General features: G+C 35.5%; 10 protein-coding genes, 1 long non-coding RNA gene and 4 pseudogenes across 19 annotated transcripts; 10 read left to right on the top strand and 5 right to left on the bottom strand.

The window, feature by feature from the left end:
• Positions 1 to 2,234: 2,234 nt before the first annotated feature.
• On the bottom strand, positions 2,235 to 6,588 carry LOC145581842 (uncharacterized). Of its 2 annotated transcripts, none has more exons than XM_081638870.1 (5): positions 6,472 to 6,588; positions 5,420 to 5,652; positions 5,004 to 5,334; positions 3,168 to 3,569; positions 2,235 to 2,816 (listed from the first exon to the last, which is right to left on the bottom strand). In XM_081638870.1, the coding sequence occupies exons 2-5, from the start codon at positions 5,512 to 5,514 to the stop codon at positions 2,463 to 2,465; spliced, it is 1,182 nt and encodes a 393-aa protein (XP_081494996.1). In that variant the 5' UTR covers positions 5,515 to 5,652; positions 6,472 to 6,588; the 3' UTR covers positions 2,235 to 2,462. The 2 variants fall into 2 exon arrangements, with proteins under 2 accessions (XP_081494996.1, XP_081494997.1); XM_081638871.1 differs by having other exon boundaries at positions 5,420 to 5,485; positions 6,472 to 6,518.
• A 2,580-nt stretch (positions 6,589 to 9,168) lies between these two features.
• LOC145581841 (uncharacterized) lies at positions 9,169 to 11,030 on the top strand. 2 transcript variants are annotated; one of them, XR_014099696.1, is made up of 4 exons: positions 9,169 to 9,520; positions 9,652 to 10,124; positions 10,281 to 10,449; positions 10,578 to 11,030. It is a non-coding gene; the product is annotated as an uncharacterized LOC145581841 (long non-coding RNA). The 2 variants fall into 2 exon arrangements; XR_014099695.1 differs by having other exon boundaries at positions 10,281 to 11,030.
• Positions 11,031 to 11,056: 26 nt separating this feature from the next.
• Positions 11,057 to 11,733, top strand: LOC145580761 (uncharacterized). The gene is made up of 2 exons (XM_081637871.1): positions 11,057 to 11,071; positions 11,245 to 11,733. Exons 1-2 carry the CDS (start codon positions 11,057 to 11,059, stop codon positions 11,731 to 11,733), a joined length of 504 nt encoding a protein of 167 aa, XP_081493997.1.
• A 2,573-nt stretch (positions 11,734 to 14,306) lies between these two features.
• LOC145580760 (uncharacterized) lies at positions 14,307 to 15,208 on the top strand. The gene is made up of 3 exons (XM_081637870.1): positions 14,307 to 14,555; positions 14,694 to 14,763; positions 14,808 to 15,208. Exons 1-3 carry the CDS (start codon positions 14,307 to 14,309, stop codon positions 15,206 to 15,208), a joined length of 720 nt encoding a protein of 239 aa, XP_081493996.1.
• Positions 15,209 to 18,357: 3,149 nt separating this feature from the next.
• Positions 18,358 to 19,104, top strand: LOC145580758 (secreted RxLR effector protein 161 pseudogene; annotated as a pseudogene).
• Positions 19,105 to 19,504: 400 nt separating this feature from the next.
• Positions 19,505 to 21,511, top strand: LOC145581840 (F-box protein At3g07870-like; annotated as a pseudogene). The gene is made up of 2 exons (XR_014099694.1): positions 19,505 to 19,600; positions 19,867 to 21,511. The product of XR_014099694.1 is annotated as an F-box protein At3g07870-like (transcript).
• Positions 21,512 to 23,153: 1,642 nt separating this feature from the next.
• On the top strand, positions 23,154 to 28,545 carry LOC145581839 (protein FAR1-RELATED SEQUENCE 1-like). The gene is made up of 3 exons (XM_081638869.1): positions 23,154 to 23,364; positions 24,614 to 25,149; positions 28,068 to 28,545. Coding segments are annotated over exons 1-3 (732 nt in total). The 5' UTR covers positions 23,154 to 23,363; the 3' UTR covers positions 28,263 to 28,545.
• A 747-nt stretch (positions 28,546 to 29,292) lies between these two features.
• Positions 29,293 to 31,287, top strand: LOC145581838 (protein FAR1-RELATED SEQUENCE 5-like). Its single transcript, XM_081638868.1, has 3 exons — positions 29,293 to 29,421; positions 29,938 to 30,362; positions 31,051 to 31,287. Coding segments are annotated over exons 1-3 (618 nt in total). The 5' UTR covers positions 29,293 to 29,420; the 3' UTR covers positions 31,243 to 31,287.
• Positions 31,288 to 39,876: 8,589 nt separating this feature from the next.
• On the bottom strand, positions 39,877 to 48,574 carry LOC145581837 (uncharacterized). The gene is made up of 12 exons (XM_081638866.1): positions 48,499 to 48,574; positions 48,230 to 48,325; positions 47,129 to 47,257; positions 45,667 to 46,518; positions 45,223 to 45,355; positions 45,061 to 45,131; positions 43,482 to 44,646; positions 43,071 to 43,372; positions 41,863 to 41,969; positions 40,980 to 41,124; positions 40,298 to 40,450; positions 39,877 to 40,195 (listed from the first exon to the last, which is right to left on the bottom strand). Exons 1-12 carry the CDS (start codon positions 48,535 to 48,537, stop codon positions 40,061 to 40,063), a joined length of 3,327 nt encoding a protein of 1,108 aa, XP_081494992.1. The 5' UTR covers positions 48,538 to 48,574; the 3' UTR covers positions 39,877 to 40,060.
• Positions 48,575 to 49,844: 1,270 nt separating this feature from the next.
• On the bottom strand, positions 49,845 to 60,465 carry LOC145582899 (putative disease resistance RPP13-like protein 1). 4 transcript variants are annotated; one of them, XM_081639949.1, is made up of 4 exons: positions 57,155 to 57,350; positions 56,137 to 56,240; positions 50,978 to 53,958; positions 49,845 to 50,410 (listed from the first exon to the last, which is right to left on the bottom strand). In XM_081639949.1, exons 1-3 carry the CDS (start codon positions 57,224 to 57,226, stop codon positions 51,009 to 51,011), a joined length of 3,126 nt encoding a protein of 1,041 aa, XP_081496075.1. In that variant the 5' UTR covers positions 57,227 to 57,350; the 3' UTR covers positions 49,845 to 50,410; positions 50,978 to 51,008. The 4 variants fall into 4 exon arrangements, 2 of the variants coding, with proteins under 2 accessions (XP_081496075.1, XP_081496076.1); XR_014099994.1 differs by lacking the exon at positions 49,845 to 50,410 and adding an exon at positions 60,227 to 60,465 and having other exon boundaries at positions 53,941 to 53,958; positions 57,155 to 59,601; XR_014099993.1 differs by lacking the exons at positions 49,845 to 50,410; positions 50,978 to 53,958 and adding exons at positions 56,935 to 57,041; positions 60,227 to 60,465 and having other exon boundaries at positions 55,903 to 56,240; positions 57,155 to 59,601.
• An 8,114-nt stretch (positions 60,466 to 68,579) lies between these two features.
• LOC145580757 (uncharacterized) lies at positions 68,580 to 69,206 on the top strand. Its single transcript, XM_081637869.1, has one exon. It carries the CDS (start codon positions 68,580 to 68,582, stop codon positions 69,204 to 69,206), a length of 627 nt encoding a protein of 208 aa, XP_081493995.1.
• Positions 69,207 to 86,188: 16,982 nt separating this feature from the next.
• LOC145581836 (uncharacterized) lies at positions 86,189 to 94,172 on the bottom strand. Of its 3 annotated transcripts, none has more exons than XM_081638864.1 (5): positions 94,114 to 94,172; positions 93,820 to 93,915; positions 92,640 to 92,799; positions 87,623 to 90,293; positions 86,189 to 86,746 (listed from the first exon to the last, which is right to left on the bottom strand). In XM_081638864.1, the coding sequence occupies exon 4, from the start codon at positions 90,262 to 90,264 to the stop codon at positions 88,183 to 88,185; it is 2,082 nt and encodes a 693-aa protein (XP_081494990.1). In that variant the 5' UTR covers positions 90,265 to 90,293; positions 92,640 to 92,799; positions 93,820 to 93,915; positions 94,114 to 94,172; the 3' UTR covers positions 86,189 to 86,746; positions 87,623 to 88,182. The 3 variants fall into 3 exon arrangements, with proteins under 3 accessions (XP_081494990.1, XP_081494991.1, XP_081494989.1); XM_081638865.1 differs by lacking the exon at positions 94,114 to 94,172 and having other exon boundaries at positions 87,623 to 87,762; positions 87,868 to 90,293; positions 93,820 to 94,042; XM_081638863.1 differs by lacking the exon at positions 94,114 to 94,172 and having other exon boundaries at positions 93,820 to 94,042.
• Positions 94,173 to 106,468: 12,296 nt separating this feature from the next.
• LOC145581835 (calmodulin-like protein 3 pseudogene) lies at positions 106,469 to 107,442 on the top strand (annotated as a pseudogene).
• Positions 107,443 to 109,356: 1,914 nt separating this feature from the next.
• Positions 109,357 to 116,836, top strand: LOC145581834 (spliceosome-associated protein 130 A-like; annotated as a pseudogene).
• Positions 116,837 to 118,714: 1,878 nt separating this feature from the next.
• LOC145580756 (uncharacterized) lies at positions 118,715 to 119,841 on the bottom strand. Its single transcript, XM_081637868.1, has 2 exons — positions 119,737 to 119,841; positions 118,715 to 119,641 (listed from the first exon to the last, which is right to left on the bottom strand). The coding sequence occupies exons 1-2, from the start codon at positions 119,839 to 119,841 to the stop codon at positions 118,715 to 118,717; spliced, it is 1,032 nt and encodes a 343-aa protein (XP_081493994.1).
• Positions 119,842 to 123,135: the final 3,294 nt, after the last annotated feature.

Raw genomic sequence — 123,135 nt, 5'->3', positions numbered from 1 at the left:
CTTTTCACCCCTTTATAACAAGATTTTGGAGAAATTCACCCGGTGATTAAAAAAAAAGAAAAAAAAAAATGATTATCTAAGTTCCATAGTGTAAAATTTTTTTAATCTTTTTTTTTTTTTTTTTTGAACAATAATAGAATGTTGTATTCTATGTCGTATTTTCAAAGGCAATTGGTAGATTTCTCACCCAAGCAAGATCAAGCACGGAAGATGTCCTTTAATTTAATATATTCTCGTTGTAACAAAGGAGCTAGTAAGGCTCGTAGTTTGTAATACAGTTATATTTATTTAAACCGTTGTAAAAAAAAAATGCATATATATATATAGTAAGCCGTGAGCCTTAGTAAGTTTTGTTCCCTCTTTTTTTAACTAAAGTTCTTCTTTCTATTTTCAATTTACCAATATATTCAAAGCTTAATACTTAAACAAAGAAAAAGGATGTCAAACACTTCACAAAGGAAACAATGGGAATTAGGCAAGTAGTGATAATTAGATTCCTTAAAACAAGTTAATTAATGTGGCAAAGCATGTCCGTCTACCAAAAGCCTAACTTGCCGTATCTACAAACAGAATAAAGGCCAGGCTTTATGGACTTGAGATAAAGTGCTGTTACAGCTCATGCCATAATTACATTGGCATCAAATAAAGCATACAATATTACACCATTTACACGTATTATTAGTACTATTTACCCCCTTCATCGCAAACACTAGATTAAAAAAATCGTGAGCGTTGGAGTTTGATCAGGTTCCTCCTAAATCCTTAGTCCTTATCTCAAAATATGATCAAATCTCATATGAGGAGCTTTTTGAAAGAGTTTTATCTTGTTATTTTATAGACTAAAACAACTCATAATTAACAACTATTTACAAAAAAATTTTATACAAACAACTAATTACAATCAACAAGTCAAAGCTGTTAATGCAAACAACTAAAAGCTAATTGTCAAATAGAGCCTAAATCACAAAAAATAAACAAAGTAAAGCTTATAAATAATGCCAAAAATTAAAACATGGGCGTGTCAAAAAAAAAAAAATGCGAAATGTATTATTGACTTGTACAACGCTAGATCATGGATAAAAGAATAAAAACTGGCCTTGAATTTTAGGGTAACAGTCCTCTTAAAAAGTGAGGTTTGCAATTTTGTAAGGAGTAATAAAGTTAAAGAACCTCACACAAAGATGTTCAAATCAGATTTTCAAAAAATTATGAATCATTTACTCCCTGCATCTCAAATAAATAAATAAATAAATAAAATAAAAATAAATAAATAAATCATTTTAACGATTATTGTCTCACAAAAAATTTGTAGAGGAAAAACTTTTAAAGACATGTATAATTTAATATTCTTTTTTTCTAAAAACAAATCAATTTTTTTTTATTATTTGTTTTATAAGCGGCACCTTAACTTGTCTGCATTTTTGGATGTGATTATTGATTGTTTTGTTAGGAAAAATATCACTACACAAGGTCAGTCATACGTATGTAAGATGGCAAGAGTATTTCATAATTAGCATAAAGGTCCAAATCATTCTGGTGCAAAGGACCAATTACGAAAATTAACAAAGAAATCTGAACAATTATATCAAACCCTCTCAGGAGTTTGTTGAGCCTACTTCCTTCGATATCAACTGACAAATGACGATACACCTGAAGTTGTAATCTTTGTTTGATTAGTTCAAATTGAACTCGATTAGTCGACTACTTAAGAGCGGATCCGATCAAATCAGGTTAGACACAAGTTTCAAAATCTATAACTCTTGAAATTCTGGAAAAACAAAGTCCAACTCAGAAGTCATTTTTTCATACAAAGTAAACATGGCCTAAGAAGCACTTGGCTTCTAAAAATGCTTGAGTTTAGAAGTCTGGTACAAATCTTCTATACAGGTCAAATTCATATACAAGTTGAAAGGCTCGAATATTAACAAAAACTAACAGCAAAAGAAAAATTACACTGAAGTATGAAGTGATGAACTACCCAAACAAAACGGAGAAAATTGTAATTCTGCTTGTATGCAAAACCAGGTAAAAGAAAATGAGAGAAGTATTGAGCTTGCATCATTCAAAGCATGTTGTGATTATATATAGTACATTAATTTTATTAATAAATCAAATTAGTTGTTGTACACAAAATACAAAGTACTCTAGAAAATTTTCAGGAATTGTATTGGTCTAGATTACTAGAAGTAGATTAATCCAGATGCAATAGAGCCATTTCAAAGAGAGAACATGACTGACAAATGCAGAAATAATAGTGAACAGTTCCAAGAAACACTTTGCTCTAGGTGTATATATACAGAGTATTTACCTAAGCCAGAATCCATAAATATGAGATGATGACTGACCATGAGGAAGCATGATCAGGGTTGAATAACTTGCAGAATACCAGCTTGCAACATTGCGATTATAGCTGGATCCTAAATGCAATCATGCACTATGGCCTCTTACATTTTGGAAAAGATTTATCTCTTTGCAGAATCCAGATCATCATCAGACATGCAGTCATCTTCTTGCTCTGTCCCACTGGAAGACACATTTTTGGCACCATTTAATTCTTGGTCCGAGGAATCATATTCTATTTGAGGATTGCATAAAGAATCGAGGGATGACTCAAGAGTCTCGCTTTTAGTGAAATGAAGATTTACAGTATCATTTGCATCTTCTAATGAATTTTGACCAATTGTACTGTGGTTCTGCTTGTCTGAATTACCATACAGTGCTATATGCCTGTAATAGAGCTCTAATTCCTTTTCAGCAATAGCAATGTAGTGTCTCACAGTTTCCAGTGACTGCTCATATTTGGATTTCTCCAAGGCCTGGCAAAAGAAAAATTAAGAAATGTTGAACCCACCAATTTACTGTAATATGAAAGCCTACTTCTGAGGTTCCAAACAAATGCATAACAGTACCAGATCATCTTCCATATCTCATGAGTCATGATAAGGCATACATCTTTTTAATTTTAGTCTTCTCAAGATACCATGTAACAGAATGTAGCAAATTTTTTGAGTAATCAGATTGAGAAGATCTGCGGCTGAAATCTCTGATACCTATTCTAGTCAGATTTCCAAATAATGATATAACTAGAAGGCTGCGATCAGAAGATATATATTACTACAAAAATAGTTAAAAGAATGCTTAAAAATATGTTCGTTGTGGAAACACACCCTTTTCTTGGACAATGTATCAATGGGTGACATGACCTCTGGCTGCACATAGTTCTTTCCTCTGTAGAATATAGCTGTGTCATCTCCGATTATTTGTATTCCTATCCCACCACTCAATCTCTCTATTTCTTGCACATATTCATGAATTTGGCCTGGTTTACAAGGCTTAAAGAAAACTTTTATTGTTTCATGTTTCTTCCAATGCATATGCATGTTGAGAATGACACCACCGAAAACACCTCTTCTACCAACTGGAACATAATTAGACCTTTTCTGAGCCATCTTCTTAAAATAGAACTTCTCCTCGCCATTAAGCTTATGTGGTTGAACAACAGGACCCTGAACCTTCGGAACTTCATACTTTTTGAGGCGTTCAATCAGTAAAGCCTCTTTGATTTTTGCCTGCAAGGGATGAAAGAAACGAAATTATCTGTCAATGCCAAATAAAGTTAGACAATGAATAAGCTACTCCTGTCCAACCATGAACTTTTCAAAGATTCTAGGTGAAATAAAGTTGGGGGACCAGAGGTATGAAAGACAATATGTTGCGTTACAAGATTTGAGGTAAGGGAGGATTGGATGAGGGACAGGTAAAGGAAGAACAAAAAAAGGGCATCCAGTCAGAAAATGAACCTAGAGGTGCAAATAAAGTGCAAGACGATGAAGATATATTTCAGCCAGGTCAAAGAAACAAAGAACCACAAAATTCTTTATACCTCTTAAAATAAAGTTATACTCCGTACAACTATTAAAGGATGTCCCAAACTGAAGGTCACTCTCTTTCGGAGGGTTGTAGAGGTGCATGCATTCTCAAATATGTCCCATCGATAATTAGTTGGAGTTTTGCATGCTAAGGGAAAATATTCTCATTTGGGCACTCTTATTATCCACGCCAAATAGGAAGAGGAACTTAATGTTGGGGTGGAGGAAGTAGTAAAAAATCTATATTCTTTAATCTAGAAAAGCATGGGTAACCTTGCACGGTGAAAGAGGAAAAAAAGGCAAAGATAAATTGAAGGAAACAGTCATCTCTGTAAATCATTCAATGATTTAACACAAAAGGAGTCAGCCAAAAATTCACAATCACAAAATAATAAATCATAAATTTCCAAAGCATCTGTACCACTCTGAATGAAATGGCTCTGGCTCACTGGTAGATTTTTTAACTGAGATGGAATCTCCAGTTCTCTGGCTACTTCTTTAAATAGTTAATGTTTAAATTGAAATTTTAAATTGATGATATACAATATGGTATAGGGCATTAGTTTGCAGTTAAAATTACAAATCTATGCGGAGTATCAATTTATTATTCAACCAATCTTCCAGGTAGAAGTCCATGCCACTCAAATGACAAAGAAGCAAACAAGTAAAAGAAAGCCGATAAGCAGGGAAGTTCATTCACAGTTTTTTTTTTTTGAAAAAAAAAAAAAAAAAAAAAAAAAAAAAAAAAAAGCATGAAAAGAACATTAAATAGGGCACTTCATCATCATTTAGAGTAAATTATCAGAAGCCATTTAGCACACATACTAAATGCTCTACAGAAACCTTTGCCAACCAATTTGGTATCGATGATTGTGGACCATACTACTTAGAGTTTCATGGTTCTTCAGGGGGATTTTATAGAATTTTTTTACAATAACTTTTATTTTCTTGAAAAATCCTACATGGGTTTCTCTAAAAACTCAGAAGGTTATACCCACACAGAAGATACCAAAAGGACATATAACATGAAAAATCCTGTGCAAAACATGCACATACCAAACAAGATTCAACAAAAAAGAACAAAAAAGACATTTGCAGAGCTTAGTACGCAATACTCGATGATAACAAGGATACCTTTTCCAGCTTATCTTTGATCCTATCCTCAACGTTAGCAAACTTTTGCTTCTTTCTCTTAACAGTGAGACGCCGTGGATCCCTCCTATTAGCTGCTTTCCTTTCTTTTTTCTCTCTCAACCTCTGCATCTTGAGCCTCTTCTTTGTCTTCCACTTGTCTTTCTTCGGAGGATCTACTTCTTGTACTTCAAATTTAGGTTTTCCTTGAGATATAACCAAATTCACTGTGCCATAACTGAGATTTCGAGAAACTAATAAGTGATTTGATGGGTTTGGAAAACACAACGGTCCACAATCTCTCCACATTAAACGAGGGTTATGCACTGTCAACCTGGATAGAGAAGAAAGAGGTAAGGAAATAAGGAAAGTAGAGAGTGATGGGTTTTGGAGAATCAGGGATGAGAGGGAGAAAGTACCTAGGAGAAAGATATTCCAATTGAGAAGAATTCAATAGTGACACAGAGAACCTAGCAGCAGCCCGTCTGAGGCAGTGAAAGCAAGAACTTGCCATGTGAGATATGGAAAAATGGACATGTACTAATCAAGTAATCACCCTCAAAACCGTATCATCCATTTCCTGCATAGTCATGTTCCAAAGCATTCCCGTCCCTCCCAAACTTCTCACACAACCATACTACCAAAAATCAATCTGTATTCAATTACAGGATATTATGAGAAACTAGAATTTGGAGACATTTTACAATTAAGTATGATATCAGCAACTGCAGTATCAGCAACCAAAGTATGAATTTCATAATGAAAATAAAACCTTAATTTGGATCGAGAATGACAGATTGATCGATACACAAAGTGACAAAACTGAATACAACAATGAAACACCAGAAATTTCCATTTGGATAATAAGCGAAGTACAATAGTAAACAAATTTATCTTCTGTGATTATAAAATGTCCCAATTATCGCGAAGTACAATAGTAAACAAATTTATCTTCTGTGATTATAAAATGTCCCAATAATCTAATATACTTCAATTTCTTATCAAAAACATGAACATGCTCAGTCCCATCACAGCAGCCGCCCTGGCCAGGAAGAAAAGTCCCATTTTCATGGTTTCCATCCTAACATAAAATGGTTAAAGTTGAGTCCTTGCTAATAATCTCACTTCTTAACTGGGCTCATTAGTGGTGCAAACAAGCCAAGCCTGAATAGGAATAACAGGCTCGAGTCGAGCTCAACCGGAATTCGGCTCGGATTCAGGCTCAGGCTCAGGCTCAAAGCTCAATGGGCCTCACAAGTCAAAACCCAAATTCGGGTCAGGCTCCAATAACATCCAGGCCCGTCCCTGAGGCAGGGCAGGAGGGAAAAGAGCTCTGATTTCATAGTTAAATCCTAACATTAAAGTGTTGTGCAATACATTAGCAACCAAATTTTAGGGATATTTGATTCAATTATCGATCTCATAATTTTAGGGATATTTGATATCATGATAACAAATACAAACAACTTACCTCAGAATGGGGGATACAAGAACTAGATTCACACCAACTGCGCTTCAATGGAGAACGTTGAGTGCGCTTCAATGGATATCTGACTAATCTGAGAGAGACCAATTCTAGGGATCCCTATGACCCGTCACAGTTATTAAAGTAATAGATCCGTCTAATAAAAGTACACCCTCTGTTTCATAATATTAGTCCCATATATTATTTTGGGCGTTTCAAAAAGATCTACCCGTATTGAATATATATTTCATTTATAAATTGATTGTTTTTGGAATTAATTGTTTGTGGATTGATGACATGACTCTAAGTAAGGAAATTTTTATCTTAAATTATGTAATTATGACTTGTGTTTTCCTAATAAAAAAAACAAAAAAGTTAAATAAGGTAATCTAATTATGAATTATGTTGTACTTTAATGTTAAATTCCAAATATATTTATTTTCTTATTTTATGTGATTGATTCTATATGGGACTAACATTATAAAACGGATGGAGTAATAAAAAAATGGAGTAATAAACTCGTTAGACTCCTCAAGACGAAGCAAAGTTGTGTGGTCAAAATACAAACACTCGGCACCCATGAATGGAGGATTATTAGTGGTGACAATGGTCCGCGATTTCATCTTAGCAAGAGTAGCGCTTTCTTTAACGAGTCACTTCATAGGTACTTGTCAAGACAATGGTCCGTGATTCTGAAGATCATCGCGAATGTGAGATTTGGGTGATGAAAGTATACGGGGATAAAGGTTCTTGGGTGAAGCAGTTTGTCTTTCTATAGGAATTTTATTCACATTATATGCCAATATTGCAATTAGGCGATGGAAAAATATTGGTGTCTTATTTAAATGTTGGTACATTTTGACGGTCTTAGAGTATATAGAAGAGTACGAGTTCTGGAGATTTCTGATTTTGATGTACTGTTATGTAATGCCAAATTCTCCAAGCTATGAAGATACAATTAGCCAATTACCCCATTGGAAGTGAACCTTAAGAAAATGATGGACCCTAAATGCCAAGTATCACAATTTTTAAACTCCGTAGTTGGTTTTTTTTTTTCATGATAAGATGAAGAAACACAAAATTCAAGCGCTTTTTTTTTTTAAATTTTTTTTTTATTGATTATGATATATTGTCTCTGTTCTTTTTTTTGTTTTTTGTTCTATTCACTTTCCATTTTAAGGTGTTATTTTATATTCTAACATTTTGCATTACTTAAATTATGGCTTTACCATCTACCTGCCTCTTCAACCCCACAATAATTACACATTTTCATACACACTATTTTACTTTATCCACTTTTTTCTTACACAAACGCACTTTTTGCATTATGTCTTTTACTTTATCTTACACACACTCATATTCTTCAACAATTTATTAAATTGCGTATGTACAATAAGCGAGTAGAACTTACCAGGGCAATCCCAACTATTATGGAGGCCCTGTGCAATTAAGATATGATAGACCCTCCTATTAATTCATTATTTTACAATGAAAATATTAATCGTAGATAAAATGATTAAGTGTTTTTTAAAAAATAAAATTATTTGGTGTAGGAGATTCACAAGAGAATATATATATGCAATTTGATCCCACGTCTTACATATCGCACCTCCTCCCTTGATACTTGAACGGAAGAGATTTTATCACACAAAATTAAAAGATATATATAATTATTGGCATCCAAAATTTTAGTATTATTCAAATGTACAAATTTGTTTCCAAAATGAAATTTTAGTATTAGTTGAATGTACAAAATTAAGTTTTTTTTTTCCAATTATTATTTATCACACTAGTAGATATAGAATTTATTACGTCGTATACAAAAATTAAATATATACAACAATGAGCATATTAAAATTCATATTGTGTAATAACAACAAAAATATAAATGCAAGCAAAGGATTTTTAGATTAGTTAGCAGAAAGGTAAAGTGCTGCCTATGCCAAATATGTATGCTGTAAAACACTAAAGGAAAAGTGAATAAAAAAAAAGAGAGAAGGAAAAAGATCCAATCCTTGGAAACGAACTAAAACCTCCAACAACAAACAACAAGCACACAACCATTGAGCTAAACAACCTCATGTGAATGTTATGTACGCTAGAAACTTATATACCCATTTAAAGCAAACCTGGGCCCCTTCAGATTTTGGGCCCTGTGGAGCCGCTCAGGCTACACCAGGTAAGGGCCGGCCCTGAAACTTACAAGAACAGAGGTAGTATATGCAAAATACCATTAAGCCAGTTTATTTTGATAGCATAATGCCCTATTTCCCTTATTACCAAAATAAAAAATTACCCTTTTAATTCTCCTCTGTTAGAAGATAATGTAAATGCCAATTATTGATTTGATGTTACAATGCTCATATGAGTCCAAACCCTTGTGAACTCATATGGCTATATAAAGAGTGTCATGCAAGTGTAAATGACACAAGAAAATTTACCGGATCAACACTACCAATTTCCCCATCTTCACTTACTCCTTTATTTCTCTGAATAAAACTTTCTATCGGCACATATTTAACACGTTATCAGCACCAGTTTTTAGTCAGGTATATTTATACCTACTTCTAAAAATCTATAACAAGTAATATAATATATCCCTACCCTATAAAAGCGAGGGAGCACAAATTAGAATTGCTCAAAGGAGGTTGGAATCCTTATGAACAGTGGCTGGACGATTTCACCCCTGTATTTTGCCTTTGGTTTCCTTATCTACAGTGGTCTTCCTATTTTTCCCTCCAATTATTTTGCAGTGAAAAAGACAAAACTCACAGTTCACATCTCTTTCCTCTCTCATCTCACACAGACAAAATTCTCTGTTCTCTCTCCTCTTCTCAATCTCGTCCTTCTTCCTTATCTCACATTCTCATCGACGACACTCATGAAGAACACAATTGCTTAGAGAAGGAATTCTTCTCCCAATTCTGTCGGATTTCTCATCAACTCTTCCGATGATGTCGACCTCAATCTTCTTCCTAATGGCGGCGAGTGATCTTTAATTCTGGAAGTATCTCACCATGCTCATCTCTCTCTCTTTCATACGATCCCTCACCAGGTGGATATTTATATTGAGTAATTATTTCAATTTGTTTGTTTTCAATCCCTAATTTCGCTCTCTATTTTCTAGGGTTTGTCTCAGATCCTCTGATTTTGATTTTTTTTCCTTTTTATCTTCTTGTTTTTTAGGTTGATGAGCTTCGAAAACAGATCGAGGTTACACAAAATTCTGGTATTGAGTGCGGCGACGGCGCGTGAGAAGAAAAACTTTATTAGTTATAATTCACCCATATTTCTTATTTGGGGTTTTACAGATCTGGAGAAATTTGAGGAGATAGAGAAATTTTGGGTGAAAAAACAAATAATTCTTTTTCGGCCGAGAAATTTTGTTAGTAATCGTGATTATCAGAACATGAGATGATATATTTAACAAAATAGCGTAACCTCACAAACAACCTCTACTGATCATCTTCGACCTTGACTCAATCATCGCTGTCCTTGGCCCTTGGCCTTGTTCATACAAGTGATGGCAGGTGGTGTAGCAGTTATAACTCGGGGCGGAGGTGATAATTATAATGGCAAGGTGACATGGTTTGTTATAATATCTTGCATGATGGCTGCTATGGGAGGAGTACTTTTTGGTTATGACATTGGAATTTCAGGTTTTTCTTTTTTACAACTTTGATTTCCTTGTTTCATACTTGTCAATTTTCGTCTCAAATTATCAAGCATAATATATATAAGGTGGCTAATTAATCTTGGCTTTAGGTTAGTACTTAGAAATTTAATGTACTATAAAATGTGTATCGAATTTGAAGGTGGAGTAACATCAATGGAGCCATTTCTAAAGAAATTCTTCCCAAGTGTGTATTTGAATATGATGGAAGACACCAAAATTAGCAACTACTGCAAATTCAACAGTGAATTGTTGACTTCATTCACATCATCTCTTTATGTTGCTGGCCTTGTTGCATCCTTCTTTCTGGGGTATATTTGTATTAAGTAATTTGTGAGTTTAAGATGTTTTAGGGTGTGAAAAATTATTAGATTATTGAAATTTCTTAGGAATGTACTAATTTTCGGAAATTTATTGTGGGGTTTGATTTTGGGTGCAGGTGATTGATCCATATTGGACAGTGCACTACTTAATCAATGTAGCAAAGGAGATTCTCACCGTTATCAGACCACCGAAAATTTTAATATTTAGTGTCTTGGTTAGCAAGCTGTTCGATCTCATGAAGCAGTCTGAAACTATTAGCAAAGTGTGTGCTTTGATGTTTCTTTTTAATTTGATTGTCTTTGGCAATTTGGCCAGCATAGTCTGAATTATTTTTGGAAAGATATCACACAAATGTTGAGATGTGTGAGTTGTGTGCAGGTTTGTTCTTGTTACATTTTTTAATATCAATTTAGATTACAATTGATGATTATGAGATGTAATATATAGGATTATAAACTGATAATGTTAACTCATTTCTTTCTTAGGGTCTCAAATATTAATTTTCTGTATTGTAGGTGATGATGTCAAAGTAAGTAAATGGTCCATCAATTTATCTTGCTTCTACATATCAATTTATTTTGTGTTCTTTATTATATGTTTTATTTGGAAGTTATTGTTGTAGAACTTTGAGTTTTGTTTAATAAAAAATAAAATTAGTCTCATATTCAAAAACAAATGTATATCTAAAATTAGGCTAAATATAGAAGACTAGATTTGATAAGATTTCAATTTTTGGTTCAATTTTGGCGATGAGTTGTGTTTTGCTGGAATTTGTTATATAGGTAGAAGTGAAAAAAGCTATACCAAGACATGAACAACAATCAAATACTCAACAATCGCAACAACAATCGCCTCATCGGCAGCAACTGCCGGGGCAAGGGTACTCTCATACAGTTAAAGGATCTGTTAGGAATTACAGTAATGGTAGTTATGGTGCTAGCAACAGTGATCATACCCATAAAACAAAGAAAATATTTGTAGGGGGTTTGTCTGCTGATCTAACTGAGGAGGAATTTAAGAAGTACTTTGAGAAGTTTGGTAGGATTGCAGATGTAGTTGTGATGTATGATAACTCCAATAACAGGCCTAGAGGATTTTGGTTTATCACTTTTAATTATCTTGGTCAATTCCTTGTTACCACCACCAGTCCTATTGGTGGGTATGGTGTAGTTGGTTATGGGATGCCTATGGCTCCTAGAACCCCTTGGAATAATTATGGGGTGATGATGGGGGTTCGACCTTTGCACTATGGAACTGGCTATTATTGTTAGAGAGAGAAAGTTCACTTAAGACTTATAATTTATAATTTTGTTTTGTAAATTTATAAGTTTTATTACTATTATTAGAGGGAGAAAGTTCACTTAAGAAATTAAAATAAGAGTTATTAGCTTAGGAAAAGGTTCATTGGACCAATTAAGCTAATCACATTTTCTCAAGTTAAATTCTGAAGAAAGATCATTTGAGAGAGAGAGAAAGAGAGAGATCAATTACAAAATAACACATGAGAGAGTGAGAAAGAGAAATAGAAAGAAAGAGAGAGAACATTTAAGAAAGATTATTTGAGAGAAACCAGTTAAGAAAAATCCCTTGACAATAAGAGGAGGACCACTTTTAAAAAATCACTTGTGAAAATAAGTAAGATTAGCTTAGAAAAAAGCTTAATAAAATGCTAACAAGAAAGAGAAACCACTTAAGAAATATCACTTTAAGGAGAAAAATCACTCAAGATAAAGAAAGATCACCCAAGAAGAAACATCACTTAAAAAAAGAATGATAACTTGAGAAAATCAGGGCAATTAGTTTAGGAGAAACTCAGGACAATTAGTTTAGGGAGAAACTTAGGGTAATTAGTTTAGGAGAGGGAGAGAAAGAAACCATGAGTGAGAGAGACAACTTAAGGAAAGACCCATGACCTAAGAAAGTTAGGACAATTAGCTTATGAAAATGTAATTATCTTAGGAAAAAGGCTTAATAAAATGCGAGAGAAAAAGAGACCACACAAAAGATTAAGAAAATCAAGGGAATAATCTAAAGAGAGAAAAAGAGAAAGAAGCCACTTAACAAAAAGATCATTGAGATATACCACTTAAGAAAGATCACTTAACATGAAAAAAGAGAGACAACTTAACAAATTAAAGACCACTAAAAAAAGAAATTAGCTTAGGAAAAAGAGTTACTAAATGCTAAAACGACATCAAGAGAGATACCACTAAAGAATTTTCAATAAAGAAAAAAGATCACTCAAGAAGAAATATCACTTAAGAAAAGAAATATCACATAAGAAAATCAATAGACTACTTAAGGAATCACTTTAGTTAATAGGGAAATTAGCTTAGGAGAAGGGCATGATAATTGGGAAAATCAATAGAAAACTTCATTTTTTTTCCCTTACCAAAAACATTATTATCAATTTTTTAAAACAATAACCATGCTCAATACTACTTTAGACACATATGTAACTAGCACCCGAATATAAAATTTCTTTTTAAACTCATTACGTATTTGAAAAAAAAAAAAAAACCCCACATTGCCGCACTCAAGACAACAATTACACCCTAAAATTCCAATTAGTAACGCGCGCAAAGCGCGTGCAAAACACCCTAGTACTTCTAAATATTTTGAGGAGTATGCTCTATACTTGCCCATATTTGGGATCCTCTATACCAGAAACTCAAAGATTTATTGTATTATATACCTCAAAAACAACGGTGAAAAACAATTCTCTTACTTGTAAAATCATTATATCCTCCTTTGTTTTATTCATGTTGTTATATTGTTTTTTTGTTTGATTTATGCATGTTACATGCTCATCTTTTACGTAAAGTATAAATTTTTAGTTATTATAATTGCTTAGTAGTAATTCTGCATGCATATTATTAACTAAATTGACAAAAAGATGCATCCTTTTATACTAATTATTTTTCTTACTTTTACACACTTTTGTGTTTCTTTCCGTTTTCGAACCCATGATCTTTTTCAGATATTAGGGCTCTCGGACCACTATGGCTTGCATTCCTAGTGTGATAACCTTTTACAATTATAAATATATATATTTGGACCATAATTTTTGTCAGTATATTAGACTATTATATGATATTTTTACAGTTGTACACAATAGTAACGGATAAACCTACCTCTATAAAAGGCAGATTTTTCCCCCGATTTCACCACAAATCCCGTATCCCTTCCTACTTTTTATCCAAAAGTCACCTAAATTTTTTTTCACCCCCTTCTTCTCCAATATGTTCCCCGGCGACGGCAACCAAAACACCCAAAATACCTACACTTTCACTTTTGAGGAAGATTTAATGAAAATAAAACAATACTTCCTTCTAATTACGGCGCTTGTAGTTTTATTAGTAGCAATATTAATTTTTGTCATTATGTATAAGTAAAACTCACTTATTTTGTCGTTTTAATTAGTAGATTAGAAGCTTGTTTTTGTTTTATTATGTTAGCTTGTTGTTATTAATCATCATTGTATAATATTGCCGTTATCATTATAATTATTGTTACGACTGTTATTGTTGTCGTTTTGCTGTTTTTTTTTGCAACTAACATGATTAATTTTTGCTTAATCATATAATTACTCACAATAATAAACCAAGGGGGAGAAAAGAACTATATTATTTATGGTTTATTATTGTTAAATTTAATTATTACCTATTTTATTAACCTAACTATAATTATGGAAGGACTAAACATATGTGTTGTGCATAAAATTTATTATTATAAACTAATTATCACTTAATTTGTTGTAGCTAAAATGGGAGACCTTATGAAAAGACAGTTCAGCATCTTAGATTTATCTGGAAAGAAATTTCTGAAATAGAAAGTGGATGCAATGATAAATTTGAAAGCTCAAGGCTTGGAGCACACTGTTAAAGAAAATAAAAGTCCCTCAGGTCAAACAACTGATACTACCACTTTTGCAATGACAGTTGTAAAACCTGTTACTGAACAAGATAAGGCAGAAGCCTTAGTGTTGTTAAGGCATCATTTACATGAAGGCCTTAAAATTGAGTATATGATGGTTGAAGATCCCAAAGAATTATGGGATTGCCTTAATGAAAGATTTGGACACCATAAAAGGGTGCTCCTTCCTACGGCATTATTTGACTAGACAAATTTACGATTCCAAGATTTCAAATCTGTAATTGATTATAATTCAACTATACATGGGATAATATCTATATTGAGATACTGTGATCATCCAGTCACGGATGAACAGATGATTGAAAAAACACTCACTACCTTTCATGCAAGCAACATACTGTTGCAAGAACAGTATCGTGAAAGAGGTTTCAAAAGTTTAATGAATTAATGAGTGTATTGCTTGTAGCAGAACAAAATAGTGAACTTTTGTTGAAAAATCATAATCTTAGACCAACTGGGTCTTTGGCCACTCATCATGAGGCAAATGCAAAAAATTCTTATCCACCCGAGTCAAATGCTACACGAAGAGGTGGACGTGAAAATTACAATGGTCGTGGAAGAGGCCGTGGAAATTATTGCGGCCGTGGCTGTGGTCGTGGTAGAAACAATTTTCAAAGAAACAATAATTTTAAAAATTTTGAAAAACAGAAGGGACACTCATCTGGAAGCCACAAACAAACTCCTTTGAAAGGAAAAGACACATGTTACAGATGTGGCATGACAGAGCATTGGGGATGTAATTGTCGTACGGCCAAACATTTGGTAGACCTTTACCAGGCTTCTGTAAAAGGCAAAGAGAAAAATACATAAGCAAATTATGTTAACGAAGAAAATGCTCCTTGTCCCAGCCTTGACGTATCTGATTATTTCATAAATAATGCTGAAATTGGAAATGATTTCATCCTTGGAGAAAATAACAATGCTTAGGTTTCCCATCTACTAATGTTACATATATTATGTTTTAATGTATTTTCTTTATGTCTTGTATTTTAAATTTCTAGTCATGTACTTCTAATCCTTATCATCAATAAAACTTTGTATGATATTATTCTAAACTAATCTCAAATTTATTTTATGAAGATATGGATCTGCCTGAAGTTAGTTCCGAATATAAATGCCTTTTGGACAGTGGAACAACACATACTATCTTGAAGCATATAAAATATTTTTCACAACTAAAGTTGTTTCAAGCAAATGTAAACACTATTTCCGGGTCAACTAAATTAATTGAAGGATTTGGAAAGGCTTGTATAATGCTTCCAAATGGAACAAAATTAATAATCAATAATGCTTTATATTCGAGTAAATCTCGAAGAAATCTCATAAGTTTCAAAGATGTACGCCAAAATGGCTATCATCTAGAAACAACGACAACAGATCAAAAAGAGTATATATGCCTCTTGGCAGAAAAACATGGCAAGAAACATATATATGAGAAATTGCCAGCATATTCTTCGGGGTTATATCGTATAAACATACGACCCGTGAAAATCAATATGGTATCTAACCAGAAGTTAGATGACAAAAATTTGATTATTTTATGGCATGATCATTTGGGGCATCCAACAACTGGGATGATGCAAAGAATAATAGCACATTCAGTTGGACATTCAATAAGAAATGTCAAAATTCCTCAATCAGATGAATTAACATGCTTTTCATGTTCACTTGGCAAATTAATAATAAGGCCATCTATGAACAAAATTGCTACTGAATCTCCAAAATTCTTGGAAAGAATTCGGGAAGATATATGTGGGCCAATTAATCTGGCATGCGGACCATTTCGATATTTCATGGTTTTAATTGTTGCTTCTATACGATGGTTACATGTCAGTCTGCTTTCAAGTAGAAATGTTGTCTTTGCAAAATTACTTGCCCAAATTATTAAATTAAGAGCACAATTCCCAGATCATACAATAAAGAAAATAAGACTTGACAGTGTTGGGGAATTTACATCCCAAACATTTAATGATTATTGTATGTCAATTGGAATTGGTGTTGAACACCCAATAGCTCATGTTCATACACAAAATGGTCTAGCTGAATCACTAATTAAGAGATTACAATTGATTGCAAGACCATTATTAATGAAGTCAAAATTGCCATCATCTGCTTGGAGACATGCTACAATACATGCAGCAGCGCTAATTAGATTGAGACCTACGGCTTATCATAAATTCTCACCACTACAACTTGTTTGTGGTCGAGAACGAAGTATCTCACATCTAAAAATCTTTGGTTGTGCTGTATATGTTCCCATTGCTCCACCCCAACGAACAAAAATGGGTCCACAAAGAAGGTTGGGAATTTATGTCGGGTTTGAATCCCCCTCTATAATTAAATATCTTGAACCATTGACTGGTGACTTATTTACGGCTAGATTTGCTGACTGTCACTTTAATGAAACAGTATTCCTAGCCTTAGGGGGAGAGAAAGTGGACCCACGTAAGAAAGAAATTGAATTTATTTGGAATGCAACACAACTGTTGATGTTAGACCCACGAACAAATATGTGTGAACAAGAAGCTAAGAAAATTGTTCATTTACAAAGTGTTGCAAATCAATTGCCTGATGCATTTGTAGACACAAAGAAGGTGACAAAATCACATATACCAGTAGAAAATGCCCCTGCACGTATTGAAATCCCAACTGGTAATAAGGCCATAGAAAATGAATCTCAAGCACGCAGAGAGCGTGGGAGACCACTTGGTTCAAAAGATTCTAAGCCAAGGAAATTGAAAAGATTGGATGAAATAGAAAATGAGACTAATGATGTTCCCCCGTCAGAAGGTCAAGAAAGACCAAATATGGATGAAAGTAAAGAAAATGATGATAATCCAAAAGGGCACGAACAAGAAGACAACCCTACGGGGAATGAACAAGACGTTCAAAACATCGATAACAATGAAATTTCAATGAATTACTTCTCTACCAAAACTCAGTGGAATAGGAAAGATGTTATCGTGGATGAAATATTTGCAAATTCCATCGTAATTGACATTGTGTCTGATGAAAATGATGCTGAACCAAGAACAGCAGAAGAATGTTGACGTAGGAGTGATTGGCCAAAGTGGAAGGAGGCAGTGTTGGTTGAGTTAAAGTCACTTGAAAAACGAGAAGTTTTAGGAAAAATAATCCTTACACCAGCAGGTGTAAAACCCGTTGGATACAAATGGGTATTTGTGAGTAAACGTAATGAGAAAAATGAGATAGTTAGATACAAGGCAATAGTTGTAGCCCAAGGATTTTCTCAAATTCCAGGGATTGATTATGAAGAAACATATTCTTGAGTAGTTGATGCAACTACATTAAGATTTCTGGTAAGTTTGACAGTCACAAAAGAACTGCAAATGCAATTAATGGATGTAGTGACTGCGTATGTGTATGGGTCACTCGATACAGACATATACATGAAAGTCCCCGAAGGACTAAAACTATCAGAAAACCACAAGCCTAGACAATTGCTTTCCATAAAACTAAAAAGGTCACTTTATGGATTGAAACAATTTGGAAGGATGTGGTATAACCGTCTCAGTGAATACCTTATGAGAGAAGGATTCAAGAACAACCAAGTTAGTCCATGTGTTTTCATAAAGCGATCACAATTAGGATTTGCTATCATTGCAGTTTATGTTGATGATTTGAATATCATTGGAACCCCAAATGAACTCCAGAAAACTGCAAAATACTTGATGAAAGAATTTGAGATGAAAGACCTTGGGAAAACTAAATTTTGCCTTGGACTACAAATTGAGCACTTGAGTCATGGCATTTTTGTCCATCAATCAAACTATACAGAAAGAGTTTTGAAAAGATTCTTCATGGACAAAGCAACTCCAACCAACTTCCCAATGGTTGTTCGTTCTTTGAATATGAAAAATGATCCATTCAGACCCCGAGAAGAAAATGAAAATATTCTTGGTCTAGAAGTATCATACTTAAGTGCAATTGGAGCCTTAATGTACTTAGCTAACAACACTAGATCCGACATAGCTTTCTTTGTGAACTTGTTAGCCAAACACAGCAATGCACCAACATATAGGCATTGGAAGGGAGTTCGACACTTACTCCGGTACCTACGAGGGGCACAAGACCTTGGTTTATATTATCAACCGAAACAAGATGCTGCTCTCATTGGGTACGCAGATGCTGGATACTTATCGGATCCTCAAAATGCCAAGTCACAAAATGGATATGTGTTCACTTATGGCGGCACTGCAATATCATGGAAATCAACAAAGCAGACATTGACCGTGACATCCTCAAATCATGCAGAATTGATAGCCCTCTATGAAGCAGGACGAGAATGTGTATGGCTGAGGTCGATGATCAGTAATATCCAAAAGGAGTGTGGAATGAACGCAATAACAGAAGACCCAACCATCATATTTGAAGACAATACAGCATGCATTGCTCAAGTAACTGAAGGATATATTAATGGAGATAAAACAAAACATATTGCCCCAAAACTATTCTTCACACATGATCTGCAAAGGGACGAGGAAATAAATATCCAGCAAATTCAGTCTTGTGACACTCTTGCCGACCTGTTCACCAAATCACTTCCTTCGAAGAAATTTGAGCAGTTAGTTCACAAAATCGGAATGCGACATCTTCGCGAACTATGCTGAAATCAGGGGGAGTATTATATGTACTGCACTCTTTTTCCCTTTGATTAGGTTGTTATCCCACTGGGTTTTTCCTGACAAGGTTTTTAACGAGGCAATATACCAAAGCATATAATACAATATCGTTGTACTCTTTTTCCCTAGCTATGGTTTTTATCCCAAGGGTTTTACCTAGCGTGGTTTTTAATGAGGCAATAAATACCTTTTTTTTTTATGTATAAGAATGGCATAATGTGAATGCCAATTATTGATTTGATGTTACAATGCTCATATGAGTCCAAACCCTTGTGAACTCATATGGTTGTATAAAGTGTCATGCAAGTGTAAATGACACAAGAAAATTTACCGAAGCAACACTACCAATTTCCCCATCTTCGCTTACTCCTTCTTTATTTCACTGAATAAAACTTTTTATTGGTACATATTTAACATCCTCTTCAATTTGATTCGTTGATTTGATATTTTCCGCCCACCCTCCCAAAAAAAAACCCAATATCTAAGCTTCACTCAAATGATTAATTCACATACGGAATACTGAACTCTGAAAATGTTTGATCCACCTGCTAGTTACTGGGTAAGCTGCTAAAATATAATATGCTGCAATTCTATTTTTTTGTGGAAAGATTATTTCTTTCCAGAAATGGAAATTGTAGATGCACACCAAGTGTTTGATAAAAAGTCAAGAGTGACCTTTAGACATTTTTTAAATAATATTCAGAATCTTGCATAACTTTGAACCAATCTATGTATTGAACTCTTCTTTTTCTATTTGCTTTTCTAATCACCTGTTCTTCAAGACTTCAACAGCATCAAATATTCAAACTTGTGTTTTAATTGTAGAGCATTGGAAGCTTTGGAGGATCTCATTGCTTCATAAATTCAAAGGATTGCAGGTTTATTGAATAACCCATTTGTTGTTTTTGTATTATCAATATTTCCCATTTTTCCAAATCTTGTATATGTTGAGAAATTGGCTGTTGAATTATTGGATTCTTTTTATTTTGATCACAATGATAATAGAGCCTATAGAGGAATTGAATTCGAATCGAACCACTTTTGAGGATATCCCATCTTCAATTATGTGTGATATATTGTCAAGACTCCCAACTAAGGCTTGCCTGAATTGTAAGCTTGTTCGTAAAGATTGGTATAAGATCATTACTGGTTCTGAGTTTGCTTGTTTTCGTTCTTCTTGTTCGTATTTCTTTGTCTTGCTTTATGGTAAGCTGCATAACAACAGGAAAGATTTTTTGCTGCTTGACTTAGACAAATCCTCAAAGGTTGATGAGATGGGAAATCTTATTGTTAGTGATGATTCTTTGATTAGGTTCAAATCTATAGTAAACACACCCCATGATGACTTGTATGTTGTTAATGAATGCAATGGGATTATCTGTTTAAAGTCTTGGGGGCAATGGAGTCCTTACATTGTATGTAATCTCTTAACTAGCCAACAGGTGATTGTTGAGCAATTTCGTGAGCCATCTTGTTCAGTTGAGGTTTATGGGTTGGGCTGCTGCCCTGTTCGAACCAATTCAAAGTTGTTAGAATCCTTAAGACAGTGGAGAGTTATAGGTGTATAGCTGAGATACAGACACTCGGCACCAATAAATGGAGAACTGTTGGTGATGCTCCAACATTTCAGCTCAGGAAGAGTGGGGCTTTCCTTCATGGTTCGCTTCATAGGTACTCTTATAGGGACAATTGTTTATGGTCCTTCCATTTTGGAACTGAAAATTTTTCGCTTGTTCCTGTACCAGATGATATGAGGAGAGAGCTCTACACCGAAGTGAGTGTTTTCAATTCTTGCCTGTGTTTCAGTTCTATGTCTGAAAATTGTAGTCAATGTGAAATTTGGCTTATGAAGGAATATGGTGTGAAAGATTCTTGGGTGAAGCAATATGTGTTCCAGGTTGCGTATGCCTCTACTGCAATTGGATACTGGGGAAACACTGGTTTCTTATAGAAATGGCGTTCGTCTTGGAGTATGTGATGGTGAATCTGGAAAATGTAAAAGAGTGCAGGTTCTTGGACTATCTTCTTACAAAGTGGTGGCATATGGAAACAAATTTTGCAAGGTTTGAGGGTGCATGTAAGTTTTAACCTTCGGTAGATTGGAACTGAAACTCAATAAATGGTTAATGAGCTGTATTACATAGACCATGAACTAAGAAGTGATGCATGTACATTCATTCGTAACGTTCCTACTTGTTCATTTCTCTGATCAAATTAGTTCTGACCGATTTATCAGTTTATGCAGCACAAGGCCTCCCTTTCTAATATGCTGGCATGACAGTCCTGATCTTTTCTCAGTTGTTTAACAGGAAGAGCAATTTGATTACTTTGAGCTTTCTGAAAATGGCATCATCCTCGAATTTTTGCATCTTCAACAAGCAAACAAATCCAGAATGCAAAGATATCTGTCATAAAGCCCGGTACCAGCAGAATGAAGTTGCATTGAAATAAAAGCGCAAACAATCAGTATGGCCTGATAGTTTTGTGATCCAGTTTTTGCAATATTCTCCTAACGTCATTGATTTTCATTTTAAATTCTCCGTTTTAACAGGACATGGTTGAGCTGGAAGAACTATTAGATGATTTAGATCTATTTGCATTTGTCTAATCTTAATGTACTGATATCTTGTAACATAGTATATTCTTTACCTTCTGTCTCATTAAAAAAAAAAAAAAAAAAAAAAAAAAAAAAACTGCTGCTGTCAGCAAATGTTTGTAGGATGATGTATATTGAACAAATTTCATTTATACATTCTTTGATTTGTTATAAAATAGAGATACTTGGTTTTTTGCTTCAGACTGCTTGGAATAATTGCTTATTATGAAAGATTGGTACGTGCGAAAAAATGCATGAGTTCGAGTTCTCAAATAGGGGAAATTCCTGTTTCTTATATTGAGAAACGAAATTTGTTTCTCATGGGGGCATTTTGGTAAATAAATCAACAATTTTTTTTTTATTTTTTTTATTTTTTTATTATATTGGGCTTTACAATTGAATAAAGTTGTTGTTTTATTTACGAAAATGTCATGTGAGAAACAAAATTTGTTTCTCACTATAAGAAACGAAAGTCGGGTGATTTCAATGTAATAATCTGAACCTTAATTCAATATAAATGGACCAGACTGACCTGAGGATTGTATGCAAACTATGTATAAGACTAAATTTCAACTACATCAATGCTTTCTAGTTTCTAAGACTCTTTAGAGAGCCACAAGGGCGGGGTGAGAATCGATACCAGGATCTTCTGAAAGCGGAAGAAAAGTTCTAACCACTTGAGTTATCCTTCACTTGAGCTATCCCTCATTATCATTACTCTCTAATACGTTGTTAAACTATTATTTTAAAAATTACTCTCTAACCACTTGAGCAATTGAGCTATTACATTAATGAACGACATCAATAATCAAGATGTATAAAATCAAATACTGGAGTTTAAGTAGAATGAAAAATCTTATATCATCGACAAAGAGTTAGATTCCATGAGTTAGATTGCAATTGATGTTGGATGCATACATTAATATTAATTCATTACGTCTCTTCATGAACAATCTACCTAATTAGATCACTATAAGGTTATCACATTTTTGGCAATGATTTCCTAACAATAACTACTCCATTTGTTTTTTTTTTTTTTATAAAACCTTTACGATTATGCCTTCTTAGGGGTGTAAATGTACTAGTCGAGTAGTACCTTGTTCATGTACTAGTTCATTTAATATAGGCGAGTAAAAATCTGTTCAACCTCGGCTCATTTAGTACATTGTATATTCGCGAACGGTTCGTAAATGGTTTATTTATTAAACAAGTTGTTAAATGATAGTTTCTTGAACGAGCTTAAAAATAAACGAGCTTTTCTAATAAACAAGCTTTGTACTTTTGACATTTAAAAAATCTCAAAATTAACTTAATAATTATATCTTAATTATATATTTAAGAATCAAATTAATAATTGTAAATAAATCAATATTTGTTACAAGTAATGTGAAGCGACCATTTTTGGCAAATGTTACGACTTGCGAGTAATATGAAGCGGAATTAGTACATGTTTTCCTTTTTTTAAAAACCCCATCATCGCAATATCGCATAACTTGCACGGCTGCTGGAGACTGGCTGCTTCAATCCTCACGTGACCTATCACGTGCTATCCAGGACCAAACATACCCTGTTTTCTCTCTCTTCACCTCCTCCCGTTCTCTCTCTAGACCAACATTCATCCAACGTCTTCCCTTCAAAACCAACCAATTTTTGAATTGATTTCATTGAATTCGTTGACTCACGCAATTTTCAATCTTTTCTTCACCCTTTTTCATTCACAGAATTAAGTAAGTAATTCTTAATTTTAGCAAATTTCTGGGTTTTTTGTGTTATTGTAGGGTTAATTTCTTTATTACATTTTAATTTACTGCTCATACTACGATAATTTTTTTTTTTTTATTTTTGTGTAATTTTGGTTCATGTTATGTTTAATTATTGTTGGGTTTGTACATATTATTGTTTGATCAATTTCTTCTGTAATGAAAAATTCATGGGTTTTGCAACTGTATTGATTATGAGTATCATCAATATATAGGGATTTGTTATTTAGGTATCTGGGTTATTTTTATATTGCTGGAATTTTTTTATTTTTTCCATTAATTGTTGCATTTGATTTGTTGTTGAAGAAGATGTTTGTGACTTTGTGTATGATAATTTTATGGTGGAGCTAATAAGTTGTCTTCATTGTTGGGAGATGGTAATTAATTTTGTTTAAGTATGGTGAGGGCTTATGTCTTGAAAGCCCGTGTCTTGTCATTATGGTCGGTGTTATTTTGTACTCTCTCCGTTTCCAAATGTTGTATGTGTTTGCTTCTAGCATAATAGCCGATTAGCCGTTGTACATATTTAAAGATCAATATATTGCACTATATAAAATCATGAAAAGATAATATTTTGAAACCATGTTTGACATTTCCTGACAAATCTAACTAGATCCCACGTGTGTATATTTATTATGTAAAAATTGATGAATACTCATAGTCAAAGTTACACTCTTTTAATGGTAAGTATGAAGAACATTTATAAACGGACGAAGTACTATGAAGATATGCTAGTAAAATCGTGATCGAGTACTTTTCCCCTCTAGTGGAACTAAAAGTCGTTTGCATGGATTAGGGATATCTCGGAAAACTTTGTCATATATCTATAAAATTGTACTCCTTATTAATTTATTTCAGAGAATTTTACTTTGTAGGCTTCCTAATATGCTGTTACGGTGTTACCTTGATGGAGTGACAAGACTAGAAATGGCTCAACTATTATTAAGTGTCATTGAGTAAATTCATGCTATGTTATTAGAAATTAGCATTAGGACAATATAATAATTATATTCGGATGGTAGGTATATATCATAGTGAACCACCTACCTCCTATTGTAGATTTGTAGTTGGCTGGTTTCAACGAATTACTTGTAGATCTTTAGATGAAATTAAATTTAACTTGAATATTTATAATTTATGCCATAACTGTCGCTTCTACATCATACATGGTCTATATTTTGTTATTTATTAATTTAGAGAGTTGATTGTGATGCAGTGGATTTTGGGGTTGATGGAGATGTTGATGGTGAAGTGGTGGGAAGTTCTGCAGATACAGAGGGAAGGGTTGGGGATGAAAATGATATGGGAGGAAGTTCTGTTGAAGGGGGACAGAGCCAAGATGATAAAATGAATGAGGAGTTATCTGAAAAGGAAGTTATCCCCGTCGGAGAACCAATAAATGAGCCTTTTGTGGGGCAAGAGTTTGAATCAGAGGCGGCTGCTCATGCATTTTACAACACATATGCTACACATGTGGGATTTGTTATACGAGTTAGCAAGTTATCTCGGTCAAGACGTGATGGTACTGCTATTGGCAGAGCCTTGGTTTGTAATAAAGAGGGTTATAGGATGCCCGACAAACGTGAAAAGGTTGTGAGGCAAAGAGCTGAAACTAGGGTTGGATGTAGGGCAATGATTTTGGTAAGGAAAATGAATTCCGGTAAATGGGTGATCACAAAGTGTGTAAAAGAACACACTCATCCTCTAACGCCGGGAAAGGGGCGAAAAGATCTTATCTTTGAGCAATACCCGGTAAGTTCTTGGCTTCTCGCCTCATCTATTTAATTTTATTAACATTGCCATTACTTTTTGATTAGCTTATTTTGGTATCATATGATGTAAGAACACCCTAATTAATTCATGTAAGATTCATTATTAATATGGTGTCTCAATAAAAAAATAAAGAAATAGAGATACATTATTATGGGGCTATCTAGATTTCCTATCTACTGCATGTCATCCATCATCTGTAAGTAGCAATAGTATTATTATCTGTAAGAAACATTTTGGCAATTGACACTGATTAATATGCTGTCGAAGTAGTTATTCTGTCCTGTGCTGAAGTATTCATCTGTTTCAAGGAAGTATGCTTTCAAAGTTTCAAGTATTCATCTGGTTCAAGGGTTTGCAAAGTTAGAAACAAAGACTTAACTATTTTTTGTATTTTTACTTTTTCTATGGAAATAGAGGGGGGTTTTGTGTGTGTGTGTGTGTGGGGGGGGGGGGGGGAGATGTTTGTTGCTTGATTACCTTCACTTTGTGCTGGATTTTATCAAGATGCAATTTTGGTTATTGTTAGCTTTGTCTAGAGTGAGCTAATGTTTGGATGAGAATTGAGCTTGTTCTAACTGTGGCGTTGATAATCTAGCTGGAAGGAGTAGCTGTTCTGTCCCTTATTTATTTTTCAGAATTGCCTTAAGCAGTCTTGTTTTGAGATTTTTTTTTTACAAGATTGTTTTAAGAATCTTGAAAGTTAAATGTTATCTGGGATTTGAGGGAGATCAGTATATATGGTGTATATGAGATGATGTGGAGTTGTGGACGAAATATTTGGAATGACATGAAATCAGGGGACAGAACTTCTGATTCTGATTTGGTGGAAGCGTGGAACTAAGAGCAGCATGATAAGTTATAGCATATCCTTTGATAATGGAGTTTGAGATGCCATTGTCGAAGTTGATTGTTTGAAGGTTGCTGCAGCACTGAAGCAGGCTATGATTGGTCATTATTTGGGAAGTTAGCCATGAATTTGTGGGACTTTGCTAGGAGTTTCAATTTCTTTAACTAGCTTATGTAAAGAAAATTGTGAACAAAGTTAGTATTTCACTGTCTTGGAGAATGAGTGGGAAGTTTAGTGGTAAACTGGTAACTGGTGAGGATATATGGTGGAAGAGGGTCCTAATGAGTAATGAGCTTCTTGTATTCTTGAAGATATCTAATGTAAATGGTTTTCCTTTTCTTCTGTCACATAAACGATAAAATTCATTACTTTTTGTCTGGTGTGGAGATGCATTAGCTAGCATAATTGAGGCCTGTCTTGTTGCTGTAAATGGTAGGTTCTTAATTGTATCTGATTTTGGAAGGCCTTTCTGGGAAAATGATTTTGGAGATATAGAATTGGTTGTGTGGAATAATAATTTATTATTTTTGCAACAAAGAACTGTATTGGTGCCATGTTATTTTCTGCAGCAATTTCGAGTCTTATATGCGGAAACCAATTGAGATTGCTACAAGATTTTTCAGATGCCTAGATCAATGTTAGACTCTGACAGTTGTGTAACTACCAGTGTCCTTGGGTTTATGCCATGTAATTGCCAATAAATCTGTGATAGACGCTGGGCTTCTTTGTTCGGAAGTGTAATTTTGGTATTAAGATACGCTAGAAAGATCTGATGAGGTTTGAACCACAGATTTAATATGCTTGGAACGGTTATGATAGTGTTTTATCTGAAGGCCAGAGCAAGTGTTTTTCATATGGCCATTTTGCTTATTGCTTTATGCTTGTGTGCTGTGTTACTTGGAATTGTTTAAATCACTGAACATGTGGTGGTTATATGGCATCAATTGGATAAGGGTTTATTAATACCTCGACAATCCGATGTAAAGGAGAGAAAAAGGATGGTAAGAGATGGAAGGTGAAGAAAAGTAGGTTTAGCATGAATTAGGATTTGCTTCTTGATCTTTATTATGTAGACAAAGAATCTCATATGTCTTGGTGTGAAAATCGGGAAAGCATATGATTTCTGGATGGTTCTTGATTTCTTTTTAAGTGGCAGCAACATTAGTTGGATGAGTTAGAATAAATAAAGACAAGTATGTCAAACTGCTACTACAGTACAGTGTTGCATTCATTTTAGTTATCTGAACAAAAGTAATGCCCCTGAGAAAAGGGGGAAGGGGGAAAGGGAGGGATATTAGAGTTGTGTTTATGGGAGGTGCATTGCTATAATCATATGCAATTTTGGGGTTGAGGAGCAATGTATCTTTCATTTCCAAATTCAATTTATGCCATTGTGCTATTTGGCCTTTTTTTTTTGTCTCCTGCACATGTAGTTGTGCAAGTTATATAGCTATGACAGGTTTTATCTTTTACCTATGCTAAATAGCACAAGAATTTGATGGCCCGATTGTTTTCATATCTGCCATGGCCCATAGGTTTCTAGATTTCTACTTGCTACCAGGAAGCATAGGCTGCCAAATAAAAAAAATGGGTTGTTGCTTTTAAAATACTTCTTTTCTATCTGACAGTTGGCTGTGGTGTTTGATAATCTTAACGTATTTGGGTTCAGTATATATGATCTCTCAGAGGCCTCGTGAAAAGATCAATATTATTGGATGAAATGGTCATGTACTGAATCTTCGTATATGATTTGTCTTTGATAAACCAATCCTCTTTCTTTTTGCCTGCCTTTGTGAGGTGTGAACTGAGTAGAAGTACTGAAGTAATAAAAAGGACCCACTAATTAAACTCTGATTCATGTTTGGTGTTTTGATGGCTTCTTATGTTTTTAGTTATTGTTTCATTTCAAGTGTCATGTTTTTGGCTTATGATAAAAATCTTAAGAACAGTTGGGTCTGGGTATGAACTACGAATACTTGTCTCAGTTTCAAAAGAAAGAAAAAACAGAAACTGTTGTGCTTTGTCTAACCATTGTGGTGCTATTTTGCAGAATGAGCATGACAAAATTCGGGAATTATCCCAACAGTTAGCTGTTGAGAAAAAGCGAGCTGCCACATACAAAAGGCATCTCGAAATGGTGTTTGAGCACATTGAGGAACATAACCAGAGTCTTTCAAAGAAGATTCAAGATATTGTAGGCAGTGTTAGAGAGTTTGAGTCGAGAGAGAAAGAGAACTGTATATAGTATTTGTTGCTCTCGTACTTTTACATTGTAGGTGATATCCAAAGATTAAACACATTGGAAATTTGTGTGCAGAAATTCTGTGAAATGAGGCTGAAATTGTGTAGTTCTTTTTTCCTTTTTCGAGACCACGTTTTTTAGAACAGCTGTGTTGATTCTTAAGCTAACAATCATTTTTACAGCATGGATAGCTCGGAACACTTCTGCATCATTATAACTGGTGATTATTGTAAGACTGAGCTCCTCATGCTCCCCTTTTCGATAAAGAAATATGCATCTTTGTAAATTGTGTATACTGTGTACTTATCGGCCCTTGAATTGCCTGTGAAACTCGAGATCAAACAGAAAAGCAACATTCCTCAAGTTATTTCTAAGCAAATTTTCTCTCTATTCACCAAATCCTTTGGTTATTTACTGAGCTAGCTAATTGCAGTGCAACACAATAGCTGAAATAGTGTGGATCAAACACCTTGTAAACCTTAATTGCCTAATTGGTCTATTACTCTTTATTTCTTAGGGCTCCTTTCGAATTTCCATTATTTGATTGCTATCTGTTCTTTGAAAAATTAATCAAACATTTTGATAAAACATGATGATCTAAATATAAGGGATCAAGAAAATGAAGCTTTTTTTGACAAATTTCTACAATGATTTTAAAAAATTTCGTAATAGATTTTAGGTTGTGATAAAAAAAAAAAACCTTTCACTAAAGCTTAAGAAAAACTTTTGTATAATTGTATTGGAAAATTTGCAAATTGCAGCCATTTAAAGTTAGTATTTTACAAATTGCAGTCATTTAAAAAAAATTGTAAATTACAGCACAAAAGCTCTTATAAATTATAAATTGCAGGCCGATTCAACTTTTTCATTGGTTTACGTGTTGAAAAATATTCGATTAAAGTTTTATGAGTCATTTTAGTCCTTAAAACTAAATTGAGTTTGAAATTAGTAAAAAAAAAAAAATAAAAAATAACGTAACTGCCACCTTTTACTAAAAAAAAAATTCTTACACCACCTTTTACTCCGTGAATTTGTTCACTCTTCGGTCTTTAGTGAATTTGTTCTTCCACCTTACTTCTCTATTCTCTTCCTCCATATCTCTTTTCTGCATTGATACTTCCTGAGAAGCCGAAAGACTTGAAATTTTCATTCGTGTACTAAAGTAAGTTACCAATCTCTTACAATTATGCTTCTTATTACTCCATTAACATCTTTAAGCTTTTTTAATTTTATCATCTTCACTGCACATTTATAATTTTAACCATGTTTGATCATCTTCTAATACTTTAATTTACATGGGTTTTTTTAGAATAATTACCCAAATCTTATTAACTTTGGATAATCTAAATTCTGGGTATCATAATAATTTGCAATTTATGGAATTCGTATATGTAAAAGTAGTTAAATGTGGGTATTATCACCAAAAAAAAAAAAAAAAAAAAAGGTGTGAAAAATGTATACTTTGAATATATTTGTTGGTTTTCTTTGATTTAGTACTTTACTCATTTGTTAATCCCACAAATTCACTGCCATTTTTTCAATTATAATCCAATTATTGGTTATTTTTGTGATAATTTTATCAATCATGTGCAATCCTATAAATGTCCTTTACTAATTTTGGGGTTTAGTTGCATGGTTGAGTGCAATTCAAATTCTTATTTTTATGATTGCTTCATAGTGGAATCCGATGAAGAAGCTGGTGAGTTTGAGGATTCAGCTAGGGAATCATTGGATATTGGTGAAGGAGATGGCGTCGTTGAGCCATATGAAGGTATGGAGTTTGATTCTGAAGAGGCAGCTAAGGTTTTCTATGATGAGTATTCTAGGAAAGTAGGATTTGTCATGCGAGTGATGTCATGTCGTCGTTCAGAGGTTGATGGGAGGATATTGGCTCGTCGTTTTGGATGTAATAAAGAGGGATATTGTTTAAGCATTCGTGGGAAACTTGGTCAGGTCAGGAAACCAAGGGCTAGCACCCGAGGGGGCTGTAAGGCAATGATTCTTGTGAAATTAGATAAGTCGGAAAAATGGGTTGTCACGAGATTTGTTAGAGATCACAATCATACATTGGTGGTTTCTGCAAGGGAAGCTCGGAAAAAAATGGTGAGTTTTTGCAGACAGGCTAACATCTTGTTTACTTTAAGTATGGTGGTGAAAAATGTTTGCACTGAGTGTCTAGACTAATGTGCTGTGATGGATGGTTCTGTTGTTTCTTATTCTTTCTTTGTGAGCTGCATTTGAAATCATGAATGCTTGTGTCACGTTGCTCTTGTAGATTTGATTTTATTCATTTGGCATAAATGCAGTATTTTAGAAGATGATATATCTTACACTAGCTCATGCTTTTGTGAATTCTGTTTGTGTAGTCTAAATTCTTGTGTGTTGATTTTGCTGAATTTCTGATCAGTGAGTGTATTTATCACTTAAATTGCAAGAGGTAGGTTGAGTCCATGTGATTTGACAATGATTTGGGTTTCCCCATTTTCATTTTAGCCATTTGAGGATGTACTGCTAAACAAAGTTTTAATGAATTAACCGCTGAATTATTAATGCAAGCATCTTGTGTGATTCTCTTAGGAGAATCTATGCTGTCCTTGATTACAACATAGAAGTATAGAACAGCCATTGTGCACATTGTATCCTAATTATGCTCTTCATTCATGAGTACGATTTCATTGGTTGGCTAAATGCTATCATGAGTTATGCGGTTATGCCTGATGCTGTTCTTGAAAAACTTAGATTTTGCTAGTAAAAATAGGGTATCTTATGCTTTTTCTATGGTTGCTTGTAGGATGATAAAGATAAGAAGATTCAGGAGTTGACTGCAGAGTTAAGGAATGAAAAACGTTTATGCACCTTGTATCAAGAACAATTGTTTGCTTTTATGAAAGATGTTGAAGATTACAATGCCCAGATAAGTAAGAAAGTTCAAGCTGTTCTTATCAATCTTAAAGAAATTGAGAATCAAGAACCAAAGCCTTAGCAACTGTGAGCAGTATTAATCTTGAAGATGGTAAGCTATACATGCATCAATCCACTTCTCTTGTCTTAATAGTTTTTATTCTTCCTTTTTGACTACACGGAATAATCAAATTTGGTTCATGTTAGCCGACCCCACTTTTGGGATTAAGGCTTTGATTGATTGATTGATTGATTTGACATTGCATCAAGGTATTGAATACTTGTATACTTCTCTATAGTTCTGTTACTCATACTAGTCATTTTACCTCATTTGCCAAAGTTGGATCCTCAACACTTGGTTATTGGTATACTCAACATTTTGTTTTCATTTTGGAAATTGATATGGTTTTATTATTATTTTTTTCAAAAAATGAAATAGCCAAATACCAAGTTGATTCAAGTGTCTGACAAGTTAAACCAGTACGGTTCAACTCTTTATGAAATTGCCAAATGGAATATGAAATAGTCTTTCAGATTGACATAATCCAAAAGATCCATAACTGTTGCATATCTGTGTATTCTAACATTGTGACCATCTATGTTGACTGACACCAAATACTTTTGAGTTTAACTATAGAGTACTTAGTCTTGTGCTCCTAATGGTGAGTGGTCTACAAGCTAGTTGATTGATCAGGGCTTATGTGCTATTATTAGGATAAATTGATTGAATAACCTCCGTTTGCTATCTTGTTAATGTATATATAGAGATTAGAAAGTCTGGGATGGTTCAAGACCTTCAGGTGGATAACAATCAGCTGATAATCCGGCATCCCCCACCTTGGTGATTAAGTGCCAAGATGTTATTGGTGGTAGAGTGATGCTGCAAATTTGTGAGGTGAAGATATGAAAGTTGAAGATAAGTTATATGAATGTATTTATTCATATATAAATCTTGCAGGATAGGTATTCTTTAATGATGTTGCAGTATATAATATCAGATTCACTCTGTTATGGACTACTTACGGCTACTATAATTTGAACCATAAATTAAGAGAAGGAAGTTTGATTCTTGATTACTAATGGATAAAGGAGTTACAAACAATAGCTTGAGGCTATCAATCTCACCAAGTAGCTTGAGGCTACTACTCTCACCAATTGGTTAACACTCAATTTCTGGATAGTTTGCTCCTATTACAATTACTACTCTTATACTAAGATGGTCACAATGACCTTGAAGCTTAACATGTGAACTTAGCTAATTTAGAACAACATGAATTAACATTACAATACCAAGATTGTTTTCCTTTCCTTCTCTTCTTCTTAATTACTTTTGTTACTAGTTCTTTGTTGCTAGTGTTAGTGTTGACTCAAACCTCTTCAAGTCCCTTGCTGCTGCTGACCTTGTGCTTCGGTAGCCGCGACTTGACTTTCCTTGACTATGGAACATACATTGACTTGTGCTTGTGACTTGTTGCTCTTGGACCTTCGCTTGTAGACTTGCATAGGACGGTTAATGGGCTGGCCCGTATGATCCATCACATTACCCCCCGGCTGAAGATTCACCTTGTCCTCAAGGTGAAACGCCGGAAACCGATCAGCGACCGTTTGCCCATCCTCCCAAGTCGCCTCAAACCGCGGAAGCCCCTTCCACTTGATGAGGACCTCCACTGTCACGCCTCCCTTAGTTCGCCGATGTCGAATCTCTAAAACCTCTTCTGGCTCCACAACTAATTCCAATTCAGCTGTCAACTGATCAGGCACCGAAGGTTGAACTGGGATATCGCCCACCGCCGATTTCAATTGGGAGATGTGAAAAACAGGGTGTATTTTGCATCCTGGTGGTAGTTTCAGCTTATACGCAACCTTGCCCACCCTTTGTATTATCGGAAACGGCCCATAAAACCGAGGAGATAGCTTCTCATTTGGGCGTCGAGCCAATGAACGCTGCCGATAAGGTTGGAGCTTGAGGTACACCTCTTGACCCACCGCGAACTCACCGTCGCGCCGCTTCTTATCAGCTTGTGACTTCATGATTTGTTGGGCCTTCAGCAAATTCACGCGCATCTCATCCAATATCAAATCCATCTCCCTCAATTTTTCCTCTAAGTCGTCCACCGGAGTACGGTTATTGCCAATTCGCCAGAGCTTCGGAGGTTCCCGTCCATAAACCATCTTGAACGGCGAAACCTTGGTGGCGGTGTGTGGCGCCGTATTGTACGAGTATTCGGCCCACGGCAGCCACTGAGCCCAACTTTTAGGTTGATTGGCAACGAAACACCTCAAGAAGGTTTCCACCACCTTGTTCACGATCTCGGTCTGACCATCGGTTTGGGGATGGTAGGCCGTGCTTCGGAGTAGCTTCGAGCCTTGGAGACGGAATAACTCTTGCCAAAAAATGCTCATAAACACCCTATCCCTGTCAGATACAATCGTCGCCGGAAAACCGTGGAGCCGCACCACCTCTTTCACAAAACATTCGGCCACCTTCAAAGCATTAAAAGGGTGTTTGAGACCGATGAAATGACCATACTTCGAAAATCGGTCCACCACAACCAAAATCGCATCAATCCCCTTCGAATTTGGAAGTCCTTCAATGAAATCCATGGATATGTCTTCCCATACCGCCGTTGGTACCGGAAGTGGTTGTAATAACCCCATCGGATGTTGTTGAACTACCTTGCTTTGCTGACAAATTGCGCACCTCCTCACAAATTCACCGACTTGTTTTCTCATTCCGGGCCAGAACCAGTCCCCGGCCAGCCGCAAATATGTTTTGACTTCTCCTCCATGGCCGGCGGTTGGTGTACTATGATACTCATGAAGAAGCAGGGGAATAAATGATGAAGACTTGGGCAAAACAATACGACCCTTATAGAGAAGCCTTTTTCCTTCTAAACTAAACCCAGCAGGACCTTCATTGTTGGACTCAAGGCCCACCATAATTTATTTGACCCACAAATCAGCAGCTAACTCTTCTTCTAACTTAGCCCAATCCACAGATTGTGTATGGATCATGGTTGCCATTTGGGTCTCGACCCGAGTCATCCTCGAGAGGGCATCTGCAACCCGATTCGATGCCCCGGGTTTGTATTGAACTTCAAAATCGAACCCCACAATTTTTCTCATCCATTTTTGATATTCCCCACCCACTTCCCTTTGTTGGGTGATGTATCTAAGACTTTGTTGATCGGATCGTACGATGAAATGTCGACCCATGAGGTAGTGCTTCCATTTCTCGATAGCCATACACACGACCATCAATTCCTTCTCATATATTGACTTGCCTTGCCCCCTAACTCCGAGAAGCTTGCTAAAATAAGCTATAGGACGCCCATCTTGCATAAGAACGGCCCCTAAACCGAACCCGGAAGCATCGGTTTCAAGTGTGAACACCTTATCGAAATCCGGCATCACCAATACCGGGGCCGTAGTCACAGCAGTCTTGAGCCGTTGAAAGGCTCGACTTGCATCATCATTCCACCCAAACGCATCTTTTTTAAGTTGAGTGGTGAGTGGACTTGCAATTTGGGCATAATTGGATATAAATTTTCTATAATATCCAGTCAGCCCAAGAAAGCCTCTTAGCTCCTTAAGATTCTTTGGGCTGGCCCATTCCATAATAGCCCTTACTTTCTCATGATCCATTGCTACTCCTTGTTGAGAAATAGTATGACCCAAATATGCCACTGTTTTTTTTCCAAGTTCACATTTCTTAAGATTGGCATACAATGAGTGCCTTGCCAACACCTCCAATACCATCCGTAAGTGCTCCTTGTGCTCCTCCTCATTGGTACTATAGACGAGAATATCGTCAAAAAAATACCAACACGAACTTCCGCAAGAAAGGACGAAATATATCGTTCATGAGTGATTGGAAAGTAGCCGGGGCGTTAGTCAACCCGAATGGCATTACCAAAAACTCGTAATGCCCCTCATGAGTTCGGAAGGCCGTTTTGTGAGTATCTTCGGCCTTCACTCTAATTTGATGATAGCCGGACTTTAAGTCCAACTTAGAGAACACCGTTGCTCCATGCAACTCATCAAGGAGCTCGTCGATAACCGGGATCGGATATTTATCCGGCACCGTTTCCTTGTTAAGAGCCCGGTAATCGACGCAAAATCGCCAAGACCCATCCTTCTTTTTCACTAATAAGACCGGGCTTGAAAAAGGGCTTGATGATGGTTTGATTATTCCGGCCTCTAACATTTCTCGTATCAACCTCTCGATTTCATCTTTTTGAACATGGGCATATCGGTAAGGACGGACACTCACGGGGTTACTCCCGCCTTTCAACACTATAGAGTGTTCATGTCCTCTCAAAGGTGGCAAACCTTGAGGCATATTGAACACTTCTTGGTATTCTGCCAACAAATCACAAAGGAATGGGGGTACAAGGCCCACTTCCTTAGGCCCAACTTCATGCTCTACTTGGTTAATTTCCACCAAGAGCCTATTTCTTTACTTGCTTATAGTACGTATCATAGCTTTGAGGGAAACTTGAGTCTTCTCAAGTGTAGGGTCGCCGATGAGGACTACGGGAACACCGGCCACCGTGAACTTCATCTCGTGAGTTTTCCAATTGGTGGCCACCACCCCTAATTTTTCTAGCCATTGAATTCCAAGGATTATGTCGGCATTGCCCAAACCAAGTGGAAGAAAATCTTCCACCACCATGACACCACCGGTTAATTGAAGTCTCACGCCTTGACATACACCCTTCCCTTTCACAGTGTCTCCGTTACCCAAAGCTACCCCAAATTCTTCACCATAGGTCAACGGAATACCCAACTCCTCTACTACCTTGATAGAAATGAAGTTGTGAGTCGCTCCCGGATCCACCATGACTATGACTTCTCGCCCCTTCACCTTGCCTTTCAACTTCATCGTTTTTGGGTTGGAAATTCCAACCACCGAACATAGAGACACTCCCACGGTGTTTTCTTCTTCGGACTCCTCCGTCCAATCGGTTCCGGGCCCTTGACTCTCATCCTCCTCGTCGTAGTCGGCCGCTAGTAATACACTCAACTCCTTCCTTTTACACCGATGCCCCACTCCCCACCTTTCATCACATCGAAAACATAAGCCCCTAGCTCTCCGTTCTTGAATTTCAGCGTCAGTCAAACGTCTGGTCAATGTTGACGACCGCGAACCGCTAGCGGAGCTGGTCGTGGTGCGAGCTACTGTTCCGGCCATGTTGATGGACCCTTGAGATTCTGATCCCTTAGTCCACGATTTTGCTGGGGTATTGTGATGGGGCAGCCCATATGTTTGGACTAAGCCCAGCCCACTACCTCTGAAGCTGCTGTTGTTGTTGAATTGTTGATGACTGGTTTGGGCCGGCCCAACCCGACTTGGCCCAATCCCTCCCTTCTGCCCAAAACACACTCTATTTTTTTCTTCAATTCTGGCTGCTAATTCCATGGCCTTCTCTAAGGTTGTTGGATTCAACATCCTCAGCTCCGACTTGAGGTTTTCCTTTAATCCATTAATGAATTGACCCAGCATAAGGTCCTCCGAAAGTCCGGTGAGTGGCGCCGCCAACTCGATGTACCGCCTCCGGTACTCCTCTACCGTCCCCACGTGTTCCAAGGCGAGCCACTGCTCGTAGAGGGTGCCGGAATGGGAGGGTCGAAACTCACTGAGCATCCGATTCTTGAGATCCGTCCACCCTATTAACGGCCGTCGCTTTTGCTCCCACTGATACCACTTGAGTGCCGGACCATCCATGGCTACCACCGCCGCTTCCATCTTTTCTCTAGCCTCCAAACGGTAAAAATCAAAAAACATCTCCGCCCTTAAAATCCAATTATCGGGGTCGGTCCCCTCGAACACCGGCATCTCCAGCTTCCGGTGCCGCCACTGATTTTCCCTTCCTCCAGCGCCTTGACCCAAGTTTTGTTCCCTCCACCGATTCTCTCTGGATTGCGAGCACTCTGCTTCTTCTTCGTTGAAATTTCAAGGGTGTGGTATAGCCGCCACTATCGCGCGTAATTCCTCCTGGAATTTCAGTTGGTTTGCCCTATCTTGTTCCTTTTCCTGGTTGTGTTGCGTGCGAAAAAGGTCAAGTTGACTGTCGAGTTTTCTAACGGCTTCTTCTATGGCTTTCTTCATGTTTTCCTCCTGAACATTCAGCCGTTCTTCGATCGTCGCTAGCTTATCCTCGACGGCGTCACACCTCTGGCTAGCTGATTGTACCATTTTCTCTCTTTTTTTTTTTTTAAAATGGATTGCGGTGGTCGGACTGGTGGTTCCGATCTCAGGCAGCCCGCAAGACCGCCTGCTCTGATACCAATTTGTTATGGACTACTTACGGCTACTATAATTTGAACCATAAATTAAGAGAAGGAAGTTTGATTCTTGATTACTAATGGATAAAGGAGTTACAAACAATAGCTTGAGGCTATCAATCTGACCAAGTAGCTTGAGGCTACTACTCTCACCAATTGGTTAACACTCAATTTCTGGATAGTTTGCTCCTATTACAATTACTACTCTTATACTAAGATGGTCACAATGACCTTGAAGCTTAACATGTGAACTTAGCTAATTTAGAACAACATGAATTAACATTACAATACCAAGATTGTTTTCCTTTCCTTCTCTTCTTCTTAATTACTTTTGTCACTAGTTCTTTGTTGCTAGTGTTAGTGTTGACTCAAACCTCTTCAAGTCCCTTGCTGCTGCTGACCTTATGCTTCGGTAGCCGCGACTTGACTTTCCTTGACTATGGAACATACATTGACTTGTGCTTGTGACTTGTTGCTCTTGGACCTTCGCTTGTAGACTTGCATAGGACGGTTAATGGGCTGGCCCGGATGATCCATCACACACTCTGTTGGTGCCTTCTGGCGTGTTTATCTGTAAATAATACTCCCTTAGAAAAATATTATTTACATCTTACATAGTTACATGGAGTACTAAATTGGGATATTGTAAAAAAGTTGCCGCCTTTCCAAAAATAATACTCATAGATTATGAATGGTTTCCCATGATATAGAGGGAGGTGGGTGGGATTCAACTTGTATACGTTGTATGAGTTGTATCCTATGTTGAACTTGCAATTTTTACGAATTATGATGATGAGACACATTTCCAGATTATGGATTATCTTTGATTCTTTTATTATGCTAATCATGAAACACCATGAGAAGCAGGAGTTGAGATTTGAAACTAGCATTACTCTTCTTTACTCTCACAGTTTTCCTAGATCAGGCTTTGCCATTGTCCAAACTTCCCCTTGTGTGTGTGTGTGTGGGGGGGGGGGGGTGGGTGAGTGCGTGCGTGTGTTGAATAGTGAGTTGCTCTAGTTAATGACCTAAGTTTTTGGTATGTGTTGCCGTTGGCTCATTGCCAAATTCATCTTATGCATCACTGCAACCGTTTCACGGGTGCCATTTGCTCAACTATGTAATTACTGTAGGGTTTTGATTGTTGGGTGGGTGGGTGAGTGAGTGCGTGTGTTGAATAGTGAGTTGCTCTAGTTAATGACCTAAGTTTTTGGTATGTGTTGCCGTTGGCTCATTGCCAAATTCATCTTATGCATCACTGCAACCGTTTCACGGTTGCCATTTGCTCAACTATGTAATTACTGTAGGGTTTTGATTGTTGTAGATGCTAACTAGCTTAGTTGCTAAAGATTTATTCTATAAGGTGGTATCAGAAGCCAATACTTTTTGGCTCTATTGCCTAACGCTCCAAGGTCTTGGGCAACATTTTGGTTAGAAAAGGAAACAGAGAGAAGAAAGAGACATAAATTTGCGTAAAATTTTCTACCAAGAGAAAATTAGCCAGAATTATTTATTTATTTTCTTTTATAGCAAAAATATTTCATTGATTAAAAGTCATACGACATCTACGATATAGATTCAACGTTAACAAATACATAAGATATTGAATCAAATAAAATTTTCCTTCGTAAAAACTACGATCTCCCTCGAAAAGAGGAGATAAACCTTGTCTTTCGAAGGAGGTCAAAAAACCCTTTCGAAGGAGATCAGAAACCCTTTCTTTCGAGGGAGAAAAGTTCCTCCCAAAAGGAGGAATCATTATTATAAAACCTAAAAAAAACTTAAAAGAAACTAGGATTGGAGCTTTCCACCACTTAAAACTGATGGAAGCCCCTTTAAAATTCAACAATGGAGGTTAGGGTTTTGGAGAAAGGTAGGAGGAGAGAGGAGAGGTTTTTTTTTTTTTTTTTTTTTTTTTTTTTTTTTTAATCTTAAAATTAGCCAGAATTTGGGCTTTCTAATTATTGCTATTCATCTATATTTACATTGTACTTTTGGCTTGGGGTTTGAAATATAGTGAAGATTATGAAAGTTTAATTTTATTAATTACATGAACATTAAATGAAGAAAACAATTAAGAAGAGAGGGAATCAAGGCAATGACAATTATACATCTGTTTTCCTTTATATGCATCACTTTAATTGATACCGTACATGTACAAGTACACAATTTTAACCATTAATATCTAAATTTATTTTAGTAAAATGTAATTCTTAGAAACCATTTGACTTAATGGAAGCATAGAAAAAATTGAAGCTTTTATTTCTGAGTGGAGGAAAATTTAGTAAATTACCATCCTCAAAAGCACTCAACTCTTCCAAATGTCAAACATAAAATTTAAATATCATACTTTGGCAAGCTTGTACTAAAATTTGGCACTCTGAACAAAGATTCATGAGTAGCTCTTTTCAGTTGGACATATATAAAATATAATACAGTATATTTACAAAAATTACATTTTGTGCAATCTAACTATCTCAGGGACTGTAAAGCTCGGGAACTTCTATTCATTGCTATTGAAAATAATTAAGATTGAGAATATTTAGCTATCTAAAAAGACTCTTCAAGATAAAAAGATTGAGTTTTTCATGATGGGATCATAGCTCATATGATCAGATCTCTTGACTCCATTCTGGTAAAACGGGTACATCTGAATTTCTGATTGCTCGTGAATTAGATGAATGGTGATTTTCCGTCAAAGGAAGTAGCTTTCCTTCAAATAAGCTGTTTGTGATCCATCTTGCTGGCTGCAACAAGCACACCACAAGCAAAATGACATGAGTTAGTAATAAATTAAAAGGCGGATAGAATATTAGACATTGTATCAGGCATGGTAAACTAATACCAACCATAAAAGAAAGTTTCTGCTCAGAGGCACATCTCTTCAGGAGACGGGTTGCACGATTTTCATCCTCAGCAACAACAGCACCAAGAGAAATCTTCTTTTTCAGTAAGCTCTGGACCAACCATTGTATGCTTTTGTACACATGACCTCGTCCATGCTGAAATGGCATAAGAAGCAGAAGTTGAGTCAGACTGAAGGTAACTTGACTGCGTACAAGAAAAACAAAAGACCATTTACTGAGGCATGTGTTTACTCTCCAATCTAGTATTCAATTCCTCTAATAAGAAAGAAATTAGAATGATTTCATGATACGAATTATTAGATAACAAGCTGCAAACAGATTTCACGCATGCTTTTGATTGGGAAGGATCTCTGGATCATATCAAAGTGGTATCACTGCTCAGGACAAGAACAGAGGAGGAAACAATGCTGAGGATCATACTGCAAGTTTGAGGTTTCAGATTTTTTTAGTAATTGTGATGCTCTGAGTCCTATTTATTTTACAGAATGATATCATGTAAATATGAACAAGAATTATGACTTAAAATCTATAAAATATGATTACAAATTAAAAGTTATTAACATTCAGAAAAGAAAAGACAACACGAGGGTCACTAGTTAGATATACAACACCATGCCAACCCAGTATATTTATTGCTATTGCATACTGCAAAGAGAACTTTTACCTTGATAACTCTAGCAAACTTGGTACAGAAACTAGGAGTTCCATGCAGCATAATTCCAACTTTGTCAAAGATGTAATCATTGTCATTTTGACTAATTGATTTCCCGATTTGGTTCTGCATCCTATTATTAGATAATATTATGTATCTGTCAATACAGCAAAACAAGCGTGAGTTACAAAATTATCGTTCAAAATAAGGAACATAAAAAGTACAGATAGTAATAGGGAAAAGGCCAATAAAAATAACAATGTAATGAAGTCAGTGGCTTATTATGTTTTTAAAACCACAAGTGTTTGCACCTTTAAGGTGAGGGTCAAGGAAGAGATTGAATAAAAGGAAAAAATACTAGCATATGACTGAATAATTATGGTCTCGAGGAAATATTACAGTATCATAATGATCACTACCTAGTCATGCTAGATTCGGAGAAAGCTACACCCTAATATTATGGATTAGGAGAAAGCCCCACCCACACACGCACGCGCGCGCGCACACACACACAGTGGTCAACGCTGATATGACCGAGTAGTAAGACATCTAGGTGATTATATACCAGGCAGAACTATTTCCCAAACTGTATCAAAATCAAGGCCAATCCTAACTAGCATTAAGTCCATCTTATTTTACTCGATTATGCTATCGGTATTAGTTTCCATTAATGTGTATTAAGAGTATGGAAGAGTATGCATCTAAAAACGCACTGTTTTGTGAAAAATGAGTGATATTGGCTGGGTTGGGGTCATTAACACATAGATATTATTACACCACCAAAAAAAACACACACTTAGATAGACAGATAATAAAAACATAATAGGTAAATGGAGAAAGAATGAGGAAGAAAGAGAACAATTATCACAGCTGGCATGCAAGGTTTACAACTTACTTGTCAGGAGGCAAGACAGAACCAACTCTAATTGAATTATATGCCCAGCCAACTTTAAGCAAGAAGGCATTCACAGCACAGCCATACAAAAACTTTGTTGTTTGCAACTGCAATAAACACAAATGAGAATTTAGAAAACGATGCATTACTAAAGACTTCTGACATGCATAGGTATTCATGACTACTGGCCTCAAATAATTGACAGCAATTGCAAGGAAGAAAAAGGAGGGGTCAAGCAAGGGCTGTCATCGAGGATGAACTTAATGCAACAGTATGTCTCAGGATAAGGCTTTTGCTGACACTGTTAATACCATATTAGATAGCAATAAAACTCTGACAGTAATCTCAGTTTCAAAAATTAACTGCAGAGCGTAGAATCAGCTAATTATAACCCAAAAAAGCAACATCAACAATTGCAATTAAAGTGATAAATACAGAAGCCTGTTGCAGTTGAATCACCATCAGGCTTTTTCATTTACAGAAGACTGGAAGAGGAGTGAAGCTACAGTCCTTAAGGCATCGTGCCAAGTTTTACAGAAGCCTGTTGCGGTTGAATCAACATAAGCTTGCAAGAAGGATTTTTTTTTTTTTCCATATTCTTAAATTAGACCTAGCAACTTGGTACGAATGCTAACTCAAACCAATTAACCCAATCTGACACCCCATTTAGAGCTGAAAATGATAATCTGGACTTGAGCCAAAAAACAAAATGAACTCAAAGTAATACGAAATTACCTTGACTCAATATTGACCCTTCCTAGAGCAATAGAGAGAAACAGATAACCCTTGTTCAACAAAGAATGTCCACTCACCCAAGATATAAAAAGTTCATTGGACTTGTTTGCAATGACTTGTCCTTAATGGCCACACGAGAAGTTTAACTTTGGATATATGTTTATTGCAGCTCCTATGTCCACTAAATACCTTTATGAGATGTCCAAAAAGCATCATGGTAACTAATCCCTCTCTCTCGCAATTTTTTTAGTTTTAATCTGTCCACTATCTTTAATATAAAATTCCTACCTCATCCAACTGAAACCCTTCACAGGAATGCCTAAACCTAACAGGAAGGTTTTTTTCTGGACGAAGGGAAAGTGAGTAACTTAGACTTTAGAGAAACCAAAAATACTTTCAAGACACTACAAAGTATGTTATTTTTTGATGAAAGAGAGTAATGAAAGAATTACAAAAAAATTTAAGAATCCAACCTTTTTTGTGCACAACACAACAGGAAGCCTTTCGGCATTCAATCTCAAGGATTTTCTCCTTGGATAAGGAGGTGGAGCAGGAATATCAGAAAGGACCATTCCACCGTGTTTCCTCAGTAATCCTTCTATTTCCTTTTCTTTCTTCTTAGAAAAGCCTGTTAGCAAAAAGTCTAAGCCTTGGAAAATTGCTCTCTTCCTACCCTTTATGCGACATTTTGTAAGACGCTCTTTTACTTCTTGAGATACAGTAACATGCTCATGGTCACTATTCTCAGGCCTATATCCCAATCTGCAGCTTGACCCTAATCAAAATGTTATTAAACAAATTTAAAAGATCCAAAACTCAAATATAACTATGCAATAAAGATCCAGAACTCAAATATAACTATGCAATGAACTGACAATACTCACGATTTTCACAAGTGCGCATTCTACTGAGATTTTTTCCCAATTGAACTTGAGGGACTTGAAGTTGGAAGTCAACATTTGAAAAACGAACTCGCTTTCTCGTAGGAACATCACCTTTGAGAAGATTTACAGATTGATCTTGAGGGATTTGTCTAAACTTGTGACAAATTTTATCTGGAGCTTGATCTTCCAATAGGTTGGTTGTTGCGAAATCGCTAACATTAAGTTTAGGAGCTTTAATCCTTTGTATCCTACGACATATTATAAAAGGTGATGTTGGAATATTATCAACATTAACCTGGAGCTCCACTTCATTCATTTCAGATTCATCTTGCACCAGTCTTGCACATACATTTTCAACATGATTTTCCTCTCCAGTAGAGCATTTAAATACAGATTTAACAGGTAATTGTTTTTTAGACCCTCCTAAGGTGTTGGTGCAGCTTATGTATTGTTCAACTGGTAGCAGCTTCATCTCTTGAACTTCCTCATTACTTTTGGCAGAAGCACAGTTAGATAGGGATCTCACAGGCAGTTGTTTTGTTGTATCCTTGTCATTTAAGGGGTTGGAGTCAGCAACCACCCTCAGATCATTTTCTCCAAAGCTCACAAACCCACAGTCAAATTTTCTCTTAAATGAAAATGCAGAATTCCCTGGCATTCCAGTACTATAGGTCTTGAGAGAGGTCAATTGTGGGCGAATCAGAGGATCAGGACCAACATCATCACAATCTAACATATTATGCTTCTCTCTTCCAACAGTTTCATCATTAGGATCAGAACTTGTCTGGGCTATTTCCATACCAGTTGGTAAGTTTTTGAAAGCATCAAGATCTCGATGATCATCTTTGTTATTTTTGTGCAGAAAGAAATCACTGGTTTGTGCAGAAATGCTACAAGGAACAGTCGAACAAAGAGGATCAATAAATGATGCAGAATCTTTTACGACTTCCTGACTGACAAATGCCCCTTCACTAACTGTCTTGCACGAATCTTCAAAAGGTCTTCCAGATTCTACAGGCTTTGAGCAATAATGTTGATGATGCACAATAGAGCTCTGATCAGGAAAAACATCCATGGATTCTGAAAGATAACTTGTCTCACCAACAAAGAATTTGGGTACCATATTTCTCCCCTTTGATTTCAGTTGACCAAAAGCATCTACTTCCTGTTGAAAAAAGGGAGCAAACAAGGAGGAAAATTATTCTTGTTCTTCTTCTCATATTTCCTTTCCTTTTCTTTACCTATATACACATCTCCCCCTCCCCCCCCCCCCCCCCCCCCACACCCTTTTTTTTTTCAGTTGTCCCTCACTCCCTCTTTTCTAAGAGTAGATGATGAATAAAGAAAATCCAACATACTCAAAGACAAAATCTTGACTCTTTTGAACTAACAAAAGCTTAAGATATCAGAATAATAATTTTTTTTTTTAAATGTTTACTTTCCCCAGATTAAGTTGAAAAGCATGATATGCCTTTTTTTTAAAATCATCTTTAAAAGCATCACAGTTCTAAAGGGTAAAAGAATTCAGTATTCCAGATTGAGATAAAAATAAATCTCTTTCAAATATATGGTGCATTACCGTTCCTGTCCAGCCACCAAACCAGCGACTCTGAAATCTGCATGATGATCCGTCCTTAACCTCATTAATGTCTGCTAACAAGAAAGAAACAGGTTTAGATAAAGCATTCACAATGTTGATAGTTTTGTGATGGAGATGATGGAGGCACTTTTGGAACTTTACCTGCATAATGTGAATGCCATATTGTAGATGTAGACTCTAGTGTTCTTCTACTTAAATGCTGGGACTGAGGTATAGATTTTAATTCTAGTTGATGAGGGAAGCCATCTTCATGAGCTATATCATTTTTTTCTTTCTGCAGATTTACACAGTATAATTAATCCAAATGTTAGACTTTCTTAAGACAAGACAGGGGAATAAAAGTAACAATTTTTTTTTTGTATGTGTATTAGTTTTTAGGGGGGGGGGGGGGGGGGGGGGAGGCATGTGTAGCATGTTTCCAATACATTAGATGTGTATTATTGGTTATAGTAAATTCAGCAGCAAAATCAAATTGCTCTATGAATTTTCAAAGACGAAAAGGATAACATACAAATCTTAAATTACATACATAGTGGTGAACAAAAACACTAGATGAATGGGGAGAAAAGTCCTGTTATCAATTACCTGTAATGTCTGCTGATCATCTAAATTCCCATTCTGTGATTGATTTGCAAAGATCTCAAGGGGTGGGTTTCTACAAAACTTTTCAAGCTTCTCATTGTCAGATATTTCAGCTGGCAGATCCTTCGATTTATTTGTATCTGGATTAATGTCCTGAAGTTCTAATGCAACACAGTTGTCAAAATATATTTCTTGGTCTTTCTGCCATTCACATTGAACCTCTTCATCCTCTCCAGGAACTTCTGACATGGGAGTTTCCTTGACTCGAGATGTAGACAGATCATTAAAAGAGGTATTGTCCAAACTACTGATAAATAAACCAACATCTTTAAAAGCATCTTCCATGTCAGAGTCACCTATATCTGAAAGGCTGTCAGCAGAGTTATCAGAATTCTCAAAACAATATGAGAAATCTTTTGATTCAACTAGCCGTGCTTGCTTCACTCGAAGAGCAACTTCAATTATCGCTGAAGTAGACAAAGCTTCTGAAAAAGATCCACTTTGTACTACATTATGTATGGCTAATGCTTCTGATGCCGCAACAGATAGTTCCACGGCATCACTAATGTCATCGTCTTCAGCAGAATTGGAGTTTAGAATCTCTAAAGATTTCTGTCCAGCAGCATTACTTAATGGAGTTTGGTTGGTAAAATTTCCAAAGTTTTTGTCGCTTGAAGGAGAAGGAACAATATTCATTTTAGGAATACCATGGCCTATATTGCACTCACGCATTTCACTTGTGTCAACTAGAGCTAGTGCAGAATTAAGCTTGTCATCATGTGAGGTATGTAAGGGTGGGTTGGAAATGATCGATGGAGTTCCATCTGTTGAAAGATGCAGGTTAAAATGCAAAACCTGCTAGAAAGAAAATAAGCAAAACAAAAACTAAGACCCAGTATATAAGGTGGGAAAATAGATACAAATGTACACAAAAACAGATCAGACAGTTGGTGTTAATCTCCTCTAAATCTGATGCATTGCTACAGAAAAGGCGCAAATTGGACAAGAAGGCTGATAAATTATTTTGATGTTTTAGTGGAATGCGGAAAAGGGTTTGGTAAGTTCAAGGCTTCAAGCTGTCATAAAGCCTGAAGAAAGCAGAAGACTAAAACTCATTCTGTCATGCATATATGGCCAACCAAATTGGTAAAGAGTAATAATTACACCACGTAAATCATTATTCTACAACTGGAAACAGAAAGTACTGTGGTACAAAAGAACATATAATAAGTGTTGACCTATAAGTCATAAACAAAACAATGAAAATAAGGTATTGCTATGAATAAAATATATGCAGGAACAGAGATCATACATCTTTTTATTTTTTGGAAGCAGATATATCTTCAAAAAAAAAAAAAAAAAAAAAAAAAGAAACACTTTAATACTCAGTAGTCAGTAATTCAGTACTATAGCATCCCAAGTTGCAAAATATAATACCAATTGTTTAAAAGCTTTTAAAAAGCACCTTTTCACAAGATGTAGCGAGGGTAACTGGCGAGCTTTCTTCTCCAGATAGATATAACTGACAAATGTATCTGCTATCTTTAATTGTTGAAAGGTTGGAATCTTTGACTTGGTTATTTTCTCCCACATTCTGCGTTTTGCAGCAGGAAACTTCAATAACAGGTACGCATTCTGGAAATGCTTATAGTAAACACAATAGTTCATTGTAATAATTGTTGACTAAAACTATATAGTGCAACATAAACATCATCTACAAGTACCAAGACTTAATGCAACCAACTGATCCAGACACCATGCATCTACAACCAACACACGACCAGATTGAACATGAAAACAGAATTTGCGTATATGACATCTAGCAAAACTGTACTACTACTCTAGCATTAAATGTTCTCGTTCAATTTTCACAAAAATAACATGAGATCTTGTAATTTAAGCCTGTGTTGCCGAAAACAAATGATCAGTAACTAAATATAGAACATTTAAAGCTTTTTTCTCTAAGGCATTGAGAGGCTTCAATTGGCAAAATATTCTACTCCATATTCGTGAATGTAGTATGAAGATCAACATAAGCCTGCCAAAAAAATACAGGCGATGAGAGACATGAGAATAGTATAATCCCACTATGTTGATTATCATTCTTAAATAATTAATGGTTCATCATATTGCGGCTTCCGATGTCTAGTTAAAGAACATAATGTCAAATTTGATGTTAAACAGAAATTTACCACCTTGTAGCTACATCCTACAATTCCTAGAAACACCCATGTACATTACAATTGAACTAACTAGATGACAAATCAAATACTACTTCATTCCCTTAAGACCATGATCTAACAACACCCGAACCGCAAATCAATAATCCAGTCACTGCCAACGTATAACTACACATTATTAAAAAAAACTATAACCAAAATAATCAAACAAATTCAAACCATTTTTCTTTATTCCAAACCAAACATGGATCAAAACTCAACAAACAGCAGTCTTTACCCCCATATAAACAAACATAATCAGCATTAATAAAAGTAATTTGCAATAAAAATAATTGTAGAAATTAAATTAAAATCCCAAAAAGGGGGTAAAATTAAATTATTGAAACCTGAAGAGAATGGCGGGAGAGTTCTTTATCATCCAAATTTTGAGGTGTTGACGCTGAATGATTAGGTTGAAGCCATGCCGGAAGAAAAGCTACATCCTGTAAAAAAAAAAAAAAAAAAAAAAAACGTAAATCAAATTAATTTTCAGAATTTAGGGTTTATACAAAATCATAAAATTGCAGCAAAAATCATTGGATAAATTAAAGAGAAATGGGGATAATAATGATGAAAAACAGGAAGAAATGGTAGAAAGAAGAGAGAGAAAGAGTACGTCGGAGAATTGAGGAGGACGGAAGGGGAAGGTTTCCATGGTAGTAGCAGTGGCGGGGAGACTCAGACTTTGGCGCCAAATTACTAAACTACAAATGAAGTATGAGTGTATTATAAACTTATGTACTCCCTCCGTCCCCAAAACTTCGATCCTTTTGGTCTAATTTTAGTATCAAAATGATTGACTCATTTGCATTAAAATACCCACCAATTTACAACAATATTTATGCAAAATTAGCTTCCCATATAAAATTTTATTTTTTCATGTATTTTTAATACTTTATCTCTCTACTTTTTTACAAACCCCATGTAAATTTATCTTTTTAATATGTTTTTATTTCTTTTTATTTAAATTTCTTAATCGTAAAATCAACCCATAAGGGTTGAAGTTTTGAGGACGGAGGGGTTATAAAATAGATAGAATATTCCTTTCGTTTTTTAATACCGGCCCTATGTGAAAATTTAGAAAGTCACTTTAAGTGACGTTAAACTTAGGATTTGGAATTTGTCATACGGAGTAATAAATTTACAAAAAAAAAATTGATTTAGATTAAAATTTGAAATACAGAGTACTAACTAATGATATAAAATAACTTCAATAATTTGAAAATGAATAAAATAGGAAGGGAAACAATTACGTATTGGTACAAGACTATACGCCTATGCCCTAGCTTATTACATAAAATTTGCAATTAAACATCTAATTCATAAGTTCTCTAACTTAAATTTTATATATTAGATTTTCATTTAACACAAATTCTTATACGTGACTGATTATATGGCGTGTCACCCATTATGGGGTTACTTGATCATTATTACAGGGGTTACTTGGTTAATGTCACAAGGGTTACTTTGTTCTTTTATAAGCGGCTACATGGTGTGGCTAGCCGCATAAAAGAGAGGCTATTCATTTAATATGGTTTTATATTTTGTTTGTTAAATCAAAAGAAAAAAAAATGACATATTTGAGTGGTAATTGCCTAATTGGTAAGACATGTTATTAAACTTAAGGCTATCCTAAATTCCTAATCTTGTCTAAACAACATTTACAACTTCTTTGGGTGAAACATTTACATTTTTTTAAAAAAAGAATTGTAAGTTATGGAAAGAAAAGCAATGAATGAGGAGGATGCCACCTATGTTACTCGGACTCAAGTTCCCATGTCCGACACAATTACGTGTCCAAGTGTCCAACTCGGCTATTTTTTTAAACTAAAATCAAGTGTCCAAGTAACATAACCATGTCCGAGTGTTGTGGGTCTGACAGAAATAATTAAGGTAAAATAAAGTGTCCAAATATCATACTCATGTCTAAGTGTCGAAGGTACGACACAAGTACTTGAGGTAAAAGGAATAGTCCCACTAACATAGGATGCCACAAGACAACAAAACTTCCTATAGAAAGCTTTATTTTATACTAGTATATAGCTGTATAAGTATAGAATAAGTGCACAAAAAAATAAAACAAAAAAATAAAAAAGAATATAAGTTAAGATATAGATATTCAATTAAGAATTTACAATAAACTTACAAAAGCACCCTCTGAAACAAAGTTCAGCAGATCAATTTCAGAATTTTACTGCAAAATCTATAGGCAATTACAACAAAAAATTATACAATACTCTACAGATATATTACACTAGTATTACTTCTCAAATTGACTATGCTTACAAGTCAATCATTTCCCAGATTTTATTCGCTCACTTTGTAAACAAGTCACAGAGTTCATTCCTTGCTACACTACCTCCATTACCTGTGACTCTGTGAGTCTGACAACGAAGTGTAAACATCGTTACTAATCATCATCAGCAAACAATCTATTGCTTGTAGAAGAATGCTCAATTACTTATCATTGTATTTGTAGGACTGCATTAGCATTTGGCAGTGTCTAATGATCTTTCCTGCATTTTCGCCTGCAAAGAATGGACCTGTTAGTAAACCAACCAAATAAAGAGGATACAGTTAGTAAAACAAAGCGATCAGCCTTCAAAGATATTTTCACCATCCGGAAATAATAGTCACATTGTCCCAACACTTCATAAATAAGCATATGACCAAATTTTAAGAAAATGACCCATGGCCTATATACCATTGCTAGCTTTCAATCCAACAAACCCAAAATATATCTCTTGTAACTGTGCTCCACATCCCTAAACAATGCACAGTTTGAATGAAGCAGGTTCAATGGAAAACACACATGATTCTCTCATACCATTTTTCAGAAAATTTCAAAACTGGCCGCTCTTCAGATCAGAGACATTTGACTTTCTAATTACTGAACTGTTCTAATGATTTTCAAGTGTAGTTTCTATTTGATTCAACTTTTTGGGTTTGGGACTTTGGTAGAGGATAGGAATGAAACAACTATAGTTCGCACAATATATTAAAAGTTCCATCAATACAAGAACCCTAAAAATAAATACAAACATCACTTAGCTTATGGTCAGATAAATTTCAGGAAAGAAGGATGAAAACCTTACCAGCAAGAGCAGACTGCCATGTGTAGGTACATTAACTTGAAGTTTGAGGAACCACAGTCTCGTAGTCAATCTCCACATACGGAATTGCACTTATGCTACTCCAATCAGGACCTTCTTCAGGTTGACATCGCTGTTTCACCATATCACAATCGGTAATGATCAGTGACTGAATTGACGCCGGAAGCTCAGGCAATGACATCAATTCCATGCAGCGGTTGAGCTCAAAAGTTTGCAATGAATTCATATGTTTTAGTGACTGCATTGAGAGGAGATTAGGACAATCCTCAATGGTAAGTTCACGGAGCTGGTGCATGCTATTGTCTGGCAATTTAAACCACCTTGCAAGGCACATCATGTCTTGAATCTTCAATGATTCTAATGAAGGGAAGGCTTCATTTCTACCTTCTCCACAAAAATGGTTGTCCACACACTTCACTCGATCCATGCCTTCGATATGAAGAGTCTTGAGGAATAGAAGTTGCCCAAGTGATGGCAAGAAATCATCTTGCTTGCAAAATTGTACATGAATACTTACAAGCAAGCAGGATGGGCTTGTAAGCCAAACAGGAAATCTGGAACCACCATAGTTGATTAATAACAGTTCCTTCAAATTTTTGTGCGGTTGCAGGCCAGAAAGGATATCCATCGCTACAGATCCATCTCTAGAACAACGGCTCCATTCTAATTCCAACCTCTTAATAAATGGCTTATCACATATCATGGCTTCCCTGGCCTCTGCCCCATCCCTAACATCTTCAAGTTTACCAAGGCATATTGTACCGCGCAGATTCTTCAAATTCTTCAACTCAGTTATGCGATATCCTTCCTTCTTACCAACCATATAGGCAGGAAGTGTTTTAAGGCAGCTTAAACTCCCGATGCTTGCGGGCATGCACCTCAATACCTTTATGTCCACATCAAGATGTACAAGGTTGGTCAAGTTTTTTATCTGTTTTGGCAACTCTAGAAGTCGAGAACAGCTTCTCAACTTGAGTACTTGTAACCCATGAAGGTCAGAAGCTGAGTTTGGCAACCTTAGGATATGTGTCTGAGATGCATCCAAGTACCTTAGATGCTTTAATCTACCCAATGACTCGGGTAGCTCATCGATATTAGTATGACTCAAGTCCAGAACTCTCAACCGCACCAATTTCTGGAAAAAGGAATAAGGGACTTGACTAATTTTTGTTCCGTGTTCACTTAGCAGAAGAAATGTCCTCAGACCATCACATTTTTCAATATCTTTGAGGAACGGTAGTTTGATGCAATCACAAAGCAGCGACAGATGACGAACTCTTTTGTATAAAGGGGAGGAACAAGACCACTCACCTTTTGGCAAACGGAAGCATGTGTCTGAAGCCACAAACTCAGCAAACCTGTGAATAAACTCGTGAATTTTGTAGCTTGGCATCTCCTGGTCACCAAGATGCGAAAGTTGAAACACAGATCTCCATAACAGCTCATCAAAATAATCACAGCCAATTTGTTCAAGGTTTGTCATCCCTTGAGGCAGAAGAAAACCTTCTGCCATCCACAGCTGAACCAAGTTGTCTTTCTCGAAATCGTAATCACGAGGGAATAATGAGCAGTAAGCAAGACACTTCTTCAAATGTGAAGCCAAATAAGGGTTGTTCAGTCTAAAAGCAGGAAATATTTCTTTTTTAAAAACACTTAGCTCACATATGTCTCTCTCTAATAAGGTCACCCAATAATCATCATCATGCTTAGACGATAAGAGATGTCCCAAAATATTGGCTGCCAGAGGCAAACCCTTGCACTTTTGGGCCATTGCTCCAGCAATATCCTCCAAACTTACACGCTGTCGTTCAGATAGATTATTAAAAGACAGCGCTCTATCCATTATTAGAGACTTACAATCTTCATCCTTCATCATTTGCAAATGATAAGGAGTAGCATTAGTAATTGATGTTACATTTGGGTTGCTAGTAGTGAGAAGAGCTTTGGAACCAGATGAGCACAGAAAATAATAACAGAAAGAGCGCCAATCACCACCCTTAACTTCCCGTAAATCATCCAACACAAACAAAATACTTTGCCCCAAATAAAGATCCTCAAATAAACTTCGGATTCTCTCAGGATGAAAGCTATACTCACCTTCCTGCCTCCGATTCAATATAAAGTCAGTGATCTTTGTCATGTCAAACTCTGCAGACACTGAAATCCAAACTATACGATGAAACTTTTCTTGGATTCTGGAATCATCTTGAATACTCTGCGCAAGTGTTGTTTTGCCAAGGCCACCCATGCCAACTATAGAAACTGTAATCAGTGTTTCTTCCAGCAGCATGGAGACTATCTTCTCCTTGTCGCTTTCCCTCCCGAATAACCTCACTGGAAACCGTATTTGCTCTCTTGTATAAGAAATCTCTTTGAAACATCCAAGTGAGCACTGCAGTGCTTGCTTGTTTGTTCTGTTGACCATGTCTAATCCACTTATTATATCCTCCAACCTTCCTTGAAGATCCTGGATCTGTTGAGCCATCTTCCGCCTTTCGAAAAATGAAAAGATCTTCTTAATCACTGAAGTTTTACTAGAACCAAGTACTATATCATCAACCAAGTCTTCAGCATCATAGCAAACTCTGGTGACTTCTCCAACCCAATGTTCCCAGGTATTGTTTGGAGTGAATTGAAAGCTGTCAAACAAAGTTTCAGCTTTCAAGAGTTTCCTCTTCAGCTTTTTAAGTTCATCTTCTGCATCAAACTGTACCACCTGACCTGCTTCCTCAAAGATTAAAATTTTGAATCTTTCTAGCAAATCTTGAAGCAAAGCCAAAGCAAAGTCTGATTGAAACACTTCCATTATGTCTTTACTCTTTAGTTTTGTAGATAAAAAGAGTAACAACAGCTGTATAAGCAAACGATAGATACTTATCTTTGTAATTTTGTTCAGGGACGAAAGCTCACCACACCATACACCATACACCCTTTTTTTCTCAGAATGATTACCTCGAAATGACCTGGAGACAAGAAACACAGAAGTCAAAAGTCAGCAGCTACATTAAGTTATTACTAAAATAACAATGTGGCTGTGTATTATAATATGTTGATTCATTGAAGGTGCAGAAAGCAAATTGGACAGTGATGAATAAAGAAATATACGGAGTATTAAAAAAACCATTACCTTTTCATAGTTTGTCTTGTAGTGATTAGGGGTAATGAATCTATCAAGTTCATGAACGATTTGAGCTTGATTCAAAATTTTTATGAACGAAGTACAACAAAGCTCAACTCGAGAGCCTGTGAACAAGCTTAAAATATGTAATTTTTTTTTTTCAAACTAGTTTATCTTCATATTATAAATCTAATTAACTTAAATTGATCGTAGAAATTATAAACAACATGAAGCTTAAGAAATTTAAAACAAAGTTAATTATATAAGAAGTTAATAAACCTGAACTCAAGTTGAGTTATACGGAAGTTGAGTTTTATAATTTAAACTCAAAAAAGTTTGAAATTCAGCTCGAGTAAGCATGCTAGAATCACGAATTGAGCATGAGCACCAAGCTCGGTCTCAGCTAGTTCAATAACACTCCTAACAGTGATGTTTAATTTAGTAACAGGCCTATGTTTATATAGTTCTATACGATACCAACACCCTAAATTTATACAATTAATTTTAGCACCATTTATCCACACAAGTAGAAGCATAACAAATGGTCACGCTAGAGAAATGAGTATGTAGCATCTTAGGTGAGAACCCAAGTTGATAAACATTGACTACTTTTTAAGTCTTTTTGATAATTCCAAAAGTTAGGTAGTCAGTAGTCTAAGATCCCAAATCTCAATCATCTTTAATCTACAATAATACTACTAGGTATATATATATATATATATATATATATATATATATATATATATATATATATATATATATATATATATATATATATATATATCCAATGAAGAAATAATGATAGTGAGCTACTTTCGATGAAGTATATTCCTGTTTTCTGCCCAAACACCATTCTTTCCTATCTTTTAAAACACAAGAAATTGGTTATCAGTGAAAAAACCCATGTGTAATGTAAAAAACGGCAGCTTTAGTAACATGTGCACATTCGAACAGAAAAATCATGTGAAAGACAGGACACTTGATACTTGGTAGCATATCTGTTAGAAGTAAGAGCTTCGTCAACATGGTCCTACTCAAAACAGCACCAAGTAAATATCCAAATAGCAGTATTTAGCAATTGAGCCCCATTTAGGAGCGTAGGGTTATGTGCATAGGGCCTTGCTTCAAGTATGCTAATTGAAAAATAACGAGACTGAGAACCTTTTATGTCATAAAGTTGGCTGTTACATTCAGAAGAGAATGCAGTAATAATGCTATTCATGCTGTTATCTTAATGACTTTGCTAATGACATATGCATCAAAAAACTGGCTACACATCTATTGCAGCATCAAAATAAATATAGAATTAATTTTGTCATTAAAAAGAAGGATGGAGAACACCGAACATATAGAGAAAGCCTACAGCCTTGGAAACAATTTATTTGCTTGGAAAAGTTTTTGGAAAAATTAAAGCTAAAAGCCTACAACCTTGGAAACAATTAATTTGCTTGGAAAATTTTTTGGAAAATTGAAGCTAAAAGCCTACAACCTTGGAAACAATTTATTTGCAAGGGAAACTTTTTGGAAAATTGAAGCTAAAAGCCTACAGCTAGCTGAAATTTAAGCTTAAATTTATCTGTCTGCAAATTCATCAGCAAATAAATTCTAAAGTTCACAGGCTCACAGAACATCTTAAGAAAGAACTACAAAAGTCAATGTTATTTCACCGCTGGAAACAGGTGCATGTCCAAATGTCCAATGTAGATTAGTAAGATGGACAACATATAAGAGAATTAACAAAATGCCCCCGAAAAAAAAAAAAAAAAAAAAAAAAAACAAAAAGGCAGAATAACAATTAGCAACAAGAAAAGGGGAGTTGGGTCCCAAGGGTAATACTCATCAGTTAATTTAGATACATTGTAAGTGATAATTAGAGATACATAAAATATTACAAATATATGTATCAAAAGGCCAAAGCCAAGGTAGTTTATGAAACTTGAGAGTTGAGAGTCCTCAGTTCCTCACAGTAATTGGCAGAACAACATTATGACTTTAAAATGTCAATTAAAAAGCAGAATGTTACCCAAAACCAAGAGGCTTGAGACCAGAGGTACAGAGCATCCCACCCTTTCTAGAGCTGAAATCAAATTGGTGCCGGATATTTAAAGGAAAGCTACTCTGCTGTCCCTGGAAAATTAAATATATCTTTCAATCACTGCACTGTAAAATTCATCTGAATTCGGTAAATTAATGAAAATTTTGTGTCACAAATTTGGAGGAAAAAACCTCAATTAATAACATGAAATTAGAGCATAGGAAAAAAGAAAAAAAAAAAAAAAAAAAAAAAGAAAGACGTAAACTATATACTCCTTTCATCCCATCTTTGTTGTGCACTTTCTATATTAAAATGATCTAAAATATTGCCATTTTGGTTAATGATATCCATCCAATCAACATTATTCAATCCTAATACATTAACATACTATTAGTAGCATTTCTCTCCTTTATTATAACACTCTTAATGGTTAATACTATGAAAAATCAACACGGAAATGTTGGCCCGGCTAATAGTGCTATAGCATTTTACTCATTGGGATGGGACAGCCTGCAACATGTCCTAGCATGGAACTTAGGTCACTAGTTGAAGCAAAACACATTTCCTAAGTTTTACAATCTACTATCTGATTATTTCAAAGACCCTGACGTGTTAAACATAATAGGGCACTTGTTTAAACTAGAATAGAGAATTTTAAGATGGTCAAATACCAATTATCCAAAAGAATGAACTATCTTTTCATTAAGGAATTGGACATCATACTTTCAAAGCCAGGGGCTGAAAAACAGCAGCTTTTCTACACACATAATTTTTATACAAATATACCTGGTGAATTGGACATCTAGGTAAATCTTCCATAATAAAGGTATGCATATCAAGGAGCAGCTTGTTGCATTAAATTCAGAAAAACCCTACAGGTCCAGTGATCTTGTCTGTTTGCATATTTTCGAATTAGAATAACAACCATAACATTAAAGAAAGAAGAAAACAATTTAAGTCCTTATCCTGGAAGAAAGATAAAGAAAAATAGTGTGGAAAGATTTACCGGAAGGTATCTCTTGATTATCAACCCACAAATTCTGAATATGCGCCACCTTGTGCCAATCTTGGCCTCCATTCTTCAAGAATTCCACAAATATCATGGGACAATCCTCAATAATGAGTGTCTCAACTGAAGCAGGTAATCTGTCATCAGTCCAAGATGCAAGCATATCACAGTGACTTATCTCCAAATTTTTGAGAAAACCTAGATTTGAAAGTGTGTGTAAACTGGAGAATTTGGGGCAATACTTAATTGTGAGTGTATGAAGACAAGGAAAAACAGATCTTTCCATTCCAGTCCATTTTTCTAGACTAAGCATGTTTTCAATTGCTAACTTCTCCAGCTTAGGGAAGGCAATGAACCCTTGGATGCCAAGGCCTCCATAAAAGTTATGATCAATCACCTTCAGGTTGTAAAAATCCATTATGTTTAGAAACTTGAGTGAAGGAAGTTGTCCAAGAGATGGCAGGACTAAGCAGTTTTCACACTTGAAGAGGGTGACACTGGCCAGCTTAGAAAAAGCTGGATCACAAATCCAACTGGGCAGATCAAAGCCATCAAAACAACTAATATGCAACTCTTCAAGGCTTGTATTTGGCTTAAGAGAAGAAAGGACTTCCCCATTGCCTGAAACATTTTCATCTTGTGTGTCACTCCACTGTAACTCCAGCTTTGTAAGCTGTGATTTGTGGCACAAACAAGCCTCCATGGCCTCATCCTTTGTCAGAACATTCTCAAGCCTAGAAATGCAAAAGCTTCCTGAGAGATTATTCATGTTCCGTAACTGACGTATGCTGTATTCCTCTTCCAGATCAACTAGGAAAGCTGACAATGTTTGAATGTTGATTAAAGTCCCTAACCCCGGGGGCATTGAGCGTAAATGTCGACGGACATCAAGATTAAGATGACGCAGATTAACCAGCTTTCTCATACTTTTTGGCAAGAAAGAGAGATTCAAGCAACCTCGGAGTTTCAAACTCTGCAAATTCTCAAGGCAAACAATTGCTTCAGGCAAACGTTTGATGAGAGTCTCTGAAAGGTCTAAATAATGTAAACATTTCAGATTCCCTATTGAACTTGGCAGCTCCAAGAGATGAGTCTGACTCAAATCCAAAACTTGTAGCAACTTCAATGACAAAAAGAAATCACGTGGGATTTGCTTGAAGCTCGATTCATGACCATGGAGAAACATAAGTGTTCTCAGCTGCTTGAATCTTTTAAGTTCTTGTAGGATAGTGTACCTTTTCTGATTGCAACATCTGATAGACACATGAGATACTTCAACAGAGACATCATTTAAGTTTGAATTTCCCTCTATCAGAACAATATGGCTGCTAATTGATGTCAATAACGACACTAAACTGTCATCTCTCTTGAGTCTGTACAGTGCTTTCCCAGTCACCAAATTGGTTCGGCAAAACAAGAAGTAGCCCGTGGTGAGGCAATCTTCAAAAAACAGACCAGCAATTCTTTCCATTGGTTCAGTCACAAAAACACCATGTGCTATCAGTAGCTGAACAACCATATCTTTCTCAAATTCATAGTCATGCGGAAACAAAGCACAATAATGCAAGGCCGTATTAAGTAACATCTCATCACAGGACTTTTTAAGAGAGGGGCCAAGACTGAGACTAACAGACGGAGAAGAGGGAGCAAGAGCATCATCATCAGCAACCATCTCATCAAATAAATCGTGAGGAGTAGACAGGGCATCATCAGGAACCATCCCATCAACTGAAGCGTTATGAGGGGAATAAAGACTTTGACTGGGAGACTGAGTAAAAAGAGTAAGGCCATCATCAACATTCATACCAGAAACTAAGGCAGGCTTAAGGGTGTAGTGCGGGTGGAGAGCATTAGTAAGGGATGGCTTAGTCACATTACCCCCACGATTCCAATGAATGAAGAACTTATTCTTGGCTTCCACTCCAACTCCACGGTAAAAGAAGACAGTATCACCCACAGAGAGTTGATTTTCCTCAACAAAGCGACCCCACCCATCAGCAAGGACGTGGTGCCGCTTAGTGTTCCGGTAGGAATACTGAAATGCCCACAACTTCCCAGTAAGATCTTCAAAGTTAACCTGAAGACTTTTGATAGAAGAAAGCAGCTTGGGAAAATATTTCTCGGCAAACACCTTTGGAATGACTAAGTAATTCAATTTGCCAACATCTCTGGGAACCAACACCTTATGGAACATTATCTCTCTCGTTGAAATCAGATTCTGAGCATGCTTCGTAGACAAAATCAACCGCTCAGTCATTCTTAATGCTGCCAAACCATCCTCCTTCCCAGACACTTTCAAATTCGACATTAATTCCTCCTCGGCTGCCAATGCCTCACATAGTAACATGGCAGCCTGACCAAATGGGTCAGTCATATTCAACTTCTGCGAACTTTTTGCCAAAACAGCTTTACAAGAGGGCTGATGGGATAATAATCCATCCATACTACCAATTCATCAAACACAAACAAGCACTAATTAGTATTAGGACATTAGATCCTCTCTCAATTACTATACTCTTTTACTCCGATCCTATACGACAACCCACTAATAATAAAATGGGTATAGATCATTAATAAGCGAAATAATAAACTAAGATAAACAAAATACATGAATCAGTCACCCCACTCAAGCCCAAATTAAAAAAATCACTAACATTTTATCTCTACTTTTCACTCTCCAATGTTACTCCAATAACCATGATTAAAACAATCACATACTTGTTCACTGCATTAGAGAAAATTCTATAATTTACCGATTGAATTACAACAAACAAGCACGAAATTCTTCAATTGAAATTCAATTATTATCATCAATTTACAAAGTCGGGGTATAAAAGGAATAACACGAGTTTAATACAAAACAAATTAACACAATAATTTTAAAATAAACTAACAAAATCTAATTACATAAAGATAAAAGTTTCAAAATTAAATTCACAAATTCAGCACAATAACAACACAACAAAATATAAAAACAACAAGCAAAGCAAAGCAAGTTTAACACGATAAAATATTAATCTAGAAACTTAAAATCTATAATTGGTAATTTATTAGGAGAAGATATCAAACCTTGAGAAGTTAATTCCACATTCACACAAGTTGTTCGAAATATCACCAGAAGATCCAGCCGCCGACGACATAGATTGATTGGCATAACCAATAGAAGTCAGAGTGGAACGAGAATCCGATGATAGTTCAGACATTTCATCAAAGGAATTGTGTTTAGCTTTGCACTCCAAGGACCAGTAACTGCCTAGATCATGATTGCTTATATTTCTCAAGTAACAACAATCTTTATATTGATATGATTCGAATTCAGATTGTGCAGCCTCCTGACTTTGTGAGTACGGAGTATATTTGAGTGGGTGTGAAAAGAAATTGATTCAGTTCAAAAGTTCTGCTCTATCATGCTCTGCTTAAAAATATTAATTAATATTGATTTATTATTATAATAATAATATTTAATTACAATAATAAATAATTAATATTTAATAATTATAATAATTAATTTTTAATAATAAAAGTAATAGTAATAGTAATAATGATAATAATAATTATTATTATTAATATTAATAAAAATAATAATTGATTTCTTATAATACAAATTAATATTTAAAGATAATAACTAGTATTTAAAGATAATAATAATTAATAATAATAATACTAATAATTAATATTTAATGATTATAATAATAATGTGATAATAATAGTAATAATAATCTAATATATATATATATATATATATATATATATATATATATATATATATATATATATATATATATATATATATATATATATATATATATAAGTAGGCATTTTTGGAGAGCATTCGACGCACCACATAAGCAAAGGTATATTTTTGACCAATTAAAAATTAGATTTCTATTTTATTTTAGAATTAAAAAATTCACTTGCCACCTAAACAAAAGTGACGAATGAGATTTAAGAATTTTACCATGTAGTTAAAAATAACGAATAGGGATTTATAAGGATTTAACTTATTTAAAAAAACTAAAAATTATCTTTTAAGAAAACAATTATCTTTAGAAATAGGATTTATATATCTAAGATAATCTTGATAGTGTTTATGATAAGAAATAAAAATTATTCCCTAATAATAATTAAATTAAAAATTTTGATGCCTTCCACTATAAATTGACACATCCTACAACACCAATAAAATTTCATATCAATACAAAACCAAATCAAGCGAATTTTATGTCATAATTTTGTATCAGTTTTAGATCATCAGTGGCTGCGTAATTCTTAGTTTTATTTTTAAAATCCATGTTTAAATGTATATTTGTGATTATTGCTTACATTGTGTTTATTTGGAATGCTTAATGATTATATGTTTATGTTTTGTTTACTGAATTTTGTTTTTATATGCAGATCTAATTTAATTAATCAACGAATTAAATTCGAGCAAAAATGATTGGAAAAACAAAGTATAATAGGTATTATATCTATATAAATCGTTTACATTTATTAAATTTTTTTATAAACCTTTTTAGTTTTTATTAATTAATTTTATGATTAAAACACTTCTTTTGTGATTTAGGTAGTATAATCAAGTCATCAAATTAACTTAATTGAACAAATTAACGTTCATGCCTCAATTAAAGCCAACTTTGTACAGTTTCGTCCAAAATTAATTGAAAGAAAAGTTTACTCCATTAGTTACTTTTCAATCGTTATAAATAAGAAGCAGCGACTGGGGACGATTAAAAAATTACAATGCATAGATTTGATTTTGTACAATTATAATTTTTAGATCAATTTTACAAAAAATTTATTGATTTATTTTATAAGACTATAAAGATTAATTTTATATAAATTTTATTTTTGCTAACATGTTTTATTTATCTAGTTTTATTAGATGAAGAAATAGAAGATAAATAATATACATGTTTTTATTATTTTTTAATATTTCTATTTTCAAAAAATCAACGAATAATGATTTAGGTTTTAAATATGTAAAAAATTTAAAATAAAAAATCTTTTCACATTAAAGATTTTATCCTTATTATATAACAGATAAATTATCATATTTACAATTTTTTTTTTTTTTGAAAGATATCACTGTAGGCACAGAAATTTTATAAGTGTCATACATTAAATTAACTAAATTAATTTGGGTTAAATCATGTTAATGATCCATTTTAATTATTTTTGGGCCACCCAAATAAATAATCTGAATTAATCAAATACAATTCGGGTTATAAAATAAATTAAACGGACCAGGTTAAAAGACTTCTAAGTCATAAAATGGGCCAGGCCTAAACCTACTAAGTCCACTCAAGGGGTTCTCATCTCCTATAAATACATATTCCTCCATCAGTTGAGAGGGATCCAGAGAAATCATTATTCCAAGAGCTTATAAAACTCATACGGAATTCTCTCTGAAGTAAGTCAACAAGCACATCAAACTCGTGCCGACTTTGTTCAGATACACTCAAACACACTTGAACGGGATTAAGCTTCATAAGCCCTCGTTCAGGTGTATTCAAACAAAGCCCTTGAATACAGGTTGTCATCATCAAACGTCACCCTGCGTTCAAACTCAAGTCGACGTCATCAAACGTCACCCTACAGGTGTCACACACGTGTCATCGTCAAGCTGCGGAACAGAATCAGAGGACTTAATTTATTTTATTATAAACTTTTATACAGAGATTGTACCCAAAATTCATATATTAATATAAATTCATTTGTTACTTTATTTCCCGTCTTTATTTATTTAGACTCGAAATTTGTGTAAACAAATTTTGGCACGCCCGGTGGGACTATCTTTGCCTCTCATCTCTGTTTCCGTACGTTAAAAAAAAATAAATAAAACTTGAAATGGCCTCAAAGACCCCTGTCGACAAAAGGATCTCTACTACAGCTCAACAAAGGGCTGCTGAGTTGGCTGAAATGCTTAATAGCCAAACTGATGAGGGCATCGTTACTAGAGGGATGAAGAAAGTTGTTGTTGACTCCGCCGCAAGAAGCTTGCGTGCCGCATTAATCCTAACCAAAGCACGAAAAAGTCACGCTCGTCTTGCTGCTTCTGTGAGGTCTCTCATGTCCTCCACTCACGAATCACATGAGAGTCTTGTGTTTGGTTCGTTCGAGCCTGTCATCCACACAAACTCATCTTTCGATCACTTTGATGAGGGACATGACAATGAGTTTAGTGTGAGCTCACCTGAGCCTACTTTTGTTGCAGTTATGGTGACGCATACTAAGACGGTCGAACAACAACTGGCTGAAATGAGCAGTATCCTTGAACAGCTAAAGAAAGATGGGGAGGAAAAAGATGCTCAAATCAGACAACAAAATGAACAAATTGCTGCTTTGACAAAGAAGCTTGAGAAACAGACAATTGAGACTGAAAGCGATGACAGCTCAAATGGTAGCATTAAATCGACGGAATTAAAGCCAAATGGGTCACAAAATTTAATCACTGCTGAACAAGTTCAAGATATGATAGCCAATGCTGTCAAGAGCCAGCTTGGAGAGGGAGGTTCATATAATAACCGGCGTTATGTGAAGCCTTACACTAGGAGGATAGATGAGCTGAAAATGCCGTTTGGATACCAACCTCCAAAATTTCAACTCTTCGATGGAAAGGGTAACCCAAAACAACATGTTGCACACTTCATAGAGACGTTTAGCAATGGTGTTACCAAGGGTGACTTGCTTGTAAAACAATTTGTTCGTTCTCTTAAGGGAACCGCTTTTGACTAGTACACCAACTTAGAGGCTGAGTTTTTGGGGCAGTTCTTCAGCACTGAGCGTGTCGTTAGCATGACTGAGCTAACTCAAACTGCGCAATGGGATGAAGAGCCAGTCATTGATTACATCAACCGCTGGCGCGCTCTAAGTTTGGAATGTAAAGATCGATTGACTGAAACCTCTGCCATAGAGATGTGCATTAATGGGATGAGTTGGGAACTACATTACATCCTAAAGGGTATCAAACCAGAATCTTTTCAAGAATTGGCGACGAGAGCTCATAACATGGAACTCTCGATCACTTACAACAAGAAGAAGAAGGGGCTTGCTTCGGAAGCCAAGAAAGAAAGGAGTATTATAAAAATGACAAGTCCTCCAAAAGTTCAACTAAGGAAACGTTGTCTGTGACTACCTCTTCTGCACCCATCAAGATTTCAGGGAAGAAGAAAGAAGAAAGTAAGGGTTCATCTTCGAGATTTGTCAAGAAAGATAAACCCACTTTGAAAGAGCTTCAAGCTAAGAAGTACCCTTTCCCAGACTCTGACTTGTCTGGCATGTTAGACAAATTGCTGGAAAACAAAATCATCGAGTTGCCTGAGTCAAAGCGCCCTGAGCAGGTGAACAAGACATCCGATCCCAATTATTGTCCGTATCATAGGTTGATCAGTCATCCTATTGAAAAGTGTATAACACTTAAGGAGAAAATTATGCAATTGGGGAAGGATGGGACAATCGAGCTAGATGTCGACGAGCCAGTGATATCAAATCATGCCTCAGTAGCTACTGAACCATCATTTCAGGCTCAAACTTTGCAATTTGGAAGTTTGGAGCCAGTGATCATACTTGTGGAGAGTCAACCCATTCAACATGAAGTCTAATTCCAAGTTGAACACCAAACACATGTTAACTCCCAAGATGAAGATGATGACGAAGGGTGGACATTGGTGACAAGGAGAAGGCCAAGGAAACAAGTGCATGCTCCTAAACCACAATCTTCATATCGCAGAAAAAAGCAACAAAAAAAGAGAAAACCCAAGCCTTCAAAAGGAAAAAAGAAATCAAAGGAGGTTAGCAAGCACAAGGTCCTCCCTATAGATTTGCTTGATCAAGAGCCGTTATCTCCCATAACTTTGGAGGTTGATCAAGAGCCGTTGTCTCCCATAACTTTGGAGGAATATTTCCCAGAAGACTACTTTACTGTGGTTACGACGAATACGGTTTTCTTTGTAGAGAGTGAAGAAGAACAAGTTGATGATGAAACATCAATAGAATCAACTTTACAACGATCTGAGGTGGTAGTAGACCCAAAAATATCTAGTGTCTTAGATGCTCTTCCTTCACGCATAGGATGGAGGCAAATTTTTCATTTGCCTAAAGAGATGTGTCAACAGTTATCTTTTGCACTTCAACACCCAGAGTTGTATGCCGATAAGGTAAAAAATGTTGGAGAACCTGCGGAGGATACCACAAAATATGTGTCGTGCAACGCGGCCTTAGCTTTCACAGATGATGAATTGTTGATGGGGTCAAAACCCCACAATAAACCCTTGTTTGTGTCGGGGTACGTCCGCGAACAAAAAGTGAGTCACATTTTAGTTGATGGTGGATCCGCTGTCAACATCATGCCAAAATCCACTATGACAGAGTTAGGAATCAAGATGGATGAACTATCTAGCAGTCGCATAGTGATCCAAGGATTTAACCTTGACAGTCAGCGTGCAATAGGCATAATACGCCTAGAACTCACAATGGGAGAGTTAACGTCATCAACTCTCTTTCATGTGATTGACACAAAGACCTCATACAAAATGTTGCTAGGACGCCCTTGGTTGCATGAGAATGGTGTGGTATCATCGACCCTCCATCAATGTCTCAAGTACTATCGTGGGGGAGAAAAGAAGATAAATGGGGATGTCAAACCATTTAGCAAAGCAGATTCTTACTTTGCTGACGCCAAGTTTTTTTTGAAGAAGAAGCGTCAAGTGAGATACTACCTTCTCAAGTCCTTTCAACAGGAAAAAGAGAAGTTAAGGAGAGCATTTCTTTGGTTTCAAATGACAAAAAGGCATCTCCTGTTGAGGAGAAGTCTCAACAAAAGGTAGAAGTGGACGAAAAGAGTGTCTCTCAGCTCGTCATAAAAGAAAAGCCAAAGTTGTCAACTCCTATTTTGCGATACATCCCAAAATCACGTCGCAAGGAGGGAGAATCACCTTTTGTGTGTCGAGAGGTTAACCTTGATGCTAAGGTAGCAAAGCCAATTGATGACACTACTCTCCAAAACTTGAAGAGTAAAACAACTGTACCATTGGGTAAAGGCGCGCAAAGCCAAATTTCTAAGTTATCAACAGAGTCATCTAAGGTAAAAGAGCTTAACAAAGCAAAGTTTGGCCAAAATGCATACTAGCTATTGGCAAAGGCATGATATGACTTTGAAAACCCAACACCCATGGGTAAGGTCATAGACATTAAACCCAACGGATTAAATGATACTCAAAAGAAACTGCTTGACTATGGCTCTAGTTATCAAGAATCCAAGGCAGGCCTAGGGTCTCAACACCCCAAACCAATCAAAATTGGTGTATGGCGTAAAGTAGACGCTTCTTCCTCACAGTACATTACTGCCGAGGAACTCAAGGAAGGTGAAGGTGTGAACGATGTTCCCACTCCCAGAACTTCTGTGTTTGATCGACTTCAACCATCTACTACGAGGAATCATATATCAGTGTTCGATAGGCTTGGAGAATGTGACCATAGGGTGAAAGAAACTTCAAGTTCGCAACCCTTAAGACGAAAAGTATCTGTCTTTAACCGCGTAGGCATGACAAACGCCTCTAGCAAAGAACAAAGACAGTCAGCTTTTAGTCGCATAAAGAAAAGGGAAGACAATGTCATGAAAAATGACGAGTCGAAAAGTGTTGTTCCCTCTCGCATGAAGAGAACGCAAGACATAGACATCACTGAGGAACAACCTTTAAAGGCAAGAGTTCGTACTGTGGTTTTCACTAACCAAAATGAGTCGTCAGACCATGCTATAGAGGAACATCAGGAGATTTTTTCCGCTAACCATGTGACGGCTGAAGAGGTGCCAAATCCCGATGAGGAAATAGAAACTGATGAAGCTCCCAAGAAACTTGATGATGGGGGACAAGCAACAGTAGATGAGTTAAAAGAGTTAAACCTTGGCACTCTTGAAGACCCACGACCTATATACATCAGTGCCCTTCTCACCCAAGAGGAAGAACAAGAGTATTTTAAATTACTCTCTGGGTATAAAGATGTCTTTGCATGGAGTTATAAATAAATGCCAGGTCTCAACCCGAAATTCGCCGTTCATCGATTGACGATAAAAAAAGGTGTGAGTCCAAAGAAACAATCACAAAGGCGATTCAGGCCAGAGTTGATCCCAGATTTTGAATCTGAGGTGAACAAACTCATTGATGCAGGGTTCATTCGTGAAGTGAAATACCCTACATGGATAGCAAACATTATCCCTGTGAGGAAGAAAAGTGGGCAACTGCGAATTTATGTGGACTTCCGCGACTTGAATGAAGCATGTCCCAAGGATGACTTCCCACTTCCAGTCACAGAAATCATGATCGATGCCACCACTGGACATGAAGCATTGTCATTCATGGATTGCACACCTAGATACAATCAAATTCACATGGCGCCTAAAGATCAAGAAGCCACGGCGCTTCGCACCCCAAAAGGGATATTTTGCTACAAAGTTATGCCGTTCGGTTTAAAAAATGACGGGGCTACGTATCAACGTGCAATGCAAAAGATCTTCGAAAATATGATGCACAAAATTGTGGAGTGCTATGTGGACGATTTAGTGGTTAAGTCTAAAAAGAGGGAGGATCACCTAGGTGACCTTCGCAAAATCTTTGAAAGACTACGCAAATGTCAATTGAAAATGAATCCTCTCAAATGTTCGTTCGATGTTACCTCAGGAAAATTTTTAGGTTTCATCGTAAAACATAGGGGAATTGAAATTGACCAAACTAAAATTAAGGCAATTCAAGAAATGCCTGTACCACGAAATCTCAAAGAAGTTCGCGGTCTCCAAGGGCGCCTTGCATATATTCGGAGGTTCATCTCCAATCTTGCAGGCAAATATCAACCATTTAGTCATCTCATGAAAAAGGATGCTCCATTCAAATGGGATGAGTCATGTCAAAAAGCGTTCGACAATATAAAGAAGTATTTGTCCTCTCCGCCAGTTTTGGGGGCACCAGTTAAAGGAAAACCTCTAATCCATTACATTGCTGCTCAAGAAAGATCATTGGGGGCAATGTGTGCTCAAGAAATTGAAGATTGCAAGGAGATAGCTCTTTATTACTTGAGTCGAACGTTGGTGGGTGCTGAGCTGAATTATTCACCAATTGAAAAAATTTGTCTTGCGTTAATTTTTGCCATTCAAAAGTTGAAGCATTACATGCAAGCTCATACAGTCCATGTCGTCTCAAAAGCCGACCCAATCAAGTACATCCTCTCAAGACCAGTGTTGTTAGGAAGACTAGCTAAATAGGCTGTACACATCAAACAGTACGATATAGTGTTCGTACCACAAAAGTCTGTCAAAGGATAAGCCATCGCTGACTTCTTTGCCGACCACCCAGTACCACCTGAATGGGAGATGTCCGTTGATTTGCCTGGAGAAAATGTGTTTAACATCGAGATACTACCACCATAGGAAATGTATTTTGACGGGGCTGCTCGTCAAGATGGCGCAGGAGCAGGGGTAGTCTTTGTATCGCCAGAAAAGCACGTTTTACCTTACTCGTTTGTGTTAACTCATCTATGCTCAAACAACATAGCTAAGTACCAAACTCTCATTATGGGTCTTCAAATGGCGATTGAAATAGGAATTCAAGATCTTGATGTTTATGGAGATTCGCAACTCATTATAAGTCAACTTTTAGGCGAATATGAAGTCAAGAAAGAGGATTTAATTCCTTATCACAAACATGCATCAAGATTTCTTGACAAGTTTGACATTGTCAAGCTAAGCCATGTTCCAAGGAGTGCCAACAAGATAACTGATGCGCTTGCCGGTCTTGCAGCCACTTTGGCACTAGGGGCAGAGGAAATCATGTCTGTGCCTGTTTGCAATCGTTGGGTAGTTGCACCTGAAGAATATGAAGTTGAAGATGATGAGGTCGAGGAGGTTGACATGATCACTGTCTGCTTAATTGACAAAGAAGATTGGCGTCAACCAATCATCGATTATTTGGACCACCAAAAGCTGCCTAATGATCCACGACATCGAACAGAAATCCGCCGTCTAGCCTCTCGTTTTATTCTCTTCAAATGGGACTCTTAATAGACGATCTTTTGACAAGCTATGGTCGAGATGTCTAGAAGATGAAGAGGCAGCCAAAACAATAGAGGAATTTCATTCAGGAATTTGTGGAGCTCATCAATCTGGTCCTAAGCTTCATGATCGTATCAAAAGGGCAGGGTATTACTGGCCCTTAATGGTTCAAGATTGCATGGAGTTCATTAAAAAGTGTGAAGCATATCAATTTCATGCAAACTTCATTCACCAACCTCCAGAACCACTACATCCAACTGTGACATCATGGCCATTCGAGGATGGGGTCTTGACGTGGTTGGTCCAATAACACCAAAGTCATCTGGTGGTCACGCTTACATCCTGGCTGCCACAGATTACTTTTCCAAGTGGGATAGAGCTATTCCCCTTCGTAAGGTGAAAAAAGAAAATTTTGTCAATTTCATTCGCACCCATATCATTTACAGGTATGGAATACCTCAAAGAATCGTCACTGATAATGGAAAGTCATTCGTCAACAACTTGATGGATAGCCTTTGCCAAAAGTTCAAGTTCACGCAACATAAGTCATCCATGTACAATGCTCCTGCAAATGGTCTAGCTGAAGCATTTAACAAAACACTTTATAGTTTGCTAAGCAAGGTCGTTGCAAAGTCTAAGCGTGACTGGCATGAAAAGATAGGGGAAGCACTTTGGGCATATAGGACGACATCTAAGAATGCAACACAATCTACTCCATACGCGTTGGTGTATGGTGTTGAGGTTGTCCTACCCTTAAAAGTTCAAATTCTATCACTAAGAATTGCCATTCAAGAGGGTTTAACTAGTGATGAAAATGACAAGCTTTGATTGGCTGAGCTTGAAGCACTTGATGAGAAAAGATTACAAGCTCAACAAAAATTGCAATGCTATCAAGCTCGCATGTCACGTGCATTCAATAAGAAGGTTAGACCTCGCTCTTTTCATGTGGGAGACATGGTCTTGGCAGTGAGAAGACCCATCATTACTTCGCGCAAAACTGGGAGTAAGTTCACATCAAAATGGGATGGTCCTTATGTGGTACGAGAAGTCTACACTAATGGAGCATACAAAATTGTTGATGCTGAGGGGTTGCGCGTAGGTCCAATTAATGGCAAGTTTTTAAAGCGCTACTATTCATGAAGTGAAAGCCTTGCCCACTCCTAAGTAAGAGAATAAACTGCTTACCAAAAAATTAAAAAAAAATAAATAATAAAATAAAATAAAATGCATTGTTTGAACTACGTTGGCTTGATCTTACGCGATAACTTGTTTATTTAGCAAGTACGTAGGTAGCTTGAAAAAAAAATCGAGTGTAGCCACATAAAAGAAAAAATCATCATCATTGTACTACTCCTGGCCCGCAAGAGTATAAATTGTGTCCGGCAAAACAAACAAAAAAAAAATACTCCTACGCCGCAAGAGTATAAACTATGAACGGTAAAAAAAAAAATACTCCTGGCTCACAAGAGTATAAACTGTGAACGTCAAGGCAAAACAAACAAAAAAAATCATTAGGGTGTGTTGGACATGGCACATGTATAATGAGTATGTCATGAAGTCAATCTCGTATTGGAATTTTGAGCAGGCCAGGCTTAAGATGTCAAGTTCATAACGACTGGCATACATGACTTGACATCTCCGATTGTAGGGAATATTTCAAGCATCCCACACTTGAGCCCCACTGTGATCATACACTTAAGCATGGTGGCATCCAAAGGGAAGCTAGAGCAAAAGAGTCGCCAACAAGTTTTAGGAACTTGTAAACCGTTCACAGGGTGAAGGTTACACCCCTTAACGATCCAGGAGATCGTCAACTCCAATAGTTCTGGAACCATGACTGGTGTTCGGGGATGAAGGTACAAATCCAATCTAAAAGAGAAAGAACCTGCCCTAAGAATAGGCCTCTACTTTATTCTACTCGTATTCATGTGCGCTTTCTGACTAACATACGACCAATAGGTTTACTCTAAACCTGTTTATCTATGTTGGTTGAACTTTAATGCACAAATAAATCTATTATTGGCGATCACTTGAATTATAATCATATTATCCCTAAACAAGATTATTAATTATCTTATTAAACATGATTACAAGTACAAATTCCCTTTAAATCCTGCAAGAGAGGGCGTGATCAAGCAATAACAATGAATAATATATCAAGCAACAATAATAACAAATTATAATAATTATAATCATAATCATAATTAAAATAATCATGTTAAAGCATAATATATCAAGCAACAATAATAACAAACCCTAGCATGTCATTAAACATTAAAGATCAAAGCTTTAACCCTAACATGATACTAACATGCTATTAGGAAAGAAAATAGGAAGCATCCTAGAAATCATAATTGATATAAGCAAATCACCCTAAATATCATACTAAGGAAAGTATCCTAACATGATACTAGGAACCAAAATAACAATCTTAACATGATTTATAAGATCAATTAAACAATTAAAGTACTTACTTGGATGCCTCGTATCTCTTTCTAATAACAAAATACACGCGTTAGTAACTTCAAGGAAAATAATAAAATCAAAACAATTAAATTAAATAATTGAGATAGAGATTTGGGACCAAAACCTCAGAAATATCAAACCTTTCACATCTAGGGCAAAGGCAACTTCGAACTTGGCTAGGTGTGTCTAGATCTTGTGAATGCGGAATTTTGTTTGTGAAAAAGGTTGGTTTAGAAAGAGAGAGAGAGTATCAAGAAATTCTTGTGAGAGTTGGTTGTAGAGGATGATTAAAAACAGAGATTTTAGGAGGCTATTTATAACGAAAATCAGCCGGAATATGATAAAAAAAAAATTAGAGTTTCAAGAAGAATAAAACACGACGCTGTCGCCACACAAGCATCTGTCGCTGCGCGACAGAGCCTGTCGCTAGGCGACAGCCTGTGGTGCGGCGCTGCAGGCAGTTTTTTCCACACGTTTTCATATTTTTGATAAAATTAAGCGTACGAGGGGTAAAACTGTAATTTTATTTAAAACACTTCTTTTATTCTAAATAAAACTCATAAAACTCAATTATCAATGCTAATCACATTAGGATTCAAAAGAACCTTCTAGAAGATTCTAGAAGACTATAATCAATCCTAATTACATTAGGAATGATAAATCATAATAGGCCCTCCTCAAGATCATTGGGCCACATATAAAGGTCAAACCGGGCCCAGTTTAGTAATTTGGCCATAACTTCCTCATTATTCATCGGAATTGGGCTTATAATATATCGTTGGAAAGCTCTTTTCGAGCCCAATCCAACTACACTATTATTGGACCCTTGCCATGGACCAAACTAAACTGGATTGGCTATTTTCATAAAATAGGTTTTCGAAAACAGAGAGAAAGAAGAGAAATAAAAACTAACCGCAACACTAGACTTTCCACACTTTCACTTCATTCGATTATAATTCGACGTGAAAAGTATTCATCATCGGGTTTGGTTTTGGGGAGACACATTTGGGTGTCTACAGAAGCCCCCACTTTGACTGAGTTTGGAGAAACGCAAGTTTCGAAAACAAAAGTCAAAGTAGCGATAGGGACGGAGAATGATTCAGAACGTTCTGCGATCCTAAATCACTCTTGTAATGCCGATACCTGCAAACTAGCGTTAGTTAAACAGATAAAAGAGTTAAGAAACGCGTATCTTGCACCATCGAGTACACGTCTCTGGAGGTAACCGATTTGTTGTGACGATCTTCCTCAAGCTAGGGGATACTGCCTGAAGACTGCTACGCTTGTAACTGCCTCCAATTTCCGCTGTGATAGTATTCTGCAAGCTAGAGAACACTATCGAAGATTGCTTCTCTTGAAACGATCTTCTACCGCCTTGTGACCATCTTCCGCAAGCTAGGAAACATGATCGAAGATAACTTCGCTTGAAATCACCTCCAGTTGTTTGTGACAACCCTCCGCAAGTTAGGGAACGTCGTCGACCAATGCTGCTACATCTCGAGCCTTTTCCTTGACTTTGTCACGCCAAAAAAAAAGTACTAGTGACTTTCAAGTCAAATAAAAGGGTCGAGACCTTGTCACGCCAAACACTTCAAATCGTGTATGTGACACAGTCTCGAGGGGGCAATTTGTAGGCACAAAAATTTTATAAGTGTCATACATTAAATTAACTAAATTAATTTGGGTTAAATCATGTTAATGATCCATTTTAATTATTTTTGGGCCCACCCAAATAAATAATCTGAATTAATCAAATACAATTCGGGTTATAAAATAAATTAAACGGACCAGGTTAAAAGACTTCTAAGTCATAAAATGGGCCAGGCCCAAACCTACTAAGTCCACTCAAGGGGTTCTCATCTCCTATAAATACACATTCCTCCATCAGTTGAGAGGGATTCAGAGAAATCATTATTCCAAGAGCTCATAAAACACATACGAAATTCTCTCTAAAGTTAGTCAACAAGCACATCAAACTCGTGTCGACTTTGTTCAGATACACTCAAACACACTTGAACGGGATTAAGCTTCATAAACCCTCGTTTAGGTGTATTCAAACAAAGCCCTTGAATACATGTTGTCATCATCAAACGTCACCCTGCGTTCAAACTCAAGTCGACGTCATCAAACGTCACCCTACAGGTGTCACACACGTGTCATCGTCAAGCTGCGGAACAGAATCAGAGGACTTAATTTATTTTATTATAAACTTTTATACAGAGATTGTACCCAAAATTCATATATTAATATAAATTCATTTGTTACTTTATTTCCCGTATTTATTTATTTAAACTCGAAATTTGTGTAAACAATCATATTTACAATTTATTTATATTTTTAAATTCAATTGTCATATAACTAACAACCACAAATAAAATACATAACAACAATAAATAAAGTCGCATTATAAATTACATTTAAAAAAAATAATACTTTTGTAATAGGCAATAACACTTTAATTAAATTATTATGTTTTTTTTTTGTCTGAAATTATTAAATAGAAAAAAAAAATCAAATACGAAAATACCTTTTCTTGAGATTAATATATGGAAAACCGTGCATCGTACGATACCTGACAATGAAAAAAAGATAATGTCAGTGTCTTCAATTTTGTTAGGTGGGTGCAACCAAAGGTATTTTTGATCAAACTTTCCAAATTTGTAATGAACTTGGTTGAAATATTTGTCGAGAATATCAGACACATCTTCAAAAAAAATGATTTCCATCCACCATTGCACACGAGAATACTAGCGACATCTTCATTTTCTTCTCTAACTCCCTATGAAGGTCGCTAGCTATCATTCCAATGAACTTTTCATCCTTGTCCTTGTACAACAATCCCGCATTTTTTTTCACTATTTTTAAATATTTGATACAATTATTAAATTCAAATTAATAAATTTAAAACACAAAGAAAAAAATAATTATAAAACTAACTACAAAATAGAATGAATTAAAAAATTACAAATTGATTTGATAGCTCTCCGAAGCTCATTAAGGGGCTTATTCTAAAGTATCTCTAATAGGCTCCAACTAATCACATAAAAACAAGATACAATAATATATAAGTTAATTCAGTTAAGCAAATTATCAAATACTCAAAAATTAGATCATTGCAAAAATAAAGAAAATATTCTACAAAGTATAATGTAATTTGTTAATTACGTAATTATCTCATGTAATTTGTTAATTACATAATTTTTTCATGTAATTTGTTTTACCTAAATGGTTTTGTGTAATTGATATATTTAAAAAATTATTACTTACTCACTTGTTTCAAATGATATTCTTACTATTCATTTTGTTATTTAATTTCGTATTGTGAGATTATCTGATTAAGTTTCATATCAGATCAATCCTACAAATAAAAAACTTGCATATATTTTCTCAAATATCGATTGTTTTTAGCCTTAACTACCCACATCAATCATCTCTATTCAATACAGAGTATTTGCTTATTTAAGAAACCATTAGATCAAATCAGAACTTTTAATTTTTGTTTACTTATTACTAAACTAAATATCTTTAATTATGTAATTATATAAGTTATGTAAATAGATTTTTCACCATATACCACTGAGTTTTAACTTAATTCAGCAGATACCACCAAAAACTTTCTAATTCACCATATACCTTTGAGTTCCTATGCAATACCACAAAATACCTTTTTTGGTAACTGCCGTTAGCCTGTTGTTAGCCTGCCGTCTGGAGTATTTTACTAATTTACTATATACCCATGTTTATAAAGTTATTTCACCATATACCATTAAATTAAAAGATATTTCACTATATACCCAGAAATTACAATGGTTATTTTAAAAAAAAAAAAAAATTAGTCGTTGACTGTTATAACGGATAGTTTATGTATATAAACATAATACTTGAGGAATTGAGATAGCACTTCACCCTTCTAAAAGCATTTGCAAAGATGTCAACACACTCGAAATCATCATCGTCATCTTACGAATATGCATACATAAGAATGCCAAACAAAGCTTGTACATGTGGGAAGAAATTTGCAATAAGGAGCTATGATTCGGCAAAATATCCATACAAATTGTAGTATAAGTGTGATATATGAGAGAAATTTCGATGGTGCAAGGGTAATGCCGAGCAAAATGTTGTTTCGGGTTATGAATTTCAAAGCAGGGGAAACATAGACACACAATGTCATGGAGATGAGATCATGTTGAAGGAGCTCAAGAGAAGAGTAGTGAAGCAGCAAAAAATAATAGATGCAACAAGGGGTCGTTTGGCATTGTTGTGGTTTTCTCTTTTTTGGTTTTTTGGTTTATTAAAAGTATATGATGTATGTCACATAATGAAAGAAAAATAATTTAAACTTATTAAAATCATAATAATTTTGAAAACTGACAAAAGGAAAGAGGAAACGCCTTTTTCTTGTTTCCTGTTTTCAGTTTTTAATTTTCAAAAAAACAGGAAACTGAAAACCAAAAATGGTGCCAAACAAGCCCTAAAATAGCCGTTGCAAATTCAGTGGCATATGATGAAATATCTTTTAATTTAATGGTATCTGGTGAAATAACTTTATAAACATGGGTATATAGTGAATTAGTAAAATACCCCAAACAGCAGACTAACGGCAGTTATCAAAAAATGTATTTTGTGGTATTGCATAGGAACTCAGTAGTACATAGTGAATTAGAAAGTTTTTGGTGGTATATGGTGAATTAAGTTAAAACTCAGTGGTATATGGTGAAAATTCCGTTATATAAATCAATATTATTATTAAAACTCAAAGGCAAGAAGTTTCATTCTGCCATGTGTCAATTTTTTCTCTTATTTAGCCATGTCATCAAATATGCCACGTAATCAAACCAATTAACTCTATTAAAATAGCAATGTCTCTACAAAAAAGATACCACTAAGGAATAACTAAAACATTTTCACTCTATTATTTCCATTTAATTGTTATGTGTAATTTACTCTTTGTAATAAATTGACATTTAGAAACTGACCCAAAAAAAAATGAAACTTTAATAACTCTTAAAATTTTCGTTCTTATTTGCCTTAAAAACTTGATTCAGCCCACAATCTTCATTCAACTCAAAATATTAACAACTCACAACCTATATAATATGTGGGGAATCTTTTTCATTTGTATATATGATTAGTTTTACAAACTAAAATCTCATTAATATCATTAATACAAACAATTAAAAGGATACCACTAACTGATCTATATAAAAGCTTTTCACTCTATTATTTTCATTTAATTGTTATGCGTCATTTACTTATTGTAATAATTTTCATTCTTCAATTGGAGCAAAAAGTAGAGCCTAATAAATTTGGTAACCGATGGGTTTATTCCAATTTTCTTTGGTGGTTTTATTAAATGATTGAACTAAATGTCAATGCTCATTTGAAGAAAAAAAAAAAAAAAACCCCCGGGGCATCGCCCGGGTCACTAACTAGTATATATAAATAAAGTAGGCATTTTAGTATAATTATATGGGAAAGATTTTTATCGTGTAATTATAAATTTAAAACATGATAATTTAGAAAAAATAACTTATATGATAATTTATATATAAAAAAATTATTATTATATGATTATATCATAAATAATAGTATTAAATTTAAATGATAAAATACCATTAAAGATAAATTTTTATAGAATTTATGATAAGAACTAAAAATTGTTCATTAATCATAATTAAATTAAAACTTGTCATGCCTACCATTATAAATTGACGATACATCATACGAAACCAACAAAATTTCGTATCAATACAAAACCACAAGAGAATTCTGTATAAGTAATTTTGTGTCGTTTTAGGTAATCAATGGCTAGGTAATTCTTATATTAATTTTATTAGTCCTATTAAATTTATGTTTGTAATCGCCATTACTTAAATTTTATTTTTTTTGGGGATACTTAACGATTATATGCTTATGTTTTATTTACTGAATTTTGTTTTTATATGCAGATTTAAGTAAGGAAAATCAAATTACGAATTTCTTGCCTGTTTGACATACTAAACTTCCACAAACTAGTTAGCTTAATAAGTTTGGATATGATGCTATTTAACGAGGAGTTATTTTTATACATTGTTTCCATTTATTAATTTTTTTTTATAAGCCTCTTTATTTTTTAATTAATTAATTTTATGAATATATTAAATTAACTTTATTTCTTATTTTAAATTACAAGGTGATTATGTTTATGCCTCAATTAAAGTCAACTTTTTTCAACACTTTCGTTCAAAATTGATTGAAGAATGAGATTTATGAACTTAAATTATAGTGGTTGAGAATTCAAATCATTAATTAATCTTATGAATATATTAAATCATAATTTTATGAAATATTATTAAAACATGTTGTCCTACAGAAAATTTAAAAATATATTGAATACAAATTAAATTGAAAAAATACAGATAATAATAATTATTATGATTTAAAAGAAAATCACAATTAAAAAAAATATAATCCTTTAATTTTATGTTATCTATGATAATTGTTATCATTAATATTTAAAGTACATAAAGTCACAATTAGAAAAACATAATCCTTATGGATAATGATTTTTTAAGAAAATGAGATTAGATTAAAAAAGAATGATAAAATTTATCTTAAAAAGATATGATTTTTATTATAATTTTAAATTAAAGGTAGCTATTTATAAGATATAGAAAAAACAAAATTTAAAAAATCAACATAAATATAGAAAAATATTTGATAAAAATTTGTGTATCGTACGGGCTTAGATCTAGTAATAAAATAATAGTAATAGTAATAATGCGACTTGCCACCTTACCTTTTGCTTGGGTGTCTATTCAGCGGGTGATGTTCGACATTATGCTTTCCTTGCATCGCGTTTGCAGTCTTCTGGTCTTCAGGCTACGCTTCTTCGCAATTCTGGTAATTATTGGTCCAAGACCGCCCTTTGATGGTGCTCTTAATCTTTTTAATAGGACTGTAGAGACTGACCTTATGAGTGACCCTAGTGAGATCGCTGCCCCCATACTCATGAAGAAATTGGTAGATATATATTTCACAAAGGTCACTGCTTCTGCAGAATTGTAACACCCCCGATTTACTAATTAATAATAAACAAGAGTTAAAGGAAAAATAAACAATATTTAAATAAATTTGCGGAAGCATACACCTAAATCGGAGGTATTGCCGCCACACTTGACAACCTGTCAAGTGCTAAGCCTTACAAAATCCCAATAATTACAACCCAATGAATCTAAGTGAGCTATTCATACAACTTTACAAACTCGTTATAAAAACACTAATCGATCACTTGAGCTCCTTTAGCTACGATCACTTGATCAACCTGCTTAAACAATCTTGACTACTCACCATTAATGACAAATTCCAAAATAGATCGTCGCAGGGCCACCATAAGAAAAAGACATGGCCCCAAACAAAAGTAGCACAACAAAACAACACATACACGTCAGTAAAAAGCTGAGTAATCACCACATATCAGAATATATAGAGTATAATAGAATAATTGACAATACTAGCTCAATTTATAACAATTAATATAATGTAGTTCAAAACTACATTACACATTGATACCTCAAGGGTAAGATAACTTTGTACTCTAAAAAGTAACCATTGTCAAACCCTACCTCAAAAAAAATACTATTCTTTACTCAAATCTCTATCCCATAAGTGTGTCATGCTCTTTGTTCTATACCTAACCTTGGACATGAGTAATTCAAATAACAAACCAACAAGTATAAAAACTTGAATACTCTCAATAACCAGAAAGACACCTTGAACGAGACCACAAACGGGCCAAATCCCACTGTAGGGGACCATTGAAAAATAAATAAATAAAGATTGTACCTTATTCTTAACTCATGATTATCATCCTCTTACCAACATGCCAAGGAGCAAGGTATATAACGCCGAGCCTCAAACCAAGAACAAAATAATCATTCTCAACCTTTTGATCACATATTCGATCAAATAATCATTCATAAACTAATAAATAATATCTCAACAATGGCACAGATTCCCAAATAACATAACAAATCAATTCATAAAACGTCTCAACCCTCATAGGGAAATAATTCTAATACCCAAATATAATCAGTTCTCAACCCAATATTATATCAGTAACTCTAAAACCTCAACAATAATACTCCCTAGAGAAACAACATTAAAAACCCTTGCATAATAAAACAATCAATCACATACAACAATAGTAACAAGACAATATAATTAAATCTGATCAAATCATGTAACTATATACATGAATCATAAATATGAATATCATATCATACAATAATTATATCAAATAATTACACAAACAACTCCAAAGTATCAGATCGTGTGATTACATATAATAATAAAAATACAAACGTCTCCGAATTGATATAGTGTGATCACCTTTCGGAAACAATTCCACAGTCTACTACCTCGACAAAAGAAATGAATCGCAAAGTCCTAGCCCTAGTAATTGGTAGCAGCATGATGGTGGTAATGAAATTATATATGGGTGTATATTTGATACTCGCATGATTAGATTACAATGATGGGTTGACTTGGATTGTATAAAATCCAATTGTTGATTTGCATTGCAAAGGAATTGGTGCAAAAGTACAATAAACTCACCGAAAGAAATTTGGGGAAATTGGTTTAGCTACAAAAGATCAATTGGAGTGGAGGCAAAGCTAAAATTAATTAGGGAATAAGAAGTATTTATACTTTCGTAAACAACGAGAGTTCTATAAGATTAGGTTTTATACTTTCCAAAGTATAAAAATCAAACTATGGAAAGTTAATAATAATTAAAAATTACTTATTTTATTATATAAATCTATTATATAAATCATAAAATATTAATCATAAAATATTCGGGTATTATAAGAATCCACTTTCTCCTTATCTCCACGTCAGGTTGCCTTATAGAAGTCCCTGTAGGGGGATCACATTTCGGTCAGTTGCGAGCCGTCCTGATATTAGGTTTGGGTCAGACTATGAATGGAAAGACTTACTGTTGTGTTCTTTGCTACCAGTTAGTAGTTCCTTTGTTCTCCGTTTCGACACCGTATTCTGCTTGCTGGAGGGTTTTTGATAGAGATATTTATGGGGATCATGCAGTGTCTTGTGCTGGGATGGTGGATATTAAACATAGGCACAACATTGTTCGTGACACCCTTGTTGATATTTGTTTTTGATCTGGGAATTTTGCAAGAAAAGGGGTTAACGTTGGATTGATTGGAAGGAATGACGGAGCTCTTCAACCAGCAGATGTATTGCTTTATTCCCGGGATAGAGGCCTTGATGTATGCGTTGACTTTACGGGGTCTTCTCCTTTAACACAATCAGGGTTGTCTGACATCGTTCCTAGTCTTGTTGTGTCGGCTGCGGCTCAGCGGAAGTGGGACAAGTATGGGGCACGTTGTAGGGCTATTGACTATGGTTTTCTTCCTTTCTCTTTTTCTTCATTGGGGGAATTAGAGAAGGATGATGTTGCGTTGTTGAAGCGGGTTCAGGATTTCGCTAGGACTCGGGATTTTGGTGCTCGTGCAGCTGCTCACATCTTCAACAGGATCGGGTCCGCTATACCTAGACGGGTAGGGGCCAAGATTGTATCTCGGCTCTCCCACTAATTTCTTGTAAATCAATTGACTTTGTAGGTTTTTGTTATTTTTCAATAGTAATAATAATAATAATAATAACAATAATAATGAAATATGCTCTGTTGAAATATGCTTTGCTCAGCTCAGCTCTGCCCAAAAGTTCAAAAGAACAGGGCCTAACTTGTTCTGAGTTGTACGGTCTTTTTTTTTTTTTTTTTTTTTTTTTTTTTTTTTTTGAGATTTACTACTTTTAAAGTTTTCAGCTTTTCACTTCTCTCTTGTGTATTGTCTACATTAGAGGGCTACTTTAGGTATTCTATTTGGAATGGGTCCAATTCAATGTTGACTTGTCAATTGACACCTCTCACAGGTCAAGTCAATCTATATCCGTAGGTTAGTGCTTGAAAGTAGAGGGGGAGGTAAGGGAATAATCCCTCTACTCCCAAACAAATGTAGTTGGTGGAGCACGAAATTGTGACCTCAAAGTCACAAGGTGATTAGCTTGGTCTAAAATACAATGTACACAGGTGGAGGTATAAATGTTGAAAGAAAATATGAGGATATTTAGAGTTAAGGTAACAAATAGGGTCCAACTTTTTTTTTAATTTGTTTTTAGTGCTTAGTTAACCTTAGTTTAACTCACCGTTAACCTAAGATAAAATAAGTTAGACCCCTTATATAATAAATTTAGACCCTTAATGCATTTAATTATATAAATAGCTAGTAAATTCTAAAACTCCAAATTAACTAATTAATAATAAAAACTAATACAATGTCGAATACATAAATCACTTTTCCAAATTAATCTGATTCTCTAAATTACTATGAATAATTTGGATGTTTTTTTAAAAAAATAAATTTTTTTTATTTGACAAAAGCACTTGTTTTATGGGACAAAAACATTTTTATTAAACTAAAATCATACAAAATGATCTGATTTTATTTTAAACGATAAAATATTTTAGTAATACTTCGTAATTTTTAGTAATTTATGAAAATAAATGTCTTTCATAAAAAAAAATTAATATCATAATTATGTACAAAATAATTTTTAATTTTTTGTTGTATTTGAATCCTCTAAAATAAGGGTGCAAAAAAAATCTTCAATACAATAACGGGATTTGTCAATTTAGGATAAGTTTTTTTTTTTTTTTTTTTTTTTTTTTTTTTTTTTTTTTAGACTATTGCAATCTAAGTTTATAAAATAAGCTTCATATATTTATTAAATTTGTTTCAAATTTTACTTATATTAAAAGAATTTACTATTAATATAATTCTTAGTATTATTATCAATTTTACACTTTTAAATAGTGAACAATTGTCTAAAAAAATTGTGAAATATAACAAAATTTGTTTATTTTCTTCTGTATTACAGATTTATCGAAATGAAGCATGAATTATTATTAAAGAACTAAATTAGCTAAGTATCAATTCATCAATCATCAATCAATCAATCAATAACTATATACTAAAAGACACACCGATAATGACACATGTCATCGCCTAGTGTGTCCTTAAATAATTTTTTTTATTTTCTTTTATTTCCTTATAGAAAATCTTCTTTTAAGTAAAATTTAATGAGGTAAAAAAAGTTGACTAAAATGTAAATAACCTTAATAAAAAAAATTATCTAGATCTTTAATAATAGAAAGAATAAACTATAAAATACAATAACTTTTTAAGGAAAAATATCATATACGTAGTAGATTTTCAACGGAATATTTTTTTTACCTATTTTTGTTAAGTAAATTACTTTTTTTTTTTTTTTTTTTTTTTTTTGGATTGTGTAAGTAAATTACCTTGATAACCAATATTTACATAAGGACATCAGTCAATAACTATATAATTTATTGACTAATAACTATTAATTATTATATAAAATATTATCAAAATATAATTTAAAATATATTGATATCTAATTAGAGTTCATGTCTGGAGAAAAGTTGAATAAGAAATAGTAAATTGTCTAAATGATATGTAATAATATTATTTTAGGTTGCGCAGTTTTGGATGAAATAATAGAGTGATTTTAGTAGGGTGTAGAAAGAAAATTTATTTGCAAGGTTAGTACATAACTTTAAAATTTTACATTTAGTTAACAAGAAAAATAACACTACAACAATACCACATCGAAATACATAAAGTAACCATATACTCAAATGTTTAACTTTAAAGTACATATTTAGCTAATCTATTTTTCCATGATTATGTTTCATTTTAGTAAATGTTTCAGTAGTTTAATTCACACTAATTTTTGACAATTTTTTTACATTGATTAAAATAGTTGTAAATTAATAATAGCATTGAAAATTACCGTGCATGGCACGGGACCTAAACTAGTGTATTTTAAGTGTGCTCACTATTTAAAAAAATACTAAGTTAAATTATTATTAATAATAAAATGTATAATACAGGAAATGTATCACTATAACTTTAAAAAAAAAAAAAAAAAAAAAGAAGACTATTCAAGGGGGGAAAAAAACTAGAAGGGTCCAAGTTTTTTTTTTTTTTTTTTTAAGAAAGAATTTTTTTTATTGGTTAACTAGAAGAGTCCAAGTTTTTTTAACTAAGGGTCTAACTTTTTTTGCACACAATTACCTAAATTTCACCTGATAAACTATTCTAGACTTCAAACACTAAGTAAAAAAAAGTTAACCCCAAACACAATTTTTTCCAAGAAGTTGGACCCAATTAGTTATGATCTTAGCACGGGTATTTAGGTATTTGGTATTTTTACAGTGTTTAAAAGCAAATAAATATAAAGTAAGAACGACATTTTGAGACGCCTAAAAAGAAAAAAGAAAGCACTATTAATACTCCGTAATTGACATGTTTAACTTAAATCACTTTTCATATACTTCAACAGCTCCACAACCAAATTGCCTATTGATAACTTGTTAATCTAGGGAGGGTTTTTTGTTACCCTCTAGGGTTTCTCCCTTGAGAGGGTTTTTCTAGTGTCCATTGTTAAATTTTCTTTTGCCTTTTTTTTTTTTAAGGTTTTCCTTTACTCTTCTCCTATTCTCTCTTTCTCTTTCATCTCTTTTCTTCTAGTCTCAATTGTAAATTTTTGTAGGGACTTCCACCGGTATTTTTATCGATGGTAAGCCCCAAAAAATTTTAATTGCTTTGAATAAATGGATCTCATCTCTATGATGGTGTTTATCCTAGTAGGTTTAATTTCTTCGTTTATTCGTCTGTCAAAAATTGAAAATTTAGGGTTTCACAATCTTCAGGAGTATCTAGAAGGCCATATGAGTTTTTTCACCCAAACAACTATTCATCCGTGGATCTCAAGCCGAATTAGAGCTAACTCACAGATTGTATTGCTTCAGATGAAGATTTTTATTAAGGCGATAGTTGATCGAATCTGCGTATAACTAGTTCTAAGGTGATTTGTACTTGTATTGGAATTTTAGATTTCTTAGGATTTGTTTGTAAGTGTCGTTTAGCTATCTTTCATTAATGAAATCTTTGTTCTTCTTGTCAAAAAAAAGAAAAAAAAAATTGCCTATTGATAAAGTTAAACATGTCAAGTTGCCAGTAAATTTAAAAAATCATAGTGTAAACATTAACAATAGGCAACTTGGTTTTCTATTTAAAAAAAAAAATAGTAATCGTGGAATCTTTGTATCTTAAAAAAATTTGTAGCTATCAAATTTATCTAGACAACTAGCTTGTCAAGGCAAAAAAAGTTCTGGGAAATCTTTATCATTTCACCTTAATATTACTTGCAGAAATGTAGCAATGTCACATGTAACTGATGTCAGAGCAGCTGCTAACTCAAACCAATAATAGAAAATCATAAAACCAGAACGTATTGACTTGAAAATTTCAGCCAAGAGTAAGATGGTACTCCGTACCAAATAACTACACAGTCCATCTAGTTGCAAAGTTGCAAGTCAGCATTGACTCATAGTAAAATTTCATCTAAATTATCCCATAGACATTATGGCCATGTTTGGGAGAAAGCTGAAAGCTGAAGCTAATTGAGTTAGCTGATTTTGACTAGCTGATTTTATTAACTGATTTGACTAACTTATTGTATCAACTGATTTTATAAAAGTGTTTGGTAAATAGCTGATAGCTTAAAGGTGATTGAGTATGTGAAATGACCAATAAGCTAATTGTGGGGTAGGTAGTTTAGATAGGATTTTAAATTAAATGAGGTTATAAGTGTCATTTCACAATAATTAATGAATAAGATAATTGAAAAAGCTCCTAAAATGAGCTTTTTCAAAAAGAGCTTATTTAGTGGAATAAGCTCTTTCAATAAGCTTACTACCAAACGCTTGTATTAGCTTGTTTGACTAGTCAATCAGCTAAAGTTAGTCAAATAAGCTAATTTACCCCCAATAAGCTTACTACCAAACATGGCTATAGTCAAAAGAGAACCATTAAACATGCAAGTTAAACCGAATTCAATAATCTGATGGTACTTTAATATAAGACTAGTTTCAAGTCTGCCAAAGAAATTTAAGCACATTCACATAGTATGTCCGATCCTACTATACCTGTGATGCTATTTGGCCAAATGAAATGACGTCTCTTGATGATCATTCCATACATGTTGAATATGTGCAACCTTAAGCCAATTGTGACCTCCGTTATTCAAGAGCCTTGCACTAACCAAGGGACAATCCTCGATTATGAACTTTTCTACCCGAGCAGGCAGCCTTCCATCAGGACAAGAAGCAAGCACTGCACAATGACTAATCTCTAGTTTTTCAAGGGAACAAAGGCAGGACAGTGCATAAACTGTAGAGTTTGGGGCAATGCTTAACTGTGAGGTTAAGAAGTTGAGGAAAGTCGGAACTCCTGATTCCCGTCCACTCTTCTAAGCTAAGCATATTTTTTAAGTGTCAACTTCTCCTAGCTTAGGGAATGCTATGTACTCGGGGATGCTTAGACCTCCATAAAAATTATGATCAATCACCTTCAATTTGTGGAAGTTGTTTATGTTTAGAACTTTTAATGAAGGTAATTTCCCAAGTGATGGTAGGACGAGACAATTTTCACACTCAAAGAGGGTGATGCTGACAAGTTTAGAGAATGCCTGATCACTGATCCAACTAGGCAATTCTAAACCACCATAACCACTTATGCATAACTCCTCTAGACCTGTATATGGCTGAAGATAAGAAATTACAGCATCCCCATATTGTGAGTCAGTCCCCATATTCCTCTTATGTATAAAAATAAAAGAAAACTAAATAGAGCATAACAAGACTACCTTAACCTATCTCCTAAAGACCCCGTGGATTGGCGATGCAAATAGTGGCCAAAGAAATTTTAGATCTTCTGGATAAATATATATTATGTATCAAAAGACCAAAGCCAAGGTAGCTTATGAAACATGAGAGTTGAGAATCCTCACAGTAATTGGCAAAATAACATTACGGCTTCAAAATGTCAATTAAAAAGCAGGATGCTGCCCAAAATCAACGCTTGGAGACAAAGATAAGCTGAAATCATATAGGTGCCGGGCATTTGAAAGAAGCTACTCTGCTGCCCCTGGAAAATTAAATGTATCTTTTAAACACTGTATTGTAAATGTCATCCAAATTCAGTAAATCCATGCAAGTTATGTGTCACGAAATTTGGAGGAAAAAACCTCAGTTAATAACATAAAATCAGAGCATAGTGGAAAAGAGAGAGAAGTAAACTATAAACTGCTTTCATCTCATCTTAGTTGTCCACTTTCTATAATAAAATGGTCCAGGATACTGCCACCTTTGGTTTATGATATCCATCCAATCAACATTATTCAATCCCAATACATTAACATAATATTAGTAGCATTTCATTCATTTGCTATACTCTATATGATTATTACTATGAAAAATCAGCATGGAAATGTAGGCCCTGCAAATAGTGCTAATAGCTTTTCGCTCATTGGGATGGGACAGCCCAAAACAAGTCCTAGCATGGTACTTATGTCACTAGCTGAACTGTTGAAGCAAAACGCACTTCCTAAGTTCTATAATCTACTATCTGATTATTTCAAAGACCTTGACGTGTCAAACACAATAGAGCACTTGTTTGAACTAGAATTGAGATGGTCAAATACCAATTATCCAAGAAGGAACTATCTTTTCATTAAGGAAGTACTATACTTTCAAAGACAGGACTAAAGCAGGCTTTCTACACATATAATTTATATATAAATATAGCTATTGGATATCTAGGTAAATCTTCCATAATAAAGGTATTCATATCAAGGAGTGATTTGTTACATCAAATTCAGAAAAATCCCTAAAGCTCCTGTGATCTTGTTTATTGCATATTCTAGAACTAGTATAACAACCATCAATATCAAAAAAGAAGAAAACAAAACTAAGTCCTTATCCTGGGAAAAAAAAATAAGAAAAGTAGCGTGGAAAGATTTACCAGAAGGTATCTCTTGATTAACAACCCACAAATTCTGGATGTGCCCCACCTTATGCCAGTCTTGACCTCCGTTCTTCAACGACTCCACAGAGATCATGGGACAATCCTCAATAATGAGTGTCTTAACTGAAGCAGGCAATCTGCCATCAGTCCAAGATGCAAGCATATCACAATGACTTATCTCCAAATTTTTTATAAAACAGAGATTTGAAAGTGTATGTAAACTGGAGAGTTTGGGGCAATACTTAATTGTGAGTGTAAGAAGACAAGGGAAAACATATTTTTCCATTCCAATCCCCATTGCCTGAAACATTTTCATCTTGTGTGTCACTCCACTGTAACTCAAGCTTTGTAAGCTGCGATTTGTTGCGCAAGCAAGCCTCCATGGCCTCATCCTTTGTCAACACATTCTCAAGCCAAGAGATGCAAAAGTTCCCTGAGAGATTATTCATATTCTGTAACTGCCGTATGCTGCATTCTTCTTCCAGATCAACAAGGAAAGCTGACAATGTTTGAATGTTGATTAAAGTCCCTAACCCCGGGGGCATTGAGCGTAAATGTCAACGGACATCAAGATCAAGATGACGCAGATTGACCAGCTTTCTCGTACCTTTTGGCAAAAAAGAGAGATTCAAGCAACCTCGGAGTTTCAAAGTCTGCAAATTCTCAAGGCAATCAATTGCTTCAGGCAAACGTTTGATAAGAGTCTCTGAAAGGTCTAAATAACGTAGACATTTCATATTCCCTATAGAACTTGGCAGCTCCAAGAGATGAGTCTGACTCAAATCCAAAACTTGTAGCAACCTCAATGATAAAAAGATATCGCGTGGGACTTGCTTGAAGCTCAATTCATGACCATGGAGAAACATAAGTGTTTTCAGCTGCTTGAACCTTTTAAGTTCTTGTATGATAGTATAATTTTTCTGTCTGTAACACCTGATAGACACATGAGATACTTCTTCAGAGACATCATTTAAGTTAGAACTTCTCTCTATCAGAACAATATGGCTGCTGCTAGAAATCAATAGCGACACTACACTGCCATCTCTCTTGAATTTGTACATTGCTTTCCCAGTCACCAAATTGGTCCGACAAAACAAGAAGCAACCCCTGTCGAGGCAATCCTCAAAAAACAGACCCGCAATTCTCTCCATTGGCTCCTTCACAAAAACACCATGTGCCATCCATAGCTGAACAACCATATCTTTCTCGAATTCATAATTATGTGGAAACAAAGCACAATAGCACAAGGCATCATTGGCTGTCATCCCAACAAAAGACTTATCAAGAGAGGGGCCAGGACTGAGGCTAAGAGATGGAGAAAAGGGAGCAAGAGCATCATCAACAACCATCTCATCAAATGAATTGTTAAGAGGGGAATAAAGACTAAGAGTAGTAGGTGTAAAAAGAGGTGGGGCATTATCAACAACCATGACATCAAATGAAGGGTTACGAGGGGAATTAGGATTTAGACTAGGAGACGGAGTGAAAGGAACAGAGGCATTATCAGCAATTATACCAGAAGACAAGGCAGGCTTAACAAGGGTCTGGTCCAGGTGGAGAGCACTATCAGAAGGCAGAGGATTCTGAACACTATCATCAAAAGGCAGAGGATTCTGAACACTATCAGCCTTATGAATCCAACTAATGAAGAACTTATCCTCACTTATATCTCCAACTTTACGACCAAAGGAGACAGTATCACCAGCTACAAGCTTCTTCTCCTTGACAAAGTCTATCCATCCTCCAATCAGAACATACCTGTGGCCGCTTGTCCAGTAAGAGTAGGGAAATTGCCACAGCTTCCCAGTGGGATCTACAAAATTCAGTAGGCGAATCTTCTCCTTGGTAAGTGATGGGAAGTACTTCTCAGCATGTTCCTTTGGGACACTGAAAATATCCAAGATGCTCACATCGTGTAGGGTCAAAACCTTATGAAATATATGCTCCTCCAATACAGGCATATTTGTGCCTTCCAATTGTGAAATAACTGGTATTTTCTCTTCTGCTTGCTCTGCGGCTGATATATCATTTGCCAACCCCATCAAATAAGGATGGTATCTCTGAATATGGCTTACCACATCCCCTAGTTTCAAGTCTTTCACATTCATCAGCTGCATAATCTTCTCTGGTTTGGCATAGTTGATCCCCAACTGAGCTAGTGCTTCCACAAATGTTCTGTGGAGCAGTATATCCCAAATCAGCCTCTGCGGCTCTGAAGTCAGTAAGTCATCATCCAAATACTGCCCAATTTCTTGAGCATGATCATCAAAGGGAAGCTTTGGTCGAGTCCTTTTCCAATAAATCAGGTATCTCTGCAAGTGAATTGCAACATTCTCACAGGTCAATCCTTCCACACCCATCTGCTTCACAATACTCTCAGGACTCGCATACTGAACCCCCAAGTGAACCACAGCATCAACAAATTTTTTGTGTTGCTGTGACGTCCACTCTTTCCTGACCTCTGATAACACACTAGAGATATCAAAGTCGAGGCTAGGAAGCCGGTAATCAGAACGCTGGCTGGACTTATTTTGCATTGACTTGAACAGAATTGACTGTTGAAATTTGTCAGCATAACTGTCCTCTGAACCAAATACGGAATCCCAATCTGGTAGCTCACTGGCATCAAAAGTATCCATATTTCCGGCAGATGATATTTTTCTGAACTCTGATATGCAGAACTACTTCAGGATATAAGAAAAGGAATCTAAGCAGCTTATGTTACACGGAAAACATGAAATTAACAAATCTTTTGGTAGGTAAATTGCCAATAAAAAATCATACATTGTAACATTAACAATAGGCAATTTGGTTTTGTATATAGAAATAATCCTAATCGCGGAATCTTTTAATTTTAAAATAGTGTGGTAGTTTATCTACACAACTAGCTTATCAAGTCAAAAATATTCGTAAGTAAAGAGATTTTAAAATCATCAAAATATGTTACTCTCAGAAAGTCAGAAGTAATAGTGAAATGCATATATCCTGTCGCCATATGCACTGTTGACTGTCTTCAGAAAGTAAGCATATGCAATGGACACTATCGAATTGCTGGCAAACGAGGAGCAAACACGAAAGGTTGGAGGTGTCAAATGACACACTAAGAGCATAATATAGGAATGACAGTTTATGATACTAGAGTAAGTTATGTAACTGTATCTGATGTTATGTTCTATTAAGTAACAGCATCAGCCAACAACAGAGCAATGTATCTGATATCAATCCTGTCTAAAAAAATTCTGCAGGAAATCTCTGAATTTCGTTTTGATGAAAAGTAGTAACAAATTCTTGGAGAATTCTAGGGTACAAACTTACTACTATAACACAGACAGTTGAACTAAACGTCTAAGCAAAAGAGCAAAAGTTACGAAACCACTAACTTTTGTATCCTTGTTTTAAAAAATTAACACAAAACCCATCTCCCATGATCAGCTTAGAATGATATATGTGTTTTTTGGTACATTATTTCAAGATAAAATTACAATAACGGAACTACTAAGGGCAAACTCTTTTTAATAGACATCATGTTTACATTTCTGATTATTGAATATGATATAGCAAGGAATTTGCTTTTCTTGGTTAACTGCATTGTTTTATAGATTATGGATTTCGTAGTGGCTTACAAACTGATCGTATCATACCATTCTAATTCTTATCTACGATTTCATCTTGTGATTCTATTCAGCCTCTAAAAAACTTTACACGAAGCAAATAATTTCCTTGTCAGGGTGGAAAAATGAAATCGGATTCACTACCACACTCATTTTATATGATTGAAACTTGTAAATCTAAATATGTGCATGTACAATCGATTATTTGACATATTATAATACATATGGTGCCCATGGTGGTCTTATCAATAACAAGTACTTCGTATGTACGTAGTAATTCAATCATATCCCCATGTATGATGTACAATAGACTATTCTTTTTCCCTCATTCATAAGTTTCTGTTACCACTTACCGTACTACCTTTAAAAATGATACGAAATATTATTAAGTGGAAGTGAGAACTATTGCAGTGAAAAAAAAAAAACGATAATACAAAGAAATGTTTAAGATCCAAAATTAGTTTATGTGCCTGAGCAATGAGTAAAACCATGTATAAATAAATTTTGAGCTGGGCTTGTTATCCCTTCAAATTGACCAACCAAGCCTCAAAAGTACAGGATTTGTAAGCCCAAGAGCCCAATAAAACTCAAATAGCTATAGCAACTAAACAGCTAAACTCTAATGATTCTACAAGGTGATGTGCTATACTTTTCCCCTAAACTTTAGACATTTGAATATTTGATACTTTTTCACTAAAGTAAACCAAAATAGACATTTGATATTTTAATTTTCACTTTAAGACCTCAAATCACAAAACTAGGGATGGGGGAGCAGGGTGGATGTTGGTCTTTCCTTCCCCTTTCCTGCCTAATATTTTCATTCTTGTCCATGTAGCAGGTCCAAAATTCATCAGATTCCCATCCCCAACCTGATGAATTTTTTCTCCATTCCCCAAATATTGCAACATGGGGGATGAGACACGAATTTTACGAATAAAAATTATAAAATGTTATTAATCCCTACATTTTAAAAAGTTTAAAATAACTCTTATAAATAGTGTTTTGACAATGCTATGAATAAATATATGCAGGAAAAGAGATCATATATCTTTCTATTTTTAATTTTTTTTTTTTTTTGGAAGAAGATATATCTTCACAAAAATATATACTTCCTCCGTTTCTAAATAGTTGACACGTTCAATTTAGGCACACATATTAAGGAGAGGAGAGAGAGTGAGAGAGAATGATAAAGCAAGTAGGGTACACTTAAAAAGTAAGGTATAAAACTTACCCAAAAAGGAAACGTATCAACTAAAAAAAAAACTTCTTAAAAAGGTATACGTGTCAACTAATAAAAAACGGAGGTAAGTATATCTCTAATACTCATTATTCAGTAGTTCAGTACTATAGCATCCCAAGTTGAAAAATATAATACCAATTGTTTAAAAGCTTTTAAAGTGCACCTTTTCACAAGATGTAGTGAGGGTAACTGGCAAGCTTTCTTCTCCAGATCGAAATAGCTGACAATTGTATCTGCTATAACGAGCGAAACCATCTTTTAGTGTTGCTATCTTTAATTGTTGAAAGGTTGGAATCTTTCACTTGGTTATTTTCTCCCACATTCTGCATTTTTCAGCAGAAACTTAAATAACAGGTAGGCATTCTGGAAATGCTTATAATAAACACAATAATTCATTGTGATAATCATTGACTAAAAATATATCGTGCAACATTAACACCATCTATAAGTACCAATATTTAATGCAACCGATTGACCGAGGCAGCATGCATCCACAACCAACATGCACCCGCACCCAGATTGAACATTAAAACAGAATTTGTGTATGTGACATCTAGCAAAACTGTACCACTACTATAGCATGAAATGTTCTCATTCTTTAACAAAATAGCATGAGGTCTTGTAGATATAAGCCTGTGTTCCCAAAACAAATGGTCATTAACTAATATATAACATTAACAGCTTTTTTCTCTAAGGCATCAGGAACTTCAGGGAGGCAAGAACCCTATTCAACTTCAACTCCATACTCGTGAATGAAGTATGACAATCAACAAATCCTACCAAGAAAAAGCCAGTCAATAAGAGACGCGAGAATAGTAATCCCACTGTGTTACTTGTCAATCTTAAATAACAATGGTTCATCATATTGTGGCTTCTGATGTCTAGTTAAAGAACATAATGTTGTACAGAAATTTACAACCCTGTAGCTACATCCTACAATTCCTTATTATACGCAAGACATATATTACAGTATAAACAGGTACAAAAATCAAACCCTAGATTACAATTGAACTAACTGGATGACAACATAAATACTACTTCATTCTCTTAAGACCGTGATCTAACAACAACCGAACCATATTTTCGATACCGCAAATCAACATATTCAACAATCTAATTACTGTCAAAGTACAACTACACACTATTGATTAAACTATTACCATTTTTTCATTATTCTAAGCCAAAGATGGATCAAAACTCAACAAATGCAGTCTTTAACCCCGCATAAACAAACATAATCAACATTAATAAAAGTAAATTGCAATAGAAATGAAACCCTAGAAAAAGAATTTGTAGAAATTAAATTAAAAATCCAAAAAGGGGTAAAACTAAATTATTGAAACCTGAACAGAATGGCAGGAGAGTTCATCATCATCCAAATTTTGTGGCGTCGTCGCTGAATGATCAGGTTGAAGCCATGCCGGAAGAAAACCAACATCCTGTAAAAAAAAAAAATAATAATAAATAAATAATCAAATTAATTTACAGAAATTAGGGTTTATACAAAATCATCAAATTGCAGCAAGATTCGTTGGCTAAATAATTGAGAAATGGCGATAATAATTATTGAGAAATGGCAATAACAATGATTAAAAAAAAAGGAAGTAAAAGGTAGAAAGAAGAGAGAGAAAAAGTACGACGGAGAATTGAGAGGACGGAAGGGGAAGGTTGCCATGGCAGTACAAGTGGCGGGAGAGACTCAGACTCAGACCTTTGGCGCCAAACTACCAAAGTATATGCACATACTTAGGGGTGTCAATTCGGTTAAACAGTTCGGGTTTGGGTTGGGTTTATCAGTTTCGGGTTATAACGGGTCGGTTTATAACGGATTGAAATAATAAGCGGGTCGGTTTGGGTCGATTTTGAAAATTATCGGGTTAGTTCGGTTTGGTTTTTTTAATTGCAGTTTCTATTCGGATCGGGTCCTTATCGGGTCGGGTTCTAGTCGGTTCGGGTCATAATCATTTTGGGTTGAACTGGGTCGGTTTGAAAACGGGTTTAGCCCATTTAATGTGGGTTTCGGTTAAAAACAGTCCGGGTCTTAATCAGGACAGGTCGTAATTGGTTCGGGTCATAATCAGTTTGAGTTTAACTGGGTCGGTTCGAAAATGGGTTTCGGTTCAAAATAGATCGGGCGAAATCGGGTCCAACCATTATCATTTCGGTTATAATCGGTTTAGATTGAACTTGGTTGGTTTGAAAACGAGTTTACCCAATTTGAAACGGGTTTCTAATCAAATCATATCGGGTTAAAATTGAGTCGGATGATTATCGAGTCGAATTAGCCATATAATGGGTAGGAACGAGTCATGTTATAATCAAGTCAAGTCATAAATAAGTTGGGTTTATCGAGTAGTGGGTTGAAACAGATTAGATCATAAACATATTGGGTAACAGGTTGTAAATGACTCAGTCATAACGAGTTACGGGTTTTAAATGGTTTGGTCATAACGGGCTACGGGTCGTAAACGGTTCGGTCACAACGGGTTACGGATTATAACCGGTTCGGTCACAACGGGTTACGGGTTGGAACGATTTAGGTTTATCGGATTTTTATCGGGTTTTAACGGTTTTCGGTTTAAAACGGGTCGGGTTACTATCGGGTTTAAACATAATCAGTTTGGGTTGCTTTCAGTTTCGGGTTGTAACGGTTTGGCTTGATAACGGGTCGGGTTAGTAACGGTTTGTACAAATTCGGTTTAGTTCAGTTTCGGTTTGAAAAAAATTGGGTCGGGTCAGTTTTCGGTTTCCAAAAAATGGGTTTTAAACAGTTCAGTTCCTTTTCGGATCGATTCGAAACAGTCGGGTTTAACGGTTCGGGTCAGAAACTGACAGCTCTACACATACTTCTTCATTCCATTTAAATTGACATGTATCGACTTTCGCCATATAAGTTACTTTGACTTTATTTTGTAACATTCAAATGTGAAATGAAATAAATACCTATTAAAGTTGTGGTGTCCTCTCGAAAAGATCTTATTGATTATTACGCTCCTTTAGTAAATACATACTCCTTTGCTTCGTAATAATCATAACGGTAGAGATTAGAGAGTGTACATAATTGACAAGTGGCAGTACAAGTTGGCGAAAGAGACTCATACTCAAACCATTGGCACGCAAATCGACGCATTTTATGACAAGCAAATTTATACGGTAAATAATAATAAAAAAGAAACAAATTAATGGCACGCAAATTGATACATTTTATGACATGCAAAACAAGGCACTTATAGTCAATTCCGATCTCAATTTGGTCCCTTAATTAAGAACCATATGACCCCTAAACCTTAACGAAGTAGTAGTTTTTTGGCACGCAAAATGAGAAAAAAATAATTTGTTGACCACTAACAAAGACCGTTAATTTGTGCCAAAAGTTCTAGTTTTATTTATTTATTTATTTTGATGCAAAACGCCAGCAGCTTTATTGAGTAGGGCTTGGGCACTTGGGCTTAAATCAGCTTGTACAATCTCATGTATCTCAATAGGATACTCTTCCAACTAGACTCTAAGGTCAACAAAATAAAAAAAAAATATTGAAAAAGTAATTGTTACTTCGGCCGGGGTCTTTTGGTAGTATCAAAAGTCAAATCATCCTAATAAAGGGAAGGGATAAAATATGATGAATTTGAAAATTTTCATGAGTATATGATGGATAAACAAATTAATCAACGCCTCAACGGTATATGATGAAAAAATAAACCCATATTTTCATTTTGTTTACAATAAGTCCATGTAAGTTAAAATAAACTTAGTAGGATCAATCAATCAAGAGATGACGTGTGTCATTGCTGGTGTATTCTTAGTTTTTTTTTTTTTTTTTTTTGAAAAAAACTTATATTTAAGAAACAAATATATATATATATATATATATATATATATATATATATATATATATATATATATATATATATAAGCGAGAGAGAAAAAAAAAAAATTAACATAATTTGTGACCTACTGTACACCACAAGTCTTCTCTCTCCTCTTTTCTTCTTCTCGAGATAGCAATTGGATTTTCTCTCTCCTCTTTTCTTCTACACCACAAATCTGGGTTTTCAATTAGGCGAAGATCGAAGATGCTCCTTATCAAATTGTTGCAATTAATGGCCGAAATCATTATTATTGGTGGCTGAAACACTGATTGCTTGTGGATTGGAAGTCGAAATTGTTGTTGTTGGTTGTTTGGTTGCGCAGGGGAAAGTGACAACATGAGGAGTTGTGGTTTAAGGAATTGAGAAGAGTTTAAAAATGGAGTTGAGAGGAGGAAGAAGAAGTCAAGAGTGAAGGAATGGGGGCGGAGATTCGCTGGACTACTCGTACTCCTTTGTCAATGTCGTCATTTCCTAACTACTTTTTTTTAACACAATTTCATAGATTTTGGAAGTGCGTGAGAGGGTAGATGGTTGAATGTTGTGGTGGTTGAAATTGGTGATTTGGTGGCTGCTTTAGTGGTGGAATTGGTGGTTAGGTTAGGGGTTACTAGGTCGGAAGGGTTACTACATCAGGGGGTTACTTGGTCAAGGGTTACTAAGTAGGTTGAAAGGGTTACTTGGTAGGTTGGAGGGGTTACTTGGTTAGGGGTTACTAGGTTGGAGGGGTTACTTGGTCAGAGGTTACTAGGTCGAAGGGGTTACTTGGTCAGGGGTTACTAGGTAGATCGAAGGATTTACTTGGTCAGGGGTTATTAGGTCAGAGGGGTTACTAGGTCGGTCAAGAGTTACTAGGTCATCAGTAGGGGCGAAAGTAATATGGATTAAAACCAAACCGAATAGATAATTCGGTTTGGATTTTTTTACAATTCGGTACTCATCGGTAGAGGTTAGGTTACTTTTTTTTTTGAAACAAATCAGTAGAGGTTACTTAATTATGGGTTACTTGTATGTTAGTTGGTCACACCGTGTAGTCAGCCACATGATGTGTTCATTTTATATATATATATTTACCCCTGTCCCTTGGTCGTAATTAGTAGTGTTTTGGCTCCTTCGAGCCACTTTTATTACTAATTTGTGTTTTCCAGTGTTTTTGTAGTTTTGCTTGAGTTTTGTAGGAATTTGCGTACTTGGAGCATTTTCCCGGATTTTTGAGGAGCAACTACGAGCGTTGGAAGGCCGCGACCACTTTCGATAGCCCAAAACCGATTGGAGGTAGCAAATCGGTGATTAAGGGCTCAGTTTCGGAAATACAAGGCAATTGGGCCAAGTTCGGAGGCCCAAGGAGATAGCCGTGAAGCCCAAGAGCTCCGCCCGGACCAGCAAGGCTCCGCCCAAAGGCGCGCCCGGCCGGGCGGGGCGAAGCAACACTTGAGATAGCCTGCGCCCGGAGCACGCGCCCGGCCGGGCGCGAGAAGACCTCAGACCTGAAAAAAGGCGGGCCCGGTCGGGCGCCCCCTTGCCCGACCGGGCGCGAGTGGCTTTTAGGGAATCTTAGTTCCGATTAATTTGTTTTAGCGGATAACTCTTGTTTAGTATTTTAGTATTAAGGTAATTTTATTAGGCAAGATTAGATACTTTTTTTTCACTTCTCTTACTCTAGTTTTTTAATTCCTTCTCTCTCTACTTAGACTTTCTCTCTCTAGACTTATTTTCTCTCTTGTTCCCTAAAACTCCATTGTAATTCCGCCGTCTTGGTACGATTTCTCTCTTATTAATCTCAGTATTTTTATTCATTCAATTTCTTCATGTCTTGTTTAATTATTATATTTTGTTTAGCTTTAATTATGTCTGAGTAGTTCTCTTTCTAGGGTTTATGGGGATCTAATAAATAATATGAAGGGGTAATTTTATGATTATTGATTGTTAATGCTAAATCGATTTCCTATTGATTGTTTAAATGCTGTACAATTAGATTTGGCCAGGTTTAATTGTATGAGTTTAGTAATATTGATTCGAGATTGGAGAGATCACTGCTAAAATTTAGCCAAATTGCGACCGCCTCTGACAGTCGTTGAAAATAGCAAAAACGGTCGCAGAACTTAATTGCGACCGTCAACGGTCGTAACGTGGTGGTCGTTATTCATATGGTCGCAAAAAAAAATAATTACGACCGTTTGACGGTCGCAAATTTTTTTGCGACCGTTTTTATATTTTCAACGACCGCTTGGACGACGGTCGCAAATATATATAATTGCGACCGGCATACGAAGCGGTCGCAAATCTGGAAATTAGCGACCGCTTAAGGCCGTCGCAAAGAGTTTAAAAAAAAACAAAAAAAAAGCTGCACCCACTTTCCTATGAATGCAGCCTGCCTCATCACCTTTACCCACCCTAAAACACCTTTACCCACCTTAAAACACCACCAGCCACCTCGTAAATATCACCCAACCACCATAATCTCCATCCCTTTGCCGTGAAAACCCCAACCCTTTGCCGTAAAAACCCCAATCGGCCACAACAAAAGCCACCCTCAACAAAATTTATGAAAATAAAACCCAATTAAACCAACTAAAATTAACGAAAAACAAATCTAAAAATAACAAAAATCAAACAATTTCACTTTAAATATCAAACCCAAAAATTAATGACAATTAAACCACGAAATTAAACCAAAATTACTCGAAAATCAAACCAAAAAATCAACAAAATCAAACCCACTAAAACAAACTAGGCCAAAAACAAACAACAAAAACAAAACAACCAAAAACGAAACAAAAATTAACCAAAAACTAAACGAAAATTACCCAAAAATCAGACCCAAAAATCAACAAAAACAAAATCAAACCCACTAAAACTAAAAACAAACAACAAAAATCAAACAAAACAACCAAAAACGAAACGAAAATCAACCAAAAATTAAACGAAAATAACAAAAATGAAACAAAAAATAAATCAAAAACATGAAAACATACCTCAAACTTTGAATTTCACCTCAAATTTGGTTTAATAAGGCCAAATTCGGCCATAAAAAAGTCTAGATTTAGACTTTTCATGGTCGAATTCCACCTTAAAAACCATTAAATGTACTTGTTGAGAAAATCGAACCCGAACTCGCCAATAAAACCGCCCGCTGTCGTACTCCTTTAAGGAGGAGGAGAGCTAGTGAAGATTGTGGTGGGGGAAATATGGTGGCGGAGGAAAGATGGTGGCAAAAATCGGTGAAGGGAAGAGAGGAAACAGAGAGGAGAGAGATAAGAGGAAGTAAATTAGAGATTCAGAGGAAAGAAAAAGAAGAGAGGAGAGGAAAGAGAAAGAGGAGCGGCGTGAGGTTAGTTAATTAGGGTTGGAGTGAGATGGGTGTAGTTATATACCCGAATTTTTTTATATAAAAAAAAAAAGCTTTTTGCGACCGTCTTTGACGGTCGCAAATAATGACATTTACGACCGTCTCTTTGACGGTCGCAGATTATGACATTTACGACCGTCTTTGACGGTCGCAGATTATGACATTTACGACCGCCTTTGACGGTCGCAGATTATGAAATTTACGACCGTCTCTGTGACGGTCGCAGAGTATAACATTTACGACCGTCTTTGGCGGTCGCAAACGATTTATTTTAATTTAGAATTATTTTTAATTGCTCAAACATCGTAGCGACCGTCTAAAAGGTTAAAAACGGTCGCAAAACGGTCGCAAATTTGCGACCGTTGTCAAAGCAGTCGTAAGATTGCGACCGCATAAAAAACGGTCGCAAATTTCATATTTTGCGACCGATTTTCAGACGGTCGTAAAAAAACGGTCGCAATTTAGCCGAATTTTAGTAGTGGATGAGAATTGATGTTTAGGCTTAGTTTCAATAAGCAGATTAATTAATAAATGGTTAGGTCGAGATTCGAGAGATGAGATTTAATACCGGTAAATTAACTCTGTGATTGTAATACGTAGCGAAAGCCCTTTATGATCTGATTAATTAATGCATCGATGATTGATTATTATGTTTTACCCTGGAATATTGTTTATTAGTGAACCTATGCCCTAGGCTTTATTATTATTGATTTCTTCCCTATTACTTTCCTTACTCATAATCTTCGTAGCATAGATTTTATTCACAAAAATATTGGTTACCTTAATAATTTAGATTATAATAATTAATTAGGAGTAGAAAGACTAGTTTCCCTGTGGATTCGACCCTACTTCCCTATCTGCATAAGCTAGTGGACTTAGGTAATTATTTTTGATTAGGTGATACGACTTTAACCTGTCACCACACACAAAATCCGTTCATATTTTTTTCTTGAATATACTTATTTTTTAAAATATGTAATAGAAACAGGTACAAATTTTAACAATGAAATGTGAATATCAAATTAACAAATAATACTTCTGTTATTTTCTTAAAAAATTTATGATTAAAATTTTAATCAATTAAGAATCTATAATTAACTATGGAAACTTCAATAATACTTGCCACGAATGATACGTGTTGACTATTCTTAGTGTTATTTTTCTTACCTTTTTTTTTCAGCATTCAATTAATATAAATATAACATAGGAAAAATTGTTAAAAATAATACAAATTTTGTGCGATTCGCCAAAAACAAGTTAACCTTAATTAATGAAGAATTCAATTGACGAAAACATTAATTAATCTAAGAAAATCAAATTAAAATCAACGAAAATCACCTTGACAAAAAATCAATGAAGTTTGAAGAAGAATTGATGAAGAATCAAAACAAATAGCATAAGAAAGGGAGCAGGGAAATTGAAGGAGGAGAGAGAAAATGACGCGTCAAATGAAGGAGGAGAGAGAAAACGTTGGAAAATTGTTTTTGAAATTCTGTTTGATTGAGATAAATTGTAGCCATTGGATGTAATTGATCCAACTATTGTAATATATCCTCACATATAATAGGGTTCTCACATAAGGGATGTGGTCTCATATGATCTGATCACTATATATATATATATATATATATATATATATATATATATATATATATATATATATATATATATAGAGAGAGAGAGAGAGAGAGAGAGAGGCTCATGTAAGAACCCTGCTCTATATAAGAACCCAATCTTATATAAGAACCAATCTCAACCTTTTATTAGTTTTGATCTAACCATCTAAAATGATTTTTTTAATAATGACATTTCTGTAATTTTGAGAAATTCATATTTAGAACATAGGAAAAAATTTAGAACATAAGCAGTAGAAAAAAATTTAGAACATAAGAAAAATAATTTAGAACATAAGTTGAAAAAATAATTTATAGCATAGGAAATAAATTTATAACATAAGCTGAAAAAATAATTTAGAACATAGGAAAAAATTTAGAACATAATCTGAAAAAACAATTTGGAACATAGGAACAAATTTAGAACATGAGCTAAAAAAAATTTAGAACATAGAAAATAATTTGGAACATAAGTAGAAAAAATTTAGAATATAGGAAAAAATGTAGAACATAAGCTGAAAAAATAATTTAGAACATAGGAACAAATTTAGAACATAGCTAAAAAAAGAAATTAGAACATAGGAAATAATTGGGAACATAAATAGAAAAAATTTAGAATATGGGAAAAACTTTAAAACATAAGCAGAAAAAAATTTAGAACATAGGAAAAAGTTTAAAACATAAGGTGTTCTTACATAAGAAAAGGTTCTTATATAAGGAGGGGTTCTTACCGGATCCCTCCCCTATATATATATATGTGTATATATGTATATATTAAAAATTTATTTAGAGTACAATATCTTATATTGAATTATACTTCCTCCGCTTCTTTTTAGTTGACACGTTTCTTTAGTCACGTTTGCCAATGCACAACTTCAACCATTGATATCTCTAATTACCGATAAGTAAAAATTATGAAAATTTGATATTTTGAAAATATATATCGTGACAAATATAACAAGATCCCACATGACTATATTTTTCATTATGTGTAAACCACAAAACACGGTCAAAGGAGAGTGTGTGAATAATGCTAAAGTCAAAACGTGTGAACTAAAAAAAACGAAGGTAGTAATTTCCAATAATGCATATTAGAGCGTGAAATTAAAAGAAATTGATAACAAATAATCCATTATTTACCTTATGTATTACACAATAAGTATAAATAAGCTAAATTTAATTTATATGGAAAATTTGTTAGAAAAAACCTTTTAAAAGTTTTTTGGCAAAAAAAAAAAAAACCACCGCCTTCATTTTTTTTGCGAGAGAAAACTTATTTCCTAAATTAATTACCCTCTAATTAATTAATTAGACTCTAGAAAATCGTTTTGGTTTTTCTTTTTTTTTGTTTTGGTTTTTTTTTTTTTTTTTTTATTTTTTAATTTTAATTTTGTGCATCTTGCTTGTAATTGATGCTTGTTTGGCTTTGATTATGTATGTATGTGATGCTAGGGTGATTTAGAAGCAAATTGCAATTGATTTGGACTTGATTTGAGCAGCGCATGTTTGAGTAAATAAGAACAAAAAATTCGAGGGGGGTGGTGGTCGCCAACGAGGATAAGGGGAAAAGGGAGGGTCAACCGGCAGTGAAGATAGGTCGCTGAAGGTGGGGGGATCTAGGCAGCGGGTCCGGTGAGTGAGGGGGTTGCTATCAGGGGAGGGGGAAAGGGAGGAAGAAGGGGAAGGGGTGGTTGGTTGGTGGTTGGGGTAGTGGTGGTTTTTTTTTTATTTTTTTTATGTATAAATTAAATCTGGTGGGTTAGAGATTATTAATTAGAAGAAAAGGGAGGAAATTAGATTCTAATTAAGTTATTTAGAGGATTATTAAAAAAATGGGTTTCCTCTCGAAAAAAAATAAAAATAAATGTGGTTTTTTTTAAACCAAGAAGCTTTGCTTTTTTTTTTTTTTTTTTTTTTTTTTTTTTTTTTTTTCTCTTCTTGCAAAATAGTGCTTTTAAAAGGTTTTTTTTTGACAAATTTTCCTATTTATATTGACCTTATCAACCGTTATCGACGTATCGTATTCACACTCATATAAATAATAACGGATTATAACCCAAATTTCAATAGAATCTTTGAGAATATTCCCCAGTTTATATTTTTAATATAGATTTTGTATACCAAAAATATTTTGTACAAGTACTACCAGTGGCGGATCCAGGATTTTACGGGTGCTAGGTCACCGTTACCCATCGACCGCATACCAATCATAATTAATGCATTAATATTCTAAAAGTTAATTAAAAAAAGACATTCCAAAAATATTAAATGTTATGGGGAAGGAGAAGGATAATGACAAGTCACTAATGAAACTACCAAAAAATTTTCTAAAAAAAGACATTCCAAAAATATTAAATGTTACGGGGAAGGAGAAGGATAATGACAAGTGACTAATAAAACTACCAAAAAATTTAAAAAAAAAAAACAAAAACAACGTTGTTCTTAGGAGTCATACCCATAACCTTTGGCAAAATTTACAATGCCTCCCACCATTACAACACTAAGCACTTACTTGTTAATTGCATTGTTAAATGTTTATATATTACATCTTCTTAATGCAAGAAAAAAGGAAGGAAAGTAGCTTCCCCTAGGAGTCGAACCAGTAACTTTACTCTAAAAATATGAAGCCTCCACCATTGGACTACGGAGTACATATCATTACTAGTTGCAATATTTAATATTTAAACCTTCTCTGTTTTTGTGCTAGGTCACGTGACCTACCGTGCACAAGGGTGGCTCCGCCACTGAGTACTACTATATCTTTTAAGTGTAGTTACAGCTACCACCAAAAAGTTGGATAAAACGCGTTAGATCTGTCAAGAATATGTGTGCATGCATGGGGGGTGTTGGGACTTTGTTGTCATAAATCAACTCCAGCTAACTCTTTCATGTGAAAGACTCATATTATCATCTTTGCTACGATTGAGTACTAAATAACTGCTATCACTATGCATGTTGCGGTGTTGCCCCTCTTCTCACCAGCACTTATTTTGCTTCAAAGTCAACCCACCTTTTAACTAGCCTCTTGTACGTAAATCAACATTAAAATATAGCCTCAGGGGAAGTTGTTTGAGATGTGTGGTCAAAGACTTACATGTACGTGGATGTAGGTAGAGGCAATAATTGGATCGTTTAGATAAAGCTGAGGTTGGATCAAATCAATTTGAATTGGATAGATTTATCATTTTCGATTTCATTGCCATTTACAAATATGCTTGTTAATTTCTGATAAAATAATCATTAGTAAATTTTTTTTTTTTGAAATCACTTAATTGGTTATCAGGTCGGGCCAATACTCATTATTTCTTTACTTATTCCAACACTTATTTCACTTCAAAGTCATTAAAAAAAAAAAAAAAAACCAAGAGATTTAAAGACTTTATAATTGAAATCTAGTATTAAGTTTTAAATACTTTTCAATAATTTTTAAGATGTTATGTATACTAGGAACAACTCCATAGTTGTTCTCCTTTCAACTATCATCCCTAGCTACTCCCTACATACCCATACATTCCATCACCACACTCACTACATACTCACTAATGTATGCAGACTCGTGTATACAAACTTAATTAACGCGTTTAGAATGTAACGACTTTGAATAATGGCTATCTTAATGTAAATATATACTACATCTATTTCATATTTTTTGCAACTTTACAAATAATACCCTAAAATTGCTAAAAATATGAAATCGGGATACTATACTCTTGTCCTAATGTAAATATAAACTAATTCTCCCTAGTCCCTATGTAATAATAATAATAATCCTAGAGTACGCAAAATGAGGTTGAAAAGACAATGTATTAGGTTGTAATTTCACCACACCCCAGCATAAAAGGAGGTTATATCAGTCAAAACCAACACCAATCACGCGGCAAAGTTGTAGTGTAGATACTCAACCAAAACCAAACCAACTGTCTTTTAAAAATGGTTACATGTTACATTCTCCAACGTCTCTATATATTAGATCCGTTATCAACGGTCACCTCTACTAATAAACTACCTTTTCACTCTGTCTCCCACTCTCTCTAGCTAACTCATTAATCACAACATAATACGGAGTATTATCATAATTAATTTAATTAATTGGTGATCCCCACATATTAGCTAAGGTTTGACCCCACATTATAATAGTATCCCTTTATTTGTTTAATTGACAATTATAACAACGCGTTTTCTTTTATTTGTTTATAAGAAGTTTATACCTTCCATTGACAGCAACCATTACCACACTTTAGCAAGCCTGTCATAAATTTTTAATACTACCTATAATGAAAAAGCAAATTAAAAGCAATTTCAAGCGTAATCTTGAGTATATTGATGATTATGACATTATATATTGCTGTGAATTACTTACAACCTTAATAATATGTTAAGAAACCTATTTAGGTTGCTAATTATTCACTCCTCAGTAGAAGATAATGCGACGAATAAAAATTTCAGGACACTATCTGTCGTCAATCTGTATAATATTTTAATATTTGAAAATTCAGAATCATATGTTCAAAATTGAGTAGTACTATAATGTGACTTATTGTACTCGGAATATGTTATTGTATTACTATTTTGCTAAGCTGTATATAATATATTAAAAATAAAATTTGATAGGACATACCTGATACCGTATATAACTTCATATAGAAATAAAGACATATTTCAAGAAATATTGAATTTATTGTACAAAAATTTAAGGACAACCAAGTGCATTTTTAAATGGTTTATAGAACAAACATTACATGACTCTACTCATGATACATAAATATATTTAATATTATTTCTAAATTATAATATTATATATGCATCTATAATAATGTCACTATATATACATTTTTTTTTCCTAGACAAATTATATATATTTTTTCTTAGATGTAGAGCGATCGAGCTGAACAATAAAAGGAAGTATTATAAATAAGATTTGATCTCATATTTTAGATATATAACACGTTCAAATTCTCCTAAAAAAACAGAAATAATTTAACTAATTAAATTAGTTGACATCTCGCTTGCATCCATATTATATATAATGTCCCTATAATTGACCGACCAACCACATTTCTACACCAAATATTTTCATTCTCACCTCTGATTTTTGACTTGATTTTCAATGCTAAATAAATAACCACACTAATTTAATACCCCCTTACCTCCACCTTTCACACCCCCACAACACATTTATAGGACATAAACCATAACATCTTTTGCCTTACAATCATTTTTCCTAAACAAAAACTTAAAAACCTACCACTTGTTAACAAACCCACCAAAAAATGCCAACCATTTCCCTTTCTTTCCCTTCCCTTCTTAACACACCAATTTCCTCTTATTTCCTCCCTACCACAACAAACACTACTCACACCACCTCCAATATCCCACCACTCGACCCTCCTTCCCCTTCTCCCTCGCCGCCACCGCTCGAACAACAACAACAACAACCACAACCACAACCGCCGTCCACAAAGGCAATGGACGCGGTAGAGCTAATGCGAGTATTCCAAATGTTTGATCACAACGGTGACGGGATGATCACAATGGAAGAGCTACGTGAGTCGCTTACAAACATGGGGATCATTATCCCTGACTCCGACCTTACACAACTAATCGGTCGAATCGACGTCAATGGTGACGGATGTGTTGACGGTAAAGAGTTTCAGGCACTTTACACGCTTCTTATGGAACGTGAGGTGGATGCTCAATCCGATGAGGAGGACATGAGGGAGGCATTCAACGTGTTCGATAAGAACGGGGATGGGTTCATCTCGGTTGATGAGTTACGGTCCGTTCTTGGCTCCCTTGGACTTAACCAAGGGAGGAATTTGGAGGATTGTAAACTTATGATCATGAAAGTTGACGTGGATGGTGATGGTATGGTTAGTTTTAAAGAGTTTAAGAAAATGATGAAACAAGGTGGTTTTGCTAGTTTGAATTGATTAATTTATTTTCAATTAATTTTAGCTAGTGTAGAACATAATTTGCTAGCTATATTTATTAGCTAGCTAGTTCTTTGATTTCTTCATTGTTATTGCTTGATTTGTGGTGATTAGAATGAGTACCGTCGGTGTATGTATATATGATGATGTTTGTTCTTTGTGTAATGTTCGTTCTTGTTGATTTGAGATTGTTATTTTTGGATGTTTATTTAGTGTTTACATCATGAGTTCGTTCATCGGATTTCTTGGATCTCAAGGTATTGGGTCGAGTTTGGATCGATATGGGCGGGTTGTGGTGGTTTATCATGGAATCACAAGAAGGACGGAGTAAGGTGTTATTAGTTCGAGTCATTTGAATATTGGAGATTGTATTAGGCGAAAATTAGTAAATGAAATGTTTTTAAGCTAGGTGGTTATTATGTGACATCTATCACTATAAGAATCCGTGCTTTTAACTACCATAATTTATTATTGACAGTCATAAAATTGGTAGCTAGGCATTCACAGTCATTAAAAATGTGAATGAAAGCACATTGTATACATGTAAATACGCATGTTGATGAAGTTTTTAGCTTGATTGGGCAAGAGCTCAAGGCCTTGTGCCCTTGTGAAAGGTTCTTGGGAAATCAATCTTTCTTTTTTCGCATAATTTTGCTTCAAAAAGTTGTGTGAAGCAATAATGCATGGTTTGTAAAGGAAATTAACTATCAAAACATGGAATTATGGTTAATTATCAGATCAATGGATTGAGAAATGTCAAACTAACTAAGGATCGATCCTAGAATAAAGAGATGCATGTGGATAGGAATATTAGAAATTTCTTTTGTTCTTTTATTCCTTTTTAATGTTTAGATTCTTTTTGACAGTTTTGCACAAGGGATTTTCTAATACGGAGTATAATTCTACATTTCTACATTGTTTAATTATAGCTCCCATGTTCTCCTTTTATCAAGCAACAAGTAATTATAGAGATATGAATGGATTGTTTAGATTTATGCACGCAACAAGTAATTTAAAAGCATGCATAAATCCATCAAGTTTATATAATGGGCTTGAAATTGTCGGTCCATATTTTGGCAAAAGTCCATCTCGGTCCATTATCAACTAGCTTAATTTTGACTTCAAGTAATAGACACTTCAGACTTCACACTTCACACTTCACACTTCACACTTGCACACTTCTACCTCCTTTTTGGACACAATAGTCACTCTACTTTTCTACACTTAAGAAGAATTTGGGAGTTTATCACAAAAAAAAAAAAAAAAAAAAAGAAAAAATTAAAGAAATTTGGGAGAACGGGTCTTCATAATCAAACTTTCAAATTCTATCGTAATGTTCATTATGGAGTACAGAGTTCTCCGTTATACAGAGTAACTAAAATCAATCACAATAGTAGCCTCATCAAATTATATTTTTATTTCTTAATAAGCTACTCCCTCTGTCCCTATTTTTTTGCCGCATAGCTAATTTTTGAGTCAACTTTTAATAACTTTGACCGTAAATTCCCATTAATATATAAGAGATAATATAGTCAAGCGGGATCTTATTGGATTCATCGAATTATATATTTTATTAATATTAAGTTTTTATAATTTTTACACTTATAGATCTTGAGATATTTACGTTTTAACACGCGTCTCGAAAATCGTGAAAAGTCCAATAGAGCAAAAAAAAAAAGACAGAGGGAGTAATATGTTTATTCTTGCTTTGAATTTTGAACATAGGTACAAATAGCTTACCATTTTAGTAGTCTTACAAATTTTTACTCATTTGTACATATTACTTCCCTCACCTTGTTATCCAAATACAATTATTGCAAACTAAGCTAGTAGTTTAAATACACATCAATCTTATTATCTGAGCAAAAAAAAAAAAAAAAAAAAAAAAAAAAAAAAAAAAAAAACAATTATGCACCAATGTAAGTACGTGACATCGTGACTATTTATTAAATAAAGTTTTCGGTTAAAATAAATAGCAGACTCGTGGATGAGGAACTCTATTAGCTACCTACCAAATTTATTGTAGAAATTTTCAGAACCAATGGTTGAACCATGCAAATTACTATAAATAACTTCCCTTGGATAAAAGAACAGATTACTCGATCCATTCCCACCTCGCTAGTGATATATATAATATCGCAGTCATCCATTTCAAACGCATATCTCATTTTCGGCCAACATGGTTATGAAAATCAACGAGAAGCGACCACCTATTTGTATGTGCCAATGGCCATTTAGCCAATAAGCCCATGGATACTGAGGTTCCACATTACAATTGCTCTTACATTACCCAAAAGAATAATCTTCGGACACAAGTCCACATAATACTGCTACTCAAAAACTATAAATAAAAACCCTCTTCTTCCTACAAAAAATCAAGGGTTTATCATTTCTAGTGCCTCATTCTCTCCCAAAAACCCTGCATTCTTCCTTCCTTTCTCTCACTTAACCATGATTCTCTACAGCTTAACCCTCCAAAAAACCACCGGAATTACCTCCGCCATCTCCGGCAACTTCTCCGGCGACAAAAACCCAGAAATCGCCGTTTCTCGGGGCAAACTCCTCGACCTTCTTCGCGTCGATGACTATGGTACACTCCATACTTTACTTTCCGTCGAAATTTTCGGAATTATACGTTCTTTGACTCAATTTCGGCTTACTGGGTCTCAAAAAGACTACATTGTTGTGGGTTTTGATTCTGGTCGTATTGTAATCTTAGAATACAATAAAATCGCCAATTCTTTTGATAAAATTCACCAGGAAACTTTTGGGAAATCGGGTTGTCGTCGGGTTGTTCCGGGTCAGTATTCGGGTGTTGATCCGAAAGGGAGGGCTGTTATGGTAGGAGCTTGTGAAAAACAGAAGTTTGTGTATGTTTTTGTTAAATCAGAGGAAAATTATGTAAATATTCTCTGTAACTTCTCATTCATATTTACGGCCAATACAAATATATATATATATAGCATTAGGGTAACAAACCCCTAAGCCTAGTCAAAATTCTACCATATCTTTTCACAAGATAAGTTTCCTAAATTATATCACAATAATATCAATTATATCACAATAATATCTCCAATACCCCCCCTCAAGTTGGAGCATACGGATCATAAATGCCCAACTTGCGGAGTAAAAATTCAAACTTGACCTTTCTCAAAGCCTTTGTGAAAATGTCAGCCAACTGAAGTGTCGTAGGCACATATGACGGTTTTATGAGACCTTCTGTAATAGCATCCCTGACAAAATGACAATCCGCTTCAATATGTTTCGTTCTCTCATGAAACACCGGATTTTTCGCAATATATAATGCCGTTTGGCTGTCACAATACATGTGCACGCCATTCTCATGTCGCACACCTAAATCTCTCAGGATCCGCTTTAGCCACTTTAACTCTCGAGAGCAAGCAGACATAGACCTGTACTTTGCCTCTGAAGAGCTCATAGCTACTGTGGGTTGTTTCTTGGTCTTCCATGACACAGGAGATAAGCCAAGAAACACGAACCAACCTGTCAACGAACGCCGAGACAATGGACAACTTGCCCAATCCGAATCACACCACCCTTCCAACTGTAGAGCGCTATCAGACCGTAGCAAGATACCCTGACCTGGACTCTTCTTCAAATATCTCACAACTCGCAGGGTAGCATCCCAGTGCTCTACCCTCGGACTCTGCATAAATTGAGATAAAATATGCACAGAATAGGCCAAGTCCGGCCTAGTGACTGCTAAATAAATCAAACGCCCTATAAGACGTCTATACCTCTAAACATCATTAAAGAACTCCCCATCTGCCAAAGCTAACCTGTGGTTTTGCTCCATGGGAAAATCTGCTGGTTTTGCGTCAAGCAACCCTGTTTCAGTAATTATGTCTAAGGCATACTTTTTCTGGCACATGAAAATTCCCTGCTTGTTTCTGGCTATCTCTAGCCCCAAAAAATATTTCAACACACCCAAGTCCTTCATCTTGAAACAGTCACCTAGATACGCTTTGAATGATAACAAGGCAGTTTTATCATTCCCTGCAACAATTAGATCGTCAACATAAACTAGCACATTAAGTTACATTTTCCCTCTTGTCAGAGTAAAAAGAGAATAATCATAGTATGCCTGTTTAAAGCCATAATTCTTCAAAGCCGTCGTCAATTTTGCAAACCAACACCGAGGGGCTTGTTTCAAGCCATACAACGACTTCAACATCCCGCACACTTTCCCTGAATTATTTTTGTCAAAACCAGGGGGAATCTTCATGTATACCTCTTCCTCCAAGTCACCGTGTAAGAAGGCATTATGAACATCCATCTGATGGACTTCCCAATTCTTCACTGTTGCAACTGCAAGAAAAGTACGAACAGTCACCATTTTTGCAACCGGAGCAAATGTCTCGTTGTAATCTAGACCTTCAACTTGATGATTGCCAAAGATCACTAGGCGAGCCTTCAATCGTTGCAAGTTGCCATGTTCGTCATACTTCTCTTTATACACCCATTTACTCCCGAGTGCCTTTTTGCCAGGTGGAAGAGATTGTAGAACCCACGTGCCCTGTTCTTCTAGTGCCCGTATTTCATCGGCCATTGCTTGTCTCCATCCTTCATGCTTCATGGCTTCCTTGAAATTTTTCAGTTCATTGCTACCTGTAATTACAGCAATATATGTTCTATGCTTCACAGAAAAACGGTGAGCAACAATGTTACATTTACACAAACCACAAGAACAACGAGGCACGGTAATATAGGTATGCAATTCATCAAAATTTTTTGAAATTCTACCAAAGTATGCTGCAATACTTTCGGAGGCAGATTGTTTGCACTCACCCAATGATAATTTGAGTTGGCATATGCGAGTCCCACTAACAACATAGAAACGATTTTTAAGATTCGTCCACAATAATTGAGCATCATCATACTCACCAATTGTAGCTCTCACCGATGAGTCCAAGGTATTTGTAATCCAAGCAACCAACATCGCGTGAACAGCCACCCAATCATCCAATTTATCATCATCCGTCGGTTTCTTGACGGATCCGTCAATGAAGCCATACTTGCGCTTTGCCTTCAACGAGGTTTGAATTGCCCTTGCCCACTCATCATAATTCTCACCCCGTAGTTGAATCGGAGTAATTATGTTCCCGGGTCCATCACTTGAACCTAGGTGATAAGTCATGTCCACCTTGACTTTTCCTCCATCACCACCTGAGCCGTCACCGCCTGAGCCACTTGCACCTCCGGCCATCACTCACAACTCAATGAAAGTAGGAAAAGAAGAAAAAAAAAATTTGGCAAAGAAGCAGACTCACAAATTCTGGAAAATCGTGTACCAATTATGAAAATTGAACACTAAAAAAATTAGACCTTTACTAGGCTCTTGATACCATGTTAAATCAGAGGAAAATTATGTAAATATTCTCTGTAACTTCTCATTCATATTTACGGCCAATACAAATATATATATATATATATATAGCATTAGGGTAACAAACCCCTAAGCCTAGTCAAAATTCTACCATATCTTTTCACAAGATAAGTTTCCTAAATTATATCACAATAATATCAATTATATCACAATAATATCTCCAATAGTTTTGAACAGGGATTCTAGTGCTATATTGACAATTTCATCTCCTATTGAGGCTCATAAGTCTTATGTAATTACTTATGCTATTTGTGGGGTTGATTGTGGGTTTGATAACCCAGTTTTCGCTGCGATTGAGATGGATTATAGTGGGGTTGATAAGGATTGTACAGGGCAGGTTGCGGCCGAGGCTCAAAAACATTTGACATTCTATGAACTTGATCTTGGTCTTAACCATATTTCGAGAAAATGGTCTGAACATATTGATAATGGGGCTAATATGCTTGTTGCGGTGCCTGGTGGTGGGGATGGGCCGGGTGGGGTGTTAGTGTGTGCTGAGAATTTTGTGATTTATAAGAATCAAGGGTGTTTCGGCAAAAAATGAGCTAACCGGGCCTTGGAGGGGTGCCTGAGAACCTCGAATTTGGGCCTTGAATGGACCTGCAAAATGAACCCCGAGCCCCGGGGGTTGACCCCGCGGCGGAGCCTCCGACGCCCAAGTTAATAGCCAAACAATGCATATTTTGAGAGGAGTTTAGGGGAGAGAGTGGAGGAGTATGGTCATCTTAGATGATAAGAGTAACCTCTTTTTACCTTATGCCTTTTGAGGGGTATTTATAGGAGTACATTAGTAGGTTTGTGAGCCCTAAAAGTACATATGTGGGCCGTTGTAGGCCATATTGATGCATTTGACTTATTTGGGGCCTTTAAGACCTTTTTTATGCCCTTTGGGCTTATATGGGTAGAATTACCCAAGACTAAAATGGGTATGACCATTTTAGTACCCAAACAAAGGGTATCCGGATGTTAGGTGTTTGATTCCTAGGAGGGTGGATTTGCCTGCTGAACGCGGGGTTTTGATAGTGTCTGCTGTAAAGCATAAGTCTATGCCGTTCTTTTTGCTGCAGTCGGAGTATGGTGATGTATTTAAAGTCACCTTGGAGTGTGGGAATGAGGGTGTTTCGGAGTTGAAGATTAAGTATTTTGATACGATTCCTGTAACGTGTTCTATGTGTGTTATTAAGCCCGGTTATCTGTTTGCTGCTTCTGAGTTTGGTGATCATGCTTTGTATCAGTTTTTGGACATAGGAGATGAACCTGATGTAGAGTCTTCCTCTGCTAGGATGACAGAATTAGAGACTGAGGAAGGTTTTCAACCAGTGTTTTTCCATTCAGGAGGCTTAAGAACCTAGTAAAAGTTGATATAGGTCACAGTTTAATGCTGATAATGGATATGAAAGTGGTAAATCTTTTTGAGGAAGAAACTCCACAGATATATGCTCTTTGTGGTCAAGGTCCTCGTTCATCTTTAAGGATTCTGAGGCCTGGTTTGGAAATTACGGAAATGGTTACCTCGTCACTTCCAGGTGTGCCAAATGGAGTTTGGACAGTCAAGAAAAATGCCAATGATGAATTTGATGCTTATGTTATAGTCTCCTTTGCCACTGCTACTGTTGTACTTTCGATTGGTGAGACAGTTGAAGAAATTAGTGATAGTGGATTTTTGGATACTACTTCTCATGCTGTAGTTTTGATGGGTGATGACTCTCTTATCCAGTTCTATCCTAGTGGTATTAGGAACATTAGGGAAGATGGGCGCATCAACGAGTGGAGTACCCCAGGAAAGAAGAAAATTATTAAGGTCGGGTACAACAGTCATCAAGCTGTCATTGCATTGAGTGAGGGAGAGCTCATTTACTTTGAGGTGGATATTATTGGTCAATTAATGGAAGTGGATAAATGCGAAATGCAAGGAGATGTGGCGTGCTTAGACATTGCCCCCGTTCCAGCAGGAAGGGAAAGGTCCCGCTTCCTTGCTGTTGGAACTTGTGATAATCTTATTCGCATCATGTCATTGGATCCGAATGACTGTATGAAAATGTTGAGTATGCAAAGTGTTTTCTCGCCCCCTGAGTCTCTTCTATTCCTCGAGGTTCAAGCTTCGACAAGGGGAGAGGATGGTGCTGGTCACCATGCCAATCTTTTCCTAAATGCTGGTTTGCAGAATGGTATGCTGTGTAGAACAGTTGTGGACATGGTAACTGGTCAACTTTCTGATATTCGTTCCCGGTTTATAGGACTTAAAGCCCCAAAACTTATTTCAATAACTATTAGAGGTCAGCATGCTGTACTATGCTTATCAAGCCGGCCTTGGCTCGGATACATTTATCAGGAACAATTTCTCTTAAGACGTCTAACAAGCAACACTCTTAAATTTGCTGCCTCTTTTTCATCTGATCAATGTGCAGAGGGTGTAATTGCTGCAGATTCACTTAAGGTGTTTACTGTTGAGAGGCTTGGTGAAACATTCGGTCAAACTATAATCCCTTTGAGATACACACCTAGGAAATTTGTGCTTCATCCCAAGCAAAAACTTCTGGTGATCATTGAGAGTGATCAACGAGCATTAACTGCTGAAGAACGTGAAGCTGCACGAAAGGAATGCTTCAGGACTGGAATGGATGATAATGGTAATGTTGAAATGGAAAATGCTCATGAAGATAATGACAGTCAGTTATCTGATGAACAGCATGGTTATCCAAAGCTAGAGAAAGCAAAATGGGTTTCGTGCATAAGAGTCCTTGATCCAAGGACAGAGGAAACAATATGTTGCCTGGAGCTTCAGGATAATGAGGCTGCATTTAGCATTTGTACTGTTAATTTCCATGACAAGGATTATGGGACTTTACTCGCAGTAGGAACAGCTAAGTCGCTCCAATTCTCCCCCGATAGATCATTTGATGCAGCATATATTCACATTTATCAATTTGTTGATGGTGAAAAACTGGAGCTTTTGCATAAGACTCAAGTCAATGATGTCCCGTTGGCTCTTAGCCAGTTTCAGGGAAGATTACTTGCAGGGATTGGATCAGTCCTTAGGCTTTATGACTTAGGCATGAAGAGACTGCTCAGGAAATGTGAGAACAAGATGTTTCCTAGCACAATTATTTCTATACACACCTATGGCGGTTGTATTTATGTAGGTGACATGCAGGAGGTAAGCTATTTATTTATTCTAAAGTTTTGCTAATATGAATGGCCGTAATTTGCTCACTTTCTATTCTACTTGCATAATCATGAATGTGCATATTTTCCTTATTCTACTTGGCAGTGTTTGATTTTGTCTGACTTGTTTATTATGTCGTTTTGCAGTCATTCCATTATTGCAAGTATAGACGGGACATGAACGAGCTCTACATAGCTGCTGATGATTTTTATCCTAGATGGCTTACTGCATCACAGCATATAGATTTTGATACAATGGCAGGTGCTGACAAGTTTGGAAATGTATTCTTTGTTCAGCTTCCACAAGACATCTCCAGTGAGATTGATGAAGATTCAACTGGTAGGAAAAAATCTAAAAAGAAGAGTGTGCTCAATGGATCCCCTAAAAAAGTGGAGGAGATAATTCAGTTTCATGTTGGCGATGTAGTATCAAGTTTGCAGAAGGCATCTCTAGCCCCTGGTGGCAGAGAATGCATCATTTATGGTACTATGATCGGAAGCGTGGGATCATTTCTTCCTATTGCCTCTCGCGATGATGCTGACTTCTTTTCTCACTTGGAGATGCATATGAGGCAAGAGCATCCTCCTTTGTGTGGCAGAGATCATATGGCCTACAGATCTGCATATATTCCTGTTAAGGTTAATTTGTTACATCCGGATTCTCCTCTTATTTTAGCCTTATCCGCTGTTGTTTTTCATGTAGTTGATCTGATCTTTTTCTTTCTATTTGCTTGATCTAGCGGGAAGGACTTAGAGGGCGGACCTCTTAGCAGCAAGGGATTGCCATCTTTTTTAATTATGCACTCGGTGTTAGTTTCTGCAAGCCTTTATGATCAAATTTTTAACTGATAGTTCTTTGACGAATGTATATATGTTTTGAATGATTGTGTAGGGTGTGATCGACGGTGATCTATGTGAGAAATTTCCTACACTGCCAATGGATATGCAGAGGAAAATTGCAGATGAATTGCACAGCAGTCCTGTGGAGATACTGAAGAAACTTGAACAAATCCGAAATACAATAATTTGAGGTAGTTCACTTAGAAGGTAATACAGATCTCTGTGTCATTGTGTGAAAGTTAACTTCATCCCTATTTTCTCAAATGATAACACTCTGAAAAGTATCATGTGTTGTTTGAAGGTAAGACAAAGTGTAGCTTTTTTTTGCACAAATTGACATGGTTTAGAAATCTTGCTGTAATTGCTCTTTTACACATATTTATGCTGTCTGACTGTGTGTTGCATCGTACGGAGTAACATATAAACAGACACTGCAACTTCTAGCTTGCATTGCAAATAATTTCATCAGGGATTAGCATGAATCGAACTCGAATCAGTTTGTTCTGTTAAAGGATATTCTTGGGAAAAAGAAAAAAGATACAAGTGAAATCAAGGTATTCTTAGAAGACATTTATTTGGTAATTGAGCTTTAGCTTTAATTTGTTGCACACTCACTAATCTGGGTGAGGTATAGTACATCCAAGAGGTTTGTTTTGCCGTGACTGCTTGGCAATTAGCATTGCTGGTATTTTGGAGGCAATTAGCATTGCTGGTGTTTTGGAGGCAATTAGCTCTGGCAATTATTTTCGTGACATTATTGCAGAAAACTATCAGTAATTTCTGAAATAAGCATATTTAGAAAGTAGTTACTGATTTGGATTTATGACTATTATTGAAAGGAATGAAAGGTATCCTGTTAAGCAAGTGCATAAATTGCGACTTGTAGGAGTGTAGGAGAAAACAATGTTAACATAGAAGTATCTTACGGAGTAATTAATTACATAGTTACATATGTAATACAACTTTGTTCTCCTGATCTCCCCCGGCCACCTTATTTTCACCCATTTCTAGTTTGAAAAGTTCATACAGGATAGATTAAGTCTAGACAGATTAAATAAAATTATATAAGAGATAATAAGTTTAGATTAGTTCAGATAATATACTACAAGGTCTCTTTCACACATTTGTTTTGGTTTTGACTCTTTTGAGTGATTTTTAGTGCTGCATTCTGGTTTTCATAAATTTCATTTATAACAATATTTAACATATAGTCATATACTTGTACTTGTACTTGCTCTTGTTCGTATAGGTTAGAAGCTAAGTTTGGATGCTTAGACCAACGGAGTATTAGGGGTCATGCTGTTAGTTTATACATGGAATTGAGGATTCTATTTAATAATGTTCTGTAAATTTACTAGTGCTCAATTATTTCTAATTATGCATTTATATATGTATTTCTAACTAGTGGTTATGAGATATGGGTGCTTCCGTTTGTTATTATGAATTCTGATGATTGGATTGAACATGATTATTTTCTTCTTCTGAATTATCTTCTTTAAATATGGAGAATATTGCTTTTTGCTATGATCATTCTCAGTTTTAAGGAAATCCTATACGTAAATTAGTTGATAACCCATACCAACTGTTATGGGGGCTAATATGAATTACTTTATGAACAGTGATTCTCACGTCTCTATTATTCATCTTTGAGTAACGAGTATAGTTTATTAGTATCAATAAAATTACCTACTGATCGAACTCTTATAAAAAGGGGGAAAAAAAATTATGTTTAATGTCAAAGTTGGACATTATGTGGAGCCAAATTTGAATTTATTTTAATTTTGAATTATATTAACCTTTGCATGATTCATGCCATATGCCAATCAAATTTTATGTGAAATGAATTAATAATTTTTTTTTTTAAAAGAACTTTTGGATATTATATTAGATCAAGGTCCACCAAAGTATGTAAGCTTTGGGGAAAAAAATTCATCCAAATACACTCTAACTCCAAACTCGTATCCCACCTAGCAACATATGGGCAAACAATATTCCCATTGCGTTTAATGTGTTTGCTGGAAAAAAAAAAAAACAAAACTCTCACTTAGCTGAATTACATCATCATAAATCAAGAAAATTGGAGCATCTCCTCTCTGTTTGGTCTGAATAGCTCGACAACCCCTTGCGCATCACCCTCAAGAATTATCCTATCGAAACCCAGACGTCTTGCAACCTCAAGCCCGTATCTCGTAGCTCCAGCGTCAGCTACATCAGGCGAGCAGATAGCTGTTGTTCTCTTCACAGCAACAGCAAGAAGATGCCCATTGGAGTCACGGAAGACAGCTCCAAACTGAGCACCACTACCACTTGGGACATGCGCATCCACGTTCACCTTGACCACACCAGGGGGGGGAGGAGACCACTTTACAGCAGTAGCAGCAATACTTCTCAATGCAGGCCCTCTCACCTTCGCTTGATAGTTCACATAATCAAAGCACAACGTGATAAACCCCACAGCCATGTCTATCGCATTGACAGAAGACCCACCATCAAAAATATGGGAGTTACGACAATGCCTGGCAGCCCAAGCTAAAGCCGTAAAATTTCGCAGCTTCTCCTTGCAAACAGCCTTGGTCACCCAGCAAAATTTCTCAGCAAAAGTTGTGTTCGGACTTGCTTCAATAATCTCAGTAAACTCACTACTTCTCCAAATTTCTGTTGCATATTTACAATCATAAATTGAGTGTAAAATTGTTTCCTCAGTTGCTCCACAAATCTGACAACCCCTAGTAACACTAATATGTCGATGAAAAAGCACATCCAGAACAACCAATTGCCCCTTACAAGCCCGCCAAATGAAATGACTAAGCTTAGGTGGGCCATCCAATTTCCACACCCTATCCCAGACCTCGTCAGCATTCAACCCCTGTAACACCTCCAACGATCTAATATACCCAAGTCTTCCAAGCCAATAGCCGCTTCTAACAGTATAAGCACCACTCGACGTAGGCCACCAATAGTGACTATCAGGAGGGAAGGATCTAGACAAAGGAACCTGCATGACAGCTTGTTTATCACATTAAAAAAAAAAACAGAATCCAAGGTCTCCACACACCAGCAACCATTATCATAATCAATGAGCTCGCAGACTCTAAGCTCAAGGTTACTATCAGCCCTAGGAGTTGGAACGAAATGTGACCCATCCCCATGAAGCCAAGCATCATCCCACACACGAATTGAAGCCCCATTTCCCATTCTCCATCAACTTCAAACCATCCAAAAGGAGAGCTTTCGAGCCCCATATGCTTCTCCAACTGTAACTAGGATCATGACCCCTCGCCACATTCAAGAAATCTGAATTCTTAAAATAACGGGCTTTGAGAATACTGTGAAGAAGTGTATTCGGATTAGTATATAGGCGCCATCCTTGCTTGGCCAGTAATGCTTGGTTGAAGACACGAAGATCTCGGAAGCCCATCCCTCCCATCGACTTAGGAAGACAAAGGTATTCCTATTTTTGCCAGTGCATTTTCCTTGTTGTACCATTAGAACCCCACCAAAACTTTGCCAAAAGAGAATGCATTTCATCAATTAGACTATCGGGAATCCTAAATATGCTCATCGTATAAGTTGGAATTGCTTGAGCGACCGCTTTAATTAGCACTTCTTTCCCCGGTCTTGAGAGTAATTTCTCTTTCCAACCCTGCAACGTTTTCCACATTCTTTCTTTCAAGATCCCAAAAATAGCTTTCTTTGATTTATCGATGATGGTAGGCAGGCCAAGGTACTTTCATGCTTATCAACTTCTCGAACTCCAAGAGTATCAATAATCTCCTTTCTCCTCTCCAACGTAACACATTTGCTAAAAGCGACCTTTGTCTTAATAAGATTGACTTTCTGTCCGGAAGCCCTTTCATACGTACTGATAATTTCAGCAATTTTAGAGCATTCCTGCATAGTTGCTTTTGCAAATAATATACTATCATCCACGAAAAATAAATGAGAAATTCGCGGAGCACCCTTACAAATTCGAGCCCCATAAATTATTTTATCATTAGCCGCTTTTGATAATAAAGTGGAAAAAGCATCGGCACAAATCAAAAATAAATATGGAGAAATAGGATCACCTTGACGAAGCCCACAAGTCGGTTCCAAAGAGCCAGAAATTCCACCATTATACTTGAAAAAGAAAGAAACACTACTCAAACACTTCATAATACGGTCAATCCAAGATTACGGGTACCCCATTTTTTGCATCACTCTCCCTAAAAAGCACCACTCAACTCTATCATAGGCCTTGCTCATATCAAGTTTGAGAGCCACCGACCCATCCTTTCCTTCCCCTTTTCTCTTCATAGCATGGAAAATCTCGAAAGCAATGAGAGCATTATCTGTAATTAAACGATTAGGAACAAAAGCACTCTGATTTAGGGAGATAACCGAACCAAGCATATATTTCATTTTGTTTGCCAGAGTTTTCGAGATTATTTTATACAACATGTTGCATAAACTAATATGTCTAAATTCTGCCATATGCTTTGGATCATTACATTTCGGGATTAAAACAATGCAGGTTCGATTCACCTCCTTCAAATCAATATTACCCCGCCACCAGTTTTGCACAAATCTGATCACATCATTCCCAAGCGTACCCCATAATTTCTGGAAAAAAAGAGCATGCATCTCATCCGGTCCCGGGGCCTTATTTGAATGCATTTGAAACAATGCCTCCTAATTTCCTTCCCCGTTGGTTCTTTCTCCAGCATAGATCTCATTTCATCCGAAACAAGGGGTTCTATCCCCAAAACCACATTCTCAAAATTCCCCGGGCTGTCAGTATATAGCAAAGAGACTACCAAAGTACTCTGAATAATCCCATCCACCTCATCCTCTGCAGTCTGCCAAACACCTCGCTTATTGTACAAACCTGAAATAAAATTTCGATCACTCGTTGGCTTGCCTTGTGGTGGAAATATTTCGTATTTTTATCACCGTCTCGCAATTCATTACTCCTAGGCCGTGCATACCAATATGACTCCTCACTCCTACGGAGCTCATCAATTTCATTTTTAATGTTATTACATTGCTCCAATCTATGACCATCCATCCTCTCCCCTTGTAGCTCTTGCAATCTCTTCTCAACATCTTTTATTTTCTTCTTCAAGTCACCAAAGGTGGCTGCAGCCCAAGTAGAAAGCTCCCCAGCCACTCTCGCAATCTTACAATGTATCTGCTCACTAGCCCCACCTTGCCAAGCATCCGACACCACTCTCCCACAGTCCTCATTAGAGAGCCAAAGAGACTCAAATCTAAAGAGTTTACGCTTCCCGTCCCTCTCATTTTTTCCCCAAATTTCAGCAGAATTGTAGCATGATCAGAAATGTGAAATATGGGAAAATGAATTACCTCTGCATGTGGAAATAGAGCACACCAATCATCTGAGGCAGCAAACCTATCCAACCGTTCATGTACAAAAGTATCAACTGACACACCTCGCTCCCAAGTGAAGATGTTGCCTTTGAATCCCAGATCCCGCAAACCACAGTCATCCATTGCTTGACAAAACCCATCAATCTGTCTTTCACCCATCACCGCACCTCCACTCTTCTCATGCATTCCCAGAATTTCGTTAAAGTCTCCAAAATAAAGCATCACCCTCATATAAGCTCCTCATAAGATCCTATGTACAAAATTTATTAGTAGCTTCGGGCCATCCATAAACCCCAATTGCTTTCCATTTTGGCACCCCCCTCTCATCACACACGTTTGCTGCAATATGGTGAGCTCAATACGAACATATATCCACCTTCACGTCCCTCCACCAAAGTCCCATATCCCCAGAATTCTCAACACTACTCAAGCAAATACCACTAGTGAACCCACAACTATTTCGAATCACCTCAAGACAACGATCATCAATCTTTGTTTCCATAACGAAAACAAAATTCGGCCTTTCTCTCCAACACCAGTCTCGGAGAGTTTTAACTGTCAATGGGTTGCCAAGCCCATTGCAGTTCCAGCTTAGCGTTTTCATTGCTCTTCGTGAGGTTGGTTCAAACCCATCATATCCAATCCCCTTCATCTTCTTTTGAACCCCCTCACCCAGATCAAGAACGACACCATCACTGTTATCTTTAGCTTTGTGTTTCCCAGAGTTATAGTTACTCAGCGATTCAACTGTATCCATATTCACTGCATGTTTTCCAACTAGCCGATCAACTTTTTTAATCTCCTTGCTTTGCGTTTTCAAAGTGTGGGAACCACTATTAAAAACAAAAGGAGAAGCATCACTTTCATTCCCATATTTTCCCTGCTCAATTTCAGAGCCCTTCCCCACCTCCTTCTCCCCTTCCCCCACGCCAATCAATATATCATCAATATGCTCATTCACCAAACATCATCATTCCCACCAGCCACATTCTCCAAATTGTGAGAATTTGTACAAACTATTTTAATTGATTGTAATTTGTTCTTGTGAATCAAGCATTATTGATTTTTTATTCCTCTAAAAAATATAATAAAATTGAAAATAAACTATTAAGTCATTCT

This window comes from Chenopodium album, chromosome 15, assembly GCF_948465745.1.
Source record: "Chenopodium album chromosome 15, dcCheAlbu1.1, whole genome shotgun sequence".
NCBI classification, from domain to species: domain Eukaryota; kingdom Viridiplantae; phylum Streptophyta; class Magnoliopsida; order Caryophyllales; family Amaranthaceae; genus Chenopodium; species Chenopodium album.
Note: the sequence above shows the minus strand (reverse complement) of the source record. Positions and strands in the feature narration are given on the sequence as shown.

Bases quoted from the DNA above. Each gene is read 5' to 3' on its own strand.
- LOC145581842 (XM_081638870.1), bottom strand. From the start codon at position 5,514: ATGGCAAGTTCTTGCTTTCACTGCCTCAGACGGGCTGCTGCTAGGTTC. The intron at 5,335-5,419 runs GTACTTTCTCCC...TTCTCTATCCAG, and splicing joins TTGGAATATCTTTCTCCTAG to GTTGACAGTGCATAACCCTC. The intron at 2,817-3,167 runs GTGTGTTTCCAC...TTCTTTTGCCAG, and splicing joins ATACATTGTCCAAGAAAAGG to GCCTTGGAGAAATCCAAATA.
- LOC145580760 (XM_081637870.1), top strand. From the start codon at position 14,307: ATGATAAATTTGAAAGCTCAAGGCTTGGAGCACACTGTTAAAGAAAAT. The intron at 14,556-14,693 runs GTGCTCCTTCCT...ACGGATGAACAG, and splicing joins GATTTGGACACCATAAAAGG to ATGATTGAAAAAACACTCAC. The intron at 14,764-14,807 runs GTTTCAAAAGTT...TGCTTGTAGCAG, and splicing joins AGAACAGTATCGTGAAAGAG to AACAAAATAGTGAACTTTTG.
- LOC145581839 (XM_081638869.1), top strand. The intron at 25,150-28,067 runs GTAAGTTCTTGG...GCTATTTTGCAG, and splicing joins TTATCTTTGAGCAATACCCG to AATGAGCATGACAAAATTCG.
- LOC145581838 (XM_081638868.1), top strand. The intron at 30,363-31,050 runs GTGAGTTTTTGC...GGTTGCTTGTAG, and splicing joins GGGAAGCTCGGAAAAAAATG to GATGATAAAGATAAGAAGAT.
- LOC145581837 (XM_081638866.1), bottom strand. From the start codon at position 48,537: ATGGAAACCTTCCCCTTCCGTCCTCCTCAATTCTCCGAC. The intron at 48,326-48,498 runs GTACTCTTTCTC...TTTTTTTTACAG, and splicing joins GTCCTCCTCAATTCTCCGAC to GATGTAGCTTTTCTTCCGGC. The intron at 46,519-47,128 runs GTGCTTTTTAAA...TCTTTCTAGCAG, and splicing joins TCGCTACATCTTGTGAAAAG to GTTTTGCATTTTAACCTGCA.
- LOC145582899 (XM_081639949.1), bottom strand. From the start codon at position 57,226: ATGGAGGCCAAGATTGGCACAAGGTGGCGCATATTCAGAATTTGTGGG. The intron at 56,241-57,154 runs GTAAATCTTTCC...TTAATTTTCCAG, and splicing joins TAATCAAGAGATACCTTCCG to GGACAGCAGAGTAGCTTTCC. The intron at 53,959-56,136 runs GTAACATTCTGC...TCTTGTCTCCAG, and splicing joins CTCAAGCCTCTTGGTTTTGG to GTCATTTCGAGGTAATCATT.
- LOC145580757 (XM_081637869.1), top strand. From the start codon at position 68,580: ATGTATTTTGACGGGGCTGCTCGTCAAGATGGCGCAGGAGCAGGGGTA.
- LOC145581836 (XM_081638864.1), bottom strand. From the start codon at position 90,264: ATGGATACTTTTGATGCCAGTGAGCTACCAGATTGGGATTCCGTATTT.
- LOC145580756 (XM_081637868.1), bottom strand. From the start codon at position 119,841: ATGGGAAATGGGGCTTCAATTCGTGTGTGGGATGATGCTTGGCTTCAT. The intron at 119,642-119,736 runs GTCTGCGAGCTC...GCTGTCATGCAG, and splicing joins ATAGTAACCTTGAGCTTAGA to GTTCCTTTGTCTAGATCCTT.